Source organism: Xenopus laevis, chromosome 1S (genome assembly GCF_017654675.1).
Source record: "Xenopus laevis strain J_2021 chromosome 1S, Xenopus_laevis_v10.1, whole genome shotgun sequence".
In the NCBI taxonomy this organism is placed as follows: domain Eukaryota; kingdom Metazoa; phylum Chordata; class Amphibia; order Anura; family Pipidae; genus Xenopus; species Xenopus laevis.
The window spans coordinates 119,138,163-119,281,646 of NC_054372.1; the positions used below are offsets into that span (position 1 = coordinate 119,138,163).

At 38.3% G+C, this 143,484-nt stretch overlaps 5 protein-coding genes and 1 pseudogene across 6 annotated transcripts; 3 read left to right on the forward strand and 3 right to left on the reverse strand.

Moving 5' to 3' along the window:
* The first annotated feature begins 187 nt into the window (after positions 1 to 187).
* Positions 188 to 4,770, forward strand: LOC121398966 (annotated as a pseudogene).
* A 4,083-nt stretch (positions 4,771 to 8,853) lies between these two features.
* On the reverse strand, positions 8,854 to 16,356 carry LOC121399437 (protein kinase C theta type-like). Its single transcript, XM_041580144.1, has 6 exons — positions 16,270 to 16,356; positions 14,624 to 14,686; positions 14,129 to 14,267; positions 11,550 to 11,741; positions 10,396 to 10,524; positions 8,854 to 9,273 (listed from the first exon to the last, which is right to left on the reverse strand). The coding sequence occupies exons 1-6, from the start codon at positions 16,347 to 16,349 to the stop codon at positions 9,163 to 9,165; spliced, it is 714 nt and encodes a 237-aa protein (XP_041436078.1). The 5' UTR covers positions 16,350 to 16,356; the 3' UTR covers positions 8,854 to 9,162.
* Positions 16,357 to 17,890: 1,534 nt separating this feature from the next.
* LOC121398968 (protein kinase C, brain isozyme-like) lies at positions 17,891 to 25,040 on the reverse strand. Its single transcript, XM_041578647.1, has 4 exons — positions 23,483 to 25,040; positions 22,030 to 22,119; positions 21,047 to 21,153; positions 17,891 to 18,082 (listed from the first exon to the last, which is right to left on the reverse strand). Exons 1-4 carry the CDS (start codon positions 23,529 to 23,531, stop codon positions 17,891 to 17,893), a joined length of 438 nt encoding a protein of 145 aa, XP_041434581.1. The 5' UTR covers positions 23,532 to 25,040.
* A 1,861-nt stretch (positions 25,041 to 26,901) lies between these two features.
* On the forward strand, positions 26,902 to 104,580 carry LOC108706963 (phosphoglucomutase-like protein 5). Of its 2 annotated transcripts, none has more exons than XM_041580145.1 (11): positions 26,902 to 27,024; positions 57,365 to 57,527; positions 62,889 to 63,035; positions 65,224 to 65,349; positions 69,749 to 69,939; positions 70,810 to 70,964; positions 90,411 to 90,526; positions 97,333 to 97,468; positions 97,734 to 97,917; positions 101,000 to 101,134; positions 103,947 to 104,580. In XM_041580145.1, the coding sequence occupies exons 1-11, from the start codon at positions 26,908 to 26,910 to the stop codon at positions 104,034 to 104,036; spliced, it is 1,560 nt and encodes a 519-aa protein (XP_041436079.1). In that variant the 5' UTR covers positions 26,902 to 26,907; the 3' UTR covers positions 104,037 to 104,580. The 2 variants fall into 2 exon arrangements, with proteins under 2 accessions (XP_041436079.1, XP_018099320.1); XM_018243831.2 differs by lacking the exon at positions 26,902 to 27,024 and adding an exon at positions 43,926 to 44,616.
* A 4,997-nt stretch (positions 104,581 to 109,577) lies between these two features.
* On the reverse strand, positions 109,578 to 111,469 carry tmem252.S (transmembrane protein 252 S homeolog). The gene is made up of 2 exons (XM_018242886.2): positions 111,144 to 111,469; positions 109,578 to 110,504 (listed from the first exon to the last, which is right to left on the reverse strand). The coding sequence occupies exons 1-2, from the start codon at positions 111,422 to 111,424 to the stop codon at positions 110,234 to 110,236; spliced, it is 552 nt and encodes a 183-aa protein (XP_018098375.1). The 5' UTR covers positions 111,425 to 111,469; the 3' UTR covers positions 109,578 to 110,233.
* A 20,312-nt stretch (positions 111,470 to 131,781) lies between these two features.
* On the forward strand, positions 131,782 to 133,598 carry LOC121398708. The gene is made up of 2 exons (XM_041577658.1): positions 131,782 to 132,045; positions 132,294 to 133,598. Exons 1-2 carry the CDS (start codon positions 131,872 to 131,874, stop codon positions 132,867 to 132,869), a joined length of 750 nt encoding a protein of 249 aa, XP_041433592.1. The 5' UTR covers positions 131,782 to 131,871; the 3' UTR covers positions 132,870 to 133,598.
* Positions 133,599 to 143,484: the final 9,886 nt, after the last annotated feature.

Sequence of the window (143,484 nt, forward strand, 5' to 3'; positions counted from 1 at the left end):
ATATTACAAGGTATTTTGGGCCTTCCAGTTGCTTCAGGATTATCACTTAGTAGAAAGTAGCTGGTCATTAATCATCAGCAGAAATATAGCTTGACTTTGGAGTATCCAACTATCTAACATAAGAGTTATCCTATATAATAAAGTCCAAGTGTCTCTGCATCCAGTCCCAGTCCCTGTGTCCGTGGAAATGCGCTACTGCGCATGTGCATCTCCTAGCAACATAGCAATATATGTTCTAGCGCAGCCAATAGGAAGGGAGCAAGTCGGTTCTAGGCTAATCCAGTGCTCCGCGCAGGCAGGAGCCGGAGGGAAATGCCTTGAGCTCTCTCGCACAGAAGGTGGCCCGGCAGAGTTTTCACAGCAGCGGAGGGGTCGGTCTGGGCCTGTCAGAGGAGAACTTGGGACAGCTGTGGAAAATGTGCCAGGTGCGGGGCGGAAGATGTGGGTCTGGGTCCTGGGAGCGACTCGGCGAGTCGGCTTGGGAGGGAAGGGCCCGCGGCCGCCCATGACTTACATGCACATCTGTGAGACTTCGTGCTTCGGCATGGGAGTGTTCCTGCTGCGCCCCGGGGACTGTATCCCGCTGCACGACTACCCGTGGATGCACAGTCAGCTTAAGGTGCTCTACGGCAAGTTCCACATTAACGGCTTTGATCGGCTGGAAGCGGCCGGTGCAGCAGACAAGGAGCCCCTCAAAATTCTCACTTTCACCCCTCCGCTGCTCCCATTCCAGTGCGGCTCTGTGAGCCTGGTAGCGATGCGCTCCGTGCGAGAGTTCGGGATAACAGCCCGTCCTGCCTGCTAGCTCCACACAGGGGGAACCTGCATCACATCAGCGCATTGGATGGGCCCGCTGCCTTCCTGGTCATCCTGGCACCCCCGACGACACCCAGCGGATGACAGGTATTGTCACTACTACAGCTCGATGATTTCTGGTGTGGGGGGAGCCGGGGCACAGGTACAGATTTGGGGCCATATTTAAGGCTGACTGCTGGCACAATTACAGATTTGGGGGCATATTTATGGCTGACTGCTGGCACAGGTACAGATTTGGGGGCATATTTATGGCTGACTGCTGGCACAACAGGTACAGATTTGGGGGCATATTTATGGCTGACTGCTAGCACAGGTACAGATTTGGGGGCATATTTATGGCTGACTGCTAGCACAGGTACAGATTTGGGGGAATATTTATGGCTGACTGCTGGCACAGGTACAGATTTGGGGGCATATTTATGGCTGACTGCTGGCACAATTACAGATTTGGGGGCATATTTATGGCTGACTGCTGGCACAATTACAGATTTGGGGGCATATTTATGGCTGACTGCTGGCACAATTACAGATTTGGGGGCATATTTATGGCTGACTGCTGGCACAGGTACAGATTTGGGGGCATATTTATGGCTGACTGCTGGCACAACAGGTACAGATTTGGGGGCATATTTATGGCTGACTGCTGGCACAGGTACAGATTTGGGGGCATATTTATGGCTGACTGCTGGCACAACAGGTACAGATTTGGGGGCATATTTATGGCTGACTGCTAGCACAGGTACAGATTTGGGGGCATATTTATGGCTGACTGCTGGCACAACAGGTACAGATTTGGGGGCATATTTATGGCTGACTGCTGGCACAACAGGTACAGATTTGGGGGCATATTTATGGCTGACTGCTAGCACAGGTACAGATTTGGGGGCATATTTATGGCTGACTGCTGGCACAGGTACAGATTTGGGGGCATATTTATGGCTGACTGCTGGCACAATTACAGATTTGGGGGCATATTTATGGCTGACTGCTGGCACAATTACAGATGTGGGGGCATATTTATGGCTGACTGTTGGCACAATTACAGATTTGGGGGCATATTTATGGCTGACTGCTGGCACAGGTACAGATTTGGGGGCATATTTATGGCTGACTGCTGGCACAACAGGTACAGATTTGGGGGCATATTTATGGCTGACTGCTGGCACAGGTACAGATTTGGGGGCATATTTATGGCTGACTGCTGGCACAGGTACAGATTTGGGGGCATATTTATGGCTGACTGCTGGCACAATTACAGATTTGGGGGCATATTTATGGCTGACTGCTGGCACAAGTACAGATTTGGGGGCAATATTTATATAAATGAAAAGTTTCATCAATGTGTTGTAAGGTTTGTTTATTAAAAAACTGTAATGGTAAGGTGGGAAATGGTAATACAAGATGAGGGGGGCGCTAATTGAAGTCCTTGCCTAGGGTGCCAAACTACCTTGGCCCGGCCCTGCCCACGGATATGTTCTAGCGCCCGTTAATTTAACGGGCTTAATGTCTAGTTAGTAATAATAAGGTAGTACCAAAGCATGACAACCTATTAAGCTGGCCATAGACGCAAAGATCTCATCATACGAATCGAGGATTCGTACGATTTTCGGACCGTGTGTGGAGAGTCCCGACATTTTTCGTCCGGCAGAGATCGGTCGTTTGGTTGATCGGACAGGTTAAAAGATTTCTGTCGGCTTCCAATAATATCTCTGCGTGTATTGCCGATCGTACGATTTTCAGAGGGAGACTGTCACTAGCTTTTGTCAGACATAACTTTCGTACGATTGCTGTCAGGGGCAGAACATTGGCTGATCTGTTCTTTTGTACTTTATTTGATCAGAATGGTTAGTGGTAGGTCGGGAGATGGAGAAATCCGATCATATGATGATTCGTACGATTGGATCTTTGCGTCTATGGCCAGCTTTATACAACTCCAATATGTATAACTATGTGTCCAACTTGTATTACTCAGCACTGCATATATAGGGATTACAACTGAAAATACATATGTGCAGGGTCAAACTGGGCCCTGCTGCCCCAAGTCCCGCTATTAGCGCCATCCCTCCTACCTCCCTCCCGGCCCCCGGTTATGGCAGCGAACAGGAAAAAGGTATGTGCGGGGGGCCAGAGGGGGGTTGTAGCTGTGGAGTGGGGGAGGACCCGGCCAGCTTGTCTTTGCCAATGGGACACAGGGGGCCTGTGGGGGCAGTGTGGGGTCCCAAAGCAGCTGCCCCGGTGGGCCCCAGGCCCCCAGCCCAACCCTGCATACATGCATTAATATATGTAAAATACAAAAAAGGGGGGTTGTGGGAGCACTCCAAGGCTAAGTTAAAATGTGTTTCAAAACAATAGTAGTGCTACTAATTTGGCCAATTAATCAATGCACATTCTCTGGTCCCCTGTCTCACAAGTAATTCAGTATATATGCAAGTGAATGTATTTACAAAAGCAGGGGTTTTCAGTTACAAAGTTATGATCATAAAGTTGATAAGCCACCATACTACGTCACACGGTGGTCCCTAACTTGTTTACCTCTGGTCATAGTATAAAAAGTCTTGTACCTCTCTGCATAGTAGCATTACTTGTAATCAGTGTCTCCTGAACCTTGGTTTCAGTCAGGGCTAGATCCTCCCCCGACACTAGCTTTTGCAGAAAGACTGCCCAAACCAACACCTTTTTTAAAAGCACAGGACCACCATTTGTTTAAAGGGGCGGGTGTGGGGGTTCTACAAATCACATGAAGCTTAGCCTGCAGCTTCTGGCTACAATACAAAAAAGGGGGGTTGTGGGTACACTCCAAGGCTAAGTTAAAATGTAAGTGCTACTGATTTGGCCAATTAATCAATGCACATCCCCTGGTCCCCTGTCTCATAAGTAATTCGGTATATATGCAAGTGCCTGTGTTTACAAAAACAGGGGTTTTTAGTAACAAAGTTATGATCATAAAATTTGATAAGCCACATTAATATACGTACACATTGTAAGCCTGTACTTTTATCATCAGTATACAGCCATTTAATACAGGGGTATACTTCCTCTAAGGGGTCCCTCTGATTTCAGGTGGTGCCATTCCCTGGACACCTGGCAATGTCTCAATATCAATGAAAAACACAAAATTGGAGCTCAACACACCAATGCCCTTGTAAGTGCTTAACCTGCTTATTTACTTGTTACTACATCTGCCTAAAAACTGTCTGTAAGTATACGGATGGCATCATGGCTTTGTACACAGAGCTGGGAAATATGTTGGTGCTATAAAAATACATGTTAATAATAATTACGAAAAGCTCAAGAAAAGAGACGGCACTTCTGAAACTTGGGATTTATTCGAGTTCCTGCAAAAAACAGGTTTTTTGCAGGAACTCGAATAAATCCCAAGTTTCAGAAGTGCCGTCTCTTTTCTTGAGCTTTTCGTTGAATCTACAGTGGGGACACTGCTGGACTGTGCACCTGAATCGCGAGGGGGGAACGGTGAGCTGTGCGGTCCTTATCTTTTTCTCTACTTAATAATAATTAAACTGCAACAATTCTACCAACTCAAGCACACAGGTTACTGTGCAAAAAAAGGGCATATCTTATTGGCACAGTACTGTGTGTAGTAGGTACAAATTCTATTTTCTGTAGTATGGGCAACAACTAGCAACACTAGAGATGAAAGAGACAGAGGGCAGTATATAGACATAATATTCTCTTTCACTTATTCTACTGGAAATGCTAAATGCTTGCTCTTAGTTATTTGCCCAGGCCAAACTTTGCCCATGTACCGTATTCACTGTAGTGAACAAATAGCATATTTTATGTTGTTTAAACATGAGCAAATCCAAATTCTTTCATTGAATTTAGATTTAGGTTTTGACTGTTCTGTACCCTCTAAATGAATTATTTAATGTTTCACGGTTAACATCACAGGGTATTCAGAGTGAAAGTCAAGAAAGGGGAGCCCAAAATAAGTGAAATATCAGGAAAATAAAAATCGAAGGGACTTCGTTAATGTTATAAAGATCATGGTAAGACATGGGGCTGATTCAGCCACAGTAATGTGGTCCCCCAAATTTTAGGGGGACACAGAAATGAGTTTGCTGTGGGTCCTAGTAACTTCCATATACACCACTGAATTTATACATCTTATATAATAATATGCAGATATGAATGGAGACTATAAATACTGTATGTGTTTTATAAGATGATGAATATTCAGAATGGGTATCTGTAAAAGATGAATAGGCTGCAGAGTTTTCAACATTAAAATAGTTTATTTAATATAGTTTTTTGGATGCTACAAGTATTTGCTGATATACAGAAAGTCTTTTCCAGGAACACGTTTAATTCAGGCAAGTCCGTCATAGCTGGTAAATGTGTATCCCGTGGCTTTATTCAATTTTCCGGATCTTTGTAGAACCTTCTGCTCACCAGACACGAATTCTAGAATGAAAAGGAGAGAGAGAATGATATAGAGATGAGAGTTTGATCATATTTGAGCCCCGGCTTGTCATATCCTTACTCAAACAGTTCTAAGGAACAGGAGCAGAGCATGATGATTAGTGACCTGTAAATATATACTATATGGAAGCATCACTAATAAACCCAGCCAGACAGGAAGGTGCCAGTCTTGAAATATATGATCTAAGGTAACATTGGGGTTTTTATGTGTGTGGTGGATGATAAATTTTATGATTTTCAATGTTTGAATAAAGTGGCTGATTTTAAATATATATGCACTTGCAGAGAATATATTACTGGTAAAGCATATTGAGTATTCCCATTCAGTACAAATGTTGCCATTGTTTCATTCTAGCACAAAATGAAACTTTAACGTAAGTGACTGACCCCTGCTGGTTATATTAATCAATTGTATAATGACCGTACCAGGGCTGCACTGAATCCACATTTTCTGGATCCAGCCAGATACAGAATCTTTCATGAAGGAGTCGGCCAAATCCTTAACCAAATCTGAATCTAGGGCAAGATAGGTATATTATCTGAAAGGAGTGACCTTTGGGTTTTAGGATATAACCCGCATTCTGCTAGAAGCAGGCAGAGGGGATTTTAGGAACAATATTAGGCATTACGGTCCTTCCCCAGAATCTATAATACAGTCTTTTACAAATGACTGTTCTTTTAGAACGAATATTGAAATCTACAATCTTGTTTTAATGATACAATAACCCTGTAAAAATATCAACTGGCTCTATATTTTTTTTATATATTTGTCTTGCAAATCTTAATTTATGAGTTCAGTTTAGCATATAGGCTGCTATCAAGGACAATAAAATAAGCAGTATGGAGCAGGTCTCAATTCAAACTAATCGCATAATAAAAAATCTTACCTGTATCTGTTAATCTGTATCCTTGTAAGTAGAGTCACTGACAGGAACAACGGTGCGATGATGGAAACATTGGCACCTGGTTCATTATGGCAACACTAGGAATATACAAGCTCAGAAGATAATGGTTAACAAGGATATTTTTCCATGAAGATTATTAAAAAAAATGCTTTAGGTAGGTTAACATTCCTATATATGATGAACTGCCACAGCCTTCCACACTTATATCTCCTTTTATGATTCATCACAAGGAGACTTACCAGTAAATACAGTTCAGGAATATTCATAAGAGTATCTACGTCACTATGCAGTTCTTCTAAGGAAGAGGTTTTTAAACGCTTTGAGGCTGTGGCCTCCATCTGATAAGCAACATTAGTCAGGAGTCATAACTATAGAGGACGTAGGCCCTGTGACTGCTGGGAGGAGTCGTTATAGGGAGCCTAGTGGAACAATTAGAAGTTGTTTTATAAAGAAATGTCCCTAGCTGACATTCTCCTCTATATGTGCTCTGCCATTTCTTCATTTTGTTTCTATACACTTGCTATTTTTCTCTAACACCCTTCCTCTCTTACACTTTCAGTCTAAAACCCACTTTTTGAAGTCTTTACTTACCTTTATTACTTGAAAACAAAAGAGACCCAAAGTAGAATGTGAGAGGGTAGGTCTCACCCATGACATTATTTATACATATAGATAGATAGGTTATTTAATTAACTAGGGGTCAGAGGAGTTTTCTCTTAGTTTAAACCTTACCCATCTGCCTGCTCATGTCACACTGCTGTGTCTTGTCATTTCATAAGTGCAGGTGCCAATGATCTTGCTTTGGTGGCCCAATAAGTAGTTATTCCACTCTCTGGAAGTTCATGTAGGAGACACTAATATAATTCATAAATAGATCCCACTTATGTTTTTAAGATTAAAAAAACTTCCATTCCTGTTGGTAATAAATATAAAGCTTAAAAGGATTAAAAACACAGATTATATCAAGATGGTATTACAATAAAACACAGGTAATTGAACAGAATATTCTCTGTGAATTTAATCCTTAATTTGGGTCGAGTTACAAATGTATCTCTAGCATCTTTGCCTGGAAGTTTGAAATCCTAGCTGATCTAATGGCTTGTGATTGTCAGGAGGTTAATAAATCACAACCTATTAGCTATGCCCTCACTGATATCACAGATCATGGTAAACGAAATGTTGGGTGCATTTTTTTATCTATGGGCATATCTTTCAAATGACATGTTAGTGACACTGAATGAGACATTGCCCTAGTAAATCTGCGGAACCACGTGGTATAAAGGGTAATTGGGAACTTTAGAAAATAGGTTACATTTTCCAAGCTTGATTAGTAGGGCTTTTTTCCTGGGTATTATGGAGAAAATGACAGGCTGAAAACCTTTGCAACAATATTTTGAATTAGTTATAGATATAAGGTTCTTATAAACTTAAAAGGGGCAGTGAGACCAGATTTTACTAAGGAATCCTATTTAATATATTCTCTGTATATCATGGTAGATGTTAATACTACATATTTTACACTGCATCTGACATAGGATGTACAAGTACAGTTACTATTATTAGCAGCTTTTTTCAAGTTTTTGAAATTATCAGCTGTTCAACAATAAGATTTATAATAGTTATTAGATGTAGGTTGTGATTTCACTAGAGGGGTACCACTAGTAGCCTGTAAATGGACTGACCAGTCACATGCCACTAGCTATGCCCACCCCAATCCCCCCCTCTGGTGGCATCACAAGCCATGTATTGATGTATGGAGGCAGCAGGTTGTGCATAGCATATACTATAATTTACCTTAGAACTATAACAAATAGCCACTTCATAAGTGGTCATAAGGGTGAACTTCATGAGTGAGTTGAGTCCAGACTATATATATTGGCATTAGGACCTGGTTCAGAATAGTACTTGTCCTGTCTCTATGGCACTGTGGTGGAATTTAATTGTGGCTTTTTTTTTAGTGGCTATACTATAAATAAGAAGTTCTTGCTCCAGTGTTGATGGCCGCCTTACACACACTCCTACAACCTGGATCGAATACATCAGATGAATACAGGTGACAAATCTCCTTTATCTCTCTATCTCTTATAGGGTTCTTATTGCATTAAAAGGGGGCCAGTGAGGCCAGATTTTACTAAGGAATCCTACTAAATATATACTCTGTATATTATGGCAGTCATTAAGGCATTAATGCTACATATTTTTCACTACACCTGACAATACATGGGGTTGTTCCTTACTATACACGGCATAAGTGATATTAATTATGGGTCTGGATTTACCAGTAAGGTAGCTATTATTATTAATAGTTTTAACTTATTTTTTAAATCTCAGGTTATCAGACATACAATGTTGGTAAGAATTCTACAGTTATTAGATGTAGGTTGTAATATCACTAGAGGGGTACCACTAGCGGCTTGTGAATGGACAAAGATTGAAAACTGACCAGTCACAGGCCTCTAGCTATGCCCACCCCAATCCCCCCCTCTGGTGACACCACAGGTCATATATAGATGTATGGAGGCAACAGGTTTGCATAGCATATACTATAAAGGGGAGGTGGGGAAGATGGGGAGGATGGGGAGGATGGATAACACGGGTAACATGGGGGGGATTTTTTTTTTGTTTTTTTTGTTTTTTGTTTTAACTTAGAACTGTAACAAATAGCCAGTTGGTATTTTTATAGTGGCTTTACATTTTTACAAGAACAAATAAAGGCAGCTACAAGTTCTTGTTCCGGTGTTGGTGGCTGCCTTACACACACTCCTACAAATCTGGATCTAATACGTCAGATGAATACATCCTTTTTGGGTGGCAGCCTAACCTGTTGGGTATCTAAGGTAATGCAGAACAGCGCTTAAATCTGCAAGAAGCTGAAGGTGTTAACAGCATTGGGATGGAAACACACCATTCACTTACCTTAGTCAATGCCAGAATGTTATACTTTACCCAATAGGTTGCTTCAGGATGAAAACAATGTCTTCTACAGTGGCACAAAGATGAACTATTCTTGCCAGCTCGGATCTACATAGTTGAAGTTTTCAAGCACACTGGTTTCCCTTGGGTCTTCTTTTGGGAATGGGATGTTCTTACTGCTGAGCCCTGCAACTGATCTCTGTAGGAATTAATAAAAAAAAACACAGTTGTACAGTGATTATTGCCTTTATCCAAGGTGATATGAAATAATCTATATTGACTATTAGTGCAATATCTCAATTCACCTATGGACCTCCATATTATTTTTATTGCAAGGGTAGATAAAGCTATACATAGTGAGAGAAGAGTGAGCAAGGTACAGTGCGCTGTTGGATTGATTCACTAAAATACCTAAAGTAGAAAAAGAAAAAATCCCGATAGTGTATTATCCTTGTATTCAAGGGTAACTTCCGCTACATGAATCACTCACATATGGTTTGTCAGATTTTGCACATTGGAGTTCCTAGCAAAATCTGACAAACCAGTGGACCTGTGGATCCACTACAATAACGGTGCAGCTTTAAATCCCCTGTCACTTCCAAGCGCGGTCGTCCATCTCTTCAACCCACTATATACATAGTAAGAACCAACAAGACAAAGTCCAAAATTGTATATATTGTATACTTAACTGAAAATAACACTTTGGCTGTGCCCTAAGCAATTTCCACAATATTGCACACAAGTGCCTGAAATAACATTGTCTGCAAAAATACACTTTGAAAAAACTGTGAATATTATTGCTAAACCATTATCATCATTTTTACATAAGGTTTTTGTGTGTCTAATGTGCTCAAATAGGAGGCAATGTGGAACTGTTTTTACCTTAACACACATAATCTGGGATTGCTCCAAAATAAAATCCCTTTTGAAAGAAGTCAAGGCATTCATTGCCACAAAGCTACAACCAAGGTGCTTTCTATCTTTCTTCCCCATACCCCTCCCATACTAACACCCCAACTCCCCCCTCCCCAATATGGTATACTAAACAGAAATAGAGTCCGTATATCTAAAATGAGAAAGTATACTGTAACAACTGCTTTTTCCGTATGTTGAAAACGTAATAAAAAAATATATTAAACTAATGTGCATGTGCAACTAAAAATTTGAATCTCCTAGGCATTCCTTCTCTCAATCCTATGAATAAATCCTTGGATAAGAAAAGCAAACACAGTGCAAAACTTTAAAAAAAAATGGACTCACAGTATGGGCACTGAGGGCTCTTTCACTAATCAACGATATGACAATACAGTAATGCACTTACAATTTTTGGTCTCATAGGTGGAACCAGTTGTCTTCTTTCCACTTTCACCCAGTCAATCGATGAAAAAAATGGGTGGTTCCGAATGTTGGAATAGACCCCAAGGCGAGTGTCAGGGTTTTTCTGCAAGAGCTAAAGCAATGAAGAAATAATTATTTCAAAAACTGCACATATCTAAGCACTGCAGATAATGATCTTTTCTGGTACTTATATATTAATATAGAATAACCAAATAAAGGAACAAGGAACTGACCCATTGGACATGGAACTCCTTACAGTTTGGGCAACATGATATGTGTAATAACTATTGAAAGAGCAGGGAGATACATTGTCATAAAAAGGAGAGTCTGTAAGACAAACCATATATGCCAAGAATAGAGTAAAAGTCTGCAATGCAGAAGACAGAGGGAGAGCAAAAAGAAAACATGCAAAACATAAATCTTCAGAAGTAAACATGATAGAACTGTTGGCCACCTAGGGGTTGCTTGGATCACTTACTAGACTGGTTCTTATTGACCTCTCGGTTCAGTACTATGTAAATGCCAGTATGGCTTTAATATCATCAACATTCTACATTAATGATCATGGTTACCTTGCTCAATAACCCTGAATGTTTTGTGCTACATCAGCACATACTACTGTACTCTTACACATCCACCTTACTTTGGATCCCTTCCCTAAAATGACTTTGGAGCCTTTTCCCTAACATTCATACTTCTCATCTGGCCATATTCAGCAGATAAACAGCTTACCCCTAGAACTATATTCCATTCTATGACAGTCACAGATTGGGATTCTCTATACAGATCATCAGTGGGCTCAATCAGCAGAGCTTAAAATTTCTTAGTGTGCCTGAATTCATGGAAACCTACATATCAGATTCAAAATAAATATAGAGACAGCCTAAGCTACAGTATATATATTTTTGCTTATACTTTTGCTTATACTTTTGCTTTTAAGAATATGTTAAAATATCTATTGGAATTGTGCCTGTTACCATTGCAGAACAACCTTAGTAGTAATGGTTAAATTGAAAAAACAGCTTTCTTGTAACCTTTGTGAATATGTGTATAAGAACCGTTAAAATGCATAATTAAAAATGTACAGTAGATTTTCAACATTAAAAAAATTCTAAAATCTAAGTTGATTTTACTTACTTGTTGAAGGAGGTCACGCAATTCCGGTTGAAGAGATTTTGGATATCTGGGCTTTTCATAGATGATCGTGTACAGCAGTTGTCTTAAGTTTCTCTCTGGTGGAAAGGGTAACTTGCTGGTGGCCATTTCATATACAATGACCCCTAATGACCACCAGTCTGCACCTGAGTCATATGGGTCCTCTGACAAAATCTTCAAAATAAAGAACAGATTATTTATCAAACTGGCAGGATATTATATATATTATATATTATTCCTGTTTCATTTATTACCTATTAACTCTTCAAATATTATATTTTGCTATGTTATATTAGACCGAGAACCTTAATAATTATAGCAGAATGGAGAAACAATGCTTGAATGAAGATCAAAAAATAGAAATAAAAAATATAATTGGCAACCTTCAGAATATCAGAATAGTACTTTGTTAAATTGGATCTCTATACCAAAACTGTCTGTCTTGTTATTTTTACTGTCTGCACTACTGGTTCTGAATCCTTAAGCAATATGTTTTAATTATTGTAATGAATCATAAGTGGGCTTTCTACTCATGCCACACAATGGGGCACCTTTCCTTAGCTCGAGTGAAGGAATAGAATAAAAAATACTTTGAATTTCGAAGTATTTTTTGGCTACTTCAACCTTCACCTACAACTTCGAATCGAACGATTTGAACTGAAAATCGTTCGACTATTCGACCATTCCATAGACGAAGTACTGTCTCTTTAAAAAAAAACTTCGACCACCTACTTTGCCACCTAAAACCTACCGAGCATCAATGTCAGCCTATGGGGAAGGTCCCCATAGGCTTTCTAGCCAATTTCTGATCGAAGGAAAATCGTTCGATCGATGGATTAAAATCCTTCGAATCGTTCGATCCAAAGGATTTAATCGTTCAATCGAACGATTATTCCTTCAATCAGAAATTGGCTAGAAAGCCTATGGGGACCTTCCGTTAAGTGTGGAATTAAGTGTGGTAGGTCAGCGGAATTATAAGTTGTCTTCAAAGTGCAGAGAAATGGATATGCAGAGGAGGGCAAATGTTACAATAAAAAGGGTGGTATCCTTTTGGATATTAGGAAATATTCTCAAAGGCTACAGGCTAATTTGTTAAAACCCCCATATAATAAAACCCACTACCCCCTACCCTACATAGTCCCCCCTCCCTGCTCCCACCCGCACAGGTGATAACTTCATTAATTGCCCCATATCCTGTAATTACCCCTCGTTTCAAAGCAAGTGCAGCAGAGCTCACGGGTTCTGTCATTACAGAAGAGAAGATGGCGCCCATGAGCTCCAATGCGCTTACTCTGCAATGAGGGGTAATTACAGGATATGGTGCAACTAATGAAGTTAATGGAATCACCTGTGCAAGCGGGAGCCGGGAGAGGGGACTATGTAGGGTAGGGGGTAGTGGGTTTTATTATATATATTTATTATATTATTTATATATATACCAGTGTTGTTAGTGGAGTACCGCAGGGCTCTGTACTAGGTCCCTTGCTTTTCAACTTGTTTATTAATGACCTGGTGGGCATTGAAAGTACTGTTTCTATTTTTGCAGATGATACTAAATTGTGCAGAACTATAGGTTCCATGCAGGATGCTGCCACTTTGCAGAGTGATTTGTCTAAATTGGAAAACTGGGCAGCCAACTGGAAAATGAGGTTTAATAATAATAAATGCAAGGTTATGCACTTTGGCAAAACTAATATAAATGCAAGTTATACACTAAATGGCAGTGTGTTGGGAGTTTCCTTAATGAGAAGGAACTAGGGGTCTTTGTAGATAACACGTTGTCTAATTCTGGGCAGTGTCAGTCTGTGGCTGCTAAAGCAAATAAAGTTCTGTCTTGCATAAAAAAGGGCATTAACTCAAGGGATGAAAACATAATTATGCCTCTTTATAGGTCCCTGGTAAGGCCTCATCTGGAGTATGAGTGCAGTTTTGGGCTCTAGTCCTTAAGAGGGATATAAATGAGCTGGAGAGAGTGCAGAGACGTGCAACTAAATTGGTTAGAGGGACGGAAGACTTAAATTATGAGGGTAGACTGTCAAGGTTGGGGTTGTTTTCTCTGGAAAAAAGGCGCTTGCGAGGGGACATGATTACTCTTTACAAGTACATTACAGGACATTATAGACAAATAACAGGTGACCTTTTTACCCATAAAGTGGATCACCATACCAGAGGCCACCCCTTTAGACTAGAAGAAAAGAACTTTCATTTGAAGCAACGTAGGGGGTTCTTCACAGTCAGGACAGTGAGGTTGTGGAATGCACTGCCGGGTGATGTTGTGATGGCTGATTCAGTTAATGACTATAAGAATGGCTTGGATGATTTTTTGGACAGACATAATATCAAAGGCTATTGTGATACTAAGCTCTATAGTTAGTATAGGTATGGGTATATAGAATTTAATTAAAAGTAGGGATGGGTGTATGTATGGATGCTGGGTTTTCATTTGGAGGGGTTGAACTTGATGGACTTTGTCTTTTTTCAACCCAATTTAACTATGTAACTATATGGGGGGTTGAATTCTCCTTTAAATGAATGCCCCCTATAGGAAATAAGATTCTTACCTCTGGGGCTATATATCCTGGCGTGCCATAAAGCCCATAACGGGTCTTATGGCCAGGTGTATTTTCACAGGCTAGTCCAAAATCGCCGATCTTAATATGGCCTTCTTTATCAATAAAAACATTTTCTGGCTTGAGGTCTCTGTAAGACAAATGTCAAAAACAATCGCATTGGTTCAAAACCCATTAACATAATGAAGTTGAAAGAAAAGGCTGAGAAGTGAGGAAGATATTGTGGTTCAGCTTGCACATTGGGTACAATGAGCAAGTTTTGGAGAACTAAAACTAGATAATGCCTACCACTGTCTTTACTTATTATACAGTGCAGGCAAATTACACATCATTTTAGAATAAAGTGTCTGCAATGCTTTTGATTTAGTTGAACAGCTGCACCTATGGGGAGGCGCCTTAGCTTACACCACTGAAAGAGTGATCTGAATTATGTCCATGAAATAGAACAAAGTATAAAGAAGGTGATACTTTAGAAAATGTTCTTACCGATGAACAATCCCTTTAGCATGCAAGAACTGCAAACCCACTGCTATTTCCGATGAATAAAACCTTTTAAGACAAAGGGAATAAAAATAATGTGATTAAATACATGATGTAAACACACACACCCACAGATACTCTTTGGACATATTTATAAAAATGGACAAAAACAATTTTCCGCAAAAAACACAGAAAAAAAGCCAGCCTATAAAGAGAGAACTGGAACATTCCTATTGTGTAGAAATGAACTTGTCAGGAGCTTGTTGGAAAATACTTCAGAAAATGGTACATTTGGAGAATTATTTGACTATGCTATTTTTGTTTCTTGTAAACAGTAATCTAACATTATACCATGGTCAGACTAGGGGGCCCGGGGCCCACTGGAGCTGCTGTCCAAAGGCCCCCCTCCAGAACCCCCTGCTGTGTTGATGCGCTGGCACACGGGCGCACACGACAGTCCAATAAAGGCAGGTCACGGCAGGAAGAAGCCTTGGTTCTGGGTATGGATCTGTGCCGGCTGGGCCTTCAAGAGCCGGGGGCCCATCGGGTTTTTTCCCGGTGTCCAATCCGACCCTGCATTATACACTGGTATATACCCTGCCTCATAGCATAATAATGGACTTAAAGATATCAATACAGTCTATTGGTATTATATTGCAAATAGCATGCATGTATATGAAGCTATTACATTTTATGTAAAGTCCTGCTGCCCAGTGCATAAAAATCCAACCTGCAATTTCATCTTCTGTTTTAAGAGACATTGATTTGTCTAAGATGAAGTGACCTATGCTCAGATTTCTATACATGGACTTCAACTGTTACATTTAAAAGCTCTTAAAGGGGTGGTTCACCTTTAAGTTAACTTTTAGTATGTTATAGAATGGCCAATTCTAAGCAACTTTTCAATTGGTCTTCACTATTTATTTTTTTTATAGATTTTTTTAACTTTGCCTTCTTCTGATTTTGAAATGTCACTAACCCCATCTAAAAACAAATGCACTGTAAGGCTACACATTTATTGTTATTGCTACTCTTTATTACTCATCTTTCTATTTAGCCTCTCTCCTATTCGTATTCCAGTCTCTTATTCAAATCAATGTAAGGTTGCTAGGATACTTTGGACCCTAGCAACCAGATTGCTGACATCGAAAACTGGAGAGCTGCTGAATAAAAAGCTAAATAACTTAAAAATGGCAAATGATAAAAAATGAAGGCCAATTGGAGATTGTCTCAGAATATCACTCTCTAGATGATACTAAAAGTTAATTTAAAGGTGAACAAACCCTTTCCTGCTGTGTTACACTTTAGAAAGGGCACTTGTAGCCCAAAACATGTTGTGTGTATGTTGTATTTATTTTTACCAGCTTTGTTTCCAGTAGTCACAGCCCCCACCTGCTAACTAGGGAAGGTGACACTCTTGAGTACTCATGCAAGTGGGACCAAGGCGAAAACAAACAAACAAACAAAAAACTCATAAAGCAGCTACAAATTTCTATTTACAAGCCTGGACTTTAAATGAAAGCAACAGTTTAAGAAGTTGGGATATTTAACTGTTATTATTTTCAATAACATCAGTATTGTATTTCTTGTCTTTACTTGCTCATTCTCTCTCTCTCTCTCTGTAATCCTGTCTTAAGTAGCATGTTACTTACAGTATTTTCTGGCTGTTCATGATCTTTTGCCGCTTTATAACGGTTTGAAGTGTTCCTCCGCTGGCATACTCAAGTACCATCAACAGATGTGACTGGTTACAAAAGAAAAAGAAAAAAAGAGGGTGAGCAGATTGGATAGTACTTGACAGTGGAACACAAGTTATTTAACTATTTATAACAAAATCATTACTATTACATTTTTAATACAAACATATTATAGATTATGTAAACAAGGTGCTGTCGTAATGTTGTTTGTTTTGGGTACAAGTAAATAAGTAAAGGTATCTATATATATATTTACAGGGCCGGATTTACATAGCAGGCGCCCTAGGCCCTCTACCGTTCATCGCCCCTGTCCCCTCCCCTCCGCACGGGATATTAAAAAAAAGCTATTGTGCATCTCCTGTTCATCCCCAGTGTTTCTGAACCAAAGTGAGTGTTGTTGGGCTTCATGCCACCCCCTAAAATCCTGCTGCCCTAGGCCCGGGCCTTGGTGGCCTTTCCACAAATCCAGGCCTGTATATTTATATATTTATTTATTTTTCTGAAATGTCGGATAAGATGCTGTGTCATTAAAAAAAGCATCATTCACTAGCTAAGAAGTGTACTGATCCTTCATCTCTTTATATCATAATTATTGATTGTGCACCTGAGTGTGGACACTGGTTATTTTCTATGTGTGTATATATATATATATATATATATATATATATATATATATATATATATATATATATATATATATATATATATATATATGTATATATATATATATATATATATATATATACATATGTGTATGTATACATATGTGTATGTATACGTATGTGTATGTATATTTTTAGCCTTTTTGCTGTTGGTTAAACTTTCCTTGGCATGCCATCATCTGCTGGGATATATATATATAAAGGAGAAATGACCAGCAACACCGAAATATTTCATGAATAGTCGAAAGTGTTTTGAAAAAAAAAATCACATGTAAAGCCAACGTGATGTTTCGGTCCACACAGGGACCTTTTATTTATTCTTATATATAAGAATAAATAAAATACTGTGCCATAATGTATTTCAGTTAGCATTTCTAATAACAGTTACAGTATATAGCCAATATCCAAATGTGATATCCTAATAGATAATAGAGCTAATAATTTTAAACATATTACTGGGCTATGTTACTCTTTGGACTCCAAAAATATATACATCTTAACTGCACATGACTGCTACTAGTAAAGTGGAATTGTCATATTTGGTAAATGTTTATTTGTAAGTTCTCATATTTATTTCAGTAAGATTGGACACCTGCTCCTGGTGTACAATGATACCCAGCCTGACTAGCACAAGCCTGATCAATCAATTGGAATGTACCCAAGGAATTACATTTTTACAAACAGTTGTGTTTTGCACTACCCCTTCAGTTAAATTTGCACATCCACACAACTGATACATTTCTTATCCATTTTATCAAATCAATATGTTTACTGAATCTAACCCTAAATATACTACTATGGTCTAATTGCAACTACATATATTCAATTGTGCAGTGACAGGACTGTATGTAAATACAGATATATTATATAAAGTAATTTTATTAATAGCATAACATGTTTAAGAAAAATAACGGCTATAAATTACATTTACTATTCTGTACCTGAGTTTGAAAGGTTGTAAATGCCTGGCATAGAAATGGGCATTCTTTGCCTAACTGTAGAACCTGGGCTTCTCTTCTGACGTATTTGAATTCCTTCCCAGTTTTCTTCTGCATGATTTTGACTGCCACAAGTTGGTCCTTTATGGCATACGAGGCTAACATCACCTAGAAAAAAACAGGAAGAAATTACATTGTGCCCTTTAGTGTTCCAGCACTTGTGTCCTGCCCACAGCAATTGATGGGATACATTCGCCGATAGTGAATTCTCTTGTAGAATTAAGTCTAAAGCAACTATCCAATTGCTTTTAATACTGTATATCATGACTGAAAAGTTTCACAGATGAATTCTCTTTTGTTTACCTTAGGTTCTGTTAAAACAACTAGTTTTGGAGGAATAAAAATTATTCCTTCTCCAATATATTTTCTAACCAACAAGAGCCAACTTGCCTCTTAATATATGATCAAGATGACATCTGATTATGACCCTATACTCCAATTACAGTATGTTCTATGTGATTATGATCCTATACTCCTATTGCAGTATGTTCTATGTTACAATGTTATTCTGTGTACAGAAATGTAATCTGCTGATTGTCATGGCATTTTAGACAGGGTGTCCAAGCACTTTTGGTAAATAAATTGTGCAGATTCTTTTAACCAGTGTATTAAAGAACATTAAGCTATTTTGTGTCAAGAGAAAATATCATCGGCTTCAGACAAAGCAGACATTGTTTGTCTTAGTAATGTAATATAGTTAAGATGCACCGAATTAAAATACCCTTATAATCTGCTACAGACTAATGGCACACTTGAGGGGTTATGCACATGCAGATAATTTCCAATACTATACCTATTCCCTGTAACAAATAGCATCCTCCTGTCACAACATACACTCAGACGACCAGGCTACACCTCATGTGTGAATGCCATTAAATGAAAACTATAACCTCCGGCCTGTTTTTTAATTAACTTAAATAAAATGAAGTTTTAAATAAACCTATTGAATGGTTCCCAGTGTGCACTCACTACCAGCGGATTGTTATCGAGTAGCACCTGGGTAATTTGTTAATTCCAGTGGAGTGCAGTCACACCAAGGCTTTTTCTATATATATACAGTGTATATATATATATATATATATAGAAATGCTTTGGGTGTCCGCACTCAATCTCCAGTAGAGCAGAGGTGCACGATCAATGTTCATAATATGCAGTAGTAATGGATCAGCACACTCATTGTAAAAGTGAATATAGTGTTTTTATTGGTAACACAGCATTGTTATCCTTACAATGCTGTGTTACCAATAAAAACACTTTATTCTCTTCTACAATGAGTGTGCTGATCCATTACTACTGTGTGTATATATATATATATATATATATATATATATATATATATATATATATATATATATATATATATATATATATATATATATATATATATATAATACACAAAAGCCATGAATATCCTGTAAATTATATCCTTATAAACGGTGAGTTCTGATGTCATCAGTTATAAACGGTGAGTTCTGATGTCATTTCTGTCACATGACTCACTGAAACTTGTGTATTATAATAAATAAAGTACCCCCAGTTGCAAAATATGAGGATATTAGAAGTTACCTCGGAGTTCCATGACCTGTATAAAAACACTCGGCCTTCGGCCTCGTGTTTTTATATGGTCATGAAACTCCTCGGTAACTTATAATATCCTTATATTTTACAAGAGGGGGTACTTTATTCACTATATATATATATATAAAACAACAAATTATCTAAGATAAGGCTTAATATGATTATATCGGGCTACATGTATTGGGCTGTCCACAAATTTATCAATATAAAAACAAGAACCACAAGGGACTTTTAACTCCACAATACAGGCATCCAAAACGATCTAAAGATAATATGAGTAATTACACCTCAAAGTGAAAATAAAAAGTAATTTTTTTTATTCTTAGTCAAATAGAATTAAAAACATTTAAAAATAAATTAAACGGAAGGGATCCATCCTATATGGACATTAACCCCATTAACTGATTGTATTAAATGATTATACAATCAGTTAATGGGGTTAATGTCCATATAGAAGGGATCCCTTCCGTTTCACATGCAGCGCTGCTTATTTTTAAATGTTTTTAATTCTATTTGACCAACATGGCATGGTGGTGAATAAAAATCGCTTTTTATTTTTAATTTGAGGTGTAATTACTCATATTATCTTTAGATCGTTTCGGACACTTGTATTGTTGAGTTAAAAGTCCCTTGTGGTTCTTGTTTTTATATATAAATATATATATATTTAAGTTAATATTGGCCTTTTACATCTCTTGTCTTGAACCACCATTTTGTTATGGTCTGTGTGCTGCCTCAGATCACTTGACCAGAAATACTATAGCTCTAACTATAAAAGGAAAAAGTATGGAAGCAAAAGGCAGAACTCTCTCTGTTAACTGGCTCAGGTGACCTAAAATGTATGGTTTGTTTGTGTGCACTGTGATTCCTAGGATTCCTGGCAATTTTCTATTTATGATTACCAATGGCACATACTACTAAAAAAATATATTATTATGAAAATGGTTTGTTTACATGAAGCAGGGTTTTACATAGAAGCTGTTTTACGCAATATATTTTTATAGACATCTACATTGTTCGGGGGTATAATTTGAACAGGCACTGCAAGAATATGAACACTATGAACGGGCATTGCATGAATTTGTATTTTCTCTGCCAGCAGCTATTAAAATATTAATGTGGAAGATATGATAGTAAAAGTAAATAGCATTAGTAGAAATCCAAGTGCAGCTAACCCAAGTCGAGCCTCCTTTAATTACTTTGGTTAGAGAAAATAATAAAAATCTCAAAGTAGTTACATTATGAAATGCTGGCTCTTTCTGAAAGCATATGACCAGGCAAAATGACTTGAGATGGCTGCCTAAACACCAATATTAGAACTAAAAAAATGCATGTATTGGTTTAGGAAAAAGTTATTGGTAGAATGAATTACTTGCATTTACAGTTTTATTTAGTGATAAAACTATACCATAAAAATCATAATTTCATAATTTTCTTTTGGTTTGTATACTAGATCAGAACGTTAGATTTTTCCTTAAGAAGTTGATCACTCACTTTGCCGAAGTTGCCTTTCCCCAGCTGTTTCACGAGTCTGTAGTTTGTAATACTGAGTGGCGGTGGTGTTTTTGCATCCACTCTATTCCTTTTCTCTTCTCTTCCATCTAAAAGGTAATAAAAATAGTTTTATGCAAAGTTAAATCTATAAACACTGAATGTCTTAAAAAATACATTGTCATAACAGCACTATTCATGAACGTCAGAGTTTTAGCATTTTTATTTTTTTTTTAAAAGTTTTTATTTTAAATTTTAAAACATTAAACATGTACAGATCAAAAGAAAGTTTAGAAGAAGAAAGAAAGTTGAGAGAGAAGGAGGGAGGGGAGGTAAGGTATAAATTGACATATCCATGATATTAGAACATATGCAGTTAACCAGTTAGCATTTTTATTTTTACTGGTAGAAGCATTTTACTGCTGGAGCACCAGGTCATTAAAACAAGGGGTCTATCAAATTAAAGGCCTGATAATGGATCTGGGCAAATGCCTCTTTTGCCCTTTTATTAAAAAAAAACCCTTAAATAAAGGTAATGGAACTGGCATTATCAAATTATTGGATTTTTGACAGATATAATGGAAGATCAGTGGAACATACTCGACTGTAGAGGTGAGAGTGATTCTCTTTTGATTTGTCATAGACCGATAATGGCAAACACTTGTTTGGGGTTTGCATACCCGGCATGAAAGTGCCTCACGAAGGAGCAAAGGATTATATTTCTATCAGATGCTTAATGTGAATTAAAGGGATTGGATACTGGCACCCCTAGTGCATTATATACTTGGAGTGCCAGAAGAACACTACGTATAGTCACAAGAAGTGGCCACAGGGACCCAAGGACATTATGTACAGTGAGATGTAGAGGAGATAATCACCCCAAGCCCACAATAAACAATGTCACACAACCCAAGAACATTACAAACAGTGAGAGACATAAATGATAAAGGGCTACAACAATATAGAATAAAGATTATTCTGCTTACCAGCTGAGTACTCCTCCGGGCTTCTTGATCTCTTCTTTATACACCGTTCTTCTTCTGCATTTAATGTCTTCTCGCAGTGCCTTATTTTTCCTGCAACAACAAAATTGTGAAATTGAGCACTATGTAACTCTCTAATGTCCAGTTTAGCTATTAAATCTCCAAATGTAGGCTCATTAAAATGGTGGAAATTCTGATCCTCACTTGGAAAACATTCCTGTGACAACTTGATCATAAATGGCATTTGACAACTATATTCTGAGTGACGTGATAGCTTAAACCTTACTGAGCATGCAGCACTTGACTGGATACAGCTACCACAAGCACAATTATGTATTACTGTGGCCCAATTTAGCTCCAACCTTAGTACTGAGAAGGGTACTGCAATCCAAGTACTATAACCTCATTTACACAGTAAGAGGCAGCAGATATTTTATAAAGTGAAAGGAAGTGGGTACCCCCAACTACATTGCACAATAAGACAGTGGGGCTAATTTACAAAGATTTAGGCTTAATTATACCAATGCAGTAGCCTGCAGCATCCTTACTTTTATTTTCTAACTGAAAATAAACTGATCAAAACTAACTGTTCTGGGTAAACGCAGCCTATTCATTATTGGCATCCTAAATACATCACTTACAGTAAAATGCAATGGTCACAAGCATCCCAAAAGCATTATTTATTACTAATAATGAATAAGATTGTTATTTGCAGTGATACACAATGGGTATTAGCACCTTAAGTATTACACCAAGTTACATTAATATTGCAGGTATATGGCAAATGTAGACCAAGTGCAATACTGATTAGCAATGGGCACTGGCACTCTGGGGGCATAATATATATTGGAAGACATAGATTCTGCCACTAAAAGCACAGTATATACAGTGTGAAGTACTTCAACATGGTAAATGTAGCACAGTAAATATTTGGAGTACCAGTGGGAAGTGGCAGTTATAACACAGCATAAACTCATATAATAGTACCCCAACCACATTAAACAGTAAAAGCCAGCATTTACTAGCACCCAAATACAATATATAAAGTTAAAAGCACAAGCACTCCAAGAGAATTGTTGGTTACTTGAACCAAAAATTGTTATAAACTGTATATACAACTGACACTGGTACTTGGTGGGCATAGTATACATTGGATGACTTAGCAACTGACACAGTATCAGGTACTGGAAATTGTATATTTAGCACATTTTATATTTGGATTAGAAGTGGAAAATAATTCAATAAGTTATTATACACTACATATAGTCATATGTTGGTACCCCACCTATATAAAACAGTAAAGCCAGAAGTTATTGGCACCCCAAGTAAATGAAGTATAAAGTGAGACTGAGGCAGTGATTACTCTCATACCTAATAACATCATACAGAGCAACAGGAGAATATTTACATTTGCAAAAAAGAAAACATGCTAAAGCAATACTTGTTTTCTCCTTACCAGAGAAATCCTCCTCTGGACCACTGCTTCTCTTCCTCTTCAAATCCATGTTGTCTTCTTCTCAGCAGATTCTTCTTTTCCTTTTCTTCTTACTTTCCTGCTAAAATGAAGTTTCTCTCTCTCTCTCGCTCTCTCTCTCTCTCACTCTCTCTCTCTCACTCTCTCACTCTCACTCTCTCTCTCTCTCTAATGAAAAATAATTGCCAAATCTCCAAAGAGTAGGCTCCTAGGAATTAAGCTCCTCACTGGCACAAAGTCAGGAAGTGAACTGGTCCAGTTACTGGTCATCAGTGACAGTTGGGACCTGCATGGTATGAGGCTGCTTGAGCCTTACAGTGTATAGTGCATAGAGTGATGCATTGGGATACATATGAACTATCATTTTGGTTCCATAATCTAATCTGAGCTACACAAGACTTTTAAAACAATATAGGATTTTATGAAACCAATTATAAACATCTCTCTTAACAAGTCTAAGCTTACATTTTATACAAACACACAGTGGGACTGCTTTTGGTGGCCTTGCAGGCATCATATTCTATGGTGTTTTTCTTGCTCAACTCTTTTACAACCATTTTTCTCCAGGGGTTTTTCTATTAAACAAACACTTGGGTGAATTGGGAAATATTTCACTTTGACCTAGATATAAGTGAAATATACTCATTCATCAGCCATAGAGCCAATGGTCATATTAATAAATATTTCACCCATTATGGGAAGCTTGCCCTATTAAAAGTTTTTATCTCTCCATTGCCGTCTCCAATCAATGCGTAACAAAAACTATAAAACCCCATTCAATCCCTGCATGTGATTCACCAGAAGTAATGCTGTGGCAGATGGTAACCTTTCTGTTGCAAAAGTGAAAAAGATGTGTTTTTTTTACTTGAGCCAAGGCTTGAGAAAAGGCAAGATTTAGCCCAAAACGTTGCCTGTTGGTTACTGACCAAATAAACACAACTTTATCACTTTTGCAACAAAGAGGTGCTGCAGTGATTTCTTCTCTATTATATGTTTGACCACCTGGCAAGGGTCTTTGAACTGCTCTGCACTCTCCCCGAAAAGGGTCTTTGAAAGGTGGTTGAAGCACACACTTTCTTGTACTTAGATGGTAATCTGTCTTTTCTACCTGCTTGTTGCACAGGTGTGTTATGACTGAGGCATTGAAGTCTCCATTAAAACAACATACATGGGGGGTAGGGCCAGAACTACAGGTAGTCAGGTGCCTAGGGTACAATGTAAGTGGGGGGGGGCAATTTGGGAGAATATCATTGTTCCCACTGCTTCCTCACCTCCCTCTCTGTATGGAGCAATGGAATGGGGGTGCTGGCAGCAAATAACGGGGAGGAGTTTTGAATGAACAGATGTTTGGGTGTCAGACAGCAGAGGTATATGTCTCTGGTGCTTCTGGGGAGGCACAATTGCAGGGAAAGCATGTAGGAGAGTGGGAGACAGTGGAGAGGAGCTGGGAGAGTGAGCAGTGTAAAAGCCAATTAATATGGGGGGCTTTATTTGGCAGCGGGTGCAGTAGCGATGCTGGTGAGTGATCACGTTATGCAGGGCTGCCATCAAGGGGAGATAGGGGGGACAGTTGTCCCGGGCCCGGTGGGTTTTGGGTCTTGAGGGAGGGCCCGGCCATGCTGCACTTGATTTAGCTGGGCCCCCTGCAAGCATCAGACTGGACTGCTCATCTACAGCCTGCACAATAAAGACCTTCAGTCATTGGATAATGCAAGAAGAACCCACCCCTGTCCAATCACAGCACAGATAATTCGGGTCCTCAGGAGGAACAGGAAACAGAAAACAGCGTGCCTGGAGCCAGCCTGCAAGTATGACACAGGGGAAGTGGGATAATAGGCACTACATGAACTCCTGTCTGTAATATGTGTAGGGAATTAGTGCAAACCCCTTGCTCTTATCCCTGTAAGGGCAGAAATACAGAGCCTTTGTCTGTGTAATGTAAGCTGTTACCTAGCAACCAGCTGTTGAGTGCAGTAGGAAGTGACACAGCAGCTAGTGAGTGGCTGGCAGGAAGAGGAAGTCACAGAGACTGGCAAAAGAAGAGAGCCTGGCATAGAGAGCCGCATGGTGGACAGAGAAAGAGACCAGAGAGCTGCTGGTGGGCCCAGAGAGCTGAGATGCTGCACCAAAAGCATTCATTTGGATCAGGCTGGCACAGGGAAGCCACATACTGTGCCTGGAAAGACAGAGACTGTGAAAGGAATACAGACTGGAGGAACAACCAGCAGGAGATTCCTATCTGAGCATCCAAAGGAGCTGGTAGTAGCATTGTATGACTGAATGTGCTGGACTCGCTTGAAGAGAGCTCTAAAGTATCCCAAGAGGATTTGTGTGACTATCCTGTTTAAAGGGACAGTACCCTAAAGAGCGCTGAAGATAAACAGACTATTAAAGAACATTAAGGGACTTTGCCTTTTTAGTTAGCTAGACAGATTGTGCTAGCAAGTTAGTTAGTGAGACAGATTGTGCTAGCAAGTTAGTTAGTGAGGCCCTATTGCGAGGCCTGCATGTATTATGAGTACCTCAGCTAGCTACACTTTGCCTGATTAAATATGTCTGAATGACTATTATTCCAAATAAAAAACACATTTGCATGAGTCTGAATCTTTTACTCACGGCTGCCATCGGGCCCTAAGTACATGGCTGTAGTTACTGGGTGCAGATCCTGGTAAGAAGTGGAGGGGACAAGCATCACAGCCACCAATGTACAGCAGGGTCTTAGAACTCTGTGATGGCTGAACTGACTGTGACTGACACAACATGTTTCTAAATAGTGCTCAAATGGTTGCTGCTGCTCCTGCCTGCAAACATACTTCTCAGAAGAACAGGGTGGAGATTTCCTGCAGTGAAAACTATAGAGTTGTAGAGGTGGTTTTCACTCAGCAACAGTTGACTAGCTATACAGATTCAACATGTCACTGATCTGAAGTCCTCCTGCACTAAAGGTTACAAAATAGCCATTCACTCTGACTGCACAGCTAAGATGGCTGAAGCAAATTGTATATAACTCTGGTTATATTTATATCAACCCTAACTCACCCTATCCACAGCAACCCTAATTCCACCTATTAAACCAGACCTAACCTGACCCATTGTGCCACTATCACTTAGAAACCCCAGTCCAGCCAAACCACCAGAGGAGGCAGGCACAAGTGGGGGGGGGGGTGGATGAATGACATCTCTGGTGCAGAAAAAATCAGGAATGGTGTGGTGCCATGCTTTATTTGAGTGCCCTATGATCCTTGGCACAACACTTATTTATCCAGGGCCTTTTCACTTCACATACTGCAGGTATCTTCTACTCCTAGGGAAGTAAGTGCAGAGCACCGTCCCCGCCTTCAATTATCTACCAGAAACAGATATAATATGGCTTCTTTTAGGTGCCTCAAAGAATGCACAGGAGCAGGATGCTAGCAGGAGCCTCAGACAACCCGGCAGGCCCCCCACACCCCCTCAGCACGTGCTGGCACATGCATGTGCCATACACAGATGAGCTTAAACTTCAGACCGCTGAACACTTTTCTGTGAGTTAACATTTGCTTGGCAATTTGGCAAAGTACAAGCTATTCAAAGCAATTGCAAAAGTAGATTTGCACAAACACAATGCAAAAAGGGTGTTTAAATGATTTATTAGAAGCCACATGCATAGGGGCTTTAGGGTGCATTGTACTACATATCCACTTTCAAAGGGAACAACAAACAAAAATGTGCAAAGGGCCACCCCCCACTCATGAAACCAAAGGTGCAATGAACACACATCACAGCAAACTTTTAGGATTCTTATAAAACATTAGAAAGACAGATCTGCATACAGGGGCATTGCTTATAATAAATATGTTCTTTGCTATATGCCCCTTGTATTCTGCTCTAAATTATAAGGATACAGTAACTTTAAGTCTTACCAAAAGCTCATCATACTTGCAGGAACAATGGAATAACTGTAACATGCAAACTTTGAAAGTATAAGGGCCTCTCTGCAACATATTAACTGTCAAAGGCTTTACACAGGGTTAAACACAAAAAAATGGTATGTCTTTAAAATGCATCAGAAGAAATTCACTGGCACACAGCGACACAGGTACTGCAGTACCTGTGTGCCAGTGAATTTCTTCTGATCCGTTGTTACAAGGTGGGACGCCGATTCCTCCATTGCTGTGCTCCAGGGATTATCCTAATTGAAGGCCAGGGTGTGCGAGTGCTACTCGATTACTTTCCATGTCTTTAATATGCGTCATTTACCTGGATAATGCTGTTACATAGTAACAAAAAGAAATATATATACTTATATAATAAAATAAATGTAGATTTATATTTCAGTGCAAAAAACAAAGGAATAAAACAGTGAAAGGAAACTGGTGGTTACATGTCTGCATTTGGACAGCAGGGGGTGCTGTGTGAATATAACACGACTAATAGACAATTTTGTTTTTTAAATGGATTGTGTATCATGCCATACCATTTATGTATTTATTGTTTTGAATTCATTTTAGGACTGATACGTAATCATATGTGCCTATGATTACATATTAGTAGATACGAAACGCGTCAGGACATGCGGTTTTGTTAATATGAAATAAAGTCAAGTTTTATCTTCACTGGCTGGTTCAGAGGTTCATGCTCATTTTATTTATTCCTGCATTGCCACCTCAAGCTACGGGTTGGGCGCGCAGCACCCGTGCCATTCACCGACATTGATGAGTGCGAACTCTAATTGTTACGCCTTGTATCGATTGATTTTCTGAGTGGATTGGTCCCGAAAGTGACTGACATGGGGTACATACACCCAGGTCAACATACCTCCCAACATTTTGGAAGTAAAAAGAGGGACAACATTTTTTTTCCGCACGTAGCACAGCAATTTCTTGACCACACCCCTTTCTGTGGCCACACCTCCTAATTACCATGTTTGTTTTACAAAATTTGTCAGGTAATGAAAGTTTGAAAATATTTCTCCTCATCTAAACTGTGTTTTTGTTTCTCAAAATTGTTACAAAGTATCTTATTTGCACCTGTTAGCTGTTCTGGGCTCTCTGCTAAAAGCTAATTAAGTGAGAAACTTTGTTTCTTTTTCTGGCTGTTCAGTGCATAGAAAAGAGGGACTTTCCAGTACAAATGAGGGACTGCGGGTTGAGCTGTCAAAAGAGGGACTGTCCCTCCGAAAAAGGGACAGTTGGGAGGTATGGGTCAATTCCGTTATCAGGCGAGCCATAGTTTAATTGAAAGTGCTGCCTAGCATATAGAGTTTGGAGTTTTACATACCCGGACCATTGCATTTATATAATCAGCCATTTATCCACCTTTCTTTATGATAGAGCAGCTTTTTGTCTTATATAGCACCATGAACGTATGCAGTACTTTAATCAGTGAGACTAAATATGCAAATGCTGGATATTTTAAATATACAGTTGGTGTAAGGTTCCTGACCCAAAGAGCTTGTAGTTCTGTATTGAGATCTTTTCACAGCTTTTCTGCCAAGGCTCTTTAGCTATCTGAAAGCATCAGCAAATACGTGACTGAGGATGGAAGAAATTGTTGCTCCTGCAATGGATGTTTCCTTATTTATAGGCAGTGGTATAAAAGACTTGTACTGGGTGGGAATTACCCGTGTCTTCCTATATTAAGTACTAAATTGATCAGTCTGTTCGATTAATCTCTTTAGGGCTCTGCCTATGGTTTTCGTGCAGAGATCATTTGGTCGGATGCTTTAACCACATCATAGGTAACCAGTGGGATCTGATTTTGAGAGTAATGTGTTGTATCTACCACACTCCTGCAGTTCAATCCTACTGCAATGGTGGTGCTGGTCCTCTGTTGACCCGGCAAGGTCCCTTAGCAACAGCAATTTTTGTACACGGATCCGCAATCACTCAATTCTTTGCAGTTGGGGATATGACCCCTCTTTTTATAATAATATCACCAACAGTATCAACGTTTCAGGGGGTTTCACCCTCCCTTCGCGATACAATCTCAAGTGCAACAATCACCTAAAACCATAGCCCTGTCTCTTCACCCACAGTCCAATACTCACAGTGAAAAAAAAAAAGTTGAAACCCCCCCTGAAATGTTGATACTGTTGGTGATATTATAATAAAAAGAGGGGTCATATCCCCAACTGCAAAGAATTGAGTGAGTGCAGATCTGTGTACAAAAATACCTGATCTGAAGAGACATGTGACACCAGGACAAGGTTTTACTTGCTTTGAAAGCTAAGTAACACCTTCTTTTTCCTATATTACTGTGAAACACCCTTGCTATGGAATATTGCTCAGTAGATCAATCTTTTCCCTTGTGCTGCCAGTAGTTACTTCTTCCATTCGCTGCACGTATGCACCTATTTGGTTTGTCTTTGGTCTAAAGCGCATTAGCATTTCTTCTTTGATTTTGATATGTGCTCATCTAAGTGTCAAAAACGTAACTAATACATTCCTCCTAATCAGACTGTAACTCAAAATTAGCTCTATCTCATGCTTTTGCAGTTTTACTGGTTTAATAACAGAAATAAGGCAAATTCAGGTTCACAGAATAAATGTTTTAAGTCATAGTATTAGGGTTTAAACAGCAGCACAGTCTGAGCCCCCAGAACTTAATCTACCAAGGGAACCTTCTTTGTCCATAGCTGAGTCCCTCAATTGATGATGCACTCATAGATGAAAAATAACCCACTATACTCCTCATTGGACTCTCAGGCTACTTGCTACAGTAGTTTTAATTATTTTACTCTTCTAGAATGACTGTATTTACATGTAGAATACAACCAGGGGTATAAATTGCACACATAAAAAAAGGAAAGGAAGAAGCTTTCTGGACCTCTTTTGCCCTGAGACCTCACCCACAATCGCAGACTTTGTTTCCTCTGTTGTTATGCCACGGGCAAGTAATGGAAATTTGAAGCTATCCCACTATCCCATTAACAATTAATGGGTCATAGGGGGTGGATGCAACTGCTCACATTACAGAGTTGATAAAATGTTGTAAAAGCATATGAGTATTTCTGTCCTTGTATCAATCCAGTGCCAGGGGTTGTGGGCTCCCAGCACTTACAGTGATAAATGCTCTGGTCTAAACATCAGGATATGTGGTACCCAGATAAAGTAGTTCTTTCTGTCATTGGACTTCTAACACCAGTATCCCTTGGCAGAGTCTGGCTAGAGGTTAAATGGTTAAATATAGGTAACACAGTTGGGGAGCCAATGGGAACACAGTTGGGGAGCCAATGGGTTGAGGCCTAGAGTCAATTCTATAGGTGACACAATCAGAAGCAAATGAACATTCTAAATCAATCCTGGAGAACAGAAGAGTTAGCACTGCCCCTTTTTATTTACGTTTTTATGTTTTCCACTGGATTTTACCTGAAAGCATTATGTTTTTTTTATCATGGTTCAGAGAGGCGTTGACATGTATTTATGCACACGAGATAGATTACAGTATTTAATTGTTCCCCCATGTGTGAATATTTATTATTTCTTATACTGATTTTCCCTTTAATGCAACATATTGTTGATTAGTGAATGCATAATTACATTACTGGCTTCATGCTTGTTTCAGTCATTCTTATTCAGTCTAAATATTTTGGCATTGCTTGTATTTTCTTCATCTGGAGTACTTTAAACTTGGTTCAACACAGAACACAAAGCTGAGGCATTTTATTGAGCAGTACAAGCTCAATTTCACAGGATTAAAGGCTACATTGTAGCTACACTTCTTCACATTACCTAATTTATTTATATAAAATAATTTGTAGCTATCACTTTGTCTTGGCCCGGAATTTTAGTATTAGCATATCACTGGATTTACTTAGTGTTTATTGTAACTACTCTGTTATCTCCTTGTTTGGGAGTTTACAGAAGATGCATCATGCCATGCAGGTTATCCACCCAATGGGTAGATCAGGTCCATTCTATAGGATATTCTTTAAAAAATCAGCAGCCACTAGAAATGCTAATTTCCCTGTTGTTTGTACCTAGTCTAGTCTGTTTAGAAGGAAAAATACCTCCTTTTAAGTTCATATTTGAGGGAAACCATGATAGCCTGCCTCTGATTCAATTTCTTATCATTTCACCAAACTCCTCAAGCTAGCAGAATCATTCAACCATTCCCTTCCCTTGTTCTATGTTGAAATGGTGCATTCTGGGCAAGTGGAAGCAGGATCAGAGCAGGCAGGACATTTGCTACACAGCAATTATTTTGCTGTTATTGGATAGTGCTACTTAAAGGGGAACTCCACAAAAACATAACTTAAGCTTTTTGAAAAGTAAACATAATTTCAAGCAACTTTGTAATATACGTCAATTAAAAAATATGTAGACTTTTCATGATTTTTAATGGTTTCTGACCGTTCCCCCTGCTCTTCTGCTGATATTTCTGACTACTTTGCTGAGCTGTCTGACTACTGTTACTTTGTATCAGCAGCCATCTGTCCTTAGACTGCATCCTCCAAACCTCACAATTCCCTGCACACATGATTTCAATAATGCAATGCATTGTGGGTTAGGTAGTTCCTGCATGCTATCTGGAAGCTGTAGGGGAAAATACTTTTTAGAATGATACATTTATATTAGATACCTGACTTTCCAAACTATGTCATCTGGGATGATAGAATTCTGCATGTAAAAGCTGCTAAATGCCATTGTCTTCTAGGATGAGAGAGATACTGAGCTGAAACTGAAGGTCTTAATCAGTACAGATGGAACTTCTGAGTCACACAGCTCAGAAACCCTACTCCCATTTGGCATTCTGTGCCAACCTGGAGCAAATACCATAGACCTCTGCCAATTTAAATAGGCTAGCATGTAAATGTAAGCTGCACAATATCCATGTATTGTTACTAGATCCCATGTAAACATTAGCCAACCAGTTCACCAGAAAAACGTATTATTCTGCAAAATTGCAATATTAAGGCTCCCAAAAAGTTGCTGAACTATATGTGCTGAATATGCTGGATGATGGTTTCCTTGATCTGAAGCTTAAGCTTGATCTGAAAGCTGAAAAGAGTTTGGCTATTCCTTAAAGACTATATTAAGTAGATGCCAGTGTGTCCCTCCAGGGCATGTGAAATCATATTGGATATATCCTTTTTTTTTCATTCAGTGTGTCGTTTCATTTCACAGCTGCAGTTTGTGACAACCCCTTTCCGAAATGTTTCAGTACACTGCAAGACTTTGCAGCCATATAGGGAAGTATAAACCATTTCAAGTTACACTGAGCCCTTTCCTATAATATATCAGCAACTGCAGGCATGTTGATTTCTTGGCAGCGGCAAATGTTCTCTCCAGCAGGGTAAGTGTCACATTCCTTGGAGAGATATACAGCAAGGATTGGAAAGTGCAACTGGAGAGAAACAGCACAAGGTGTGCACATAGTGCTCGTACTTTCATTTGCACAGGGAATTTCAGGACCTCATGAACATAAACTACATGTTACTTCTGCATAGAAATGATGTATCTTTATATGAAGAAAAGTAACTGACATCAGTAGCAGTTGCTAGACCCTAAAGTAAAAGAGTTTAGGGCTCCACATTATTTAGAACCCTCACTGGTAACTACAGTATATTCTGCTTCATCTCTCACACTACTTTATATCAGTTTACTGCCTCACATTCCTTATTCTTGTGCTGGCAAGTAAGACAGCCTTTTTAATTAAGCTCCTTCAGTGGAACATTTACATGATTTTTTTGTGTATGTCCTTGGTGTTAGGCAACAGCAGCCATTCCAGCACTTTGATATTTGTAGCCATATTATTAATTAATTTTATAGTACTTTCTAGGATAGTGAGAGAGTCAAATCTAGATAGAATGGGAAGCCTGTGCTCCAACATGGATTCATAGCAAGGAGTAGCTCTACCCTAGGCTTTGATTTGCATAAAGTGACTCTGTATGGTATCCAGACCACAAGGGGCATCTTGAACCTAGGACTGATACTTAGGGGCACATTTACTAATGGGGTTAATTAACCCCTCGATATTTGACCCTCAAAGTTAAATCCTTCGATTTCGAATATCGAAGTCGAAGGATTTAGTGCTATTCATTCGATTGAAGGAATAATCGTTCGATCGAACGATTAAATCCTTCGAAACGAACGATTCGAAGGATTTTAATCCATCAATCGAACGAATTTCCGTAGAACACAAATTGTCTAGAAAGCCTATGGGGACCTTCCCCATAGGCTAACTTGATGCTCAGTAGGTTTTAGGTGGCGAAGTAGGTGGTCAAAGTTTTTTATAAAGAGACAGTACTTCGACTATCGAATGGTCGAATAGTCGAACGATTTTTAGTTCGAATCGTTCGATTCGAAGTCGTAGTTGAAAGTCGAAGTAGCCAATTCGATGGTTGAAGTAGCCAAAAAAAACTTCGAAATTCGAAGTTTTTTTTATTCTTATCCTTCTCTCGAACTTAGTAAATGTGCCCCTACAACTTCCCTAGCAGTCTCCACATGGTGTCACAGCATCAGGGGCGATCCTGGCCATTTTTCCACTCAAGGTGGCCTACGTTCTGCCGCCCCCCCCCACGGCACTCACATTTTCAGTGCCGGAGTGGGTTGGGGGCGTCCATGTCGCTAGTGCAAAGAGCGTAATTGCACTCTCTCTACTAGAAGAGCTGTATTTCCTGGTAGAAAAAATGTAAATTCTACTCTTAGTTACCAGGAGTGGCGTTTTTGTCGCCCCTGGCAACCAGAGGGGGCGATGCCGCCTGAGGCGAGCGTCTCAACTCGCCATTGGTGGAGCGCCCCTGCACAGCATGGTGTCTCTGCTAGACTGTCCTGGCATTTACCATCTGGCACTACCTTGCCTATGTGGATGATTGTCTTTGACAAAAAATTTGGTTTGTTTGTGTACCTCCCTGTAACGAACGTACCTGGTGGTCATGGGGGGGGACGGCAGGGACGCCCGCCTCGACGAGCGGCTTCCTGTAGGCCGCAGGCGCCGGCGTCTTAGGGCGCGCGTGGCGCGCTCTGGTGTTATTTAAAGGCGCAGGCGCGCTGACGTAGTGACGTCAGCGCACAATGGCGCCCAATTCAAACACTATTTAAAGCTCATTAGGGCTGTGGGACCTTGCCCGTGATAGGATTTTGTTCCTGGTGCTTCTGAGCCTTGTGCTATATTCTGAACCTGTTTGATTCCTGTTTTTGACCCCTGCCTGGCTATTTGACTATTCTGACTTCTGGATTCTGACCCTTGCCTGATTACCGACTACCTCCTCTGATTAACCCTCTGATTGACTTCCTGGTTTGACCCTTGCCTGCCTGATAACGTTTATTCTCTGCCTGCCTCGACCCGGCCTGATCTGACTACTCTTTTGCCTAAACGCCTTGTACTACGATCTTCTGTCAAAGACTTTGCTTTACTGTCGTGCCCCTCTGCTTATCCAGAACCCTCATCTTGCACCTCTCATTTAAGTCCAGGTGGCATCCAAGTAAGCCGAGGGCTCCTCCCGAGGCCCAAAGGCGGTCACACTACTGGTGAAGCACGAGCCGAGACCAGGGTGCCTGGTGTTTTGTTCTGGTGTTGGGTGCCGACTGTGACACTCCCAACATCTGAAAAATGAAAAGAGGGACAAAAAGATTAGGGATGCACTGAATCCAGGATTCTGCCTTTTTCAGCAGGATTCGGATTCGGCCGAATCCTTTTGACTGGCCAAACCGAATCCGAATTTACTTATGTAAATTAGGGGCTGGGAGGGACAATCGCTTGTCTTTTTGTCACAAATCAAGGAAGTAAAACATGCTTTCCCCTTCCCACCCCTAATTTGCATATGCAAATCAGCCGAATCTTTCGGTAAGGAATCAGGGGTTCGGCCAAATCCAAAATAGTTGATTCGTTGCATCCCCAAAAAAGATCGACACACGTTTTATGGTCATACCCCCTAAATGCCATGTCCATTTTACAAAATTTGACAGGTTATAAAAGTTCTGGGAGTATTAGGGTTATGTTTTATATGTTATAATAGTTTCGCTAATGAAGGTGAAATTGTCCTTTAAGCTGGGAGTCACAGTTCTCCCAAGAGACTTTTTTTTATCTTGTATGTAAGTGCAGGTGCTGAGTCTTCTGGACTCTCGGCCAAAGGCCTCTTATTTAATTAATTTATAGAAATGTTGTATCATTTTCTGGTGTCAGTTCAGATAAAAATGAAAGTGGGTGCTGAGCTGTCAAAATCAGTACTGTTCCGCAGAAACCGAGACAGTTGGGAAGCAAGTGTTTGTTTGCTGCAAGAACCTCCTGGAGTCTTAATTTATTTTTATACACAGTAGCCGAAGTGAGTTACAGTTCTGCTTCACCTCCCCATCATACCTTCGACCTAGTGAAGGCCCATTCCTGAATGTAACCCTTGCTCTACTGTATATAGTTGGACATAACATGCTCTATCTTAACAATGCCAAAAATAGCATTACACTCCATAATAGACTCTACAGCATCCACACAAAAAGGCCACCTTGGCAAAATAGATGTTTCTGGTCAGCTCTTTGATAAGCACTGTGCGATAGTCTACATGGCAATATGCAGCACTGTTCAAAAAACCAATTGTCGGCATGAAAGGAGTTAAACCAGGGGTTCTTAACAATTGTTTTGGGACTTATAATAATAGGTGCATATGCGGTTTAGTGTGGATCGACATGATCCATTTTAACATAGTGACAGTGCTTTAATAAATTTTAGTAGTATTTTAGTAAATAAATAAGGTGCAAATTGCATAATAAATTCTAAATAAATGTTTGGGTGGCAAAATGTATTAAGAAACCCTTGTTCAGGATTGCTCCTGCCTTGAGGCATGTTGAGAAACATACTTCCGGTGTCTGTATGTGGCAGGTTAACAAGGAGACAAAAAGGCACCTCCGTTAACTTTAAAAGCCAAAACTCTAATTTTAAAGGGATTCTATCATGATTTTTATGGTGTAATTTTATTATTTATAAAATACACTTTTTATACTGTAAATAATTCACTCTACCATGTAAAATGTAATTCCTAACCCAACAAGTGACAGAGGTATATTAGAGCACAAGCCACATGGCTGGGGCACATGGGAAACTGACAATATGTCTAGCCCCATGTCAGATTTTAAAATTAAATATTAAAAAATCTGTTTGTTCTTTTGAAAATGGATTTCTGTCCAGAAGTCTGCTGGAACAGAACTATCGACTTATGCATTTTGAAAAAAACACGTTTTCCTATTACAGTATCCCTTTAAACCATAAATCCATCTTTTATGCATACAGTGCAATTGCTAGCTGTGCGGCATTGGAAAACTGTCGCAGTGCAGTGCAGAATATGGAATCTGACCTGCCTGTATTTAAATACATTATTGTTGCCAGTCCCAGTACCCTGGTAACGGAAGCAATTCAACAACTTAATAAGCATTTTAGTGACCTACAACAGTTATTGAGTATGTAGTCAGGAAGAATTTTTATGGGCTTCAGTATTTCATTAACTGTTGAGTGATGGAATAGTCTAGCTATTCACATTAGAAAAAAGATCATTGCACTAGATCTTGTGATTTTCAGTTCCTTATTTTAATCCTTACTTCAGAGCACTTTTTTCTTGTTTTTTTTTCTTGTTTAGAGGGAAACACAATTTGACACATTATACTTATGTAGTGACCCATAGGGTCATTTTCCCTTATGGTCTGAAAATTCAACATTGTTGGGCCTAAATTGTATCTGGGAGGAGTTTGTCCCATGTGCAGTGAGCCCTGGTAGATTCCAGTTTTGGCCAGAAGGTGTCACTGTTGTACAAGGAGTATAAAAAGCTGAACTCCCATGTGCTCAGTCCCTTCTTTCCATTATCACTCCAGCCAGGAGTGAATGAACTGTAGCAAAGATGTAAGGGGCCTGAGGAATTTGAGAGGCCCATGGATGACTTGGGATACGAGCCCCAAGCCTGGTGAGCTTAACCATGGAGGGTTTAGAGCTAGGAGGAAGCAAAGAGACTGCGACTGAAGCTGCCTTTGGGTGGATGCCAGTAAAGGGGGCTTGGTTATGCTTGCACTTTAGAGCTGTGATGGGAGCTGTGCCCTGAATATGAGGACAGGTGTTGTCCGTGTGCCTGCTACATGGGAGCAACTACCTCTGTCCATCAGGAGAGGTATTTCGGCAGGTAGAGCTAACTGGGAGAAGTTAAGAGCTCTTGGGAAAAGGGACTGGGACTCTCTTTGTCCTCCAGGAGTGGAGCGTGGGACTGCGCCTGGTAAAGACTGTATAAGGATTGGGACTTTATCACACAGGGAGTGGCGGGCCAGGCCAGCTGGGCGCCCTAGGCCACTTTGCCCCCGATGCGGGTGTGAGCAACGTGCGATCATGTATAACTACGGGCATGTGCAACCGGGGGCGTGTGCTACCGTGCACAACCGATGGCGTGCGTTACCTGAAGAAAACACTTGATGGACTAGGGGTAGGCTGCATATGATGTACGTGCCTGGCGCCCCCGAGCTTTGCTCCCCAGGCACGTGCCTTCCCCTAGTTCCGGCCCTGCACACAGGATCCCCAGGGCAGGGGTATTATTGAGATTTGTGTTTTAACTGCAATTTGTCTTTCTTCTACGTTCTTTATTCATATATATATATATATATATATATATATATATATATATATATATATATATATATATATATATATAGGGACCTATAGGAGTCACAGGCTCCTATAGAGTTAAATCCCTACCTTCCTTATCTCCTTTGTTATTGGGCATAAGCCTCTGTAGCATTTAATTTATTACACCAACAGCTTTTGGCCAAGAGTGTAGTGTCCTCTGTGATTATCATCTTCTGTTACCTCATCACTCATGTTAGTAAACCTGGGGCCATTGTTCTTGTAACAATAAACTACTACCTTTTGTTTGCACCAAAGAACCTCCTGGTGTCCAATTCCTATCTTTTATCATACAGTAGCCTGTGTTTTGTAGTACAACTAAGTCCCAAGGGAAAGCTTCCACTTGGCGAAGGCCCTGGCCAGCTGGACACTTTAACTATTATGGTCTGGATAGCCCAGATTAGCGTTACATAAAGTTTTATCTGTTTTACTGTAACTGTGTGTGTTTATTGTTCCTAGTGGGGCCACCTGTAGGTGCATCCCTGGATCCCAGAGGCACTGCCATTGAGAGAAATTGCCTGTACCCTTTCATTTAGTAAAAGGGATTCAGGACTTGTGTATGGTAAGATGTTAATGATGTACATCCTATAATACATGTGGTGTAAAAATAGGGTTATATTTATTCTGTTTATTCAGTTCCCTTTGTAGAATTTCAGTAAAGGAACCCTGAAGGCCTCTAAAAGTAACAGTGAGGAAAATGCATCATTCCAGTCATTCATCAGATCAAATGAGAAACGATTGTTTGTTGGACAGTTAAGCCATAGGCTTTAAATTGCGTAATATTCTTAAGTTAGGACTCTATAAGCAAAAGCAGTTATGTAATAGTCAGAAGAATTAATTAGTAAATTGGATAAATGGCAGAATGTAGAAAGGATTTAAACATTGATTTTGCTTAGCCTTAAAACAGGCACCTTAACATGTACAAAATATATTGACAATACACAACATATTGAACAGGGTTCAGTGCCAGGCTCTGTCTGCAAAGAGGGTATAGAATAGATACAAGACATTTGCAAAACAAGGGTATATACAGTATAACATGCGTTATACATGAAGATATAATTTTGTAAACATGTTGAAAATAATTTTTGGGTACCTGCATCCAAAGGATATAAATGAACTGGAAATAATTTAGAAAAGTCCAGATAAGTTTATTGGCGGGATGAAGGACTGAACTTTTGATGAAATATGTGCAAAACAATCTGCTTATTTTGGAAAGAGGGTAAATTCAAGGGAAAATTAATAATTTGTATAAATCCATGCATGTATCAGGGGCTTTCAAAGAAAATCCTTGTTCCCAAAGTAATCCAAGTAACATGGGCTGTACCTTACAATATGAGAAGAGAGATGTAAGAAAAAGAGTGGGTGTTTTATTATAAGGTCAGTAAAGTTATGGAATGTATTGATTATGGAGGTGGTAATGGCTGATTTTATGTATAAATTTTAAGAATTGATTTTTAATTTTATGGACTCTAAATGGTATCCTTGATCCAGGGAGCCATCATCATATTACAATATTTGTGCTGGAAAGGATTTTACTTTTCTACTAAATTAGTTAATGAATAATTAGAGTACTTATAAGACTTCCTCTACATTAATTTGATAAGGTCTTTTAAAGGCTGAATTTGGTTGACTTGTGTTTTCTCTCCAACTTCAGTTCCTATATTGAAATATTAATATTATAAATCAAGGTAAAAATTGTGTTTTACAAATGTGTCATTCCTAGGGTACTAAGGGAGACACGGATTTTAGATTTGGCCATGTAATTCAGTATAATTGTTGTTGTTCTTTTGATTAACATGTCTTTAAAAAGCCCCATAATATTTCACAGAGCAGCAAGAGAAATGTCCAAAAAAGGGAGACAGCAATGAGAATGTATTCTTAAAGTAGATGTTAGAGATAGATCTTGTGAGAAGGAAAGATTATTTAATCAGTAGGCATCGATCTGGGCAATTTAATCACTGCAGTGTTAGGGTTTAATAACCTGCTGGTCCACTGAGGAAGGGTATGTCTTGTTTTATTCCAGATCAACATAATGAGGGTTTGGAAAATGTTAAATATGATAGTGTTTTGTTTTGTTTTTTTTTGCTACAAAATATTTCATTATTATCCTTTCTATATGTGGGGAACTTGTAAACTCCTTGCACCCTGGCTACAGATGAACCTAGGATCCCAACACCGCACGGCAGTTCCATCTGTTCCATATGGCAGAAACCGTACTGTTATATGTGTTAAGAGATAAAAAGCAATTGGTTTTGAAAATCAACATGAATTAATGGATAGACAACTACATTTGTGCATATAAATGTGTATGTATAAAGGTGAACTAGAGATGTGTATGTGTGTACATGTTTCCAGCTCAAAGAAAATGGCAAATGTTTGCAGAGAACATGTAACAATATGAGAGGCAAAGTGAAGAGGGTTGGCATAAGATGGGTAAGGCAAATGGATTGGCAAACGACAATGGTGTGACACAACAACAGAAGGCAATTTATATCTGCAACACTCTTTTTATAGTAAATACATGTCTTTATTTTTACATTCTGCATCTCAATAGACAAAGATATGAACAAACATTTGAACACCACTGTGCACTTTGGCTTTTCTAGATGTCATACAGAGTACCGTAATTATCCATGTTGCTCAGAAATAACTTTATACAAAATGTTGTGTTTTTCTCCTAACAACCTACATTTTTAAGGCACACATCCATGTTTTGCTTAGAGGGAAATTCAGCCTGGCCGAGTCAGGAAGTCTGAAATAAAGAAATATTTTCCTGTTTTCTTCACATGTGCTGGTAATTTAGCTAGCATAATATATTGATAGCTTTGTGTGCCTGTCACAGATTACTTTTTGGCAATGGCATTAGTCTTAAACCTTTGAGACCAAAAAAATTAAACCATTTGTCCTCCCACCCCTCCATCTCTGCCTGTGTTATAATTCCTGTTAATTTTTAAGGAAATAGTTTTCATTTGGCTTTCTATACTATGTTCCTATGTTAACTATTCACTGGGGTTTCTATAATCCGTTTCTAATCTGTGAATTTATGTAACTCTCATATTAGCTACATGTGGAGTTAGTGGGAAATCTTAGGAGGTACCCCTCTAGAGATGAATGTTTTATTTGGGTGACAGACAACACAGTGTAACCCTGTATGTATATAAGGAAGGGGAGAGGTCTAGATCAGTGTGTCTTGGATACATCTCAGGTTTTGGGTGGATGGATAGTTTCATTGATAAGGTGTAGTATGGCAGCTCCCTTTGACAAGATAAAATAAAAATATACACATAGGAATGATCTATGTCAAGAATAGAAAAACAAAGTAGTAAAATCAATAACAATGCTGTGTTATAGCTTTGAATTTAAAGGTACATTGAAGGTTTTATATAACTTTCTATAATTATAAGAAGACCATTTTTTTATTTAATTAGTTGCCTAGTAGGGGAAAAATTGCATGACATTTTTACAGATATTTCAGCCCATAAGTTTCAACTCAGCTCCATAAACCCGCATTGACAGACATTAAAAAGCCAATCTAAAAAGGCTGTTTCTTATTTGAAACACCAAACATCTAATCCATCATGCTTGAAAACCATCTGGTATGCAGGCATGTTGAAAACATAATAACATCGTGGGAACCCATTTAAAGATTAACAACTAATACAACCCAGAAGAGTCCTACCCTTGTCCCTTACAGTATGTGCAGAGTGTTATGCAGAGAAGTAATGGGGGTCCTGCCCTTAGTAGTGTAGTAATTAGAAATTGATTTGTGAGTCATGCCCTTGAACCTAAGAGAGGTAAATAAACAATGTTGAGGTCCTCTGTAAGGACTTACCCTGGTGGTCTAGTGGGTGGCGGGGTCCACCGCCGCTCCTTCGGCGTGGATGCCCGCTGCATTGCTCCTTCTCCTCCTGTGGCCGGTTCCCCTATGGCGCACACTTCCAGGTTTATGCGCCAGCGTGATGACATCATCATGCATGGCATGAAATTCAAATGGTATAAAAGGGGATTGCGGGTTACAGCACATTGCCCGTTGTTCAATTCGTTTGTTCCTAGTGCCTTTCCTAAGTGATTCTTATTGATCCTCTGGTTAGTTGACCCTTGCCTTGCCTGACTACTCTGATCTCTCCAATCCTGACCATTTGCCTGTCCGCTGACTATTCTACGCTCTCCAACCCTGATTCCGGCCTATCTGACTAACTCTGCTTGTGCTGGCCCGGCCTGCCTGTTCCAAGTGGAGTTCCTCCATCCTGGTGAGACGATTGTGCCCCTTTGCTCATCCAGAACCGTTAGCTTTGCTCCTCTCTCATATAAGACCTGGCGGCATCCAATTAGCCGAGGGCTCCTCCCGAGGTGAAAGGCGGCGGTTATAGGCAGAAGTGAGAGCCTAGACCTAGCTTAGCTTGGGTTCTGGATATAGGGTGCCGTTCATGACATCCTCATGGACTCCTCCCCTTTGCAGAGTTATTGGAGATGATGAACAGGAAGAGAGATCAGTGCACCTGGCTATCCCACCCCCTACACCAAGAAAATATGAAAACAAGTGTAGGGGGTTAATATTGAGACCCAGCACCCAAGCTTTACTTATGCTGCATTCACTTATACCAGTTAGTGATGGGTGAATTTCTCCGGCTTCACTTTGTTGGACAATTCCGATGACGACGAAAATTCAGACACCGGTGTCAATTCAGGCACGCATTAACGTGTCAATTCAGGCACGCGTCAACGGGTGCCTATTAATTGTCGCTGCGTTGCAATTGCAAATTTATTTGGCGGCGGCGATACGTGGAAATTTGCCGCAGATTCCTGCACAGGGGTCCTTACAGACTGTCTATTCCCATATTTTGCAGGGCTATGAAAAACACTAAAATATGGGTCCATCAGACAGTTACAGGGTAGTGGAGGAAATATGAAAACCAGTGTAGAGGTTTATCAAGATCCAAACCATCTATAGTCAGGTCGACAGGGATCAATAACCTGGGGAAGACATGCATTACCCCTCCTGACACTTCAAACCCTGGGGTAGGGAATATGTAAATTAAAAAGTGCCCCAGCTGAACTACTTATATATTGGGACATCATTATAAAGAAACTGTACCCCTATACCTAGGGGAACTGTTGTGCAGTTGTTAGCATAGATGTCTTGCAACAGTTGGGTTCTAAATTCAATTCCAGCCAGTGCACTGTGTGTATAAATGTAACTGGGTAAATTGTAAGCTCCACTGGAGCAGGGACTCGTCTGAATTAAATATACCCTCTGTAAAGAGCTGCATAATGTTGGTGCTCTGTAAAGAAAGTATTATAATGATAATGGGCACCTACTACCTTAATTTCTTTTGATGAGTGCCCTATAATATATTTAATAGAATCCCTTTTAGTAAGGCACATACCCTGAGAAAAGAAGGGGAGTGGATGTCCCTAGACACTACTTTTCTTTATTAAGATCCAATATGAATAAAGACACAATAAAACTACAAAACAATATAGCACATTGTATTTTAGAATTTTTTAAAAAATTTTTTACTCCAAAGGTATATGTGTGTGTGAATGATAGCACAAAACCTGCTCAGCTCTAACTGTGTGGGTTACATCTCTCATACAAGCTGACAGACTTGACAACCTTGGACAAATGTTGCTGCACACAAAACAGCATCCAGTTACACAGTTAAAGGACAACAATTCTCAGCTACTTTTTAGCTGTGCTATTTTTGGCGTTGGTTTCTGTTGATTGCAAAGATTTAACCCTCCCAGTTTTTTTTTTGGCAAACCCCCCCGTCCTTGTTCAAATACCAGCATTTGGTAAGCATTGTACATGAACGGCATTCATATGAGAGGAGGGGGGTATATGGGTGTGGGATAGGGTTTGGGAGGAGGAGAGGATAGCTGCACTGCTTACAGTGAGGTACACAAGTATATCACCGAGGGATCTGCACTTTTGAAAGGTTACCCATTCTAGTATATGAGGAGAGGAGAAAAATATATCATCATTTGCGTGTGAGAAGGGATGAAGTGACAACTATAAAGTGGACCAGTACCCAAACAGAGCTCTACAGCCAGTTCTACAGTTTTAATGCTCTGTGATACACTGACAAGTGGAAGAAGTGCTTGATAGATTTAAAGACTAAGATTTCCAGTGCACAGAAAATCTTCTCAGACGCATTTTCTGTGGAAATACAGCCGGGGAGAAGCTCTTTCCCCTACTCTTCTAGGATTGCTGTTTTTCTGTCTCTCTGTTGATTTCTCTTGCAAAACGTTTAAAGGAGTGAATCTAGGAACCACTGGACATGGAGATAAACCCCATTCCTGTACTTACGATCCAGACTGTTCCCTATGAGGATCAAAAACCAGGTAGCAATGGCTTTAGGACATCTACAACAGTGTTTGAGAGCAAGAGGAACTATCTCCAGAACTTTATCCAGAGTGTGCTGTCATCCATAGACCTTAGGGATCGTCAGGGTTGCACCATGGTGGTCGGGAGTGATGGAAGGTACTTTAGCAAGACAGCCATTGAGATCACCGTGCAGATGGCAGCAGCCAATGGGGTAAGTTAATATTTAGGAATGGGTGGAGTGACCGGTACATTGTGGTCAGAGTATACATCATGCAAAGAAGGAACTGAAATAGAGACAGAATGTCCATGTCCAACCTACTACACCATCATACAATCATCTTTAAAGCAAGAGAGTTATACCATGTGTGGTATGCTAAAATCTCTGCGGGCACACATTAGGTAGAGGTAGACAAATTAAAGTCACCTTAAGTGGGGCTCAGACCTGGAGCTGGCAATCTGTGGGTTCTGGCAAATGCCAGCGGGGCTGCTATAAGGTGCCATAGAAAGTCAGTATTTAGTGGGCTGATGGGGGCTGGGTGGGCCTCTGTGTGGGCTGATTGGACCTCTTTGTACCTGAAATGCCACATTGGACCTCTATGTACCTGAAATGCCAGGGCCTATTTTAATTCTCAATCCGAACCTGGTGGACAGTGATAGTCCTGACACACCTATATAAGAGAATATCTGACTTATCTAGCACTGGGTAGAGGAGCATTATATACTGTGTAATTGCTGTTCATTTAATAGAATATATAACTATTCTAGTTTATTCTAATTAGCAGTCTGATAACCTAAATCCCCCCATATGAAAATTGGCCCTCTTTTCACGTACACATCACGTACACATCATGGGTACAGGAAGCAGATATCTTGGAAACTGAACAGTGTAATTCTCAACTGAGTGAAATAATGGGAACTTGGCAGCCTGTTTATGACATATTATAGTGAAGCAACAGGATTTATCTTTTCCTACTAATGAAAAGTATCTTTGCTGGTCAATCAGCAATTTGTATAATCTTGTTCTCACATTTATTGGGTATTCTGAATATTATTCTATTTTGTTAAACCCCCCATTTATTCATTTGAATTTTCTTAAATCACATTTTGTGAGTTGAAGTCTCCATGCCATTATATTATATATTATATACATTACAGGTTTTTTTTCCTGCTCCCTCCTAATTCTGAGCATTAACACCAAACTAAATGTAGAAAACTAGAGATGTCTACTATTGAGTGTAATTGCAGAAAAATAACTTCTTCCACGTTTTCTCATGTTTTTTGTTGTTGTGTTACTTGTCACAGAGGCAATTTACACTTGGGGTGCCAAAAGTTAGGCACCCCAAGTGATTATATTTACTTACCTGACGGCAGGTGCTCCTATCAGCAGAAATCTGCACCGGCCCAGGGTTATTCCAGCGAGCACCAGAGAGCGATCCTCTTCCTTCTTCAGTTTTCAAATTTCCTGCAGCAGACGCATCTAAAATAGAACAAAATAGCTGGCTTTTTCGTTAAAGTTCATTTCTTTGCTCTACTGCAAAAAGACAGAGGAAGCAGGAAGAGGATCACTCTTTGGTGCTTGCTGAAAGAATTCCGGGCCAGTGCAGGTTTCTCCTGATAGGTGCAACAGCCTGGAGTGTCAAGTAACTAAATACAATCACTTTGGGGTGCCTAACATTTGGTATATATATATATATATATATATATATAAAGTTCAAAGTGGACCAGCACACCAAATTTTCAATCAAAAAAAGGTTTATTTCAACATCACTTTCGTGTCCAACGTTTCGGCCCACATTAGGGCCTTTATCATCCTTGATAAAGGCCCTAATGTGGGCCGAAACGTTGGACACGAAAGTGATGTTGAAATAAACCTTTTTTTGATTGAAAATTTGGTGTGCTGGTCCACTTTGAACTTTACATACTACCATTGACCAAGCACCCACTCTCGACAACCAGGAAGGAGTGCAGGTACTTTATGAATATATATATATATATATATATATATATATATATATATATATATATATATATATATATATATATAACAAACAAGGGAAAGTTGTGCTCACCACTAGTTTTTAAAAATCTTGTATTTGTCTATATATATATATATATATATATATATATATATAGATATATATATATAGATAGATATATATATATATATATACCACATGAACTGCTGACTTTGCCTATTTGGGTAAGTTTGAAAATGCAATTGGTTAAGGCCCATGGTGTCCCATTGTTGCATCCTCTTGCAATGGGTCTGTATAGGCCACTTGTTCTTGGTAACCTTGCCAAATCAGTGGATTTTTCCATGTATGCCCAGTTTAAGTCTTGACCGTGTTAGAATGTTTGATGTTAATGCAGCCAGATTTCACACTAAACGGGAATACATCATACCTAGATAGCCTCTTTTATCTCAAATAAAATTCTTATAGACAAAAGTCTAAATTGATTGGTAAAACATGAGAATAGTATAATACCTTGTCCCAAAAGATTCAGCTACATCTAATTATTTCACTAATAACCATGCCCGTAAGTGTGGAAGGCTGAGAAGAAAAAATTATTGCACTGGGGCTCCCTAAGATTTTTATTTCATTTGTGTTTATATTACATGGAGGGGTCAACCAGGTTACAAACCTCTGCCCCCCTCGCATATGTGAGAATGCCGGCGCACACAGGCGAAAGTCTGTGAGTGGCGCGCATATGCACGCAATGTGCTAAAGGCTCCGCAACTAGTTTTATTTGGGGGGCCCAGAGTTTGGTGGAGGGGGGCTGCAAAGACTTATATTTGATAAGTGTCATAAGATTGAACCATTGTTGTTTGCAAAAAAAATTCAGAATTTGCCAATATACTGTTTACATTCTGTTGTATTCTCAATGTGCACACAATGAGACTAATTGCACAATGTTGCAGTCAGTCACACATTCCTTGTGAGTAAATGGACAAGTGAAAGCAAATGCATGTGCAGTACTGAATATCCATGAATGGATTTGACATTAAGAACCCAGATCTAATTTTGGAAACCTGTATGTATGTGTGTTTATGACTCTAGCTATATTTGCAGTTACACTCATCACTTTGCTGTGCTTTCTTCAGGGGTTAAATGGGTTTTTGCATACCATGGCATGTCACAGTAGGAGTTGAAGCCTGCTGCACAATATATTAGTGTGATCAGAATAGTCGCTTCAGGAACCCCATCACCATTTATCTCACCTGATTGTGGCTTTTTCCTAAAAAAAAAATCTGATCTGGATTTGGCAACCATGGCTGGACTGTAGACATGATGATCTCACATCCAGACTGTTATTATCCATTTGACTTGCCTTGGTGCCTTCCACTCTTACATACTTTTGGAATATTCCCACATTATAAGATACAATACTTTATTTCTCTGGATTGTCTAAGCTATGAGTTAAATTCTGTGCGATAGAAGGGGTACCTAAGTGGAATTCTATTTCAGAAATAGACTGTGAATGTTAAATGCAACGATGCTATGTTTAATAAGTTCTTTTTTCAGTATGGTAAAGTAAACTGTAAAAACTACATGATTTGCGAAGGCCTCAAGCAGGCCAGATATTCACATTGTATCACAAAATCTTCAAAATCAATAAAAACGGATCAGTTTGTATGAAAATCAAAGGGAATTACAGTTGCAAGTAATTTTGTGCTGGATGTTTGTAGTAGCATGTCAAAAGGGCAATAGGCCAAGACATTAAGGGGCAGATTTATCAAAATGTGAGATTAGAGCTTACCACAGAAAAAAATCACCAACTTCATCTCTCCTATTTAAGGGCAGGTTTATAAAAATATGAGTTTGAGGAGGTAAAAAAAACGCAGCCATACTGGGAAAAAAACTCTTCAACAAAACTTGTGCGACTTTTTTTTCTCAAATGCTAACTTATTTAAGAAAAAAAAATGCAACACAATATTCAGTTTTTTCGTGGAAAAAATTTGCATACCAGCAAGCATCTCATTGTCCCATTCATTTTCAATGAGGCTGATTATTTAAAATGTTTTTATCATGGCTGAAAATATGGATAGGCAGAAGAGGCACCTGCCTAGGGCACAATGTTGGAGGGGCGCTGAGCAGGTACCTGTTAAAGGGTCTTTTGCCTACCCCTAGTCCAAGTTTGCTCTCTTCTGTCGTTCTCACGCGCATGGGGGGAAAGAGGGCTAGGCCTGGCTCTGGTTTTAATAAACTGGGAAAATAAATAAAGTTGTTAGAGTACATTACCATTGACTTCTGTACAACCTTGCCAGCGTTCACTTGCAAGGCTTTTCTGACCCAACCTTCCCAAAGCAGATGATTAACTAATATGTACCCCCGCCATTGCCACCGCTATTATTCTGCTTTTCTAAAGAGATGTGTTAGATTTTAATAATGCAGTTAGAGTTTTTGGCAATGGTTACTATACCTTGTGCAAAGGTTACTCTGTTACTTCATAACCCCAAGTTAGTAGCTATGGAGCCAATTTACTAACAATGAATTGCAATTTTTTCCATGAATCAAGGAAAAAAAATTGTGGTTTTCCTACATTTCTCAAAAGCTATAAAAATCTGAGCTTAATTAATTGTAAAAACAATGAAAACCACTAATATAAAACTTCGCCAAGCAAAAGTTGTCAAGGTGACATAGAAGTCAAGGGGAGCTGCTCTGATCTCAATGGACCGCTTTTTATCCATTTGGACTTTTAGAGGTTTAAGGATTTTTTTTCTGCAAGGAATTTTTAGAGGTTTTCCAGGTATTTCGAGGTTTTAGTGTATGAGAGTTTAGTTGTAGTTTCCAAAATCTCTAAAACCACTAAAATCCAACATCTAATAAATAAGCCTCTGCATCTTGACTGTTCCATTAGCCAATGCATTTAGACCATAAAAATATTTTTAAATTGTAAGGTGTATAAAGTTCACCTTGCAAATTGAAAAATAATGATGTTGATATGTAGAGCGATCGTAATCAATTCCTTTGGCTAATGCGTTTAGAACTGCTGCTTTATAGCATAAATACAGCCAGATATCTGAAGCTATATGTCTCTGTGCATCATTAATTAGGTATGACCTCAAACAAAAACATTTGCATACTTAATGCACCTCTTTGCCTCCTCCTTAGTGCTAATGAAAACAAAACTTTAGCTCTGCTTTGTATAATTCAATGAGATTTCAATTTAGCCATTGTGAAAAACGATTTAAAAAACAAATATTACTAGTGCCCCTACCGTAAATATAATATTTGGATTCAGGCAAGTACATAATGTAATCCTGTTCTTACATTTATAAAAAGAACTGAATTCCCATTACGAATGAATGAACATGAATTCCCCTTGCAGTCTTTTTTCCAGTTTTATTTCCCACGCCCCTTCACTAATCAAATTTAAGCATAAACTGAAATGTATGTCTATTTAAATGATAAGCACATTTTGTAAAACAACTTAAATAGCAGATGATACATATACCAGCATTCTAGAATCTTCTTAATTAGATAATTTTTCCTGTTTTGCCCCCCTAGTGATTACATATAGCCATGACCTTGAAAGCAAGATACTCTGATCTGAAATCTGGCAAGTGAAGATTTATTCCACTACTTAAAAGAATGTTTGTTTAACACCCAGCTCTGTTCTTTGGTAGACAGATGTTCTCCCAGCAGATTTGCCAGTAACTGGGAAACTAGGGAAGACAGTCCTAAAGGAGCAACAATACTAAAAAATAAGTGACATTTAAAGCGAAATCTTGGGGCATTACAACTATGCATTTTAATTGCTTTCTTTCGCTCTGTTGGGTTGGTTTTATTGATGTCTAAACATGAATGACCCAAATCATTTTGCCTGTTTAGGAGAAATCAAATTAAGCAATTGAACTCTGATATGGCTTAATCTGTGTGCCAGTCTTTCCTTTCTGTCTTTGATGCTAAGCACAGAGGGATAGTGGAACATAATGTTTGTGATCCACTTGCAGAGTTTGCTGATTTAATATCCTCATCACAGAACTGAAGGAGACTTTTTTATTTGATTTTGATTCACTTGCTCTATTGGTAGTAGAAGGTTTAACCATAGTTATCACTCTGACGTACACACACATACAGAGCTGATCTCTATCAGTTCTATTAGTCTAGGCAACCTGGCTGGCCAGCTCTCTGCGCCTGCCTCTGGCACACGTGCTGCGTGAGCATGCACTCGACCTGCCTGCCTTGAACGCGCGTATGAGTGATTGCGCACACTGATGCCCCAGGGCACACATTAAAACAAGCAAGCAGTGAGGCGACAAGGGATCGGAAAACAGGGGTAGGCAGCAGAAGAGGTATCTGCCTGGTGCCCCCCTGCCACTGCATCCTAGGCATGTGCCTCTTCTGCCTACCCCTAGTTCTGGCCCTGCCTAGATGTAGTACTCACTAGGTAATATTCTCCAGTGATTGAAGGATGCTCACCGTGGTGCACTACTCCAAATGTTGCCTGTACCTGCGTTTAACCACTAACAATTCCCTATGCAGATTACCCTGCAGGGTATTAACCTTCCTAGTTGCCTTATTCACGCTCGTTGGAGCCTCAGACTGCTCTACTAACTACTCTGATTCTGTCTTTGACTCCTAGAGTGACCTATTACAAATCTTCCCTCAAACTAACTTCTTCTAGTGAGGCTTACCTTCAACTCTCAAGCACCAACTACCAGTTCCATCAAGTGGGGTCCAAAGAGACAAAAAAAATTGTGACTTTTACTAACAAAGGTTATGTGCAATCTCCGTTTTCACAAATTGTAGCATTTTGTCAGAAAATGTAGTTTAATTGTGCCCACGTAAAATATTGCACCTGCTGGCGGGTGCAGGAGATGCTACAATTCAGACACAAAACTTGTGGCCATTTGTAAATCATACACATTACATACATATAGATCATTGTAAGTCATATCAACGTGATCATTATAGGCATTTATCGTGAGTAGTCTTATATTCTTAAAAATGCCCTCCACTTCAGTGTGACTTGTGAGCTTTCAAAAGTTTATTAAAAAATCTCAACATACAGTATAAATACAGAATGTGTCGGCTACAAAGATATCATACAATACAATAATACTTTATTATTTTGAAGGTTCCCAAAAAGAGCAATCATGCACAGAACACAAAAATAATTTTGTATTTTATGTCTGGGCAATGGCTGAGGTAAAGTACAGAATACCCTGGTACTTGTAGTATGTTTAAAGGACAACTAAAGCCTTACTAAAGAAGTAGGCTAGAAATGTTGTACATTATGCTTTGGGCTTCTGTACCAGCCCAAGGTAACCACAGCCTTTTAGCTGGAAAGATCTGTGTCTCCAAAAATGCCCCAGTAGCTCCCCATCTTCTTTTCTGCTGATTCACTGCACATGCTCTGTGCTGCTATCACTTACTGAGCTTAAAGGAGAATTCAGCCCGTTAAGAAATAAACCCCCACCCCACGTAGACCCCCTCCCCTCCCTCCTCCCCCCAGCCTAACTGCCCCTCCCCCGGGGAAATGCCCCATACTTTATACTTATCCCTTGGCATAGTTTCTGGTATCCGAGTTCCACGCAGCCATCTTCCGGGTCTTCGTCTTCTTCCGGCGTTTCAGCAATTTTCGTGATTTTCGGCGCATGCGCAGTTGTCGCAAATCGGCAAATTGCTCCAACTGCGCATGTGCCAACATGCTGATCTCCCACTCAGCTTGCCGAATGGTTGAATTCTCCTTTCATAACCGACTCACAATATACAGTACACATAGCATATAAATGTCACAATATAGGACTGATTAGTAATTAATATAAATAATTACTACATGGCAGCACAGAAACCAGTGCAACTAGCATCAGAATTTAATAATCAGCCCTGTAGCATCAACTTATATTACAGACAAACCTCATTTTCTGCTTGATCATTTGCGACAACCCCTTAGATTCTCAACAGCTGCTCAGAGCCCACTGTGTTGTAGACACTTTCCAAGATGGTGACCCCTGTGACAAGTTTGAGGTCCTGGATCATTGCTGCTATTGAGTAGCTGAAACTTTAGTCTGGTGCAATAAATTCAGTATATAAGTGGACTGTAAGAAAACAAAGTTGTAGATAGGTCTAAGAAAGAGTAATAATTGGTTTAAAACATTTCTATCTACTTATACTCTAAGCCTCTTCCATGCAGGATTACTTTTGTTTAATCAATAAGCATCAAAAAAAGTTCCACACAGCGAAAAGAGGGTTTAGCAGTGGTCTGTAAATGTATGTCAGGTATAAACAGTAGTGAATTGCTTTTGCTAACCACTTTCTTCATCACAGCATCAAGAAATATAGTAATTGGACTGGTACGTCTTTTTCTGTTTATAAAAATGTGTTACCTGGAAACATTTCAAACTTGACCATATAAGAAGCCAGGGAATGTTAATATTATTATTTCCTTTTTTCATTGTTCTCCACTTAATCCACATTCTTTCCTGTTTAAAGGAATTCGCAACCTAAGAATAAATTCAGCAGGGCTCCAATCTCCTCGTCTCTAATTAATGCTGATAGCATTACCCTAATCTGGAGAGGACATGAAAAGGAAACAGTTTACATTACTGTAGATCAGCTTACATGGAATTTGAATTTCCATTTCCACTTTAGGTACTGTCTGATTATCTCTGTCCAGGCCATCACTTAAGCATTCACTTGCTGCCTTCTGTACTTGCCTTTAATGTCTCTGTTAAAATCTGTTTCCTGTCTTTTTATAAATTCATAAAAGGTTTTGGGTTTTTCCCTATATAGTGGTCTTCTATTCTCAACTCCCTGCTCTTGGGCTTCTTTTCACCAAAGACCTTTCTAAAGCCATGTAGATAAAGACACACAATATTATCCACAGGGGCAGATCTATCCAAAGTGCAGTCAGGAAGATTGCCACTTAGAAGGTCTGACTGAAGATAAAGGTGCCACAATTATGTTTTGCATAGAGGCATACAAAGGTATGATTATAAGATTGGGACATTACTAATGAGGGCAATTCTAATAAATGTAAGTTACTAGGCTGCAAAAATAGCATTTTGATTGCCTTTATATTTCCTGCCCCTGTACCCCCATGAGTATTTATTGAATGCCTGGCTGGGCACAGTTTAGTAACTGAAGGGGTCTCAATATGACCTTCTACTGTTTATAAAGGCTGCACATTCCTTGTAAAGTTGATACCATAAAACATTACCTTTTAATAAAAGTATTAGGGTTCATCAACTGACTTTCCAATTTAATATATCCATTAATTTTACAAATAGTGTTCCCTTCTTATTATCATCAGTTTTGGCATCACAGTTGAGCGTGGATGGGCTACATGTGACCCACATGCTGCCTTTTCTGCATTAATAGTCTTGTGTTACAGAAAGAATAAACTGGTAGGATGGGGCACACAGCCCACAGTATGCCCATATTATTGCCATGTGCTTCAATAGAGCATAAGGGGGATATAAGAGCTGTTGGATTTTGGGTTAAAAACTGTCAACTTCACCTAAATCAGACATCTGGGCATTTTACCACCAGCTGGTGATGTAGTATCCCATAAGCTACGTGTATATTTGTATGTATATGTCTAAAGATTTGCAAATAAATCTTTTTAGATGTATAGCAACACACATTCATTTTTGGAGCCCGGATGTTGCAAAAAGATATTTCTTAACAAGTGTGGAGCTCTGTTGATAATGATAAAGTGACCAGGGTAACTGTATAACTTTAATCATTAAAGGAAAACTATACCCCCCAAACAATGTAGGTCTCTATTAAAAGATACTGAGTAAAACAGCTCATGTGTAAAACCCTGCTTCATGTAAATGAACCATTATCATAATAATATACTTTTTTAGTAGTATGTGCCATTGGGTAAACATAAATAGAAAATTGCCATTTTAAAAAATAAGGGCCGCCCCCTGAGATCGTAAGATTCACTGTGCACACATACAAACCACATGTAAGGTCACATGAGCCAATTAACAGACAGAGTTCTGCCTTTTGCTTCCTCACTTCTTCCTGTTACAGTTAGAGTTGTAGTATTTCTGGTCAGGTGATCTCTGAGACAGCACAGATAGAGTCACAAAATGGTGGTTCAAGGCAAGAGATGTAAAAGGGCAATATTTATGTAAATATATATTCCAGTTTGGTAAGATTCTTTAATATGTCATTCAATTTGATATAAACTATCTGTTGTTTAAGTATTCATTTTGGGGGTATAGTTTTCCTTTAAGATTTACCATCTTGGGGGAATGGGAATGTTTGTATGGAATGAAAAGCCACTGCAGGAAAAATAATCAAAGAAAAAAGGAACATGAGCTTTAATTCAGGCTGTACTGTACTGATAGATGGTGATGTATGTAGATGGTGGTGGTGGTGTATGTTTCATTTTCTTGTGCAATCCTCTCTGTAGAATATAACGTCATGGTCAGGAACTGATTGATTCATCGATAAATGGCATCACTATTCAGTCCTATCAGAGAATAGACAGAAATTTCCACCAAAACTTTTTGGTTTTGGTGATTTATATATTCAAATCTTTGCCCACTGTTTTACAGCTACTGTAACTTTAAACTAGCAGCAAAACTGTATACCATCCTATTGCCATCATCTTTCATTTAAAGGTTTTAGGGCTTTTAGTTGTGGTTTCTGCAGTTGGACACCTCTGCATACAGTCATCATTTAACATTCAAAGATTAACGTTATTAAATCCCTTACTATTTTTACACTTGGATTTTGTGAACCTCTTTCTTCCTTTAATAGTTACAGTATGAGCAATGCAGCATGTGTATTTGGCACTTTAGGCGTGTACCTTTATGCCTCGCCATGTGTCTAAGCTTTATAATTCTCCACGATTTATTGTGCAGCTGACTGCTTTCTTCAAGCACAGGTTTCTTTTCTTTGGCTTCCAATACAATTTGCAGAACTGTCAGTAAGGCTTATGGTCCTGCCAAATGCTATAGCTGCTTGACAACAAATACAGAATGCTCAAAAGGCCCGGATTTACATATCGGTTACCCCTAAGTGCCTGGTCAAGTATTTAGGTCATTTAAACTCTTGTGTGACTGTACTGTAGTTGAGGATCCAATACATAAAACACAGGGCATCATTAGCACTTGACAAATCACTGTATTATGTTTTGCATGGAATGATAGCTTTAATTTCATTAAAAGGGAACTATCACAAAAAATTAATAGAAGCTTCAGCATACTGAAATAAGAAACTTTCTAAATATAATCAGCTATAAATGTTGCATCACTTCTGAAATAATCAAGTTTATCTTCACTGTCTCTCTCTCAGCATTTGTTTCTCTTCGTTCTGTCTTCATGCAGGAGTTGGGTGTCAGATAATCATTGACAGTTAGATCCAATATATCTTATAAAGGGGCTTCTTTTGCATAGAATATGTATTAGAGCTCACTCTATTAAAATCACCAGAAATCTTGTCTCTCTACATGCAGAATTTGTGCAAAAGGCAGTTATTATGTTAGGTTTTTGTTTGTATTGGAATCAGTTATTTGAATGAGCTCTAATTAATCTGCTAGGAAAGGAAGCCCCCGTATAAAATATATTGGATCTGTCAATAAATATCTGACACCCAACTGCTGCATGAAGACAGAATGAAGAGAAACAGAGGCTGAGAGAGGGATAGTGAACATAAACTTATTTCATGATGCAAAATGTTTAATTGATTGTATTTAGAAAGTTTCAGTATGCTGAACCTTAAAGGAAAACTATACCCCCAAAATCAATACTTGAGCAACAGATAGTTTATATCAAATTGAATGACATATTAAAGAATCTTACCAAACTGGAATATATATTTACATAAATATTGCCCTTTTACATCTCTTGCCTTGAACCACCATTTCGTGACTCTATCTGTGCTGCCTCAGAGATCACCTGACCAGAAATACTACAACACTAACTGTAACAGGAAGAAGTGAGGAAGCAAAAGGCAGAACTCTGTCTGTTAATTGGCTCATGTGACCTTACATGTGGTTTGTATATGAGTACAGTGAATCGTACGATCTCAGGGGGCGGCCCTTATTTTTTAAAATGGCAATTTTCTATTTATGATTACCCAATGGCACATACTACTAAAAAAGTATATTATTATGATAATGTTTCATTTACATGAAGCAAGGTTTTACACATGAGCTGTTTTACTCAGTATCTTTTAATAGAGACCTACATTGTTTGGGGGGTATAGTTTTCCTTTAAATTAAATTTTCATTTTCGCGATAGTTCCCCTTTAAAAGGCTTAGTAGTAACCATGATGCATACACTGCATCACTAGCACAGTAAGAGTGATGTTAGTTTGGGGTGGTATTATGTAACAAAGTGTATATGATGGTGGAATTATAGACAGAGGGTGTGTACTGCATTTTGGGTAATAATCTGATTCCTTTGTGGTTATTTGAGTGTCAGGGACTGGGAACAACAACATTAGGACTGACGGTTCCTCTGGATCAGGGGTTCCCAAACTGCGGTCCAAGGGCCACATGTGGACCAGGATGCATATTAATGCGGCCCAGCTTGAAACGCTTGGTTCCCGAGGAAATAGGAGGAGGGGGGACTCTGCCCATTGCCCAGTTAGTAATAATAATATAATGATACGTCTATTTATTATCCAGGTGTCCCATATTCCAGTGTATAGCTCCATCTGGTTATCCAACTGGCATAGTAGTTCTTTTCTGTGTATTTCCTTTACTTTTACAAATCAAACGTGTTTGTGTATTTCATGTGTGGCCCCAGACAATTTTTCTTTTTCTAATGTGGAAGTTTGGACACCCCTGCTCTGGATGGTATCCTTTTAATCTAATGCTGATGCAAGCTACATAGCATCATACCTGCCACCTTTATTCTAAAGTGTGTTGTTGTATAAATTGCATAAAAATTTGCATCATAGTGGTGTATATCACAGTGTAATAAGCAATAATAATATTTTATTTAACCTGTCATTTGACATATATATATTCTTTTTCCCTGTTAGATTGGTCGATTAATCATTGGCCAGAATGGATTACTGTCTACACCTGCTGTATCATGCATCATCAGAAAGATCAAAGCAATTGGAGGAATTATCCTAACAGCCAGTCACAATCCAGGAGGACCCGGAGGGGATTTTGGAATTAAATTTAATGTTGCTAATGGAGGTAAATGATTTGGGTGGATATTCTCACACATCAGGGTGTACTGTATGTACTCACAAAATTATGTCCCTACCGCAAATCTGTGTAACATGATAGCAAAATGGAAACTGATTGATAATTAATGAGTAGTTTGTTTCTAACCTGCCCCTGTTTTTACAGGATGATCCCAAAACATGACCATGGGTAGATCAGGCATTTTAGCTGGATGTGGTTTTGAGCCATAAAATGTCTTGATTTTAAAAATGAGAGCACTGGAAGCTATAGAGTAGTTATTTCAAACTTCAAACAAACGGTTGAAAATGCTTGCTTGCCACTCTAGCTGTTATACAAATACATCTCCCAGCATTTCCTACACGGTATTTATGGCAGTTCTGGAAGATTTAGTTACAGCTAGAGTTAAAATCCCTAATATAGCACATATGAGTGTACTTAAAATACGTTTTAATTTTTTGGTTGTGTATATGGCCCATAAAAGTATTCCATCTCTGTTTGTCCCAGAAGTTGTCAGTGCATGTTTTCAGAATCTAGTTCCCATCTGATTTAGGGCCTGCTAGGAAAAAGTGGGCTATTTAATTTTCCCACAGTTAAATGTAATGTTAAAAAAATGTTCTTGTGGGGATTAGGAGGCAACCAGAACAATTCTTGCTCCTACATATTGTAACGCTTTCTTGGCCTATCCCGCCAATTAGGGGTTAAGGGTGTCCAGCTAGTGTATGAGCATGGGTTACACTGTGAAACTACACTCAGGGCGGAGCCTTCGCTAAATGGAAGCTTCCCCTTTAAGATGGTGTAAAACTACAACCCACAGGCTAATTAGAGTGAAAGATAGAATAATGGACGCCAGGAGGTTCTTTAGATAGTGAAAACAAGTGAGATGGTTTATTAGCACAACAATATGCAAAGGCAATTGACCACAGGTTTACTCACGCAGGAGTTGTCGTAGGAGTTAGCATGTCACAGAGGAGAAAGGATAGCATTGATGATGATGCAGCATGTACAGATGTCACTCCTCAAGTCAAACAGTAGGAAGAATATCTCACTCCCAAAGACCAGCGACCAATGTGAAACAGGATCGATCAAGTAGGGGTCAGGCAGTGCTCTGCTAAACTGAATTCCCTATCACTGAGTTCCCTACACTAAAGGCACCTTAAAAGCCTTTGGGAGGCTACTCCCTGCTATTCTCCTTGTTGGAGCACAGAACTGCTCATACTACCTTAATCTGGCTATCTCTCTCTCCTAGAGAGACTATTACAGATCTGCCCTAATGATAGCTAATCCTCATTCATGGGATTGCCTGGTTCCCGACTTCAGCACCAAAGGTACAGGTCCCTTTGGGGTAAATGGCTTACTGGGGCCTTGGTGATCCCAGGCTCAATGGGAAACACCTAGCAGCACAGACACCAGGAGCCAAAGAGGAAGAGGCCACTCCCTACACAGCACTATATAGCAGTGTGGCAGGGGAGTGTCATTACACTCTTTGTCCAATAGGTGTAGTTGTTACACTTTACCAGTTAGAAGGGCTAGGCCCAATAACAAGGGAAAAGAGAACTTAAGCAAAGGTAGGGGATTAACTCTATAGGAGCCTAATAGATCCTATAGGCCCCTAAAATATATACAGACAAATGGTATAAAAATGTAGTCATAGAACTGTGCTGACTAGACATAATATAAAGATTCAAAACTTTGGCTGAAACTGGATCACTTTTTTCGAAGGGGTATAACAAGAGGTAACGCTACAGCAAGTACGGGAGTATAGAGTATATCCTCTGGGAGTATAGATCACCATTATAAATGCCCGGGCCTTCTTAGAAAATTGCAGGCAAAACCTCATTAATCTTCGTACGTTGTGTGATAACTGTAACAAAGACACAAATGGAATCAAGAACAGATGCTAACTTACCAGAAAAGCTATAATCAAGTTCTGTGAAAAGAACTGTGAAAAGAAGGCAAAAACTAGTATACACTTTGAAATTGCAATAATGAAATGCAACACTGACTTTACAAAATGGCCTTTACTGAAGGATTAATAAAAAGAAAAAGAGTGTCTTGGGAATAACTCATAATGGCTCAAACTTTACAACATTGATTCACAAAGAAAAGGTGTGTTAGATTCTCTTCTGATTCAGATACTCGTGGAAATAATGAGCACAATTTTTTTCCACCTGCTCAATCTGGATCAAAGTTGGTCTCTACAATACAGCAATTTTCCAAAGCATGCACCTGAATATATAAAGAACTAAGAGATAAAACAAAGTCAGTGTTAATAGGCTGTTTCATTCTCATCATGGACCAGCTGAGCATTTGTGGTTTTAATTTAGGAAGGCAGTTTACAAAAGGCATCTGAGAAATTTGGTGGCGCGAGGAAAATTCTACATAGAGGAACGGCTGAAAATCTTTTAAAACAACCTTATACTACCCTTATAATCTGCCCCAAATCTGTTAAGATGTTTTGTTACTTAGTGCTTATTAAAGGAAAAGTGACATATTCCTATAAAAGTCTAAAGGAATGTTTCAGTATTATTAAATCTGCATAGGCAAAAGTTCCCCAAAGCCACCCCCAGAGAGCAGAGGGAGCCACAATGCTGGGCTTTAGGCAGTGCGATCCTTCTAAAGGCTATGGAAGGATCATTCCGCCTCCAGCCGAGAGTGTCTGACACAACCGCAGAGTATGCTTTGCTGTGTCTAGGTGTTGCTCGTGTACCTACCACTAGGCCTAGGGGTTGTTTTGAATAACTTTTGGCTTGCTAGATTTTAGTGCTATAACACTAGTGATATTGACACATAGATTTTCATAGGAATGTGTCCGTGTTCCTTTAAAAGACCAGTAACATAATTTGTTTCTACTTAACGGAAAAAAAAACCACCAAGGCAGTTTTAACTTTCAATTCACAATTCAAGTCTTTATTAAGAAACTACTTACCGATTCTCTGCGACACGGTGACGATCCATCGTGCAACGCTCGATTTCTCCTCCCTGCCTTCTATAGGAGATAGCCAGGGAGGAGAAATCGAGCGCCACATGATGGATTGTCGGCCCTGTCGCCATTTCTGAAGAGGAGCGCAAGCAGAGAGTAATTTCTTAATAAAGACTGCGAATTGAAAGTTAAAACTGCCTTGGTGTTTTTTTTTTTTCGTCAAGTAGAAACAAATTTTTTTTAAATTTTTTTTTATGTTACTGGTCCCAGTTAACACACAGGGGCAGATGCATCAAGGGTCGAATATCGAGGGTTAATTAACCCTCGATATTCGAATGGGGAATGAAAATCCTTCGACTTAGAATATCGAAGTCGAAGTATTTTGCGCAAATACTTCGATCAAATGATCGAAGGAATAATCGCTCGATCGAACAATTAAATCCTTCGAATCGAACGATTCAAAAGATTTTAATCCAACGATCGAAGGATTATCCTTCGACCAAAAAAAGTTAGGCAAGCCTATGGGGACCTTCCCCATAGGCTAACATTGAGTTCAGTAGCTTTTAGGTGGCGAACTAGAGGGGCGAATGGTCAAATAGTCGAACGATTTTTAGTTCGAATCGTTCGATTCGAAGTCGTAGTAGAAGTAGCCCATTCGATGGTCGAAGTAGCCAAAAAAAACACTTCGAAATTCGAAGTTTTTTTTCTTCTGTTCCTTCACTCGAACTTAATGAATGGGCCCCTAAGTGCCATGCATCTATTATAATATTGGCTTTGCAAGCTACTTCTAACTTTGCCATAAAGTATTTGCATGATGCTTTTACATTACCTATCTGATCCCCATGTTCCTGTATGAGGGGGCTGCCATATTTGTGCAGCAGGAGTCCGTTAGCATTAGAAACTGTAACTAACAGGCTGAGATGGGACAGTCAGGTTGTCAAAGTCAGAGTGTCAGAGAGTCAGTACTTTTTTTTGTAAATGACCTATACTATGTGTTGGTTGAATAACAAAAGAGAATAAATAAATATGGAAGGCAATGCTCAAGTAGATTTTTCTCCTGGACTGAGAATAAAGATCAACATTAAAGTGTGAAGAGCACGTATGTGGTTTCATGGCTTTGATTTTGCGATATTACCCTATTACCCTCTTTGACATAGGTTAAAAAAGTTTATTTGCCCCCTTGAGTGCACCTAATAGCTAGCCTGAATGCTTACTAGGCTTAGATTTTAGATGAACGATAATTAGCTTTAGAACGAACATGTACCCTTAATCTCACAGAGTTAGTAGAATGCTTTCCAAACATCCACTTTTAAAAAAAAAAAATCAGTATTGATAATTCGAAGACTATTTTAAGACTTTATTACTGTATATGGCAGACTATTGTAGCATGTCTGACATATTTACATATTTTTTTAATTACTATTCATTTAATCAAAGTCATCACAGTTGTCTCCTCATAGTCTGACCCTTTGCTTTAGCCGTGGCATGTGAGGGACAATGTTTGATCACCTGTCTTTTAGTCTAAAGTATCTAAAGTCTTTTCTGCATTTTGCACATGTACCAATGACAGTATATTAGCAGCTGTCCTTGTGAGATACTGAGCTGTCCTTTGTTCATTATACATTAATCCCATCACAATTTAGGCACCCATTACATCACACCTGTTGGTATTCAAGTTTTTGTGTGTAACTGGCATGTAAGTGCAGTAGTTATATTAGTCATACCATGCAACTGTTACAATGCAAGCTCCATTATTCATCACCCAACACATTACAATTCCTATAAAGAAAATGTTTTGTTTTATTATGCTTAATTAATTTTATCTGCCAATCTGTTTAAACCCTTCCAATACTAGCAGCAGACACATTAATATACCTAGTTATATGTGGGCATTTTTAGACTCTTTTTCAAAGTCTTGATTTTTTACAGTTTATCATACTTTAATTTGTATTTTGCATCCTTATTTTTTGACAGGACTTTTATCTTACTATTTGTCATACAGGCCCACTGAATCCTGCTGTTCTAGAAATGCCAACAATCTGTTGAATTGAATATATGATAAAACTCAATAAATGTTCTTTATTAATGTACTCTAACCTCACAAATTAATCTGTTGCCAGACACAATGCAAGACATTTTAACCATTTATTTTAGTCCTGCTGCCCCAAAGACCACATATTTTATTCCCAAATGAAACTGCTACCATTTATCTGCTAGCCTTTGAATTATTTAATTTTCGTTCCAAACAGATGTTTCCTAATACACATGGATGCAGATGCTGGACATATCAATGATATGATATTCCTCTGTCCTCATTTTCCACTAGCCCTTGTGAAAGCCAGCAGCTGATATATTGTAATAATTAAAATATCTATTCTTTGAAGATATTCTGAATAAAGTCAGTGTTTCATTTGTATTTTCATGTTCTTATACATATTCATGTGTTTCAGGTCCTGCCCCCGATACTGTTACTGATAAAATTTTCCAGATTAGTAAAACTATTGAAGAATATGCCATCTGTCCAGACCTCCATATTGACCTTTCCAGAGTTGGAAGGCAGGAATTTGACCTGGAGAATAAATTCAAACCATTTCGAGGTAATTTTGTGTAAAGTGTGTGCCAAATGAAAACACTCTAATTTTTAAACCAGAACCGTACTTTTATAAGCTTGTAATTAATGAGTCTCTCTCTGCATGAAGTGCCAGCACATCTCCCAGCAGATTTAATTCTTTTCAGGCTTAACTTTCTCCTGGACTTGGCATGTGCTGCTGTTCCTTGTTTCAACACTTTAAGCAGCCTTAAAATGCAGTTTTAAGGGCTGACCAGGTGACTGATAGGTGTAAGGACTGGGAGCCTGTTCTTTGTGATGTTCTGACATGTTTTGTTAAATTCAGTGGTTCTAGAATCAATGCTGCGGCCTTTGTCCAGCAAAAGCTTAGTCCCACATGCCACCCCCATGCCCAAATCACTCTATCTAACTTTCAAAGAAGTAGCTTGCTTTTTCTTTCAGACATAGAGCTTGTTTCTATACACAGTCCACATTCTTATATGCTAAAAATAGGCTTGCTTTAGCTACTACTAACTTACAATCACACTTCCAGGCAATGCTACTTGGAAAGGTGCCTGGTTGTCTTGCACTTCCCCCACCCAAAATGCGGACCAGACACTCTGGTTCTGGTTGTGCTTTTATGGGGTGTCTGAGTTAATATTTCAGTTCTCATCTATGTTGCAAACTGTGTTTCCCTAGTTGGACTCACTTGCCTCAGGAGCATTCTAAATTAGACAGAGCCACACTAGGTAACTTCAACGTATAGGTTGGTTCTATGTGTACAGGAGCATTGTGGTCCCATCTTGTTTCATTGTAAAACTCCCTCATTAATTTAAAAAGAAATGTACTTAAAAAAGAAAATTAATTGGCCTGCACCCTGGCCCAGCAGGGGGTAGTTACATTACTGTTTATGTATCTTTAAGGGCAGAGACACACGCTGCAATTCGGGGAGATTAGTCGCCCAGTGACAAATCTCCTCTTCTTTGGGGCAACTAATCTCTCCGAACTACCTCCCCTGCCTTCCCGCTGGCTAGATTGAAAGTCGCCGGCGGGATGGCACTCTGAGCGCTTTGTTTTCCGAAGTCGTCTGAAGTTGCCTCACATCGTGTGTCACTGCCCTAAAAGGCAATTAATTCTCCTGCTACCTGCTGTGGAATCCTTCAACGTTATTAAATAATCATAACTTCTAATGTAATCTGTGAAAGGAAGTTGACATTTTGGTCACTACCTTGTGTGACAGTCATTTAATCTGCTACCTAAATGGTATTTTAGTTGTTCTTCACAATCTTTAACAATATGGGGCCAGAATATAAAAAAAAGTATGCATTTGGGATCCTTTATCCAAAAACCCGTTATCCAGAATGTTCCATGTCTCCCATAGACTCCATTATAATCAAATAATCTTGATCCAAACTAAGATATGATTAATACTTATTCAAGGGCGTTCCTCGCCCCTCAGCTGCCTGAGGCAGCTAGATGTTGCTGCCGCCCTCCCCCTCCCTAGGTGCGCTCACCTTTTTTGGTCCGGGTCCACGAGGGCGGACATTAGAGTAGAGAGCATAATTGCAGTCTCTGCACTAGAAGAGCCGAATTTCCGGTTGAAAAATTCAGCTGAAAACCAGAAATTCGGCTCTTAAAGTACCAGGAGAGGCATTTTTGCCGCCCCTGGTATCTAGTGGGGCTTTGCCACCTCATTGGCGGAGCAGCCCTGTACTAATTTGAAGCAAAACCAGCTTATTGGGTTTTAAAGTTTACATGATTTTCTAGTAGACTTAAGGCATGAAGATGCAAATTACGGAAAAATCTATTATCTGGAAAAACCCAGTTCCCAAGCATTCTGGATAACAGGTCCCATAACAGGTCCCATCCCTGTACTGTGTTCTTTATCATGATTCGTTTTTTCTTGCATTACTTGATTTTGACCATGTTTTCTTTTCAAAAAGTAAAAAGCACATTTTGCATTTCTACTGCACTCTCCATAGCAATTCATTTTTTCATATCAGTAAAGGGCAATCATGAACACACAAGCACAAAAGTGTTCGAGTACATACTGTATCTGTTAAAAAATGTAAAATTTAACTACCGGTAAATTTCAAATGCTAGGAGAAGCTTTGTAGTTTTAAAAGTTGTTACATGTTTAGGTACAATTATATGTAAGTCTGTAAAATTAAACAAGCAGAAGGATTCTGCCCTTAGATTTCAACCAACTCATGATTTTAACGTATTTTTGATTACAGTTGAAATAGTGGATTCAGTGGACGTGTATCTCAATATGCTCAGAACTCTGTTTGATATGAATGCAATTAAAAGTTTGCTTACTGGCCCTGACCAATTGAAAATAAGGATTGATGCAATGAATGGAGGTAAGAACAGTCGTTTTTAATATATCCCCTATTTACAGTATACTGTAAATACTGTGATGTGTCTAATAGAAAACTATTGTGCTTAATGGGGTTGTTTACTGAAACTCAACTTTTTCTCACTTTATTAAAGGGATACTGTCATGGGAAAAAAAAAAAAATTTCAAAATGAATCAGTTAATAGTGCTGCTCCAGCAGAATTCTGCACTGAAATCCATTTCTCAAAAGAGCAAACAGATTCTTTTATATTCAAAAAAATTTAGCGAAAATTGAGCGTCAATTCAAATTGTGCGAATTGTGAAAACAATTTTTTTTCGAGTTGTCGGCAGAAAAACTAGAATAATTCAGATTATCGAACAAAAACTAGCGCTAAAAGCCGAAACACCTTTCGAGAACCATAAAGGCACAAAACATGTTCCAAAGATTAAAGGGACCATCTGCCATTGACTAGTGATAAGTGAATCTTTTTGTCAGGCATGGATTTCCAGAGAAATTCCGCCATTCACCATCTGCAAATGTTTTCTCGAAACTGTAGCAAAAATCCACTGTGAAAAAAAAAGTTGGCAAAAAAAAATTGTCACTGGGACAAAAAAGTCCCCATAAGAAAAGGCGTCCATTGACTTTAATGCATTTGGACAAAACATTTGCCACATTGACTTTAATGCACCTGGATTGAGAAAAAATGGTTGTGAAGTGTAAAAAAAATGTTGCCGCCTATTGGCTTCAAATATTGTACATATTTGTGAATTTTTTTGCAGTTTTGCCCGTTTATCGGTGAAGCAACTGATTTGCTCATCACTAACATTGACTTTTACATGATATCTATATCTACAGGTTTTAGCTGGAGTATATTTATATACGAATTGTTAGCAGCTTCAGGGTATAATAAATCTTAAAGAATTCAAGTTTTTTTCCCGCTCAAGATTTTGAGATGATGCACGGCTTGCCTTAATAACAGTGTCCACAAAATGGCTCCTGCCTGCTTGCTATAAGTATGAGTTCCCAGACCAAAGCCAACAAAATTCAAAGGGGCAGATTTACTAAAGAGCGAAGTGGCTAACGCTAGCGACTTTATGCCACTGTTGCCACCCACTTTATGCCACTGTTGCCACCCACAAGGATATCACCAATTCAACAGGCACAGGCACCAATTTGCTAGTGAATGGGGCCATCACTAGCGTTCATTTGCACTCTATCGACAGGTGTTTTTTTTTTCGCTCTGGCTAACAATCGTTACTCTGCAAATTCACTAAAGTGCAGATTTTACTGAACGTTGCCTCTTTCGCCAGAGTTGACTTCGCTACCTCAGACCAGACGAGGGTTTAAAAAAGAAGCCAGATCTTCCTCAATCTTCTGTCACTTACATCATATCCTGTGTGCCGAAAATGCATTAAAGTTCCAAAAACTCTGGCAACTTTTTTCCTTTTTTGAAGGGGAATTGCCTGCAAAAGTCCTGACTTGAACTTTTTTTGGGTAACCGGTTTTCTCCAGACATTTCATAACATATGGAACATTCATTTTACAGTGGGCTCTTGTGTAGGGCATTATATTAACTATCTTATCTTTACTAAGGTTCCCTAGACATTTATTTAGTGATAACTTCAAGCATTTGCACCAACAGTTATAATAAAGACCTCCATACAACTTCAAATTACCCACCGTATGCAAATTGACCAAACCGCAAGATCACTAGTGAATTTCCGATAGGCACAAATGAACGCTAGCGCATGATCGCTATGAAATGCTCGCACAGCCGAAGTAAAGCTAGCGAAAAGTCGCCAGCGTTCGACGACTGGGACGAAACTTTGCATTTTAGTAAATTAGCGTATTCAGAGCGAATTTGTTGCTGGCGAAGTTGTGTGATGTTTGGGTGAAGCAGTCACTGGCGACAATTTGTCCTTTACTGAACCTACCCCAAATAATTTATATAGGGTAATTAAAGTTTATTTGCTTGTCTAACTGCAAAAAAATTAGATTTGCAATAATTTTGTTGGGTGACAGGTCCCCTTTAAAGGTTGTTCTGTTCCCATTATTTAACTTCCATGCATTTATATGGTATTTTCTGTTCTAGTATTACAACTGTAATAGCTCTCTCTTTTGGTTTAAAGTTTGATTTGGTTTGGCCAAGCTCTTGGAATCAACCAAATCCCGTTAAAAAGGCTCAGAATCTGGGATTAGGTACACCCCTAGTTAATGATAATAATAATTTATCCCCCCACACACACACTAACTGCAGTGGCTCTGGACAGGCTTCTTTCCACCTGTGATTCCAAGCTAAATTTGCTTCTGCCACTCTTCTATCATAATCAGCATAATCTGGCTGCAAGTCATTTGAAACCTTTGTTATGCTACCTGTCAGGATCAGCCCGGGACTTGAACTCTGGTGGTGCTGTTCTGCTCATTGCAGCACTTACCTGATGAGCCACTGGGGGCTCTCAGGGCTGATTCTGAACTTTGGTGTGTATTGTTTTCTGTTATCTGCCATTCACAGTCTGTTTTCCACCCACCTCGTTTACCCTCATGTGTTTCCCATTTCCTAATCACCTTCCCTTTATAAACCCCGCCCTGAGCTTTGCTCAGTGCTGAGTCATTGATTGTATCCTGTTTGTTCCTGACCTGCTATTTTGAATCTGAATCTGAATCTGAATCTGAATCTGAATCTGAATCTGAACCTGAACCTGAACCTGAATCTGAACCTGAACCTTGAAAACCTTGTTTGTCTTGTTCCTGAAAACCTTGTTACCTTGTTTCCTGAGTGAGTACTTTTGTTCCTGTGTTCCCCTTTTTTTCTGTAACGTTCACAACTAGGAACTGTTGTGACCGAGGATAGCCACTCCAAGGGGAGTGGATATGGTGGACGCCCAGGGGTGTAGCCATAGGTAATAGTAGGCAAAAACATGATGGTGATGAAGTTATAGCAGGTTTATTGCAGACGGAACACAGAAACACAAAAGGCAGGAACAAGCAGAATGGCTGATCGAGGAATCCACATGGTGAGGGAAAAAAGGGGAACACAGGAACAAAAGTACTCACTCAGGAAACAAGGTAACAAGGTTTTCAGGAACAAGACAAACAAGGTTTTCAAGGTTCAGGTTCAGATTCAGGTTCAGGTTCAGATTCAGATTCAGATTCAGATTCAGATTCAAAATAGCAGGTCAGGAACAAACAGGATACAATCAATGACTCAGCACTGAGCAAAGCTCAGGGCGGGGTTTATAAAGGGAAGGTGATTAGGAAATGGGAAACACATGAGAGTAAACGAGGTGGGTGGAAAACAGACTGTGAATGGCAGATAACAGAAAACAATACACACCAAAGTTCAGAATCAGCCCTGAGAGCCCCCAGTGGCTCATCAGGTAAGTGCTGCAATGAGCAGAACAGCACCACCAGAGTTCAAGTCCCGGGCTGATCCTGACACTACCCTTGTGGTTGTAGTTCGAGGTGTTATACTTTTGTGAAATAAAATTTATTTATTGCTGTTACTATAGATATGTTATTTGTTCATAACAGTTTCAGAAGGCAATATTTAAATTATATGTCCAGCAATAATTACTGTGTGCCCTGTGCATTACTCATATATATACTCTATATTATTAATATAGTAATACCAGTTTTTTGCTATGTTAACACCTAGAATTTTGAATTTATGCCTGTCTGTATAAGAAAAACATGTTTTATTGCTTGGCAGCAATTCCTGTAATAAAAAATGTATATGTTTGTCTACTGCCAATTTAAAGCAGAAAGCTTAAAAAAACAGATGATCACAAGTACACAGCATTAGATATGTATTAGATACCATGACATTTTATTAATCTTATCTTATGAATGCTGTATTCTTTCTCCAAATTGTACTCAAACTTAGCTCTTTTAAAATGCTGCGCCATTTTAATAAGGTAGTAATTTAAGCTCAGTGTCAATATCTAAAAAAATATCTAAGAAAAAAAAATCACACTATGAATTAGACTAATGAATCCTCATTATGGATTGATCGATTCAGACCAATTCAGAAAATGTGTTGAATATTTATTATACAACAGTAGGCAAATCCATTGTTATGATTTGCCTTAATTTAAAGATTATCGTATGCCTGTGTTTGTCATCTTGCCTAGATAAGAAGTTAAATTGTTAAAAAGCATGTTTAAACAGCTTTAGGGTAAGGTCACACTGGGAGATTCGGGGAGATTAGCCTTTGACTGGTGAGTGTTCTCTAGCAATTTCACACATCCAGAAGTGTGAGATATGAGCGTCTGGCTCCTGGGTGTTCATGCTGTAAAAATAAAGATCCTGTTAATTCTGTTGTGACACATTACTTCCTTTAAGACTGTATGAAGAAGCATGTCAGGGACCACCTGTACAGGATGTCATGTTTAACAATGCCTGTTACTGTGTCTTCTCAATCCAGTAATGGGACCTTACGTCAGACGGATTTTATGTGATGAATTAGGAGCACCTGCCAATTCTGCAGTGAATTGTGTTCCATTGGAAGATTTTGGTGGGCAGTATCCTGACCCCAACCTGACATATGCCACTGGTCTCCTAGAGGCAATGAAGGGAGGAGAGCATGGATTTGGAGTTGCTTTTGATGCAGATGGAGTAAGTATTTGGTGTATGAGAGCACTGTGATTACCCCTGCCAGAATTCTCAGCAACTTTCATAACAGCTACCACCAGTGCTGTTCCATTTATAGATGCAGACAAATAGTTTATGGGAACTCCCTATAGTTAATAGCACCCTGCAGTACATATTGTAGAACTTGTAACAAAACATTTTTCAAGTTCAAGATTTGCAGAAAAAGTGAAAATATATTTATTAATTTCAACAATTTGGCTCACATTGGAGATTTATATATATATATATCTACATAAAGCAGACCCTATAACTGATGAGGATTGGAGCCGTGCAGGGGTTCCTGCTTGATAATCAATTTAAGCATTAACCGTCTTAAAATGTTATAGGTTTAGAACAAAACTGCAGAACAAATCAATTCTACAGAGCAAATATCATGCATTCTTAAAAAAATGAGGGTCAGACATATCGAAATTATACAACTTTCTGCAACACTTTCTAGTAAAATTCAGGGGTGCTTCTGTTTCTGAGGCAGCCTGAGGCATCAGATGAGATGCCAACTCCCTAACCAGCCTTCTCTATGAATCACTAGTGTAGAGAGTGCAACTGTGTTCTCGTCACTAGAAGAACAAAGATTCTGTTTAATATTTCTGTTCTGAAAACTAGAAATGGGGCTTTCCAGGCTTGCTTTGGACTACCTCTTCTGCAACTTTGGCTCTGTAGTTTGCTACATGTTGTATTTAAGGTGAATGATTTCTTGAATTCTGAAACAAAAATAGACAAACAGATTCGTTCTTTGTTTTATAGAAATCTATGCTTACCATGGATTTCACAACAAAGTACTCTAGTGCTCTGTTTGAACATTAGAAACATTTCTAATAACCTTTTTTTCCCTAGGACAGATACATGATTTTAGGAAAAAATGGTTTCTTTGTGAACCCTTCTGACTCCTTAGCTGTTATAGCTGCCAACCTATCTTGCATTCCTTATTTCCGTCAAATGGGTGTTCGCGGTTTCGGAAGAAGCATGCCTACAAGCACTGCCCTGGACAGGTGAGTTGAATTTGTTTAGGATCATTGAAAATACTGCTATAATACAAAGTTGCTGTACACAGCAATGTATTGTCTTCATTTTTATAGCTCCACAAATGTATAAAAGAAAATAAACTATATTAACATAGGTATTCCCTTTGTTAAATTAACAGTACCTCTGCTAGCAAAGGGTATAGCACCTCTTTAATACTTAATGTGTAAGGTATTGCTGGATGTGTCAACATCATTCATGTCTGGCGGGCATCTGAACACTCTCAAGGTAAAAACAACACATATTATTATACAGCATATCAGTTTCACCTCTGATCCAAATTCTCGGCACCTAAGAACATAAAAGCTTTTTATGGTGGATGTGGATGCCTGTATACTATTATTCTTTACAGTAAAGAGAAAAAATATATTCAGAAAAACCACAAATACTATTAATGTCACCTTACGAAATAATTTCAAATCATATTTTATGATGCTAGCCAAGCAAAATAAACTTCACTTACACTATAAAAATTATTTAAATCTTGTTTTTAGTAAGCATTGGATTTCACAAGCACAGCAAGCAGGCAGGTGTGATTTTGTAGACACTGTTATTAAGGCAAGCTTTGTATAATCCCAAAATCTGGTTTATATGCCAGAATGGAGGATATTCGAAGTCGATGGATTTTACTTCGATGGTCGAATATCGAGGTTTAATTAACCCTCGATATTCGACCCTTAGTAAATGTGCCCCTGTGTGTATGTGTATAGATAGGTCTGTCTTAGAATGTATATAAATGTACACTGGAGTTCATTGGGGTGCAACTTAATAGACCTTGGCTTTTTGTCAACTCAAATTAACTATGTACCTGCATGTATGTACTATGAAACCATAAACATCTACCAACTAATTCATTTTGAAGTAGCCTTTCTTGAGACTTTTGCCTTCCTTTGTTACAGATTACTCTTGGGGGGGGGGGGGTAAACATTAAAACTTTTTTTCCTCATTTTTATTATAAAAAAAATTCAACCAAGCTCCCAAACATGAATGGCTCTAATTTACTGAAAAATCTGGGAAAAAAAGCACATGTGGGAAAAGTTTTGGCAAAATCATGTGACAATTGGAACTGTGTGACGTTTTCAAATTGTCGTTCGAAAACCTCAAATTTCGACACTGTCAAATAGCCAGAAACCAAAGATCATGAAGGCAAAAACATCTTCCAATTGTAAAAGTGACATCTACAATTGACTTTGACATGACTTCAACAGGTTAGCTGGAGTATTTTTGGATTTGGATTTTTATGAGCTTTGGAGCATAATAATTCTTGAAAAATTTGAGGAGTTCCCCCCCCCTAAAATTAGAGTTTTTCCCCTTAAAAACATAGGCTTAATAAATAGCCCCTTAATTATAAGAGGTGTAAGCAACACTTTGTCAAAGGGTTTTTACTTTGTCTACTAGAAAATCATGTAAACATTAAATAAACTCAAAAAGCAGGTTTTGCTTCCAATAAGGATTATTTATATCTTAGTTTGGACAAAGTACAAGCTACTGTTATTACTACAGAGAAAAATGATATAATTTTTTTTACATTTCTGGATTATGGATCCCATACCTATATGTTTGAACATATATCCAAAACATTTCTCCCAGAGTGGTGTTTTAAGAAGGAGTTGCCACAACTGTGTAGGGGCAAGGGAAGGCAACAAAGTTGAGTCTATACTTACAGGTTGACAGCAGTGGAGACAGAGGTCGGTGATCCAAGAGTCAATACTCTGCAAATGCAGAAACTGCTTTTCTCATAAATGTCACAGCATTTATTGTCTTAAAATAAGAATGTTGTACAGAAAAACAACAGTGGCCTTTCTCTGTTGCACACCACATGCCGTCAGCTTTTCAGTATAGACATCCAAAGACAACTATCTGCTCATATAATGATGTTACTTTCAAAGGTTCTCTGACACTGACCTGAAAGATCCAGCTGTGATGAAATAAGGTATAATCAACTCCATATGTACAAAATGGCTGTCTGGCAGTCCCTGTCCTGTTTTGATGCTGGAAAAAAATAAGCAAATCGAAAAAATCAATTAGCAAAAGAAATAACTCAAGAACATAAAGCTAATTTCAACAAAGTATTATTAGAGATAAGAATAATAAATAATATAGCATTTCTGCTTGTGGAAGAAAATGACTAAAGAAGTTAAAGTTACTTCTTCTTGCTAGTATCTTCCTACACAGATTTTATTGAGAGGGCCAAGAGTTTATTATTTTGAAGAACAATGTAATTTAATTTGTCGTGCTGACTCCATTTACTCACCATTATGGCAAAATACATTTGGCTAAAGAAAAATTTCTTTTTGAAAGAATATGGGTTTGCCTAGAGAGCCAAGTTACCTGTCTAATTACATAATTTTGATGAGAACTAAAAAGATAGCCTCACTTTCATAAATAGCATATGTAATGTATTTGGCATATGCACTGACTCCATCTTTAATCTAGTAGATGTTACACATTTGCAAGACAAGTTATATTACAATTATCAACCTTCTCTTAACACATATAGGTATATACTTATGTGCACAATATATTTCCAAAGAATGAGACCTGCTTAAAAAACCATTATACCCTCTATTTTATTTTTCCTTTGTATTTATTATATAGGAAATGTTTACAGTATAAGGTAAATGTGTAATTATTCTTTGCCTGGTTATCTGTAAGTTCAATCACTGTTACTAATTCAGACTCTTCAGACTTTTTATTGTATTTGTCAGTTGGCAATGTAATAAGGTGAATGTACAATTGCATTATATACAGTATATAAAGTGTCCATGCTGGACCTAGCATGGACATCAGGTGAGATTTACTAGGGACTCACTTCCTACTCCTGCCACATATGTCCCAGTGTTGTGCTTTCTCTACCTTATATACCCGGGTACTTGGCTTTCACATTCATGAGACCATGAGGCTAATTTACTTTTGTTTTAACAAACTGAGAAAATAGATATATAATTAAATCTGAATGAGAGACAATTCCCACTGGCTCCTATTGAATGTCGCCAGCTTTTACTTGCTGAGTTTTTTCTGGTGGCTTTTTGTAGGTTTATTCTTTAATAAATCACAGATATTTGTGGTTCCAAAGAATATTCTCGAGTATATTTGCATTTTTTCACTTTTTTTTTTGGAATCGTGAAAAATACTAAAACTCAACTTTTGATCAATCCCCCCCTTAGATTTGGAAATATGAAATCAATTATATGTATATATATTTAAATGAACAATATGCTAATCATAATGCTCAGTAGGTGGTGAATAGTTAAGCCTCAAGAAATCAACACAGTGCATATTAATGGTATCATTAAAGGTATCAGTATTGTTTTACTAAGTGGTATCCAATTGATAAAAAAAGACAATCCTTAATAAATGGATGCATGAGGGTGCTTCCAATACAGCTGGCAGAACATGACCATTACCAAATTTAGGCAGGTTGTATGAGTCAGCTATAAAGACTAGTACCCTCCCTTTAGCAGATAAAATGTGTTAACCCTATAAGTGCTGAGCACCAGCAGTATCCCCCTCTGCGCCACACATACTTAGGGTGCTGACAGATGAGGAGAGTAGTTGCCATGCAATATTTCATTCACTGCAAAAAGCTACAGTCTCCCATCTGCTAATACAAATATGAATATAGCATTTTGTGTGGTTGTTCATGTAAATGGACATGTAAGTTTTGCATTGCCGATAAGTAACATGGTAAGTAAGGTTGAAAAAAGACACACGTCCATCAAGTTCAACTATTTTTTTTATATGCCTAACTGCCAGTTGATCCAGAGGAAGGCAAAAAACCCATCGGACTAGTCCCTGGATCAATTTGTACTATGAGCTATCTCCCATAACCCTGTGTTCCCTTTACTTGCTAAAAAGCCATCCAACCCCTTCTTAAAGCTATCTAATGTATCAGCCTGTACAACTGATTCAGGGAGAGAATTCCACATCTTCACAGCTATCGCTGTAAAAAAACCCTTCTGAATATTTAGGCGGAACCTCTTTTCTTCTAATCGGAATGGGTGACCTCGTGTCAGCTGGAAAGACCTACTGGTAAATAAAGCATTAGAGAGATTATTATATGATCCCCTTATATATTTATACATAGTTATCACATCACCCCTTAATATACAATAATATACAATAATGTCCTGTTTGAGTGATGGAGACCAAAACTGTACGGCATATTCTAGATGGGGCCTTACAAGTGCTTTATACAGTGGAAGAATGACCCCCTCCTCCCTTGACTCTATGCCCCTTTTAATACAGCTCAAGACCTTATTTGCCCTTGATGCTGCCGACTGGCATTGCTTGCTACAGCCAAGTTTATAATCTACAAGGACTCCAAGGTCCTTTTCCATAATGGATTTGCCTAGTGCAGTCCCATTAAGGGTATAAGTGGCTTGGATATTTTTACATCCCAGGAGCATGACTTTACATTTATCAACATTGAATCTCATTTGCCACTTAGCTGCCCAGATTGCCAGTTTGTCAAGATCACTGACTAGATTGAGCTGAGCCATTAGTGCAGCTATAAAGTGAACCTGGGAACTCAGACTCCTCTATTGTATACACTGAAGAAAAGAACTGATTTAGCACATTTGCCTTTTCTGTATCTGCTACAACCATACTGGTACCATTATTTAATGGAGCAACACTCTCAACCTGCATCTTTATACTATTAATATATTCAAAAAACTTTTTAGGGTTAGTTTTCACCTCCATCACAATTAACTCTTTATTTCGTTTCTTTGCCTTCCGGATTGCTGATTTAGAACATTTATTACAGTGTTTATATTCATTAAATGCAGCTTCTGTCCCAACAAATTTGTAGTTTTTAAATGTCCTTCTCTTCTTTCCTATTTACTTCTTTACTTCTGAATTAAGCCACATAGGATGATTCTTAGAGCTTCTACATTTACTTCTTAAGGGAATAAATTGAGAACAGTAATGATTTAATATCATTTTAAATGACAACCATTTCTGTTCTGTGTTTTTAGCTGAAAACTTAATGTCCCAATCCCAATACTCTGTAGGGCAGCCCTCAAGGCACTTAAATTAGCTTTTGCAAAATTCATGGTTTTTGTTGCCGCAGTATATATTTGTTTTTTACACCAGACATTAAATGATATAACATTATGGTCACTATTACCTAGGGTAACTAGAAATGAAAACATCTCTGACCTTCCTATGCTGTTTGAGGTAGCAACAGAAAATGTCTGGAATTGTATAAAGACTTGTAGTCCTCTGTGTATCATCTTGGAATTACTGAAGGATAGCTAAGTTGATGGGTTTCTTCCATTTTCCAGATTCTTTATATTTCTCCATTCTAATTCTAGGATACTCTGCAGCCTAAGGCTAAGAGAAAAATAAATCAGCACAGATAAACAGTGAGGCTAGGACATAAAGAGCAGAAGTACTATGATGATGGAGTAGGACCCTATGAAATGGTTACCATATGTTTTATATAGCTCTTTTTGTATACTTGCTTCTAATTGTCTATCCTCCAAATATTTCCTGCCAATGTCTCATCTATACATTATTATTTCTTCTTGCACTGCATACTTGCTTTTTCAGACATTTGTCATGTTTAACCACATGATTTAGGGTTGCTTTAGTTGTGGTAATATAATTCTTGTTCCTGATGGAAAAATCATTGTATCAGTCACAGAGATAATTTAATAGCATTATAAGTGAATAACCCAGCTGCCTTGGGGTTAGTTGGCTGGAGATGCAGGTAATGGGTTGCATATATTCAGGGTTGAACTGGACTAGCAGGGAACTGGAGGAAAGCCTGGTGGTCCCCGGGCCTCATGGGCCAACCCAGAGACGCAGGAGGACCCCTAAACATTGATGCAGGAACCTTTGCTGGCTGAGATCAGTAGCTGTGGGCCCTCCCTGCTGGCTGAGAGACACAGGCCCAGGAGGTAGAGAGGTGGTACACATCAGAGCACTCGTGGGGGGGGCGGAAGTTCACAAAGGAGATAAAGGTGGTGGGCCAATAAAGGTGATGACCCTAGTTGGCCCCAGACACCCAGTCCAACACTGCGCACAGTACATTACTATCTAGGCTGCTGTGCGGCACAGTAGTATGAGCAAGTCAAACGTTGGTTTGCAACTGGCTCACAAACTGGAAAGGTAATGCATTTTTGCTGCAATTATATATAATGTGCCCTCCAATTGAGCCCCACTGTATCAAGTAAGGTTGCCACCTTGCAGGTATTATACATGATGCCAATGTTATTAAAGGAGAAGGAAAGGCATCCTGCACATAGGGGTGCCAAATGTAAGGCACTCCAAGTGATTGTATTGACTTACCTGAAACCCCAGGCTGGTGCTCCTATCAGCAGAAAACTGCACCGGCCCGGGGTTATACCAGTGAGCACCACGGATCGCTTCTCTTCCGTCTTCTCCTTTCTTCGCGCGGCTGTGCATGCGCAGTAGAACGAAAAGCCGAACTTTAACTACAAATTTGGCTATTTCGTTCAACTGCAAATGCATTTGCCCTGGGAAATTTGAAGCCTGAAGAGGATCGCTCCGTGGTGCTCACTGGTATAACCCCGGGCTGGTGCAGTTTTCTGCCAATAGGAGCACCATCCTGGGGTTTTAGGTAAGTAAATACAATCAATTGAGGGTTCCTAATATTTAGCACCCCTAAGTGCAGGTTACCTTTTCTTCTCCTTTAATAGGGAAGAAAGATAGGAAGGTATAGGAAGGCCTTCATTTTTTCAAGAAGACATGACAATCCTAGTTTCATGAGATATTAACTGCACAAAAAACTTATCAGGATCTGACTTGATTACTGCTAAATGTGTCAGTAGTGTAGCGTTTGGAACCTATGGTGCATATTTCTGTTTTTATTCTATTTGAATGGACTTATAACACATTAGAGAATTCCTGATTTGGAAATGATGTACTCCAGGGCGCCACTAAACTTTCACAAGAACTATAAGAATGTCAGCCCAGAAAGACTGGAACGAATAGATGAATAGTTTAATGCATGGACACAGTGGGGATTAAAAGGTGTGTAATGCTTTTCCAGCTGAACATTCTCAAACCAAAACATGAGAAGATCATTTCTGCACTGCACAAACTAATGGGATTAAAAAAAATAATTTAGATAAGATATTTCTAGGGTCAGTTAATAAAAAATGTAGTGGCTGACATTTGCTAAATCAACTTCAGCACATGATGCAGGACACATAAGCTGTTGACAGGAAACATCTGTGTTAATGCACTCCAACGTGCAGAGGATTTATGTGCCTAAGTGTCTCACACTTGGATGGGGAATTCTTTGCTTTGACAACTCCCCTTATCAAGGCAGATTCAGCAAACGTGTGTCAGAATTGTATATACATATGCCATACAAAAGTAAATCTAAATATGATATTAATTGATGCACCATCCAGATTATATTCTATTTATATACTGCAGAAGCAGAAAGAAATAATGTCCAATGTGCATAAGTAATTTGTTACAAAACGTGTTTTCAAGATGGGTGAAAAATTACTTGCCACCTCACTATATGCTGCTAGAACAGGTTTATACTGGATAAACTCCATCCATATATATTAATTAAAATATTAATTAAAACTAACCTACCAACCAATACAAAAAATCTGTAGTGCTGAATGATAATAATTATACAATAATGGCAACCAGGTTGGGATAAAACAGGCCACAGCTTTATTAACAAATTGCTGTTAAACATTACTTATTTACTAAATAGCAATATTAGAATAACATTATTCTAATAAACATTATACACCTCAAATGAAATGTTTGCCCACCAGAAGACACCACCAACTGGGCTACCTTCCATGCCAGCCACCTGCCGCAAGGGATAGGTGGGCAAGTAGGAGCAGGAAACCATAAAACCACTGTCTAGGGACCCTTGTCCGAGAAGACCATAATCAACCTGGCAGACTTGTGCCTAACTGGGGGCATAAGCCCCCACCCCTGGCAAGCATTCCTCCACAGCTGTGACAAACAACACACTCCATAAGGAACTCCATCCTTCTCCAAAACCTTAGCCCAACAAAACAGGGTGGGCGGGTGGGATGTTGCTCGTCCTCGTGTTCCCACCGGAAAAGGCAGGTACTTCCTCCTTGTTCTTCATTTGTCCAGTATCCCCTCCTCCTGGTCCTTCCTCCCCACTAACTGGCTTACAGTTAACCCCCCTGTTGCCCCACCTTCTCTTCCTGCCTACCCTTCCTCGCCCAGTCAGGGCCCTTCTTTTTATTAAGTTTGAGCCCCAACACCGCTCTCAAACAAGACCTGCCATTAGATGATGACATATGGTGGAATTCAATGTGCCATACAGCTTTATTAAGGTCTGGTGATGGTCAGTCAGTTAAAGACAAGAAATTGTTGAACATAAATTAAGGTGGGTCCAATACCTGAAACCTAAACCCATGACACACAAGCTGAACCCAGACCTACAACCCACATTTTTATCATCTTGCTCTCACATCCTGATCCTATAAACAACTGCCTTATACTCAACCGGACCGACTACCCAGTGGCCACCATGAAACTTATGGTTTTGCATGTAATTTGTCTTTCACATGTGAGAGGTACTTGAAATCCCTAAAAATGACATTGCTATGTTAAAACAGCAAGCAAGAGATTCGAGTTTTAAAATAAATGTGAATGCAATATGAATATGCAAGTGACTTACATACTGTGGCCATTTAAAACAAATAAAAACCAACTAAATGGAAACATTTTCTCTTTCTCTACAAGTTTGCAAGTAATTACCGTTCAGCGCACATGGCAATAGGTAGATACGCATAATTTTTCCAGACATCTTTGACCACAGATGTTTTATATTCCATGCTCACAAGACTAATGCTCCCCTAGATAATGTCAGAATAATGACAAAGGTTCACACAATAGCATTTGCAGCGCAGGATATGATTATAGAGTTTAGGGAAATAGAGTGTCCTCTACTGCCAAGAATGTTATTTGGCAGCCACGTTGGAGAAAAATTGTGATGATTTAAATTCGCTAACTCATAGGTCACACAATAAGGTAGTGAGTAGTGGGTTCTTAGGACACGGAGCTCTAAATTGTGAAACCACAAGAGTTCTGAAAAGCCGATAGCAGAGCAAAGGCCATGATGTGACTTTTTTATGACAACTAAAACATGGGGATGATAATAACAATATCAGAATTTTTTTTTATAATTGTAATACTGTTGGTCACTTATTTTCATTAACGCAGCCTACTGATGACTACAGTACCTGTGTCTACTGCATCGTCATATGGCCTGAGAATATGGCCATGGGTAGACATTTTTTCTGCATTGCAGCAATTTCCTTGCCCAATTTTTTAACTGACAGATGCTATTCTTTCAAGATTCTTGCATGTAAAGCCACTCATTGCACTTTCACATAGTTGGACTAGTGCCAACTATTTCAGGCATGCCTCCTCTTCTGAATCACAAACAGTACACCTATTGATGCAGGAGAATCCTGGATCTACCACCCCTCTTGAAGGTGGAGGTAACGATCTGCAAGTATAATTGCGATCACACAACTTTAGGTTCTTTTTGTTGTGTAAAATGATGTCATTCCTTAAAGGTTCTTACTAACAGCTAGAGGAGTAACTGGAGAGGAAGCAGACTCTGGCTATGGGGGGCAAGAGGTACAGGGGGCCCTATGAGGACATAATTAATGTGTAATTTCAATATATATTTGTAAAACAGGACAACCTCTATATATTTTAGGCTTCCAAATTAATTTGCCGTGGGGCCCAATAAGATTACAACCTCCAACAGTGGCCTGGTCAGTTGAAGCTGCAAACTTGCACCGTAATAATCTGGTACAGATGTCCAGCTGCAGAAATGATGACATCAAAATACTGAAGACGTTTGGCACTTTTGTCCACACGCAAAAATCCTCTATACAGTAAGGCAGTCCTTGCCTTGGCCTATCTAGTAGGCAGTGTCGGACTGGGACACCAGCGGCCCACCCAAAAACCTTTAGACCAGAGGCCCACCCAAAAACCTTTAGACCAGGGTCCCACTCTAAGTATTATTTTCTTCCTCTCCTCACTCAAACTCTATTCTCCTAGTCTCTTTTCTTTACATACTATAACCTACTATTCCATCGATTTAGCTTCTTTATTCTCATAGAAATTGGGAATGGCCATGAAATAAGCCAAATGTTTAGAAGGAGGAGGGCCCACTGACACCTTGGCCCACCGGGAGTTTTCCTGGTATCCCGGTGGGCCAGTCCGACACTGCTAGTAGGGTTCTATAAGACCCCTAGTGCCAACCCTAATTCTGTCATGTGTACTATGTTCTGCACATGGACCAAATCAGTGCTAGGAGATGTATTAGATTTAATGTGGTAACAGTTTACAGAACTGAAATAATAATATCATTGAATTAATTGGAAATAGTAGAATAAGTGATGTAGCCAATGCTAGAGAGGTTTATTCCCCTAGGCAGAGCAGAATGCAAATAATTTTCAGATACAAAATGCCCTACAATTCAGTGCTTTTCTCCAGAATTACTTAAGTTTCACCAGTCACAATTGTAACAGATATGTTAAAATGAATCGATTTTTGCATTATCATGAACCAGTTGCAATGTGCAGCTAACAATGACAGGGTGGTGATTAAGTCACTTTTGCTGCACCGCCATCAAAACAGCATTAGCGTTAGCATTAGATAACCCGGACCACATCTTGGGTGGTGTTAATTCAAGGTTTCCCTAGTGTGATGGGACAGTTGCGCATGATTCATCAGAAATGATAGCACAGATGCATCAGCAAATTAGTCAAAGTAATGTTTTGATGCAAATATCTTTCATGAATAGTACCAATACACACACACATTTGCATACATTTTATTGTGCCAAATTTGCAAATTATGCTGAACATGTTTTTCCCACCATCTGTTATGTGGTGTCCACTGTCCAGCCACTCTCTAAATATCTTGGCCGACCCTCAACCACACCACTTGAAGCAATGATAAAGGGCTGGAAAAGCTCGAAACGTCGCTTAGCTTGAGGCACGAATAAAGCAACAATTTTTTCACCATAATCGGAGTGCTGCTGAAGTATATTCTTGCACCTTATGTGATGTGGCTACACTTGTCCCTTCACTTCTGGGTCCCTAATCTGGGTGAGGTACCGCCAGGACTCTAGTCCTTTCCTCTCCCCCAGTTGGAGCTCAGTTGCTCGGCTATACAACCTAAACCTGAGGTCGCAAGCATCAGGCTCTTCAGCATCATTCCCTTATTCTTCCTGTTAGCCAAAAAGGAAGTAACCTAATGATCTCTCCCTTATATCATCTCTAGCTTGGAAGTCCCCTTAACCACAGCTCCACCTAGTGACCATTTAGAATTGTCAACACTCATATAAAATACTTCTTACACACCTACTGTATTTATGACATTAGTTATTATGAGTTATTCACGTAGAAATGGTTCTGGAAATGGTTCTGAATGCAGGGTACAAAGATAATTCAGCCTACCACCTCCCATGTGTGTTTCATCACATTAACCTTGACTCTTGTTGGTGATGGGCACTAGCAGCATTACATTGCACAGGGCACGATTTAGCCCATGGCTTTGCTTTGGCTCTGATAACTGTATCTCTCTAGCCTGTTATAGAGCCTCTATCTACAATGAAGTGCTGCCTTGGATCTTGAGGTAGACAAGTTTCTGGATACCACTCACAATCAGAGAGCACCTATGCATGGAAAGTACAAATTGCATTTCCAAACTTTCAATTGCTTATGTCAAACATACAATCTGGGTTGAAAGTATACTCACAATGAGTCAGAAGCAGCCTTTTAACGATTAAAAGAGTGAATCATTCTAGTAGAGAAATTGTGAGATCTGGGGGTAACTTCTCTACATAAATCTAACAAATCAAATTTAGATTGAATATACTTTAGTGGAAAGATCGTATCATGTTAATCAAAATCCAGCCATTTTAATAGGACGAAGGGTGTATTTTGCATCCTCTATAATGTTTACCAGATGATTTGCATTTGCATTTTTGTCTGCTAATCTATGAGATGGATGACTATCTTATTGTATATGGCTTTACTGTTTTTGTTTATAATCTGTCTTCTGTGTTTTTTTCATGTTTTTGATGGCATGCTTCCCTGCAAGCTATTAGCTATTAGGAAGCCATCCTTATAATATTCATTTAAAGCCAATGGAAATTTTTCTTCATAACACAATGTATGCATTTATTTATCTATGACCTTAGATTTGTCTCCACCTCTGTTCCATGGCCACCGCATTTGAATATACTGTTCCTCTATGTTTCATATTCAGAATTCTGTTGTTTAACAGAATGTCCATTGTTAAATTAGACAACTCCATGGGATAAGCAGTACTTTCTATACAGATGGAGAGCATGGTGTTACAGATGATTGTCTTGATTCCAAGCACCTTATCACATCTATTTTTGAAAGCAATCAGGGACATCATATTGTAATTACACAACTAAATAAGCCATTAAGTTTTAAAAGCTTGTTATTTTGTCGTTCTGTAGTCTGTTTCATGCCACCTGTAAATTTATTTGCTTTTCAAATATTTAAGGGTAATTTTGTTTAGACATTAGCTTTGATCAGTATGTAGGATGGCAAATAATGAAAATAATAATGTCATGTAGAATAATGAAAGGCACTGATGTATATTTGAAGAGTTTTGGTAAACTGGCCTCTTTGTTGGCCACTGAGTTTACTGATGCTGACACAATTCTCACATTAAGAAGTACATGGCAGCATGATTTTAATACTATAATGATAAAACATGTATGTGTACATGTAAGTATATGTATGGTACATATTATTATCTAGAATGCTCAGGACCAGGGGTAAAGGATCTTTTTGTAATTAGGATCTTCATACTTTAAAATCTGCTAAAAGTCAAATATTAAATAAATCCAACAGGATTGTATTTCCTACAATATGTATTAATTATATCATAGTTAGGATCAAGTACAAGGTGCTTTTTTATTATTACAGAGATAAAGGAAATATGGTACTTTTAGGAGGTTATTTATCAAAATCCGAAAAGTTCTTGCTATTTTCTGAAAACTGCTCCAACCAAATCCGCACAGACTTCCTCCCCCCCCCTATTTATTAATACATTTTCACAATTTATTCTTGTGCGGAAAAAGTCACACTCAAATCGTACAAAAATTCAAATCCTGCATTTTTTCGGATTTTGTGCCCGAAAGATATGTTTTTTTCAGAAACTCAGCTCAGAAAATTGTTAAAGGGACATCTGCCATTCACTTTTACATGTTCTCGGCAGGTCTGTGTTGGAGTACTTTTTTCTCCAAAATAATTGTATTTCCCCCTTTAAAAGTCTGACTAAAAAAATTCAAAGTTTAATTAATAACTCCCTAAATGATTAATTAAAAATAAATAAATAAATAAAATGTGGGAGATGGCCTTTCCATAATTTGGAGCTTTCAAGTTCAAACACTATGGTCAATTTTATTGAGACAGTCAACCTGCTTGCAGGTTTGAAAGCATGGAAGGAAACTGAAGTTCCCAAATAAAATTTACACAGATATGGGAGAGTATACAAATTGTACCCAGGTCTGAAGGGCCCCTGTGTTGCAAAACAAATGTTGCTATGCTTTGGATAATCAGCACTCCACCTCCCTTCGCATTTTCATTTAACTGCTTAAAAAATGCATTTTAGCTGTTACTCCATTTAGGCTTTTGACAAGTATATTTTAAGAGTTTTGCCTTCCTTCATTTTTCCCACACTATGCTATGTGTAAGCCCTTAGCTTTCTGATCGGGCCAAGTTTATTTTTCCACACTCCTGCTACTCTTTGGAATGATTTACTGTACAATGTGATAAAGCCCCCAATTGGAAAATTCTAAAGCTGCTCTCAATTAATGTCTATAGTTTCTGACATGAATAGTAAGATATGCAATATAATAACTCTGAAAAAGTCAACCAACACACAAAATACCAGTGCTATCTTAGATATATAATCACAGTCAAATCTGGGAATCTCCTGAAGTGTTAGCGAAGACACTGGGGCCTGTGCTTATATTACAGTGCCACTTTTCAAGGGTTTATGGCTATGAATAGGGGGCCTGAAAAGGAAATATGTCCCATTTATATACATTTACATCGGTATATAAGTAAATATACTTTTAACAATCCTGCTAAATTTGCTTTGTGACTCTTCGCTATTTGCTCTCTGCCTGAGATTATTATTCCTACATTGATGAGGTTAGTATTAGCACCAGGATTTTCTTCTTTCTTTCTGTGTTGTCTCCAAGTATTCACTCTACAAGCCTGGCAAGATATATAAAAGATGTTTTTTGGACATACTTCCTATATTTGGACACCATGCCCTAATTGTAGCTTCATCTGCACCTTATGTCTGTGTTAATCTGGGTCTCACACAAGACCCCATTGACAATATTTTGTAATTTTCTAGTCTTCTAGATGACTAGAAGAATAATGGTGAGAAAAACAAGCAATCTGAAAGTTTTAACAAAAATCTATCCATAAAATTAATCTCATTACTGGTTAGAATGTGTCCCTGACTCATTCTATGTAGCCGAAAAGGAAGGCTACTAATTAAAAAACAATAAAAGAAAAGAAGACCAATTGCAATATGTTTTAAAATATCACTGGCTACTTTATACTGAAACGTAACTTTAAAACGTTAAATGATGGTAGGTGTTTATTGGGAGACAAACAAAGAAATACTATAACCAGAGAAAGGGAGCAGTCAAATGATAATAAAATGCATGTAGAAGAGTTGCTGCAGTGCATTTATATTGTTTATATGAAAACTATATGCCTTGCAAGAAATTACGGTTCATTTATCTTTACCCTTGAAGTGCTAGACATAGCACTTTATAACTTGCTCATCTAAATGACAGGCAGTAGGGGCCCTACATATCACCTCTCACCTGCCCCTCATGGGTACAGCACTGTCAAATGCAGGCAGTACTGTATTCATGAGGGAAGCACAAGTCATTTCACTACATTCTGTAGCCACAAAATCCATAATTTATATGGTAAAATGTCACCCAGCAGCACCAGTAAACACACTTATAGTATATTTTATGCAATGGAGCTAAATGCAAGAATCAAGAACTTACTTTAGAAATCTGTGGCCACATTTGTATAACATAGGCTCAGCCTTTGATGCTATCTTAAAGGAGTCACCAATAGTGGAAATCAATGTTAGCAATTAGCTACAAAAGACTATTGAGGATTTTAATGGATTTTAGAAGTTGAATTTAATAATTTAAGTACTTTGGTACCATTGCGCCATTTCCCCCAGCACTTCGAGCCGTAACTGCCAGTTAAAAGCTAGTTGTATGCTGTCTATTCTGCTTTGTGGCACCATGTGGGTTAGTAAGCCATACTTTAAGGGGAACACCTTGAACATCAAATGTGAAAAATACCCTAGGACAGCTTTTTGCTTTAGAACTACATACTATATTTATATTTTGCATGTTTAGTTAGCAATAAATGTTCATACATGCTGCACACTTTTAAGCAGGTAAAATACATTTTGTAACTGTTAGTGTAACAGGCATGTTTGTCAGAAGATTGCAGTATTACCTAAGTTGAACATAGCCAGAGGGGGGTCCTAGGCACTGTAAAATATAATGGTGTGGAGAGCTAGAAAAAGCCTTGGTCTAAGTAATATATGTTGACCACATGCAGGCCCTTGTAGCAGGCTTGTAGCCTACTTAGTTAAGGTAGCTACGGGCTGGTTGTAACCTGCCATAGAGGAGAGAGGCAACAAGGTTAGCTAGCAGAGGAAGCTGTGATCCCATTGAGGAGATTAGTGTGTGAGGTAGTACCCCATGGCAATTGTATTCCAGTTTGCTACATCAGAGTAAAATTAGGTTATAATGAACCTATTGGATTGTCAGTAAAGACAGGAGAGAAGTTGTCCACTGCTGTGCTGGCACAAAAGAGGTGAAGAAATAGGTTGCAACTATACCAGGTGGTACCCTCTTCAGCTTTCATGTGACAGGCTGCAATAAATAGACTTTATGTAACCTGCTGCTTACAGGCTAAAACGCTTCTTGGACTTTTAGTCATTTCCACACTGTTTTCCCCTCATGAATAATCACACTATTCCTGTCACCAAAAAATATATCTAATTCTAGTATAAAACCAAAATGGTCATAAAATCATTTGGAAAATATATAAAAGCATATTTGTGAGATCACATGAAGTGCTGTAGGCAACACTAAATACATGTCTGGAGTTGGGTCTCTTAGGAAAGCATGCCAGCCATTCTAAAACAAACAAATAGATTTTGGCAGCAGTCCCGGGGAACATGTCTTTATTTAATGCACACGGGCTGGCTTTAAAGTATGATGAAGTTAATAGTATATTGTTATTACAAGAGTGGTAAGGGGGGTAGAATGCAGACGTGTGATTGTTATGAACACACTGGAAATGTTCTCGATAAGTTATGAAGTTACCATACATGTCCCACTCTTACAGTATTTTAAGGTTTCAGTTCAAATATAAACAGGGTGAGTCCTGTGGTAGACAGTAAATTCTAAAAGCTCCCACCCACCACTTAGATCACCAGTTCAGTAGTCAATGGGGTGAAACTAATTAAAAGCAGAAAAGTCCAATCAGCACTGTATTTGTGGTATAAGTTTTTGGTTGAAACTCCAACCAAATGTGTCCATCTTGCAGGATTTACACAATAGGCTTGAAAATATATTCTGTGGGGAAGCCCAAACAAGAAAAATCCTGGTGCTCAATAAAAAGTGCAGAAACACATCCACTGTGTCAGTAACCCCACTAATTATGGTAATAAGAAACCTCTCTCTAGAGAGAGAATGCCTACTAGCCAAATATAAGAGGTATATTATACGCCAAACACAGTTAATTCAATCTTAAAAAGCGATACTTCACTGTATGGCATTATATGCTTTATCGAAGGTTGTAAAGATTGAATTTACTGTGTTTGGCCTATAATATAGGAATCCCATATAGTGAAGTATATCTTTTTAATTGTTAATAAAAGAGCCCCCAACTGGGTAAACACACAATTATCGAAATTTAGACAACTTTGAACCAATGTTCAGTCCAAGTTAATTCCTTCACTTGGTGCACCACGCTTCCTCAGAAGGATATAGCACTGAACCAAGAACCCAAATAAAGCATAGGTACTCCAGACTCCAAAGCAAACTGCATGTTTCTGGTTGAAATCCAGGCTAGCTGAATGAATATATATAATGAATGGATATCATTATATATTTTAAATGGTTTTCGAGTTATATATTAATGTAATTGCAATGAAAAACAGTATCTGTCCAATTATTGATATTTTCTGCACTACTGTCTCCAACTCCTGAAATAATGTTACAAGCCAGATGATGTTACTTTGGGGGTTATTTATTAAAGTCCGTTTTTTTCTAGTTGGACTTTTAAAAGGGAAAACACAATTTTTCATAGGAAAAAAAACTCTAATTTTTTGTGATTTATTAAACCCCAATGGTGTTAAAAGTCAGAATAAAAAAGTACTTCATCTCGGACCTGGCGAGTCTTTTGTAGAATTCAATGGCAGCTGTCCCGATTATAATTGGAAGTTATCCTGATCTGTGCTGGGTTTCGTTCAATAATCCAATAAGATCATTCAATAAGATTTAGTGGTTTTCAGGCTATAATCTGAAAAAGTTGCAGGTTTTGAGCGTCAAATATGAAAAAGTCACAGTTTGTATGATTTTTTCACGATTTTATCAAGTCTTTTCCTGCACAAGAATATTCATGTAAATGTATTGATAAATAGAGTGGGGAAAGTCCATGCAGATTTGGTTGGAGTGATTTTCAAAAAAAAGTGAGGACATGTTGGATTTTGATAAATATATAGTAGAAAATCGGATGGCAAACACTCTGGCAAATGTTCTCTCTGGAGCACTTGAGAAAGGAGGTTGTACCTCTAAAACGTCGTGTGTGGATCTCAATAAACTACAAGTTTTTTGCACATTTGCCAGAGTGTGTGCCATCTGATTTTCTACCATATATGGATTACTGAAACCAAGGTTTGCAGCAAGGTTTCCAGATTGAGCACCACCCGAATACACGCACAGGTTTTGCATTACCACTGATTGGATTTTGATAAACAACCCCCTTTGTTTTGAAGGTTAGCCCCAGAGGGAAAAAAAAGGCATGTAATTCTACTGCAATTGCATGTACATATAACCTTAAACCCACTGGCACATTTCAATATATATATGTATTGTAAAGTTGTTTAGAATCAAGCAAGAAGACAGAAATAATATGAGCGGAATATTCTGAACCCTTTGCTTTACCTAAACAGACATTCCAAGATATTATAGATTCTCCCAGCATTTTGAGAGTCATAAAATATCAACAAAATTAAAATCATCTTCCTCAGACAGTGATCTGAATCTGCAAGGAAGCCTTGCTGAAATTCAGTAGGGCAAAACCAATGTGCTATGCCTTTCTTGCTGTACTAACATGTATAGAACTAATGTCTGAACTGTTGGAATACATGCAACAGCATTCATGCTTAAACACTGGAGTATTAAAATGGTCACAAGGTGGCGCTGTGAATATTGTTAATGTATTATTGCAATGATCTTTGCTGTTGTATTACTGCACTCTGTTGTTTTTCTTTTGTCTCCACCATATTGGTTTTGATCTTGCACACTGTTAAATGTGCTCTGTATTATCCCTAAAGGATTCACAAGTAAATCCTTTTCCAAGTTGCTGTGCTGAGTGTTCCCTGTGTGATCATCATAAAGACCACCTCTGCCAACATGAACAACCTAATGGAAACTTTCTTTTCTATTCAGAGCAATAATGCAATTGCATATAAACATTGTAACATAAGTACACAAACCCTAAGCACCTTGACCAGGATATATTCCTACAATAAAGATAAATATCAATATAGAGGCTTTCAAGACGACAATTCATTTTTTAACATTGCTATCGCTGTAAATATATACTATGCCTGTTCTTTGCCTTTTCTGCTGTGGCACATTTAAACCCACATCGAAGGTACTGGAGCAAGAAATTGTAAAATATCTGTTTCACCAGAATGAGAGGATTGATAATGGGTTGAGTGCAGAGGACCTCTTGTATTTGTCTATATGTATTTTGTGGTCACAGCCTCATTGCACCCCCGCCTAATGGTTTTAAAAATCAGTGGTGAGCACAACTTTCCCTTGTTTGTTAGAGAGGATTTAGTCATGTTGCCATAATACTGTCAAGATGTTTCACTTTGCCAAATACTGGCCTGATAAAGGTCATCCTTCACTACTTTCCTTTCTTTACTGTCCCATCATATGGGAATAGCAGAATATATGTATGAAAAGAAAAACGTTATGTTGTAGCTATATCCGATAATACACAGCATCATCTGCTGGAGTACATTGAGAATGTTGATTCTTATATTAAACTTTGACTTTTGTTTTGCAGAGTTGCAAAAGCAATGAAAGTTCCAGTCTATGAAACTCCAACTGGTTGGAGGTATTTTGCAAATTTAATGGACTCTGGAAGATGTTCTCTTTGTGGAGAAGAAAGCTTTGGCACAGGTAAACCTTCCAAAAACCAGGACAGTAGACTGAATGAATGGATAGAATCTTCTACATTTGCAGTTTACAATGTTACTATATACTGCATTATAAGCCCATATAAGGATTTAATATATATATGATCAACGTAAGCCAAACAAATAGGGGTCTAATGGATCATAATACTTCTATTTATTATTTTGAGAAAGGCTGATATAACAGGCAAAATATGGACTTTGCATAATATTAACAAAGATAAAACCTGTGAGTGAGAATTTCCACACACACATATGTTTTATTGTTATTTTATCACTGCTTTTGCCTGAGTAAAAACAGACTCATGAAGCTTAACATCTATATACTGCATCTTAATAATGCACTCAGCACCTTTTTGTCCTTTTCTGGATTATACTCTGTATTCATGTTTTACAGATTTTTCCAGTCTTGCATGCCAATTATCTTATTTCTGGGGTATCCGTTCTTGATACATTGGCTTTCAGATGATTGCCCATGAAAGAAACTCTTAGGGGCAGATTCACTAAGGGTCGAATTTCGAAGTTAAAAATACTTCGAAATTCGACCCTCGAATTGAAATCCTTCGACTTCGAATATCGAAGTCGAAGGATTTAGCGCTAATCCTTCGATCGAACGATTTTAATTCAACGATCGAAGGAAAATCCTTCGATCAAAAAAAGATTAGCAAACCTATGGGGACCTTCCCCATAGGCTAACATTGACTTCGGTAGGTTTTACCTGCCGAAGTAGGGGGTCGAAGTTTTTTTTAAAGGGCAAGTACTTCGACTATCGAATGGTCGAATAGTCGAACGATTTTTCGTTCGATTCGTTCGATTTCGTTCGAATTCGAACGAATTTAACCAATTCGATGGTCGAAGTACCAAAAAAATACTTCGAAATTCGAAGTATTTTTCATTCGAATCCTTCACTCGAGCTTAGTGAATCAGCCCCTTATTGTGTGTTTCCTGATTTATGACATTTTTTTCCAATCGCATGTTGTCCTATACCTATTCCTGTCTCTCATTTGGACCCAAGTAACCAGATTGCTGTATTTGCAAAATGGAGAGCTATTAAATAAAAAGTTAAATAACACAAAAACCACAAATAATAGAAAATGAAAAACAATTGCAAATTATCTCAGACTATCCCTCTTTACATCATATTAAAAGTTAATTTAAAGGCGAACAACCCCTTTAAATGGGGAACCTTTAAGCAAGATCTTTTGCTTAACCAATATTAATATTTTCTCTTGGGATGCACCGAATCCACTATTTTGGATTCGGCCAAACCCCCGAATCCTTTGCTAAAGATTCGGTCGAATACCGAACCGAATCCGAACCCTAATTTCCATATGCAAATTAGGGGTGGGAAGGGGAAACCATTTTTTACTTCCTTGTTTTCTGACAGAAAGTCACGCGATTTCCCTCCCTGCCCCTAATTTGCATATGCAAATTCAGATTTGGTTCGGCTGGGCAGAAGGATTCGACTCCTGCTGAAAAAGCCCAAATCCTGGTCGAATCCCAAACCGAATCCTGGATTCGATGCATCCCTAATTTTCTCCTACTCCATTATATCCCGTGCCAGTGCATGTGTATCTAATTTGTCTTCTAACAAAGGAGGCTTTTACATCATGTTCTGCATAAAGCCATATGTAGATTGTGTAAGCATACACATAGGAAAGAGTCAGTTAATTGTAGAAAAAATATTGTAAGCCCAATAATGCTTCATCGGGTTGTGGGAATGTTTTCTTTAAAGCTTGAAAAAGTAGCTGAAAGCATAGAGATCAGAAAAAGGTTACAGTTGCACAACTGTGCCATGTGTCAGTTGCCTGGCATCCTTAGAAACAGTAAGGATAATTTTAGTGTAACTGCAGTCACTAATTGGTACTAAATGTGCTTGATACAATTGCATCCAATATATTAAAAAGTGAGCTATTGCGCTGAAACATGTTGTTTTCAAAATATGCACATCAAAATCCATCTGCACCATATTTTTACACGTAACTACGCCACATCAATTGATGTATGTTGCTGTTGGAGATATCGCCACCATTTGGGGTCGTACTAGCTGTGGCATGTAGTACTGTGTGCTTATGCAACAGGAAATTTTCTCCATGGCTTTCCAAATTCTTGACCACTTTTCCAAAGGAAGGGTGGCCTGTAGATCAGCCTACCAGAGTGTACAGAATGTGTGTAATTGTTTAGGGTCAAAAGCCTCTAGGCATTGATGACGGAAAGTTTCTGAGGGGCAGGTTAGGGTTATTTTCCAACACTGAGCCCTCTGAAATAGTGAAATCTTTGTGTTTCCTGACATTTTATTTAAGCATAGTACAGTTCTTTTACTCAGAATACAATTTTATCCAAAACTGCTTGATAAATGTTTTAAGTCTTATAAAATACTGAAAATTTGCTTTAGGAAAAACTAAGGGGTCAATATATAGACAGAATTTTCGCCAAATATGTTATCGCCAGTTTACTAACCTGCGGTAAATATAAATTTGCGAATTTTCTTGCGCAAGAATAATTGTTCGCCAGTTATCGCATTTGCTGAAAATAACGCTACGTACACATTAACGCATGGTTTACTAAACAGTGAAATGTGCTAAAGACAAAATTAACGCCAGAATATTCGCAAACTTTTACCGCCACCTATGTAGTGGCGTAAAAGTATGTTTTTCCCCAGAAAATTCTCAAGGGGCAGGAAATATCCCATAATACTGTTTTTTTTTACCTATCATTCTTTGCTGACAGGAGAGAGATCTGTAGCTATTGCTGACAGGATGTTTTGGCTTCTGCTTCTATCTGTTGCAACAGCAGCAGTTTCAGCTCAGAGGTGTATTATTGGCAGCGGGAATCACAGGCGAAGGATTCGTCAGCCTCCACGCTTTTTTGGTTTCATTGTGATTGGCTACATTAAACTGTGCATTTCTATGAAGCAAAGAGATTGAGTGGTATCATTTCTTGTTCCTATGATTCTATTGGCAGAAGGGTTTATATGATGCAGACATGTTTGATTGGTGTTACTCTGGTAATGTTGTTGGATGGTATTATCATCAGTCAATAAAGTTTATGAGTTTTGAAGATGCATTTCTGGCCATAAATGTCACAGTAAAAATTGCCATAATAACCGCCATAAAACAAGACTATTTTATAGCATAAATATTCGCAAAAACTTAATTTTTCGCCAGAAAATTCGCAAATCGCTAAAATTACCGCTAACGTAAGCTCGTTCCTTAACGTAGTTACCGCAAGTGATCGCAATGACTTCTGAGCGCATTGCTGTTTAGTAAACTTAGTCGCTGCGAATATTCTGGCGTAAAAATATTCTCAGCGATAACATGCGGAAACTTAAAGTCAGATTTACCGCACTTTAGTAAACGGACCCCAGAGTCACTTGGAGGGGTGCCAAAAATGTTAGGCACTGCAAGTTTTTTCCAGGGCTCCATTTCGAAAATCAGGGAGTGTGGCATTAATAGCACACCCATGGGTGGGCCTGAGAAGTGTGTGAGTAGTGTGACTTGCTGACAGTGTACCCTAGACACCCTTAGGCTGTGGGCAACTCCCTGCAACTCAGCAGTGGATAGTGACCCCTTTAAGCAACTTACCCTCAGGTGGATCCTGTGTGTCTACTGGTGCACAGATCGATCAGGCTGAAAGTAACAGATTGATTGCAGTCCAGGTTAATTGCCTCAAACTTCTTTATTCGACAGTGGTAGATGATATGGCTCAAAGCAGTCAGGTAGTATAGCTCTCCAAGTATAATGAGCACACAGTGGAAAACCTTCACACTTCCTGATATTGTCAGTAGATCCCTCTCAGGGTAGTACAGCCTGTATTGGTGATTTTCCCCAGCACTAGGGATCCAACGGGGTATCTTGCTCCTTGGCACTTTCTCTGCTCCTAACCACACACACTTGTGCCCCTGTCATGCAGTTTGATCACAGCAAAGGTGCCCAAACTACTCTGCTTGTTGGAGCCAGAAAGCTGCTCACTAAAATAATCTGCCACTATCTTTCACTCTATAACATAAAACTCCTACAACTAAATAAACTTTCCTATACTTGGGGCCTGATACAGTCCAGACATCCTGTACCCACCTCCCCACATGGTGGAATCCAGGAAGAGACCCTGAGCATGTGTGCACTTTTAAACACTGCCACCTAATGGGCAAACCTTGAACTACAATGGACCCAGGAAACGGGACATAGCTGCCTGGGTGAATCGATGGACCACTTAGGCGTCCAAATACAGGGGAAACTGCCTGAGTAAAACATAACTAAACCTCAGGCACTCAACAGAAGTAACGTGGTGGCATGGCTGGTCCCCCAGGCTGGTGCATTTTTTTCTAAAAAGGAGCACCTTACTGGGAAAAACATAATTAGCTGTTTAATTCTGAGAAGTGCCTAACATTTTGTTTCCCCCCACCACCACCTTTCCTTTCACTAGTTTTTGAACCTTTGCATTGTCTTTCACAGCAAAATTGCTTGAGACTTCATAAGGGTTGCCACCTTTTAGCCCATTGAAGACCAGACAGGGACAGAGCCTAATTTGGAAAACAGGGCAGGCAGTTTTGACCCATGCAGCTCTTCAAAAAAATGGGCTGTCCGATGGCAACCCTATTCATAGTGCTAGGTAAGATGTGTTGATAATTATGGAGCACTTTTTAATGAGAATTCTCTTCACAACCGATTTTGAAATGTAAAGTCCTTTGTCATTGTTAATAAAACACAGCTGCTAGAGGATGAAACTATGTAACCTGACATCGCTATTTTACAGCATCAGATATTTGCGCTGTCCAGTAAATAAATGTAGCTCTTCTACTATAAAAGGGCAGACAGCCTTGAAACTGTCTCACGGAGAACTGCCTTTTGGCAGCAGCTCTTGCAGATAAATGGATGATTTCAAGAAGCCCTCAATTTTTATAATAGCACAAGCACTCTGAATATTTGTTTAAATGAATAGTGACATCTTAAACATTCACAAGGGACTCAAACAGGTGCTTATCATTTAGATAAAAATGAACTTACTTTGCCTGGAAATAGATGATTAAGAATCTACAGCAGTATGTGTTTTAGCTTTTTTTTTTTCTTATGTGCCCAATGACTCCATGTAAAGTGCCTAACCCCCCACGCTTAATGGAGGGCTACATCCTGTAGGGGCATGCATGTTTGCATGTGGAAACCTATGGGTCATTCATATGCAATAAATAAAAGCAATATTTACCTGACAACTCTCTCTGTAACAACTATAGTTTACCCTGGTGGTCCAGTGGCTCTCCCTGGTGGTCTATTTTCTACCTTGTTCAATCATTTTCTACCTTGTTTTTTTTCTGTGTTTCGTGTACAAATTATAGCGAAATATTGCCTATAGCTGGTATTCAGCCTTTAAAACAGGGAATTATTTATAGATGTTTGTTAATTGGCTGGGACTTAAAAGCTCCTTGCTTTTTTAATATAGCTCCTTAGTTAAGGTTAAGTGCACCATGGTCTTATTACTCAGTCACATTGTCTGCTGGGGGACTTGATTTTTAAATGCAATACAAATTAGAATGCTAATAGATAGTGGAGGAAGGGAATTATTCACAGGTGTATGTTAGTTGGCTGGGGCTTAGGGGTAGGACTACACGGGCGTTTTTGGCGTGATCCGACGCAGGCGTCAAATCGGATGCGACGGAAATAAGGTAAGCAATACGCATTGTCGGATGGTGTCGCAGCATTGATCCGATGTGTCACGACTGTCGGATGCAGACGCTGCGCGCTGCATCCGACAGTCGTGTTGTGTCGGATCAACGACTTCATCCGACATTTGTATATCTTACCTTATTTCCGTCACATCTGACTTGATGCCTGCGTTTTTGTGAAGCGCGTCGGATCACGCAGAAAACGTCCGTGTAGTCCTACCCTTAAAGTTCCCAGCTTTCTCAATAGAGCTCCTGAGCTAAGGGTGATGATCTTACTACTCAGTTACATTGGTGGGGGACTTGATTTTAAATGTACTACAAACGTAGAATGCCCACAGTAGGAGTGTAGGACTCACGTACAATGAGGGACCTTTATGTGGCATGTGAGCTTACATATTTTGTCCAAAGTGTGGTACTAATCTAATTTTTTTGTAATAATTATTTTTAAAGGCAAACCGTGCACTGGCAATTTTTCTCTTTCTCATTGGTAATTTAAATTTACCCTACAAAGACCAAACACTCCAGTTTCACTGTTTTCCCCATTTAGCTCAAGAAATTACAATAATTAAAACAATAGGCAAATGGTAGGTTCAGAGACAAGCAATGTGTCCAAAGTGGTGGAACAAGATATTTTCTGGACCTGTAATTATTGGTGATTCATTCATACAGGTTGTTCCGGGTTCATACATTATATCAGTTTCCATAAATTCCAGAATGGGATAAAATTTTAAGGTACATTATAAATACAAATACTGGTCAAGTTATTTGGTAGACACCAAGAAGAAAAAAGGAACTTATTGGGATTCTTATTAAAATTATGTGTGTGCATGGAGATAATCTTCTCCAATGTTCGGGCTTACTCTTGCCATTTCTCAAGCCTTTTTGCAAAAAAGAGGTGCTGCAGCGATATTCCTGTGTGTCTATGCAAACCCCTGGCAAGGGTTTTCAGACTGCTTTGCACCCAACCTACAAGGTTAAATAAGATGGTTGAAGCACACACAATATTGTTTATTTAAAAAAAGTATCAGTGTAAGAGATACAAAACATTTTAGGTAAAATTTTGGATTCTGCAACGCTTTTTTTCTATTATCTTTGAAAATATTTATTTGTACCTTTGCTTTCAATTTTTATAGGATCTGATCACCTCAGAGAAAAAGATGGGCTTTGGTCTGTTTTGGTTTGGCTTTCCATAATGGCAGCACGAAAACAGAGCGTTGAAGAGATTGTACAAGATCACTGGACAAAGTTTGGGCGCCATTATTACTGCAGGTATCTTGGTTGAAAGCATAAACATAGCTATGGGGTTTTGCTGGCCACAAATGTATGGCCTTAGAATAATTACATTGTAGCACTGACCTCTGTATATGGGAGGCAGATAGCTCAGGGAAAACCATAGAACAGAGGCTATCCAGTACAAGGTATTTAACATGAAATTTAGTTTATGGAACTTGGTTAGCATCGTATTCAACAGGTTTATTCGCTGTAGGACTGTGGCAATAAGGCCATGAATGTCTATTTACTTGTTTTATTACAGATTTGATTATGAAGCATTGGATCCCAGAACTGCAATTTTTATAATGAAAGATTTAGAGGCTGTCATAACAGAGAAGTCTTTCAGTAATCAAAAGTTTGCTGTTGGGAGTCATGTGTTCAGTGTGGAAAAAACAGACAGCTTTGAGTATGTGGACCCTGTAGATGGAACAGTATCAAAAAAACAGGTAAGAAGCTGTTAAGGCATAACTACACTTTAACACAAGTGCCAGCAGACAAGAAATTGAAAGTGGTATTTTGAAGGACAAGCTGTGGTCATCCATACTAAATCCAGTGTTAAATGGATTCTATCATGATTTTTATGGTGTAGTTTTTATTTATAAATTCCACTGTTTACACTGCAAATAATTCACTCTACCATGTAAAATTTCATTTTTTTAGTTGTAATATTGGTGTGTAGGCTGCTATCTCAGGTCATTTTGCATGGTCATGTGCTTTCAGAAAGAGTCAGTGCTGCACAGTGGATATGTATGGATCTAAAGATCTGAGTTTTTAATTTTTTTTTAAATTCTAAAAATCTAATTCTTAGGGGGTTAGTTATTAAGCTCCGGATCTAGATTTTTAAAGAGGAGACGTTTTTTCTGTGATTTTTTTCTGATTTATTAAGTCTGATGGTGGTAAAAGTCCAACCAGTTTTTTTATGGTTTTGTATGTAGCTTTTGGGCAATTTTACAAAAAAAAATCGTAGGCTTCAAACGCAAAATCTGAAAAAGTTGTAGGAAAAAATGTATTGAAAAATAGGGGGGAAAGTGCATGCGGATTTGGTTGGAGTCGTTTTCGGGTTCTGATAAAAAACACTCTTACGTGTAGAAACCTTATAAACTTTGCCATGTAAAACCAGTCAAGGTCTTATAAAAGTCATCTAGAGCTGTGGTGATCCAATTTGAATTTTTTAGACATTCAGACTTTTAGAGCCAATTTTTTAGACATTCAGACTTTTAGAGCTTTTTGGATTTCTTTTCACTAGTAATTGTCTGATAAACTCAAATTTTTCGAGGTTTTAGAGGTATTTGTTTTTTTAGTGCATGTTTCAGCATTTTTTTCTGTTAGCAATTTATATATTCTCATATTTTAATAACTTTCATGGCATTCAGGGTTTTAAAGAAAATAAGTTTAATCATGGTTTCAAAAAGCTTAAAAATCTCGAAAAATGTTAGTTTTTAAATTTTTCCCCTTTAAACATCCTACCAGAAAATTCAGATAGTAAATAGTCCCCTTTATTTAGAACCAGTATGATTAAGTTGTTTGCAGCAGGAAAGAATTGAGGATGCATAGTGTGTATATACAGTATATATATATATATATATATATATATATATATATATATATATATATATATATATATCCTGTTTTGATACAAACATGGATACAATCAGCTTAGTGAAGTGCAATAGAAGACAGAGATACTAAGCCTCCTCAATCCTGTTTGCATAACCAATTAAAAGAAAAATTAAAAATAAAGAAAGAAAAATCCTCTGACTAACCGATGCGCCTATTTGAGCAGCTGCTCATCCTCCACCTGCTTGTCTGGTATGTGAGGATTGTTTAATACTTACATTACATCTGAAATCATCCTGGATAGGTGGTTTTGGAAGGAGTTATTGGGACAAAACATAAATACCATTGTTAATAGTAGTCCCATTGACCAGATGACACTTTCACACCTCTGGGATTTTCAGATAACACCTACCTGAAGAATTCAATGGAACCATTGGTGACTGTTTTCTTAAGGGGTTAAAGGCCTTGTATCCATAGCTGCCTACCAAATAAATATGCCATTCCTTCTTGCTGCCTTTATTTGTATCACAGCTTAGACTGCAGCATAATGCCTTTAAAGTATTTTCACTTTTATCTTAGTCAGCTAGCAGATCAGTTAGGCGACTTTCACATACACACAAATTTTGGGGCACATTTACTTAGTTCGAGTGAGGGAATAGAATAAAAAAAAGTTTCGAATTCCGAATTTTTTTGGCTACTTTGACCATTGAATTGGCTACTTCGACTTCGAATCGAACGATTCGAACTAAAAATTGTTCGACTATTCGACCATTCGATAATCGAAGTACTGTCTCTTTAAAAAAACTTACCGAACCTCAATGTTAGCCTATGGGGAAGGTCCCCATAGGCTTTGTAAGCTTTTTTTGGTCGGAGAAAAACCGTTCGATGGATGGATTAAAATCCTTGGAATCGAACGATTCAAAGGATATAATCGTTCAGTCTAACGATTTTTCGTTCGATCTAACGAATTGCGGTAAATCCTACGACTTCGATATTCGAAGTCAAAGGATTTAACTTCGGCAGTCGAATATCGAGGGTTAATTAACCCTCGATATTCGACCCAATGTAAATCTGCCCCTACGTGTTGATGGTTGAAAGCAAGGGGTTTTCAACCTCATTTACTATTGCAAGTGGACAATAATATATCTATATTATACTTTCTATAAATAAGATCTCCCATAAATGACACAGTTAGCATATCCCTTGTGTTTTATGTGAAAGTAGACCAATAAACAAGGTTTATTGTTAAACAACCCAAGCATTAGCATTTATTTCCAGTAATGTGGACGAACTGAACTTTTTCTAGCCAACCCAAACAAAAGATAACCCTCCCCCCACCTATGCCACAAAGACACTGCCCATTTCTGCAAGTACAAGTATGCAGGGAACTACTGAAGTCCCTGTTTTATTGTGCACATATTCTGTATATTGCTATTTAGGTTGCAGGTCAAATCTATGTAAAACCTGAAAAATCTCTGATTTAGACTTTTGGGTCAGACTTTAAAACCATTCAATTCAAGGTTTTACTGCAAGTTTTTTAGAGCTACAACTTAAGCATTCAAATTTCAATTTCCGAAACTCGAATGTTCAAGACTTTTTGGGTACAAAAAACTTGAAAAAAATTGCCATCTAAAAGCTGGCGAGTTCACATAAGAGTTAATGAGAGTTGTCCTAGGAAAATTATCCTATTTAAAAGTTTTTTAAAGTTTTCAGACTCATTTAAAATGATGAGTGGTATTTGAATGCACTGCAGTCTTTATTTCCATAAAAATCGCAAATTCTAGTAATTAGGCCCCTAAACTTTCAACTGATGATTGCAATATTTGCAAAAGTTTCAATAGGGTGTCAATTAGCGACTCCAAATACATTTAATTAAAATACTGTGAATGACTTTAAGACTGTAGGCAAAAATTCCTAAATAGCATTTAGTTATCCACTGAAAATGATATCCACACAATTATTTTTTTCTAGGGTCTTCGAGTTATATTTGCAGATGGAGCAAGAATAATCTTCAGAATGAGTGCCTCAGGTACCATGGGAACTACATTAAGGATCTATGCAGAAAGATATGAGAAGGATCCTAGCAGGCATAATAAAGAGACACAGGTAAATACTGTTTTCTGCTTCAAGGAATATCAGGTACATTTGTGAACTACCAAAGTTATTACATGTTTTAGTAAATGGGGGCAAGGAAAACCTTAATAATATAGCGAACTTCTTTTTGAATTCTGTGAAATGCTAAAAGAATGATAGTTAAAGTAAAGTGTTGTATGGCAAATCAATACAAACACAGGACTCCTTTCTGTAGTTATTAGTGATCTTATAGATAGGATTGTTTCAGAATAAGGTTATTCATTAAACAAAGCCGCTGCCTTCTTCAGTCAATGACTTATAGAAGTCACTGGAAAAATACAATAAATGTGGCCTTCAAAAAGAACATTATGATATTACAGTATGTGTGCTACTTAGTAGAGCAATGTCAAACAATAAGCATTGAGTTTTTTATACAAGGCTCCAACAGTTAACCATAATGAAAATGAAATAATGAGGGTTTTTTTTCTTGGTACAATGACCTGTCATTAAGAATAAAACATTTTCACATTACTTTAAAATTGTAAAATTCTTCAAAATCTTAGGTGTTACAGTTCAAAGCTGCTGCTGCTGCTATTCTCAAATTATTCAAAGCCATTCAGGCTTTGAAAAATGTGGGCATTCCCTGAAATGCTTTCCTAACTGGCAGAAATATTTTCCTGACAGTCAGAAAAGTATTAAGAACTTGAGACACCTTGAGTTCAAAATTGAGTATGTTTAGTAAAGGGAATGTTCACCTTTTGCAAAGTCCTAAATACATTTGTATATATTTATGAAAGACCCACAGAGTGCAGAACTTTTATTGTGTGTGTGTATATATATATATATATATATATATATATATATAATACATTATATCATATATATATTATATATATATTTTTTTTTATTTTTATTTTTTAAATAAAAGCCTTAGTAAAGACTGATGGAGACAGTGTTAGCCTTAACATTGGTGGAGGTTAAGATAATTTTTTTAAATTTTTTACATTTCTGTTTGAAAACAGAATTCATTGGTACTTACATAAACATTTATTGATTTTTAAGGTATTTATCATTAATTTTATGGCATGTGAGATTAGTCTTGTACAGTCAGACTGAGGCATATGAGCTGTCACACTGCTTGCTAAATTCCATTGCTTTATTGGCTATACCTTAATCACTAAATCTGATAAGGCCTCTGCCAGCAAACATTATGGATCTGTGCAATTTGCCATTCCCCGTCACAGTGTTTAAGCCTCCTACCATATACTTGTTTTTCTTCTTTATCAGGCCATCTATGTAATAGGTTTCTGCATTGTTTCATTTTAAAAATTAACTCTCATATCATGATAAAAGCAGTGCATCCCAGGGACCTATACTTATACTGAGTCTGAGAAAATAGTCCAAAGGTACAATTTGTTATGTAATGTATAAGAAGAAGATGAAGGGGAAAATGGCATTTGAATGCTTGGGGTCATTTAACAAGGGCAGGTATTTCTGGACAGCATCATGAACCTTTCTATCAGCACATTTTGGTGTTTGTGTGCATTCTTTTCTTAAAAGTGAACTGAAAAGGTTAATGAATGAACTTGTAGGGAGCATGATAAGAAAGGAAAACTGTGGAGTAATAAGATATGTGTTTTACAACTTGGGTAACCTTGCTCTGGAAATGAATAGCTTTCGATTATACTTAGCTACTAGAACAGAGACACTATGACCTACAGAAGGAAGCGTGTACTTGGTGTGCCAGAACAAACTGTCAGATTATTAAACTGGGAATACATTGAGTTAAGGCAAAAGGAAGACACACAAACATTCTAGTTAATATACTTTTGGTTACAACACTACTAGGGCAATGTAACAAAAATCAATAAAATATATGTTCAAAGTGAAAAATGTTCCTTTATCCGAACATTATTTACTTTTTTTATTTTCTGGCCAGATGTGTGCGTCAACAAACCTTTCTTTGGAGCTTACTGTACTATGCATGTGACTACCCAGGGTGGAACAAGGGAGGGAAAATGGATTCATGGCATTCTGGACCATATTAATACAATCAAAAGGCTAGTGATGTTGATCACTGGCGGGTGCCAAACTTATTTATACACTGCCCCCCACTGGTATTTTAAGCTTCCCTTGTATTTTAATATACATTTTTCAAATCTTTTGTACAAAGGTTTGTTGGTTGTAACCCTTTATTATCTGAGTAAAAAAAGTCATTTAAATCTAGTGTTGCTTCCAGAATGAAAAAGTGAAGGTTCATAAAGTTTCATAAATTCTGCCTAGCGCTTGGCAGCTTCAGTCTAACTAAATTGCCTGTAGCAACTAATCAACAAATAGCTTTGATCAATCTACTGCCAGATAGAAATCAAAAGCACCTGATTGGTTGTCATGGACAACTGCACTAGAGCAATTTACCACCTCTCTTTGTTAATTAGCCCCACTGTATGTCATTCCAAACACTTCATAATTGAGCTATCCACCTTATATCCCCTTTAAATTACGTTTTATTGGTTTATTAAGTTTTATGCTTGCTTAAAAGCTGCCGTTTTATCAGGCTGACCTCCCACAACCACTAATGGATTTCCTTGCATGCAGCAGAAAAACTAATAGCATGTAGTTAGCCCAATTTAATATAAGAAAGCATTAGGGTATAACAGTGTCTCTGTTCTTGTACATCTTTGTTTTTTTTTTATATTCTTCTTTGGTATTGTAAAACAAACCAAGTTTGAAACAATAATACTGAACAAAATACATTTTCCAAATTAAAATAAACCAAGAATATTACATATAATGGGAATGACATTATGATCTTAACTGATGACAACCATATTGCTTGTTTTCCCAGGTAGTGCTTGGCCCTCTCATAGCCATTGCTCTCAAGCTTTCTCAAATCCATGAGCGGACGGGGAGGAAGGGACCCACTGTAATTACCTGAACACACCCTACAGACAGCAACAAGGGCCAAAGACAATTGTGTGAAAGAATGATGTTTCCTTCGCCTTGCCAATGCCTTTAAATAGCTGTATATGTTTTATTTGAGTAATATGTAACGTTTTGTACTTACTTACATGCTATTATTGAACTGTGAACTGGAAAACATTTCCTGTTCATTTCGCTGTCAGAGCAGTTTTCTTCTCTCATTGCACCTAGCTTTCATATTCTAGTTAAGTATTATATCAACAAAGTCATATGCAAAATGTATATTTTAACAGTGTTGGATCAATGAATTTACTCTCTGAATATCAGCTATGCATTTAAGTGACTGTTAAAGGCACTTCTAGGTTATATTAAATGATTTCAGTACTTAGTGCAAAAATGTTTATGAAATGAACTTCTTTTGGGATACAACTCCCAGCATACCCCAGGATGCCCCTACCACACACATGGGGGCCCATTTACTAACCTCGAGTGAAAGAATAGAGGGAAAAAACTTTGAATTTTGAATTTTTTTTGGCTACTTTGACCATCGAATGGGCTACTTCAACCTTCGACTACGACTTCGAATCAAACTATTCAAACTAAAAATTGTTCGACCATTCGATAGGCGAAGTACTCTTTAAAAAAAACTTCGACCCCCTAGTTCGCCACCTAAAACCTACCGAAGTCAATGTTAGCCTATGGGGAAGGTCCCCATAGGCTTTACTATCTTTTTTTGGTCGAAGAAAAATCGTTCGATCGATGGATTAAAATCAAATTGCGGTAAATCTTTCGACTTTGATGTTCGAAGGATTTCAATTCGGCAGTCGAATATCGAGGGATATTCGACCGTAAGTAAATTTGCCCCTGAGATTTGTAGCTACAAAACATTGCAGTGCAGAAGCTTACCAATTAGTGATTTAAAATAAGAAAACCCCCCTTAAATGGGGCATTAAGTGGAAACTAACATTTTGATTGGTTCCCCAGCCTTTCTTGAAGTACACATCTTCAAGATGTATATCTATAAGGAAAACATTTATGAAATATAGATTTCTATATGTAATATGTTTCATTAGCGCAAAAAAACAAACGTTTGCAACATTGTTGGCTGATTAAAGACCTCACAATCGCAAACCATTTTTGCCACAAAATATTTAATGAAACTCAAGAGCAGGTGTTAAAGGTTCGCAATGCGCAATTAAGATTTGAAAGCAATAAAAGCCTAAGGAAGAATATTACATTGCGAAAGGCAAATTTTTATTTGCAAAGTTTTGCTCTTTGTGAATTTTATTACATTTCCCCCTTTGCCCCTATTTATAAAGTCAGTGTTAAAGGAGAACTAAACCCTAAAAATAAATATGGCTAAAAATGCCATCATTTATATAATGAGTTTATAGCACCAGACTAAAGTTTCAGCTTCTCAATAGCAGCAATGATCCAGGACTTCAAATTTGTCACAGGGGGTCACCATCTTGCAAAGTGTCTGTGACACTCACATGCTCAGTGGGCTCCGTGGGTCGTCACAAATTATCAAGCAGAAAATGAGGTTTGTCTGTAATATATGCTGATGCTACAAGGCTGATTATTAAATTCTGAAGCTAGCTGCACTGGTTTCTGAGCTCTCATGTAGTAATTATCTGTATTAATTACTAATCAGCCTTATTTTGTGACATTTAAATTCTATGTGTACTGTATATTGTGAGTTGGACTCTAAGCTCAGTAAGTGACAGCAGCGCAGAGCATGTGCAGTGAATCAGCAGAAAAGAAGATGGGGAGCTACTGGGGCATCTTTGGAGACACAAATCTTTACTACCAAAGGGCTGTGGTTGCCTTGGGCTGGTACAGAAGCACAAAACATAATGTACAACATTTCTAGCTACTTGTTTAGTTATGCTTTAGTTCTCCTTTAAAAGCAGTGGCATATCTAGATATTACTGGGCCCCACAGCAAATTATTTTTCAGGCCCCCAAAAAGATGTTGACCTGTTTTACCAATGTTTATTGAAACTGTACATGAGTTAGGGCCGCTTGGGCCCCTATACTTCCTGGGCCCTCCTGCAGTCACAAGGTCTGCTTCCTTTGTAATTACACCCCTAGTGAAAAGTGATGTCATGTGTCTATACATGGAAAAGCACAGTGACCAAAGTTGCACCACCTTTTCTGTAAAATAGCAGGAATTCTAGAAAAGAAGGCTCGCATTTCAAATAATTGTCAGGAAATGCAGGAAAAGCTGGTGCTTTCCAGACTCCTCTAGATTTATATGTACATGGAGAAACTTTAGGCTGGTATTACTTTATAGATATCAACCTCTAACTGCAAGAATGCAACAATTTTAACTTCATCCTAGCAAATCTCCAATCAAGAGCATTCTATGTTGAAGAAGTAAGCTTTTGCAAGGAGAAATAACATAGAGACAGAACATGTAGGGATATAAAAAGATACATAGCTGGATGCAAGCAATTTAAAACCATACATATTATATTCAGCCAGTGACGGACTGGGGGAGGTCCAGGGCCCACCAGGCTTCTGCATCAAGGGTCTACACAACCCACCTTGGCTCCCACCACACCCCCTCCAGCCATTGCCCTATGATATATCTTCTCTCCTTGTGGCCACGATAAGAACTGGGGGGGTATCAGGAGGCAGACAAGTAGCAGGTCTGTGTTAGTGGGGCCCACGAGGGCTAGCGCCCACCAGGTTTTTTTGTAAGTGTCCCATCGGCAGATATTATCTACCTTAGTTTAGTATAGATTCCTCCTGCTAGTACCAATGCACTTGCTATGGCACCACCTCAATGGAAGCTCCTCCATATGTTGCTGAGTCTGACTGCTAAATGTCATCATATAACACTGACTATCTATAAATCTATAACTATCGATTACTATATACACTATATACACTTTTTTTAGTTAATCTAATTTACAGATACAGATTTTGCCCAGCCACTGATATTAATCACCAATATGAAATCTTTGTTTGATCTAAATATAAAGATACCAAACAACAAAAAACTGTGGTGCTAAATGTTTCTAAATCCAGTAAATATGATGTGAATGCTCAATGCCCCCCCCCCCCCCGATAAAGCAGACTTTGGAGTTACAGTGTTACAGGGATTCCCTTTGTACTGATAATTTAGACCTTAGTGCACAGTTTGTACTGAGATATTCTACTACCTACACTGAATTGTGGCATTAGTCATTTTTTATACAACATAACATGCACATAATATGTTAGGCTAAACGTCTCCTTCTTAATGGACCTTCCCACAATGGCTTTTGCTTTTTGAGGGTGTCGCCAGCATTCTGCCAACAACAACTGTAATTTACATTGTAACTGATGTAAGAACCACTCTTGTTTTCTTTATGGGCTTTTAAAGCACTAACTGTGATATTATATGTCTAATAAAATTGGAATGTCAACATAGCATGATTCTGGCAATTATTTTTTCTTCTATAGCATAAACAGAAAGAAGAAAGATCAAAGTACATTTTGCTTTGTGTAACAGATTCATTGCATCAAACAACATGACCTGGATATAAGGATTTTAAGTTAATCATGTTATCAATGAAGCATTTTTGCTAAAAGGGCAAGAATATTATTAAGTAAGAAATAATGTGGCTGATTCCAAAGGCAGCTGTGCCAGCCCATAAGTACAGGAGCCCTATGAAACTGAAGGTCTATACCTTAAAAATTTACGTGAAATCTTGATACAGAAAGATGCTGGTGCTACTGACAAAAACATTTATGGGACCTATCGATCAGCACTGGAGCATGCCCAGTAAACACCTCATAAATCTCAAGTATGTATTGATCTGCAATTAGCATATATATATTAGCACATGATGCTTTTTAATCTAGTCAGAACTAGTCTGCGTCATAATTTCCTCATGTTATCTTTGTAGATTTTCTTTATGCCTTTCTAATTGCTTTTCAAATTACCATGATTAGTTTGAACTGCTTACCCCTTGAGTGTCATTATTATTTTATCATTTTATTGCCCTTGTAGTGCTACTCACACCAGAAGTGAGCATGAGACAATGAAGTCCCCTGCTACCATGTTGGAAAGTACATTCCAGTGTAGAAGATCTCTCCTATCTCATTGCTCTTTATTTCTAATCACGACTTATTCACTTAGGGGCCCATTTACTTAGCTCGAGTGAAGGAATAGAGGAAAAAAACTTCGAATTTCTAATGTTTTTTTTGGCTACTTCGACCATTGAATGGGCTACTTCGACCTTTGACTTTGACCTTCGAATCGAACGATTCGAACTAAAAATCGTTCGACTATTCGACCATTCGATAGTTGAAGTACTGTCTCTTTATGAAAAAACTTCGACCCCCTAGTTCGCCACCTAAAACCTACCAAAGGTCCCCATAGGCTTTCTAGGCTTTTTTTGGTCGAATAAAAAACGTTTGTTCGATGGATTAAAATCCTTCGAATCGAACGATTCGAAGGATTTAATCGTTCGATCAAACTAGCGCTAAATCCTTCGACTTCGATATTCGAAGTCGAAGGATTTAACTTCGACAGTCGAATATCGAGGGTTAAGCTATATTTTAGTTAGTTGGTGTAAATAAAAAGTATTGATCAGGATTACTATTTACCAAAAAGCACAATGTAATGTACCCCTTCATACAGTACTGGGGAATATCAGTCCCGACTTTACAAAATTCACAATAAAAGCACACAGTGGCTTGACTTTACTGTCCCAATCCCCCTTACTATCAAAATCAGACCTAATAAAAACATATTCTTTATTAGATTTATGTTAAAAAAAGTGTATTCTGTTAGTCCCTGGTTTCATTCACTATGGCAACTCCTTGTGATCATAGACAAATCACTTAATATCCTGGTGTCCCAGCATGTTTAGTACGCCTATAGTGTCTGCCTTGCTGGATGTAAAGCGCGTTGAGTTCCATGCGGTTAAAGTGATATATATAAACGATTCCCTTTATCCTTTTACAATAAAGACCAAGGTGGTATGTGAAGAGAAGGCCCCTCCAATATGCAGATTTACAAGTATATGGCAGCATCAATCATTACTCAATATTAATAAATACACAATTGTATAAAAAGGTTTGATACTATACATTAAGTAATTACCTGGCATGCTACCCAAGCTGGTTTTCATTTGTGAATTGAAAAGGATTAACCTTTATTTCCTCTGCTGCACAGAAATGCTTTTGTCTTCTTTTCTACCAAAAATATGGCAGATACAGTATATTTGTCATTGAAGTTTAACTGAAACATGTGGTACTTTATCATTACTGGGCTGTAATAATATTTATACCCTAATGTGTGCTGAATAATCCATGCACTGTTTTATCCCTCCAGCTAATATAGAACTCCCTTCATCCTCATCTGACTGGCTGGTAACAGAAGATCAACAATAGCTGTTTCCCGCTGCTAAGATTAGATGTGTTTAATTATAACTGTCACCAATATAACTGACTCAAAATATTATAACACAGCCTGTTCAGTTTACTATTAGGGACAAAACAAATGCATGATGTTATCTCTATAAGTTATGTAACAAAGGAAATAAAGAACAGACACCTGCAATTTTTAATACAAATATATATTTAGTATAAAAATACAGTTTAACATATCATACAATATTTACATATAAAGACAATACAGTGAGTAATTCAAATAGCCTGGAGTTGAGTGCAAAATGGAAATACATGTACATATACACGCAGGTGTACATGTATATACTGTAGGTCTGTTACAGAAATACATTTCCATTGTTGTTTACTTGAGTTGGCATTGTAGCATCTTTACATAAATAAATATAATTAAACATATCATACAGGATGCTGTATCAGAAAATTGCAGAACATGCATTAGAATATAGCCCTGTGTGGGTCTAATTTCCTGGACCCTGTCCAGCGACCCATTTATACACACTCACCGGCCACAACCAACCATCAACAGCTGTTAGATTAGATGGACATTCTCCTTCTTGCTGATGAGCTAGAGCCTTCATTATCTGTAAAACTGTCATTATATACACAGTAGGTGTTTCTGTTGTCCTGTTTTCTTGCAGTATTCGTCCACTCGTTGTGCAATGACTTTTGGACATCACAGGCGACGTTTCTTTGGACAAATGCTTGCGTGTACCTCTGTGATGGCATTGCTACATTGACAGCAGTCACAGCTAGGCACATTGCATTTGAATCAACATGCTTTCCAGTCTTATTGTAACACTTACAGTCAGTCACATGTTTCAAGGTTATCAACACTGACAGAACCTGGTTCTCTCTCAGAGTTGGATTCAACATTAGACAACTGCACTGATGCCTCATATGAAGGTGGAGAATCATCACAAGTATACACTTCATCTGCAATGTCCACTGCGCTCTCTGTGTATAGTGGCGGGGGGATGTTGAGACCCTCTTCAAGCACTCTCAGTTCACCACTTGAATCTGGCTGCCGGCGAATTTCATTAATTACACTCTCGTAGGATGGCGGATAGAAATCTGGCCTGAAAATACAAGACATTTAAGAACATAAACACCAAAAATTAAAGAACTGAAATAAACAAAGCATTCAAGTTGAACACGCTAGGCTAAAGCTTTAGTATTGAACCTGTCTATAGTGTTTCTGATGACTCCCTGTCTCTTACGCATTAGCCTTAGACACTGGTAAATGGAATGAGTAGATTTTAAGTGAACGATTTATACAAAAAATGATGGAACTGAAAACCCAGTGCCGAAGTTTACAAAGCATGCAGACAGTGCCAGGAAGGAAGCAGTGAATTTATAACACATACAATATTTTTAAAAGGTCAAAACATTAATACTGTAGATTTAGAAAAAAATATTATTTAACCATGGGGAACAATATATGTTTAACCTTAAACAAATGGTTCACATACTCCTGGGCAAAAAAAAGCCATTTTCTGTTGGGATTTGTCTTTAAAACATTCCTACAGAAATTCCTAAGAAAATTAGATTTTTTCACAAAATGGAGTGGGGGTCTTTTCAACAATTCCATATGTAAATCTTTTGACCCTGCACCCGAATCTAATTGAGTCTTGATTAGAGTGCGGCTGCTAAGAATCGACTATATATATATATTTGCCTTAGTGTATTAGTGGCATTTTCTTGTTCGCTCAACATACCTGTCTACTGTCTCAACATGGACTTCCTGCTGGGTATGGATTCTCCTGATCATACTGTGGAAGAGACTCTTGTGGTTTGCCTCATGATAAGTGCTCCAAAAAATTCCAGCCAGGAGCAGGATAAATCCTATGGGCAGCAGAAAATAGGCCAGTATTATCTCACTCTTGCAGTCACACACATAGCTGGAAGATATATAGAAGGCTCCCAGGCATACCAGAGAGAAGCCAGTAATAAGAAATGAAAATCTTAGGACTGTATAAATGCTCTTCTTCATCTTCATGTTGTGAACTGTTAGAGCACACTGCACTGAGAAAAAACTAGATGATCCAACAACTCTGTCGTTTTATATGGTATGAAGGGAGATGGCCCTTGGACAATGATTTATAAAAGTCATGGACATAGAGATTCATTAACCACGAAACGGAGCTATTTAGAGGTAATATACACTAGGATTATCTTTTAATCAGATAGGTTACAAATACAAGAAAGGAAAAACACATACACATAGCTTTTTTATGATTTGTTATGATACACAACTGGTATTTGCAAATGTAACACATTCTACAAATTATTAGTCCAAATAACTTGGTCCTTTACAAAAAATAATTTATTTTTCATTAACAAAAATCCCTCCATTAGAAAAACAGACTTTACTGTATTCTACAACAAGGATATGCCCCCTTCATTGCACCCCCTTGTTCGGAGATAGCACTAATGCAGAATGCTAGTTGCAGCTGAGAGAGCTGAAAGTTCCCCAAGCCCTTTTTTAACCAGACATGCTCTCAGAACCACTAAACAGGTGGACAATTAAGTTGATAGGGGAATAGGGGAACCTTTATTTTGAATATACTTAGTAAATGCAATTTTATGAAGGCCACATTTTACCCAAGGGATTTTCTTTTTGGCTTCTTAATATGAGCTTAAAGGTGGCATAATCATTTGGCACAAAAGAAGCTGGGCCTGTGTGGATGTACTAGCCTAGGGGTGACATATGTCATTAATCTGCCATTGCATAAATAACAAAAAATATGCATTCCCAATGTAATATTTTTCATTAGATAGTTACTAAATTACGACTTTTAACTTTTAACAAAGTGAATTTTTTTAGTCATGCATGAAGGTGGTGATTTTTATGCTGCAAAAGTAAGGACCTCTATCAGGAAGCAGTTTTATTACATACACAGTGTACTGCTGCACCCTATAAATTGTGCAGTTTTTTACAATGGGTGGATGGTTTGTTAAATACTTTTGTGGATTTCCAAAAGTAATATACAGTATACTTTGCAAAGAAACAAAATCATTTGCCCAAAAATGTGTTTATACATTTCCCATTAAAGAATTTGATTACATTCTTATTTTCTATTGTAAACTACAATAGGGCAAGAGCTTAAATGAGCAATCTCTGTAAAGTACTGTACAGTAAGTCAGCGGTGTATAAGTACAGGTATGGGACCTGTTATCCAGAATGCTTGGTAACTGGGGTATTCCGGATAAAAGATCCTTCCGTAATTTGGATCTTCATAACTTAAGTCTACTATAAAATCATGTAAACATTACATGAACCTTGCTTCCAATAAGGATTAATTATATCTTGGTTTGGATCAATTACAAGGTACTGATTTAATATTACAGAGAAAAGGGGAATAATTTTTTAACATTTTGGATTATTTAGATAAAATGGAATCTATGGGAGATGGCTTTTCCGTAATTCAGAGCTTTCTGGATAACGAGTTTCCATATAATGGATCCCATACCTGTACAACAAAGTCACTCTAGAGAAAAGTACATTTTAGTGCTTTGCTTTCTTCACTAGATGGCAACACTGACATTCAAAAGAGAAACACCGGGAAGCAGCACTCGTACTGATGATGTATGCACGATTTGTATAACATATTTATAAAGCACTATAAGATATGCTGCACTGCATGATATTACAATGTAGAAAAGTATATACAAGGAGGACAAGCATTATAGTAAATAAAATTATGCTTATTCTGTTAGTATGAAAATGAACTAATTTGTTTGAAATACCTCTGCAAGGGTAGCAAAATCTAGTTGAAAAGGTAGTTAATGCTAGGCCTGTATCTTCCAGCACCCAGGGTTGCAAGTAGATTTATTGATATGGAAACTGTATATATAGACTTGAAATATCTTTTTTTATTTTTAGTAAAACAGTACAATATTTAAATTAAATATATTGCTAAACACAATAGCAATTGGCTAGACAATGCTTTATATCAGTTATCGATTTGAAGTCATATATTTTCGAATTTAGAAACCAAGAACACAAAGATAGGATTTTTTCTTGATTTTAATAAATTAATTTCTGGTTGGTACTCAAATTTCTTATGGGACCTCATTCGCTGCTCATTTTCTTGTTTACTTGATCCACAATCATCAATAGTTGGGGATGTTGTCCCTTCTTTTCAGATGGCAGTGCAGTGAATGGCACACCTCTGTTAAATGACAGCAATGAAATTACCTACTATTTTCCCACTATCATTATTTTGTGCAACTTTATTACCATCAAAGAGCTGGCTCTGGTTCAGGTCACACTGGGCTAGTGGCATTTACTATTTACATTGTATCCCAGCCACAGAAGGACTACGTCACACAGAGTCCAGATGGATTGACAGAACTGGCTCTATGTGATCTACTAAATTATGCCATTTTGGACCTGTAATGATCACTGCGTTGGGGTGGTGTCTACAGTAACAACAGTGTGTGGGGCCATAATGTCATGGAAATGTTTTTGGGTTACATTTAACCCATGAGCAACATTCAGAAGTAAAAGAAGTTGGGGAGCAACACTAGCATGAAACATGTTCTTGGGGAGCCATATAAGTGCTGTGATTGGCCATTTGGTAGCCCATATGTGGATTGTCAACCTACATTGAGGCTCTGTTTGGCAGTACACCTGGTTTTTATACAACCAAAACTTGCCTCCAACCCTGGAATTGAAAAATAAGCACCTGCTTTAAGGTAACTGGGAGCAACATCCAAAGGGTTGGAGAGCATTAGAGCAACATGTTGCTCACGAGCTACTGGTTGGTGATCACTGCCTTATAGTTACACCACTGGAAAAGTGTCTCCTATTTACTAGTGAAAAGTTTACAGTCTGTTATAGAAACATGACAATATTGCTTTTCATTTATGAGACAGAGTGGATTGTGTTAACGATCAGCTAGACATTATAAATGGTCAATAAACTGTGCAAGGCAGCTAAACTTGGCAGATCTAGATACTGCTTGGCTTGGCACAATGCCCTTAATATGAAAGGTGGAAGAACAGCTTCTATATTAAAATTAAGTTCTGTGGGTGTGGACATTGAATTGCCTTCATATCTTATAAAGATATAACAGGTGTTTGATATAGCGTTACCAAGGCTGTAAATGTATGTCTTTTTCTCTGCATGTGGGAACAACAAGGATAACTACCAAAGCATCCAAATCTGTAATGTCATGCATTAGAATCTTTGCTAATCAGATTAAGAAGAATGGTAAATTAAGAGGACAAGTTCTATTTCACATCACATAGAAGAAAAGAGGTTCTGGCTAAATATTCAGAAGGGGGTTTTATTACAGTGAGAGCCATGAACACGTGGAATTCTCTCAGTAATGTAACTACTCGGAGCGAGGCCCTGGTGCAGGCCATGCAGCACCCCAACCCCCTTCCAGAAGCAGACATCGCAGCAAATTCACTGGTGTGAGAACCTCTGGTGGACCCCCAGTAGTTCCACCAATAAATTCTCTCCCTGAATCAGTTGTGATGGCTAATACATTAAATAGCTTTAAGAAGGGGTTGGATGGCTTTTTAGCAAGTGAGGGAATACAGGGTTATGGAAGATAGCTCATAGTACAAGTTGATCCAAGTACAGGTCCAATCTTGGCTCCATCTTGGAGTCAGGAAGGATTTTTTTTCTCCCTCTGTAGGCAGATTGGAGAGGCTTCAAACAGGAGTAGATGTAAGGAGATCTTACCTGGCCTCCCAAGATGGCAGCGTCCAAGATGGCGGCGTTCCCCATGTGCTTCCTCCTGGTTGCAGTTCTGTGACATCACACCAGTGTCAAAAGACTCGCCGGCGTCGGATTGGTCGCCGGCGCCGAAGTGTCAGTGTCAGAATGGACGCCAGTGTCAAAACACCTGGTGAGGACGCCAGCGTCATGATGTCACTGCGTCCGTTTTTGGCGCCAAAGGAGGCCTATAAAAGACGCTGAAGCCCTGCAGACTGTGCCCTACTATAGGTTCTTCCTTGTGAGTTCCTGGGTGCGCTTCCTGTGATTATTATTCTTGATCCTGTGTATTGACCCTTGCTTGTTTCCGTGTACTGAACCTTTGCTGCCTGAACCGACCATATTGCCTGGACTTCGACTCTTCTTCTAAACCCTTGCCTGTACTTCGAACTATTGGACTGGTGCTTCCTCCTAGGTCCGCTACTCCTGGCTGAGCCTTCTGGCCCCTTACAATGGCTAAAGGGTGAATTTTTGCCAGCAAAGGCTTCGCCACACTTCACACCACTCTGCCAGGTGTAAATTCGTAGCCAATATGCAAATTCACTAAAATACAAAATTGCGTTTTTGTAGTCAAACGCTGGCAAACTTTTGCTAGCATTCATTTCTGCCTAGCAAAACTTATGCTTAGGTCAATTTGAATAGGGACAGGACATATAGGTCATATAGACGTCTTTATTAGAAGCGAAGGAAACTCTAGTGAAAGAGGTTGTGGATTAACGATGGTTCGCCTGATCAAAAATTCTCCTGGCAATAGGGTGCAAAACTACGCTAGTGACGGTCTTCTATGTCTGTATGTAAATTCGCAATGTCCCTGCGGATGGGATTTCTGGAGAATTTTAGCTAGCGACAGCCACTTCATCCTTTAGTAAATCTGCCCCAATGATGGGATCAGAGGTCACCATGGCTATGAAGCAGGATTGCAACATGTTGGACAGAACTAAATATGCAGATCATATGTTTTGAAACATTGCAGCTGTTCATGCAGATGTTCTAGTGGGGTTTGGAGTCTACTGGGTGGAAGGTGATATGCTGAACCAAGACATGCTAAACACGAATAGGGGAATGGAGTTTAGCACATAAAGATGCTCTTTAAATAAAATAACCTTGGGTTCACCCAAGCTAACAAAGGGCAGAGCAAGGGGGCATTTTTGTCAGGGGCATCTGTAAGAGCTTGCATTTCTTTATTAAAGCAGGCATTAGAGTGGCCTCAAGGCCTTGATTACAGGACATTTCGACACACATGCCTTAAAATATGGTGTAATCACCATTGTGGCCATGATGGGTCTGAGCAAGGAGGTAGTATTAGGGTTGCCACCTCACCCCTTTAAAACCCAACACATATGGAATCCACAGCCTGCGTGGCTAATTAGCAATTCATTTAGATATATGATGCATGGCTGCACATGAATCAGTTCAGTCTGCAGCATGCATCTAAATGAATTGCTAATCAGCCATGCAGACTGTGGATTCCATAAGTGTTCGGTTTTAAAGGGGTGAGATGGTAACCATAAGGTTGTTAAAGTTTGGGTAGGTGGGAGACCTTGTAGTTTTGCTCCTATGTGAGGCGGGGGAGGGGGTCAGGACTAAAATTCAGTATAGGAGCTGATATTTCAAATACACAGAGGCTAAAACAGCCCCCACAGGCCCAATATAATGACTGGCTACAGCATCTTACAGCAGTCCCTCAAGAATTTGCCAGAATCTGCACTGGGGCTTGATTTAGTACAGTAGCTAGCTTGTGAAAGGGGTTAATATATAATAATAACCAGGTGGAAAGTGTAAGTGGTAGAGACAATTTAATAAGAATATTTTATGTAGATGTAAGGATCCATAGGGTTAATGCTTCCCTATGGCTTTAAATGCCTACACTTCATTGTTCTCTACTTGCTGGGCAAAAGTCCATGTATCTACTTTTGTTTATTAGCATAATGTGTACAGTGTATCATTGGCCCAGAGGCTGATGACAGGTTCCTGTTACACTTCAGTATAGTGCTGAGCAGAGGGTGGGGCTTCCTCTTTCCCCTGCCAGTCCAGGAGGGAGTGGTTGGTAATGGGAGCCTGGAGCTTAGGCCTCAGAAAAGGGAATGTCTTGGTGAAGTTGGGGGTTCAGCGACCCTGTGAATGAGGTGAAGTCGGGACAGGGCATTTCTCTGTAACAGCACTTTCTAGGAAAGTGATGCAAATAGAGCTAGTTTAGGAATGATAGCAAGGGGGTAGCTCTCCCCTCAGGCAAGACAGGCCTGTAGTGTAGGGATCACAGCCTAATAGGGATTTATGGTTAGTGATTTCCCTGATCCAACATGTGGGGATCCAGGTCACGAAACAGAGATCCTTAGGGTATATCTATCCAGTGTAGTCAGCTATCTTCACAGGGATGTCACAAAGTGCTGGCTCTGAAATGCTGTGATGTTACCTGACATGTATGTGATAAACCTCAGGGGATTGTGAGTATACAAACCCTGATTTGCGCTTTAAGAGAATAAAGCCTGTTGCTGTTTGTTTTGTTCAAGAACCTTCTGTTGTGCAATTCTTTTATGTAGTTATGCAGCACAAGTGAGTTGTTGTTGCACAACACCTTCACCCTTTCAAGTAGCAAATGCCCATCCTGTGGAGAGATGCTCTGAGTGATTCCTAGCCAGACAAGGTCTAGCCTAGCCTAGATGGGGTTACATAAATAATCATTATTTTTAATCCAGTCAATAGATTAGGTATGGAATTCCCTTGCGGAGGTTCTAGAACATGTTGCAATAGAGTTTAATCCCCCCCCTCATAAAACTCAAATAGATTGCACTAGAAGTATGCTGACAGCTTGTAGAAGTCATTAGTTATGTTGACCCTAGTTTGGAGGGTTATGCAGTATAGGGGGAGAAGTGACAGAGGGAGCTAAGGGTCTTTTTCTATCAAGGAACCATTGAAACAACATCCTTCACACCTGCAATGGAGAATAGGCCACTACTAAGGATATCAGATGCTTTATCACAGCTTGGGAGTGGAATGATTACTGGGACAACCCGGGTTAATACAGCAAATTTGTAGCCAGTGTATATTAAAGGCCCTCTGCAGGAATAGCCATGGAATGTGGTAAAAAAAAATGACTTGCTTTCACTTCATCACTGAGACCACTAGGCTTGGCCTGCTGCTCTACTGTAACTGTATTCTTTTTTCTATTGAGTCTACAGTATTTTTTGTGCTTTACTACATTAATACATGTTATGTTCATTTTATTTGTACATTTATATATTGTAATAAATGTTTGGCCTTTTAATTCCAATCGGTATGCTGTTTGTGGGACATTGTAAAAGTGGGATAAGGCTGGATTATACACAAAAACCTTCCCCTTCCCCTGTTTACAAATGTTCTACATTAAACTGCACCAGTGTTTCTTGGTAGTATTAAAGTATAAATTATTCCAATAAGCGCTTATTCCCCAGAATTAGTAAAGTTCTTCTTTATGCTGTTTGTCAAATGTATAAGAACAGCACATTCGGAGCATTTCTTCTACAAAAGAAGTTAGCTTGATCCACATGAACTTGGCTGGATTACACAGGAAACTGGTTTTGGCATAATAAGCTGGATACATTTCACACTTGAATACAGCTTCCTGTTGTAAAAACGAAATGTCGCACAAGACTTGGGTAATAATTTATTTCTTGGTTGAACTTTTAGCATGTTTCCTATTACTCTTGTCAATGCCCTAATGAACTATAATGAATTATTGAATCAACGTAGCCTGTTACTGTGAATAGACTACACAAGAATTTATTTTCTTAAATCATTATATAGTACATGAAGCAATCCCATAGTGGGATTTTTTTAGATCCGGATGCTCTGAAGCATTATTGGTTACCTACAGGCCAAACCAAATTTAACTGGCGAGATTTAGGGAAAGCATTAATGGAAACTTAAAGTGATACTGACATGTTTCTATATAAATAGGAACGTGTCGGTATCAGTGAAACAAACCTGCACGCGAAATATACAGTAAGCAGCTAAAAGCTCCCCAAAGCCGCCCCAGCCCAGCAAACCTAAGTAAAGGCGACCCTCCGACAGTTAAATCATCTTCCTGAGTTGTTTCAGTCACACTGGGCTGGGGGCAGTGCAATCCCTCCATAGGCTTATTACAAATGAAAACAGGACTCCAGCACTAGGGATCGTGCCGCCCCCAGCCCAGCGTGACCGAAACAACTCTAGAAGATGATTTAACTGTCAGAGGGTAGCCTTTACTAAGGTTCGCTGATACCGACATGTTCCTATTTTTATAGGAACGTGTCAGTATCACTTTAAGAATAAATTAATATATTTAAGAATAATCATAGACATCAAATGTGTCTGCAGAATTCAGTGTCAGATAGTAGCTGTTATAGCTTTAAGAAGGCATAAATAAAAAAGGGATTTGGTTCAAGAGATGCAAAGGTATTTATGCATAAAAGGAAATATAGCTAAAGTGGTTTCTGAAATATTAGCAGTTTTAGACAGGTTTATACTGCTAGGCTCACTCACTGACACTGAAGTTTGAAAGTTTGAAGACCAAGAGCAGGTCCGGACTGGCAATCTGTGGGTTCTGGCAAATGACAGAGGGGCTGCTATAAGGTCCCATACACAGTTACTATAGTGGGCTGGTGGAGGACTATTTGGGCCTCTGAGTACTTGGAATGCCAGGGCCTATTTTGACTCCCAGTCCAGACCTGAGCCACAGCCCTTCTCTATGCACTGTGTGTGTTTGGGGAGCCTAGCATTGTTGTCTCTAGACTGAGTCAAAAGCCTAATATTCAGAGCCGGATTAAGACTAAACGGGGCCCTAGGCAAGGTAGTGCTTCTGGGCCCCCACCCCACCACCACCACCTCGAACCACCTAAAGTTACAGTTGTAAAAGAAGCACTGCTATGTTAGCGCATACCTCCCAACATTTTGGAAATAAAAAGAGGGACAAAAGAGAATTTTTTTTTCACCACTCCCATTTTTCTGGCTACACCCCCTAATTACCATGTTCATTTTACAAAATTTGCCAGGTTATGAAAGTTTGAACATATTTCTGTGTTTTTTTCAGTTATTACAGTTTTGCACAGTCCCATTCCCATATTTCAACTGTTTTGGAACCAGATGAGAAGACTAGAATATTATAACTGGTTTGCAGATAGATGAGAAAACTAGATGATTTTATAGTCAGCTGAGATGACCAGAATAGAATAATTATTTTGCACAGCTGTACAGTCCCACAGACCCTTTTCAATTATTTTTACCCCCAGATCAGAGTTACTTTCAAATGGCTAAAGCACAGCCTGCCCCCTCCTCCCCCTCACAAGCCAGTCATACAGTCCCACACCCACTCCCAGAGACCCTTTACAAATTACTTTGCCCCCAAATATTTTATTTTTTTTTTATTTTTGGGGAGGGTTTTTTTTGTAGTTTTTTGGATTCTTTTGCAGTTTTTTTTTGTTTTTCTTCTTTGCATTAAATATACTCATAAAAGTCTTATTATGCTCACAAGAATGAATATTTATCAAATGATAATTTACAGGTATATCATAATAGGTGACTTGTTAAATAATCTTACCAAACTGGCATATACATATTGATTATGTATATATACAGGTATGGGATCCGTTATCCCGAAAGCTCAGAATATTTTTCCTACAGACTCCATTTTATCTAAATAATCCAAACTTTTAACATTTTTATCTGTAATACTAAAACAGCACCTTGTACTTGATCCAAACTAAGATATAATTAATCATTGCAAGCAAAAACCAGACTATTGGGTTTATTTAATGTTTAGATCTGTTATCCAGAAAACTCCAGGTCCGGATAACAGGTCCCCCACCTGTGTTAATATATATAAATATAGTAAATATTGCCCTTTTACATTTTACCCTGAGCCACCATTTTTTGATGGTCTATGTCCTCCCTCATCTGACCAGAAATCATGTAGCCATAACTTTAACAGGAAGTGTGGGAGTAAAAGAAGAGCTCTGTCCATTCATTGGCTGATGTACCCTTGTATATATGTGTGCTGTTGGGTTGTTTGTGTGCCCAGTGAATTATATGAGCCAGGAGACAGCCTTTAGTACTTAAAATGGCAATTTTTTATTTAAGATTATGCAATGACAGATTCTACTAGGAAAGTACGTAACCCTATCTTGGCTAAACAGGTCTTTCCAGATAGTGAATAGTGGAACATGGGTCACACTGGACTCTTACCCAGATGGGTTCTCGCTAAGTTAAGAAGTAAAGATATAAGACTCCAGAGGTTTTTGCAAACAAAACAGAACTGGTTTTCTTGTCCAAGACAATCTACAGGGCTAATACAAAATGTACAAGGTAGTATTATAGCCATAGGGACCGTAACCCCTAAAGGTACCTACATATATTTTTTAGATAAAGTTGTGTTTTACTTATAGGCTCTTTCATGGGCTGCAAGTTATACTAATAGTATTGTTTTCCTTTAAGAGTTCAATAGAAAAAAGTAATAGTAAAAGTAATAATTAAAAAGTCAAATAAGGATTTCACCACAGTGCACAGAGTCCATAAAATATCCTGCACAGTATACAGCATAAAAGATTATCTTTTCAGATTAAATACAAGGGACTTCACCAGACAGTCATTATAAGAAAACAATATAAGATTTCTCAAGCTGGAGCAACTAGGAGCTTATGGGTAAGGTCACACTGGGCGTTTTGGTGGAGATTTAGTCGCCTGCCGACTAATCGCCTCATCTTTGCGGCGACCAATCTCCCCGAACGCCTTCTCCCTCACTCTGCGCCGGCTAAAATGAAAAATGGCTGGCGCTAATCACACGCGGCTATTCGTTTTTTAAAGTCCAAAGTTGCGGAAACATCAGACAACTTCGGAAAACGAATCGCCGCGTGTGATTAGCCCAGTGTGACCTTGAAGCCTATGACTAAGGGAAGGTGTTCCCGAAACACGTAAGGCCTATGTATTCCTACAATACCCAGCAATAAAACCCTGTTTTTTTACCGGAGTGCCGTCCTCCTGTTGTGTATCCAGTGTGACCTTACCCTAAAAGAAAGGGACACTGGTGGGGGACAAATTATAATCAATTACCTGATACCCCCAGTATTTTCCCTTTTGCTTTAAAGGCAGTTCCTGCAGGTTTATCATTACTCAAGGTTATATGGAGGGTGATACTTAGCATTGGGTATATCACCCTATAAAAACCCCTTGTGCACAACCCTCCACATCAGACAGCTGTCACCCATCCCTTGAGTGTTCTCACTCACGCTATCTCTTTGATGCAGTGTCACAGGCTCCTCTTACTGCTCACTGGTCCAGTGTGTTTCTCCAAATTCATTTCCAAAATGAGTGCTCTCAGTGTATTCTTTCAGTGTGCATGTCATGCTGGAACACAAACTGTAACCCTCACAGTAGAAACACATTTGCCTTGAATATACATATGAAATGTACAGAACAGTGAGTTGAATTCATGAAAGATGTGTATAAAGCATAAATTCATGCAGAGCTACAAACTTTATTTGTTACAACAATATGTTTCTAGTCACACAGGATCCTTTATTGAAGGTCGCTTAAATTTTGGGAAGAACTCTGAAGTTTCCTCTCAAGGTAGTTTTGAGCTCATTTGAAAAACTGAAGCAGCACATATTTATCCCTCCAATGATCCATTTCTGCCATCACACTAATGACCTTAAGACATTTGAATAATGTTGTTTTTTTTTAATGATCCCAGAAATACAGCATATATGGAAGCCATGCTTCCAATTTAGTTGAACAAAGTACAGTGGATCTTGAGATGCATGTTATGTGAGTAGCTGACAGGGCAAAACACCCATGTATGAGCCCTTAGTCTTAAAGGGATGGTCCACCTTTTAGTATGATATAGAATGGCCAATACTAAGCAACTTTTCAATTGGTCTTCATTATATATTTTGGACTTTTTTGCTACTTTGTATTACTCATTGTTCTATTCATACCCTTTCCTATACATATTTCAGTCTCTTATTCAAATCAATGCATGGTTGCTAGGGTAATTTTGTACCTTGCAACCAGACTGCACACTGGAAAGCTGCTAGAATAAAATGCTTCATTACTCAAAACGCACAAATAATAAAATATGAAAACCAATTGCAAATTGTCTCAGAATATCACTCCCGACATCATACCAGGAGTTAACTCATCAGTAAAAACATGGTAGGGCGTAGATCAATGAGACACCCAGACCATAGACTTTATGATGTCAACACTATAGCCTTGTAGTTATAGCACCCTTACAACTGTCCATTTGGAATATGCCAGCTACGTCTGCTATGGAGAACAGAACTTGCAAAACAAAAGGTATTCACCATACTGACCCTATTCTTCCTATTAAATATAAAAGAGTGTTGTTTGCAAAAAAAACAGCCAATTGAGAAAAATAAAGACACCCACCTCTAAATGCATTTCTTAAGTCGGATGAACCAAAATAGTAAACCAACAAGTAAAAAAGGTTAATAATTGCTATGTTTCTTTTCTTGGACACTCGAATAGTTAATCTTCTTCAGGAAAACTGTAAATAATTATGTTGTTATTTAAAAGGATATAGCATGTTCCAGTTAACCAGTTCAAGTGCTTACCTATGTCAGTATGCCAATACTAGCCTATTGGTCAGTCACAATAAAATACAAGTGAAGAATACATTTATATGAAGCTTCATTTACGTGCAATGTGCAATTATTCAGATGCAAATCGCCATATTAACCTACAGGTGAATTTAGTTGTTCACCTATGAGTTAACATTTAGTATGATGTAGAGAGTGATATTCTGAGACAATTTGCAATTGGTTTTAATTTTTTAATATTTGTGATTTTTGAATTATTTAGCTTTTTATTCAGCAGCTCTCCAGTTTGCAGTTTTGGCAGTTGGGTGGGTCCAAATTTCCCTAGCAACCCTACACTGTTTTTACATAGTTACATAGTTAAATTGGGTTGAAAAAAGACAAAGTCCATCAAGTTCAACCCCTCCAAATAAAAACCCAGCATCCATACACACACCCCTCCCTACTTTTAATTAATTAAATTAGTTTTGAAAAAGAAACTGCAGTATGAATAGGAGAGGGTCTGCATAGAAGCGCGAATAATAAAAAGTGGCAATAACGATACATTTGTAGCCTTACAACAGCTTTTTTAGATGGGGTCCGTGACCCCTTTTTTTGAAAGCTAGAAAGAGTTAGAAGACGACGGCAAATAATTCAAAAATTTAAAAAAAATAAATAATGAAGACCAATTGAAAAGTTGCTTTGAATTCTATATCATACTAAAATATAACTTAAAGGGGTTTTTGTATTAAAAGACAAAATATGGTTGGAAAATGGCATTGTTGTGCTGGGCCCAGTGAAATTAGCTTTGGAAAGAGGCCTTTGTGAAAGTTATGCAAATTGCTCAAGTTAAGTCACAACTTGTGTAATTTATGTAACTTTTACCTAACAGCCCTTACTTGCCTAGGACTTTGAATTCTGGGAATCAATACACTCTGGGTATAAAAATATGAATAACTGTGTTATTTATGTACATACTGTTATCATATGAGGCACATGACCCAGGCACCGCTTACCTGTGCTTACTTACCACTATTAATAACTTGCGGGACATATTTTTGAATAAAACATCACATAACAGTTAATCGCCTTTATGAAAACACCCTGTGCTCTGTGTCAGTCTGCTGTTCCAGTACTCAATGTCCGCTAGCCGCAATCCTTAGCTCAGCAGACACGCGTACCCTGCCCAGTTATCACCACTATGATAGAATGTCCCAAACTGAGCCAATTCCCTTCATAGATTCATTGACCTCCCATGAGATACCATCCATACCATGCTGATCACCCTAGCAGACTGACCAAGGACCTGCCTCACAAGCTGTGACTTATGCTTCCTAAACTCTGTTCTTTCCCTTTTTTTCAGCCCCTGTTAACAAAATCAACCTCCTTTACAAATACCCTTACTCCTAGGGTGGGAGGGTGGGGACCTGCTCTCTGCTTCATTTTCTGTCACCTTCACCCTCTGGCTGCTTGGCACCGAAACCCTACCTCCACCTCATCCTTTCACCCCCCTTCTCCCTACTTTGCTTTATCCTATCCAATCCTCGCTCTGTCTGCTGGCCTTGTCATGATGCCCTTCCACCTATGCCTTGCTTGTCTCCAGGGCTCCCTTTATAGGATGATATTAGGCTAGGAGATATGTGGACTAGTGATGCATTTCAACTTAAATTATCCTAAATGTCTTAATCACATATTGTAGCATAGAACTTTATTTGTCCTTAAGAGTAAAACTCCAAGAGGAGTTATTAATGTTGCACAATCCACATAAAACTATATTGTGTGTGGGAAACAAGGGAAGGAGTTAGCACATCAACAATTTTTACACAAAGGGAATTTCATCAGTGAAATCCAATTGCAATGAATCATATAGTTAATCGTGTTGTAATTCATTGTTAAAGGAGAACTAACTTAACTACCTGCCATCACCCCCTCCCCTCTCCCTCCCCATACTGTGCATTAGTTAAAAAGAAGCCCCAGAAAAAAAAACTCTGACGCTATAATGCAGAGGAGCACCATCTTCTGCCTATTTTTTCGGGTCTCTTTGCTGACACAAAGCCTTCGGGAGCACGCACAGTTGGGCCTAGTCAGGAATCGGCTTCAAGTCAGTGTTGAGACCAGGTGAGGATGCAAACAGGCAGAACATGGCGCAGAGAACTCTGTTATGCTGCTATGCATTTTAGGGTCAGGGTTTTTTTCATGGGCTTCTTTTTGACTAATGCACAGTGTGGGGAGGGAGTGGGGTGATGGTAGGCAGTTAAGGGGTCTTTTGTTACTTTGGGGGTTTAGTTCTTATCTTTTGAGTAACACCCTCTAATTCTGTAACTCTTGTTTGCACATTTATTGTTTCATTTATTGAGTCCCCCAATTTATGATAATACTGTAAACTTGACAATATTATATCCATTAATATATGATGAGAGCCATTTAAAGTTATTTCTAGCCTGCAACATTCATCGACCCTAACAAACCACTTATTGTACCAATTACAATTACCCACAAACCTCCATAAACTTTTTAATTGTTTCGTTTGAGGAGCATTTTGGATGAATTTGAGGGACCAATTAACCCCTGGACTAAATTAAATAATTAAATTTGGCAAGAGAAAATCGCCCAATAACAACAGTGAAGTGAAACCCATTGTGTGAATGGACTGAATTGCCATATTCTATCATTGAGCACATTGACATCTATTAAGTCTTATGTGTCTATATTCAGCTCCATGGCTAATGCCTGACATGGAACACGTTTGCTTTTTAAATAGCGTTTTGGAAGCTTTTCTCTATCTAGTGATGGTGAACAATCTTCAACCCTGTGATGCTCACAAAACAAGTATCCATCACCACCTTGTGGCTGAAAAGAAACCAAAGTTCTTCTTCAATACCCTCAACTGAGCAATGGCTACACTCTTTTTATCCCTGCACATTTCCTTATAAGTTCCATGCTGCTCATCCAAACTCCATAAAAATGTATTAAGCTCCTATTATACAATAATTCTAGTCATATGCAATGGAAAGGCTGCATGGCTCTCCTAGAATTATACATAGCATCGAACTGGAGGGTCCAAAGCACATCAGGGCTTCTGACAAAGGAGCCCCCACACCCCATCGGGGCCCCTGCAACAGCTGCAACCCCCACTCTGGGCCCCCTCACGTACCTGTGAGCGTACCCGTGAGATTGGATGCGGGTCTGGGTCAGCTGGGCCCACCGGCTGCTTGGAAAATCTTACTTGAGATTGGACTTGTGTTTGAATGAGAACAAAAATGAATTTTCCCATGTGGAAAAATATATGTAAAAGGTTGAGAATATATGTAATAGGTTGAGAATTTTTCCCCCAGATGTTATGAAATCTGCCATGTGTTTATCTGTTACTTATTCACAGAATAAAAAAATATATAACTACTGTTACAATATTTTTTTATAAAAAATAGTCCATTCTATGTAACATTAGCTTCCAATTTATATGAAAAAACAGCAAGTGATAATTATTTCTGATAGCAGTGTTATTAATAGGGAAACAAGACAAGACAGATCTACAGGCAAGTAATCCTTTGCATAAAGCTGACAAGTGGCAACTGTAGAACATATACAAACTAAGTGTTACCACTTCAGCCACAAGGTGGTGTATGATTTCTATTTTGCTTCATCAAACTCCTGGAAATTATTTGCCTGTATCTGTTTCTTTATGGTGAGGAAGGGTCAGTCCCCAAACATTCTATATAGTGTTTGCTACAGTAACCCTTTGTATTTAACTAAGGATAATACCTTTCAATATGGATTGTATTAAAGTGGAATGTCACCTTTAAGTTACCTTTTAATATGTTGTAAAAATCTAACCAGATTTTCAATTGGCCTTCATTATTTTATAGTTTTTCAATTATTTGCCTCCTTTTAATGACTCTCACCCCATCTGAAAACAACTGCTCTGTAAGACTACACATTTAGTATAATTGCTACTTTTTTTAGTGTAATTGCTATTTTATTCTATTCATGCCTATGATTAAGGGAGTGATTCCCGAAACGCGTAGGGCGTTGGATCCTTGTATGTGTTTGGAATAAATATTTATTCCTAGTATTGGAGTGCCGTCCTTCCTTTGGATGTCTATGTGTATTTTATTCTAGCCCTCTCCATATTCGAGTCCCTTATTCAAATCAATTTATAGCAACAACTGGAGAGCTGCAATTTTATTAATGCAGTGCAACGTTTCAGGGCACGCCCCTGCCCCGAAACGTTGCACTGCATTAATAAAATTGCATGGGCTTGCCCTGCTAACTGAATTCCTGTGTGCCGGTGATTCTTCTATGAATCCTGATGATTTCATAATGCTAAACAGACATCTAGCACAGCTTCCTCTAAACACTCATTTGCTTTTGAGCTTTAAAGATGGCAAAATTGTCTCTGAAGCTTGAAGTTATTTTTTTAATATTCTTTTCATTAATTTATTTAATATTTTCTGAAACCTGCAAAACTTGTGGTAAGTAATATTGGGAGGAATTGGGCATGTAGAATTGACATATATTTTTGACACCTATTTTTTCCTTTATGTGTTATAGCACCAATCATTGAATTCAATGGGAGACATTCAGACTCAACGACAAAACGCTGTGTAAAATGCAGTGATGATTAACTGATTACACAGGTTTTTTGTCTATAACACCGCGATAAATACACGGGAGTTTATAATGTCTACCATTGCGTTAATGTGGCAATGTTAAACCTAAATTACTTATCTTTTACACACCTTTATAAATAGGCACCAATGTTTCTCATTTAATATACAAATATTTTAGCTTCAGCCAAGGTTTAGCATTATAAGACAAGATTTCTATTGTGATGTCATAATAGACATCCTTGCTGAATCCTGATGATGTCATAATGCTAAACAGACATCTAACACAGCTTCCTCTAAACACTCATTTGCTTTTAAGCTTTGAAGATGGCGAGACTCTCTCTAAAGCTTGAAGTTATTTTTCTAATATTCTTTTCATTAATTTATTTAATCTTTTCTGAAACCTGCAAAACTTGTGGTAAGTAATATTGGGAGGAATTGGGCATGTAGAATTTCTTTTTAGAGGCCATATATTTTGACACCTATTTTTTCCTTTATGTGTTATAGCACCAATCATTGAATTCAATGGGAGACATTCAGACTCAAAGACAAAACACTGTATAAAATGCAGTGATGATTAACTGATTACACAGGTTTTTTTGTCTATAATCGGGTACATGTAAGCATATAATCATATCACAGCTCTATAAAAGCATGGGAGTTTATAATATCTACCATTGTGTTAATGTGGCAATGTTATACTTAAATTACACATCTTTTACACACCTTTATAAATAGGCACCAACGTTTCTCATTTAATATGCAAATGTTTTAGCTTCAGCCCAGGTTCAGCATTATAAGACAAGTTTTATATTGTGATGTCATAATAGACATCTTGCTGAATCCTGATGATGTCATAATGCTAAACAGACATCTAACACAGCTTCCTCTAAACACTCATTTCCTTTTAAGCTTTGAAGATGGCGAGACTCTCTCTAAAGCTTGAAGTTATTTTTTTAATATTCTTTTCATTAATTTATTTAATCTTTTCTGAAACCTGCAAAACATGTGGTAAGTAATATTGAGAGGAACAGGGCATGTAGAATTTCTTTTTAGAAGCTGTTTATATTTGACACCTAGTTTTTCCTTTATGTGTTATAGCACCAATCATTGAATTCAATGGGACACATTCAGGCTCAAAGACAAAACACTGTGTAAAATGCAGTGATGATTAACTGATTACACAGGTTTTTTTGTCTATAATCGGGTACATGTAAGCATATAATCATATCACAGCTCTATAAAAGCACGGGAGTCTATAATGTCTACCATTGCGTTAATGTGGCAATGTTATACCTAAATTACTCATCATAAGACACCTTTATGAATAGGCACCAATGTTTCTCATTTTATATGCAAATGTTTTAGCTTTAGCCCAGTTTCAGCATTATAAGACAAGATTTCTATTGTGATGTCATAATAGACATGTTGCTGAATCCCAATGATGTCATAATGCTAAACAGACATCTAGCACAGCTTCCTATAAACACTCATTTGCTTTTGAGCTTTGAAGATGGCGAGATTGTCTCTGAAGCTTGAAGTTATTTTTTTAATATTCTTTTCATTAATTTATTTAATCTTTTCTGAAACCTGCAAAACATGTGGTAAGTAATATTGAGAGGAACAGGGCATGTAGGATTTATTTTTAGAAGCTGTTTATATTTGACACCTAGTTTTTCCTTTATGTGTTATAGCACCAATCATTGAATTCAATGGGACACATTCAGACTCAAAGACAAAATGCTGTGTAAAATGCAGTGATGATTAATTGATTACACAGGTTTTTTGTTTATAATTGCATACATGTAAGCATATAATCATAACACAGCTCTAAAAATACATGGGAGTTTACAATGTCTACCATTGTGTTAATGTGGCAATGTTATATTAAAATTACTCATCTTTTATACACCTTTATAAATAGCCCCATCGTTTCTCAATTAATATGCTAATGTTTTAGCTTCAGCCCAGGTTCAGCCTTAGAAGCCATGATTTCTATTGTGATGTCATAATGAAATCTTGCTTAATCCTGATGATGTCATAATGCTAAACTGACATCAAGCACAGCTTCCTCTAAACACTCATTTGCTTTTGAGCTTTGAAGATGGCAAGACTACCTATAAAGCTTGAAGTGATTTTTTTAATATCCCTTTCATTAATTTATTTAATTTTTTCTGAAACCTGTAAGACTTGTGGTAAGTAATATCGGGAGGAATTGGGCATATAGATCTTCTTTTTAGAGGGCATATATTTTTGACACCTAGTTTTTCTTTTATTTGCTATAGCACTAATCATTGAATTCAATAGGATACATTTAGGTTTAAAAGCAAAATGCTGTGTAAAATGCAGTGATTATTAAGTGATTACACAGGTTTCTTCAGCTTTTAAACTTTTTATACTTTAATTTTATATTTGGCTTCACATACACATATAATCAATCATTATACAGCTTTATAAATACATTGAAGTCTGCATGGCTTTATCTGAGTATTCTAATTAAGTTAATTGACTCCTGATAGATATTGACCGTAAGTTTTACATGTGTGTGATAGGAACCTTAGACTGTAAGCTGCAAGTGAAATTAACACATGTTTAATTAGGTATATACTATCTATCTATCTATCTATCTATCTATCTATATCAGTCCAATGAGTATCCGCACTCCACTGCCAAAATATGTACTCACAGCACTCACAGCACTGTGGTGTTCTACATACATGTGCCCCAACTAAAATATTCACTATTGACTTCCTCCTGAATTGTTTGTAATTGTATGACGAATTGTATCTAAAACTATTGTAATGATTTTTAAAGTTTAACTTTTTTTTGGATTTTTAACATGCTATTCTGTATTACTGTGAGACAAGTTATCCAGAAAACCCCAAATCCCATATCTGTTTTTAGTGATTTTGACTACCACTGAATTCTCTCCCACAGATTGCGGAAAAAGACCTCTAGTAGAAAACATTCAACGTGGCTCCCGTATAATTGGAGGTGTAAATGCCCAGCCAGGAGCCTGGCCCTGGATAGTAAGCATCCAGTACAGTAAAGGTACCAGCTATTCACATTTCTGTGGTGGTACCATCTTGAATAGCCAATGGGTGGTGACAGCAGCTCACTGCTTCAACCATTTCAAAGAGTAAGTTTTATTATTTCTATTAGTTGTCACACAAATAATGACAGATACGATAGGACATTACTGAATACGAATATCTTCTTGTTTCAGAAAATTCCATAGTCTGAGACTGGTATTTGGAGCCCACCAGCTTTCTCAGTTGGGTCCACACACCCAGATCCGAAAAATCAAGAAGTTGGTAGTACATGAAGAGTACTCAGGAGAAGGGAAACAAATATATGACATGGCTCTTCTTCATTTGAATGAGACCATCAAATTTAATGACTACATCCAACCAGCCTGTTTTCCTTCTAAATCAATTAATGTTGAGCACATGACTCAATGTCAAGTAGCAGGATGGGGTGTTCTTAGCGAAAACTGTAAGTATCTGTTTAAAGAAGTTTGTAAGTGCTACTACAAATTACTTTTACTTTTTCTCAAAGAGATATGTATTTAATGTATTTATTGTATTTAGCTAAAGAATCATCTGACATCCTTCAAGAAGCCGGTGTGACACTTATCCCTAGGCCGCTTTGCAACAGCACAGAATGGTATAATGGTAAGATAGAAGAATACAACCTGTGTGCTGGCCATAAGGAAGGGAAGATTGACAGCTGCCAGGTAAGAGATACATTTTGGTATTTTGACTTTTTCCAAGTGAAAAGTAATCCCCCTAGTTAATTTTAAGTACTCTATAATCCTATTATTATATATCACTATTTGTAAGTAGACTTCTTTAGAAATAATAATTTAGTATGGTGGCACAACACCAAAACTAGTGATATCACATTTACCACTAAATTTCTTTCCTGTATGTCCATGCTATAAACTAAACAGTGTTTAACGCAGTGTACTGTTCTTGTTTTCAGGGTGACAGTGGAGGACCTCTTATGTGTAGGACAAAATTTAGTGACTTTGCTGTGGTTGGAGTGACAAGCTGGGGATCAGGATGTGCCCGAAAGCAACGTCCTGGGATTTACAGTAGTACCCAGTATTTTACTGAATGGATCAATAGAAAATTGTACAAAAAGGCTACAAAAAGATCAAAAAGATCTGTTCTTAAAAAGATCTTTTTTCAACATGATCTTACAACCCCTAGGATAAATATGAAAGTAAATACAGAATACCAGCATGCTACCAAAAACAAACTGAAACTATATATGATTGACGCATTTAAGTCTAAAGCAGCCACCCAGTTGCCTAGGAGTGAAAACAGACCAATGGCGATGCCAGTGAAGCATGGTTTTAAGATGAATCCAAGTGCATATTTGGTAAGCTCAGTTCAGCAACCTAATGCACCAGTATCTGTGCCATATAATACACCAACACCAGAACCAGATCAAAGAAAGCAGCTCCAATCTTTATGGCACCGTCTGATACAGATATATAGATGGATATCAACTGTCTTGGTTTCTGGCCCTGCTATGGGCGCAGCACAGCGTTAATTTAAACAACTGGCTAAACAACTGACCGTTTGTGAGACGAACTGCCTTGTAGTGGGACAATCTGATCGGACATTTGAAAATGTCATCTGTTGATGCCAACAGCCAGTATATAATGCATCAACAGATGATAAAGTGAAGAGGAGCTACGGGCATACACATATCAATTTGATCACAAAAATAAAGTTTTGTACAATTTTTTGGTATGTGTATGCTGGAGGGATGATCCGATCGGAGGGTCCGCAGCTCCTCTTTACTTCCTGCAGTTCCAGTTATTCAGACTGTTGACCATTTATATGGTATCCATTTGACCCATATGTTAATCAGAGGCTCACCCAATCTACAGCCAACTTTAGTCTGAAGACTTATTGAAGGTTGTATAATTTTTCTTTACCCTGAATTTATCTTGTTTTCCTTTGTTGCTAAAATAAAGTTTTTTAAATTGATCTCCTGTGTTGCGTGGGATTTCTAGGTTTATGTGTAATAACACAGTGGGTGTTCACAATTAAAGTATGATTACCCACATGATACCACTAAGTATCTTTAAAAATAGAAGAACATACCTGTATGTTACACTGTTTTTTTTTATGTATAAGTAATTGGAATGAACCTGTGTATAATAACCTGAAAGTGAATGATGACATCATGCTGGTTAATGTTTGTAAAGATTGTTTATTTGGTTAATGAAAAGGAAAACAAAGATGCTATGCTATTATACAACTGTCTTTCTGTATTGCTATAATTGCACAATAAAAGAATTGTTAAAAAAAAAAAAAAGTATCTTTAAAAATATATCACTTTAAACAGCCCATATTTAAAAGCCTTCATAAAAATAAGCCATTTTCATAAATAATACAGTATATATACATGATTTTAGTGAAACCCTTAATGATGCAGCTTGTCCTACTGGCTTGTATAATGAATACAAAATGTAATAAAGCTTATGTATTAGGGGCCTGAGGGATTAATCAGGAGTTACGCTTCAGCCAGACTACTTGCTCTGTCTGTTTAATGTAAAGGATTCAATTGCCCATTCTAGTACCACAGAATTCTTCACTACATTATTTGAAAAAGACCAACAGAGGTTGCTGTAAATTAACTTTATTAATTTATTCAGTAAATGAAACAGTAAAAATTTATTTTGTCACTTTATGTAAGTAGTTAACACATTCCATGGCTTTCCTTCATATATTATAGCACACTGCCACATTGCGGCTAACTCGAGAAACTAGGGGTCTTGGCTTGACCCAGGAAGAGGAGCATTACTCCCTCCGCAGACTAAGGGGCATTAACTGGCCAAACTTGATTCCAAAGATGATTGCACAATAAATAAGAACAATATTCTCCCACTGTGCCATTAAATGAATGGGGCCACACACTGTACCTATCATGAAATGCAGGGTGCCACAAAATGTAATGAAATGTTGGGGGGCCACAGTGTGTCTGTCATGAAATGTTGCTGCATCTAGTGCTTCTGATTTTGCCATTGGAACTATAAAAATCTAGTGTTTTTGATAACTGTGTGTGGGATTTGGAGGTGTGTCTTAAAAGGGGTTTGTGTTAAAAGGGGTTTGTGTTAAAAGTGGGTGTGGCCAGAGGTTTCACCACACACTATATTCTGCAGTTCATTATGTCCACCTTTATTCAATGTTTGGACATGCTATTTACAAGGATTTGTTCTCCATATTGTGTTAAAACATGCTTTCCCTACATATTTATATATGTAGGATAAGATGGAGCTTCCATAGTGCCTCAGTCATTAACAATTGTATGTACTAGAAAAGAACAAATGTAATTTCAACAGTTCAGTGTAATAATAAATGTTACATCAAGAGGTGAATTAAAATAAAAGGACATGATGTTTCTGTAACTTTGCAGCATTGTCCTTTTAACACTCATTAAGCAATAAACTAAACTCAAACCACATAGAAATATGAAAGAGAATTCTTTCAATTTATTGGAACAAATACAACAGTGTGGGTTCTTCAGATACAACTAGGGTTGCAACCTTTTTTATTGTTTTTTTTTTAACAACATTGGCATTAAGCAACATTTTTATAGGCCAAGTGGCAACCTTAGACACAGCTCACTCTCCTCCAGCAGCCACAGCTTAACCTTCCAATGTCAATTATTTATAGATGGTGGTGCTTGGGGGGGGGAGGCCAATGAACATTTGTGGGTCATAGAGCACAAATAATTATTAGATTGTTGTTGTTAGAATATTAGATTATTGTGGGCAAGGCTTATTGATAAAGCATCTGATCACTGTGCATAGGCTCTAATTACATCACTGAAAGCTCATGCAAAGGCCCATAAACATTCCTGAAAACTAACTGCACATTCCCACTTACAACTGAAACTGGGACATTTTAGAAGCCAGGGGACTGGCATCTATTGACTCGAAGCTGGGAAGAGGAGGAATAAATCTGGTGACTCCCAGGAAAGTCGGAGGCGTTGACAGCTCTTTGTGTATGTTATGGCCAACGTACAATTCTATGTGCAGGATAAGAATGACTAGAGGGGCTGGAATTTATAACATGACTTCAATCATGTAAAATTAGGAGCCACAATGAGAAGTTTGTACCAACCTATGGACCAGTAGCTACTCCAGCTACTAAATGGTCTGTTGGCTACAAGGCCATATGGTTATGAATATATGGTGAGCACCAATGTTTTGTATTCTACAGTCAGGTTTCTCTTTGGCTAGTCTGGTTCAATATTGCCTATTTGAAACCTGGAGAAAACCCCATTTCTTAATTCACTCCTTGACTTTACAATCCAAACAATTTCCTCATACCTCATGTCATAGCCCCACCCCTTACATCTCCACCCACACTTTTTTGTCCAGTTCCGTCACTGTCAAAGGGGACAAACCAAGAGGCAGAGAAGTTTTTTAAGGGAAACTGTACACCTGAATATTGAATATATAAAAGCATTAATGAAAAAAAGTTGTGTGTGGTTAAGCACCAATACAAAGTTCAAAATGTAAAAAAATCATTAATACACAAGAAATAGGACAAAAACTCTACATATGGGTACACTGTTGATGGAGTGAGATAAGATTGACCCTTATTTTTGCACCAGCAAAACTGATTAAGACTTGTTATTTATGTCATGTTTTTATTTAACGTATTGCACATGCCACCCATAATGTAACATTACTGTTGTGCTCCTCAGTGGCATAACTAGATGTTACTGGGCCCAACAGCAAAATAATTTGAGGGCCCCCCAAACTCTCAAGAGGTTGCCCTGTTACCAATATATTTTAAAATTACTCATTAATTAGGGCCTCATGGGGCACCTATACCTCCTGGGCTGCAGGGTCTGCTTCCTCTATAGTTACAGCCCTGGTGCACCTTAAACCTTTCCTTTAACATACTAAATATTGTATTCCTGTGCTTATATCATTTGAGTACTTGAAGAATAAATTGTTTTAACACATTTCCCTGATTTTACAAGTTTTACATTGTTGCTGACACAATAACTGGTCCAATGGCCCATGCACAAAATTAAGTCCGCAGTCTTGAATCAGGGAAAATTCCTTTTCTAATAATGCTATTTAGAAAGCAGTATGGAATAATGGGTAGCAATATTCAAGTGTATTTTGAACATGGGGAAGGCATAAGTAGATATTGTTACCACTAATCCAGTTTTGAATCACACAGCTAGGTTTTTATTTAGGCTGTCTGGTTCAATATTACCTGTCCAAATTCAATGACCTGAAACCCAACAAAAATATCCTGTCCATGCCTACCCACAATTTCACTAAATGCCATTGTGTTGAGCTTGATATCATAGTCTCGAACCTTACGTAATCAACCCACCTCCTTGTCAAGTTTCTGTCATCAGCTTAAATGTCAACCCTATTGGTAGAGGAAGTGGGAGATTTTAAGGGAATCTTTATTGACATTGTGGTGGGGAGAGACTACACGGTTTACACGAGGACTAGGATTAACTCACAATAAGTTTACATGAATTTTCACCTGGTTAAGGCTGGCATCTATGTTTTTATGAGCTGTGGACTTTTATCTTTCAAGTAAGCACATTACTTGCTGTTATAAAAAGACATGTTTACTGTTTTTATTGCTCACTCTCCTTCCTACAGTGCATTATTTTTGTATACTTCTCATTAGAATCTTGAATGAGCAATAATGTTTGATAAGTTGCTGGGCTTTAGGGTTAGACATCATTTTGACGCAGGGTCTCAGAAATGACAAAATCCTGACTCCAAAATTGTTCAACACAACTCTATTCAGTATGATAATCAATTTAAAAAATTGGGCTATTCATAATTTTTTTTTGCCAAGCTAATGGGTTAGCTCATTGAAATCAACGGAACAGAAAAGGATAAAAAAATGTGGCTTACACATACACACTAACACCTTCTACACAAAAAAGAACACATTTTTACTATACTTATGGCAACATTTATAACACAGCTTTACAGATACATATGATTTTATTCAGGGTATCATGGCACGCTTGGTTTATTCTAATGCCACTTTTTGACACCTCTTTACATATATCAGACTCCTCCTGTTATCAGTAACTCTGAAATACAAGCTACAATATGTATCATTTTAACAATGCCTCATTTGCTGAATTGCATCTCAAATTGAATCCCGTCTATGTCATATATTACATGATAAACCTTTTTCACTTGAAAATATACCTGTCAATTGTCAGTTTAAGGCTAGCATGCCACTGGCAAAATAAGTCAACACAACAGGAGTATGAGTTTTATGCATTAATAAATCTAGGGATCAGTTGGGAATGTTTGTAAAAGTGACATAATTATAAGCACTGCATGCAACTGCTGGTGGACCCAGGGAATTTAAGAGCTATAGTGGTCCCAGTGAGACACTGACTAATAAGTAGTTTTAATATATGCTTACAAAAAATTTGTTTAGGGGTCATAAAATAATTTTGCTGCTGTGCCAGTAATCTCTAATGAAGCTAATGGCTTGTTCATCACCTCTCTATTTTCCATTGTTGATGTCCCAGGCAGCTTTGTGCTGCAACGAGAAGCATACAGAAGTATACAGCACCATAAGTATATTTCCTTTAATTAGAACAGCTTGGGAAGAACTGTCAGTGGAAACATAGACCCATGTGCTCTGTGTACTTTATTCCATAAGCAATAAAAGGAATCTGTGGATCCCCCTCCCCCTAGACAGACTATCCTGAAATAGACAGATGATTCAGGCAAAATAAATATAATGGTGGGAGCAGAGCCGGGCCAACCCAGCCAGGCGCCCTAGGCAACCTGGCTGGGCACGACGCCGGCTGAGTGCGCATGCGCAAAACTGCGCTCGGACGCACATGCGCAGAACTGCATGCGCACATGCGCCACAAGAAATTATCTGTGGCAGTCGGCGAAAGACAGGACCGGACAATGGGGTAGGCGTCAAAGCAGGTACGTGCCTGGCGCCCCACCAGCTTTGCACTCTAGGCACGTGCTTACTCTGCCTACCCCTAGTTCCGGCCCTGGGTGGGAGACATTTTTTTAAAAACTGGAAAAAAAAAAAAATATATATATATATATATATTCAAGTTATGTGTTTAGTAAATGTGTGAAAACCACTGTGTTTAGTTTAGCACTCTATCAATAAATCTACATAAGGATCCTAGTGCCTGATGCCTAGTGTGTATGACTGGTGAGGGGTATATATTGAATTGGAAAAGTCAGCATGGCACAGACACCGTGGCATAACTACCCGGGGTGTGGGAGGTATAATCGGACCCAGGTTCACACCCCCTTGGGGTCTGCAGATAAGTTATATAGCTGGTGGCAAGGCAGAAGGAAGTTCATGGTTGTGCAAGCTGGATGTATGCTTGTGGGTGTTTTTCGGGGGGGGGGGTGCACATCCTGCACCAGGTCCCCACCATGGCTAGTTACACCACTGTTCAGGCAGTAGATTGCACCTGCACACCTGGCCTCTCCACTAATTATACACGGTGCTTGGGGTATAGGAGGACAGCCCCTCCACAATTCAGTGAATGCAATTAACTCCAGCACACGTAGATTGCTCAAGGGATTCTTCCCGTGTTTAATGTTTAAGCCAACAATACAACGTTTCGGGGGCGTGCCTGACGAAGGGGCACGCCCTCGAAACGTTGTATTGTTGGCTTAAACATTAAACACGGGAAGAATTCCTTTTAGCAATCTACGTGTGTTGGAGTTAATTGCATTCACTAGTTACATCACTGCACAGACTTTGTATTTAACTTATACCAGGAGTATTCTATAAACGATATACACATGAAACAATTGTTATATGTGGTAGTTGTTATAGTTTGTTAAAAGAAAACATAGTTTTCTTAATATTTCCTCATACTGTATATACCTAAACAAATGCTTTGTGCTTGTTATAGTTTGTAAAAAAATTGTAAATATAATTGTTTTATGTTTTTACAGCAATGATGAAAGACATCCTCACTAACATCAGCAAAACAGAAAACCAGGCTAGCCACTTAACCATACCAGTGTTTACATGCGGTCATCAGATAGCACAGAGCATCATGGGCCAGCACGTATAATCTGAAACAAAATCTGACTGACAAACCTGTTGATCAATTGATAAGGTATCCAGAAACCTGATCTACTTTAAATAACAAATTGTACAGCTAGTAAAAAAGAGCATATTCTTGCAGTGCCAGTATATTGTTCCCAACAATTACTTTTCTGGTAGATGAATAACCCAAAACATATTTGATAAACAGGGGAATACAAAAAGTCCAATAGAAAGAGAAGGAACATGTCCACTTACATTCATCTTCTCTAAACAGAAACCAGTGAAATATTAAAAGCAATTTTGTATTTACGTATTATTTAAAATCCCATATTACACAGAGATAAGGTAGTGTTTTATATGTTTCAGTGTCAAATATGCCCTTCATCACAGCCCAGCATTCATAACCTAGAAGTGGTTATGACACAACAAAGTTTCCTTGTTGCTGAACACTTGTAAAACAACACTGAATTAATTGCTGGATATCACATGGCACATGACATAGCTTGTACTTCTCAGTGCAGTGTATAAAGTGTCATTTCAGCCATGGGGAGCCAAAACAGCATAAATGCAATGGATTCTGCCTATGACTAAGTGCTGGGTAAGCATGAAACGCGTTAGGCGTTAGAGGGGATATTTTTCATGTTTTTTAACTATTGATGTAAATAAAGTATATTTTTTTACTTACTAGCATGCCTTGGAGAAATTATTGAATAAATGCAATGTGCCTCTAAAAAAAAACTTTTATAAACAAAGTCCTACATGTATCCATCTGACTACCATTGAACAGGAGAAGTTGCAGGTAACTTAGTCTCTGTGAAAAATCTATAGTGAAGTAATGGAATTCTTAATGAATCAGATGAAAGTAAGCAGGGGCATAACAAGACTGTGCCAGGCACCCCAGCCAGAATTTTTTTTTAGAGGGACCAGCACGCACAGACACTCAGGACCGGATTACATAGCGCTGCGCCCAGAGGCCGCATGGTCCCCTCCCCCACAGAATAGTCCTAGTGCCGAACAGTTACTGTGCACAACCTTTCCTCTGCACGCACGTGAGCACGCTGTCAAGCACCGGAGCACTGAGTCCCCAGTGCTACTTAGGATGCGGCTGGGCAGCGTGTCGCCCCTAAAATGTTGCTGCCTTAGGTTAGGGACTTTGTGGCCCTGCGGTCTAGGCCTCCTTTTGCCACTGGCCCGCTAACTGCAGGGTCTGCTTCTTCTATAGTAACGCCCCTGAAAGTAAGTGTAAGACTAGCCAGACCAAAGATGAGCTTGAATAAATTGAAATATAAAGAAAAGCCATCCCTGTTTTGTTTAAAGGGGAGGGTAATTTTTGTAGCTTAATGCACAAAATATCTTAATGTCCTTAGCATATTGATTATGGTTGAGTACAGAGTTCAGAGTACAGAATTGTTTGGTCACAGCCTGAGTTCACCCCCACATTGACTGGTGATGAGTGAATTTTCATATGGTGCAGTTTTGCCGCAAAATTCACCAGCATCAAAAATTTTAGCAAGTCTAAGCTAAAATTTCACCATGTGTTCTGTTTTTCCAGTGTCACTAATCGATAATGAATATTTGTAAAAGAATACTGAATTCATTGCTGGAATTCACATGACATAGATATAGCTTGTACTTCTTGTTCCAAGACAATGTTAACTTTACATAAATGCACTAGCGATTCAAAGCAGTGGTTACACAAGAATTTGTTTTCTGGTAGCTGGATTTATGGGGAATAACCCCAAATATCTTTGATAAACAGGGGATGCAAAATGTCCAATAGAAAGAGAAGGAAAATGTACACTCATATTCATCTTCTCTCAACAGAAACAAGTGTGCTATTATAAAAAAAAATCTGTATTGATACATGTATAACATTTTGTATTATTGCAAAGTCTTGGATATGCTGTTATGTAACTATGAATCATTGATCTGTAACAGTGATTAGTGTTTTCATGATAAGTATATGATTTTTATATGTAATTATATAATGTATCAGCGTTTATTATAAAAACTGAAAACCAAATAAAAAATTATTGAGATAAAAAAACTTCTGTATTTAAAATTCCATATCACACAGAGAAAAGTTTCCCAGAATTTTTGTGGTTCATGCTTACCATACCACTTTTTAAATATATAATATGCACACAGAAATATGAAAGTATTACCAGTCACCCAGCTATATTCCAGCTATATTTTTTGGAAAGCTATAATCTAAGCAAATGTTCAGTATTATTATCTCCCTGTATTCACACGCCATCCTTTCAAGTACAAAAATTCCTTAAAGGAACTGTAAACCAAAAGCTGAAAGTGTAATAAAGTAATTAAAATATAATTTACTGTTGCTCTTCAAAAACTGGTAAAACTGGTGTGTTTGCTTCAGAAAGACTGCTATAGTTTATATAAACAAGCTGCTGTGTAGCCATGGAGGCAAGCATTCAAGCTGGAAAAAAGAAGAAAAGGCACAGGATACACAGCAGATAACAGATAAAACACCATTGTATTGGACAGGACTTATCTGTTATGGGCTATGTAACCTGTGCCTTTTCTCCTTTTTCCAGCTTGAATGGCTGCCCCCATGACCCCAGACCTGCTCCGATTAGTGGCTAGCCTCCGTTTACACATGCTTGTGCGGACCGCTATTCGCGCATGTTCGTGCAGAAGACATACTTTCAAAGTCTGATGGGGGGGGTCCCTGTGACTGCCAGGAGGGACCTTTTGGTTGCAGTCCCAGTGGGCCCCCAATGGTCCAGTTTTGACCCTGAACAGCACCTTGTATTTGATCCCAACTAAGATATAATTAATCCTTATTGGAAGAAAAATCAGCCTATTGGATTTATTTAATGTTTAAATAATTTTACAGTAGACTTAAGGTAACTCTAACCCTAATTTGCATCTCAATATATAAAGTCAATGAGGCGAGTTGACAAACTTGACTGTGACAGTGCCAAATAGGTTACCAAATAGGTTACCAAGGGCTGTTACCTTTAAAAGCCGAATTTCTGTTTTTTAAAGGGGACCCGTCACTGGAAAATTCATTATTAAAGCAAAATGAACTTTAATTACATTGAAAAAATTATTTAAATCTTGTTTTCTTCGATCTGGGAACTCATAATGGTAGCAAGGAGGCAGGAGCCATTTTGTGGACACTGTTATTAAGACAAGCCTTGTATCATCTCAGAATCTTGTTTGTGCACCAGAATGGGGGACCTCATGTCCATCCCCATGCACTGGTTACACAATTAAATGGTGAAGAGAGAGGAGGAATGTGAGGAGTGCAATGACATATAGTAAGTGCTGAATGGAAAGGGAAAGTAATTGTCTGCCCCACCTGTAAGGCAATATTTGATTGACAGCTGGACATGCTTTAATAAAAAAAAGAATTTGGATTTCATGTTTCATTTGAAAGGGACTTTTATTATACAGCTTTTTATGTCTGGGTGACAGGTTCCCTTTAAACTAGAAATGTGGCTTTACTAGTGAGTCCACACTAGTGATGCTTCCACCCCCACCCGGACTCCCATGCAGTATAGGTGTGGGTGAGGGGGGCAGCATTGCAGGAGCCGCCTCAGAAGCTCTCCTGCCAATAGGATTGTTTTACCTCCAATAAGAATTAATTATATCTTAGGATGAAGTAGAAGATACTGTTTTATTATTACAAAGAAAAAGGAAAGTGCCCCTTACTTGTGCATATTTACCCCCAGTGTCGGACTGGGCCGGAGCGCATGCGCACAGGGCCCCCTTCTGAATCCACCGCCTGTAATACACTTTGCATGTAGTAATCATGTAAAATGGAGAAGACATTTTCACGCAATAACCTGGGATTGTCCCATGTTAAGTGTTTTACATGCAGCCCTTCAATTGAATCCGAAGGCACTTTGTAGGAAACGACTGATTACCCTAACATTCTCGTACTTTTTACATTTATGTATAAATATATCATGAAACAACGAACAAATATTTTTGCAAATACAGTGTATTTGTATGCATTGCCAGCGATCCCCTCTGCGTAGGGGAGCGTCTGTCTGAAAGAAAAATGATGTTGGGTTGAATGTATAACTAATAAAAAAGTTTTGAAAGAAACGAGATTACCCACTGGTCACAAA

Bases quoted from the DNA above. Each gene is read 5' to 3' on its own strand.
- LOC121399437 (XM_041580144.1), bottom strand. From the start codon at position 16,349: ATGGTACTTGAGTATGCCAGCGGAGGAACACTTCAAACCGTTATAAAG. The intron at 14,268-14,623 runs GTAAGAACATTT...TTTGTCTTACAG, and splicing joins GCTAAAGGGATTGTTCATCG to AGACCTCAAGCCAGAAAATG. The intron at 11,742-14,128 runs GTAAGAATCTTA...TTTATTTTGAAG, and splicing joins CAGGATATATAGCCCCAGAG to ATTTTGTCAGAGGACCCATA.
- LOC121398968 (XM_041578647.1), bottom strand. From the start codon at position 23,531: ATGGATTTGAAGAGGAAGAGAAGCAGTGGTCCAGAGGAGGATTTCTCT. The intron at 22,120-23,482 runs GTAAGGAGAAAA...TTGTTGTTGCAG, and splicing joins TCCAGAGGAGGATTTCTCTG to GAAAAATAAGGCACTGCGAG. The intron at 21,154-22,029 runs GTAAGCAGAATA...ATTACCTTTTAG, and splicing joins CCCGGAGGAGTACTCAGCTG to ATGGAAGAGAAGAGAAAAGG.
- LOC108706963 (XM_018243831.2), top strand. From the start codon at position 44,359: ATGGAGATAAACCCCATTCCTGTACTTACGATCCAGACTGTTCCCTAT. The intron at 69,940-70,809 runs GTAAGTATTTGG...TTTTTTCCCTAG, and splicing joins TTGCTTTTGATGCAGATGGA to GACAGATACATGATTTTAGG. The intron at 101,135-103,946 runs GTAAATACTGTT...TTGTTTTCCCAG, and splicing joins GGCATAATAAAGAGACACAG to GTAGTGCTTGGCCCTCTCAT.
- tmem252.S (XM_018242886.2), bottom strand. From the start codon at position 111,424: ATGAAGATGAAGAAGAGCATTTATACAGTCCTAAGATTTTCATTTCTT. The intron at 110,505-111,143 runs GTATGTTGAGCG...TTGTATTTTCAG, and splicing joins CATGTTGAGACAGTAGACAG to GCCAGATTTCTATCCGCCAT.
- LOC121398708 (XM_041577658.1), top strand. From the start codon at position 131,872: ATGTATTTAATGTATTTATTGTATTTAGCTAAAGAATCATCTGACATC. The intron at 132,046-132,293 runs GTAAGAGATACA...TCTTGTTTTCAG, and splicing joins GGAAGATTGACAGCTGCCAG to GGTGACAGTGGAGGACCTCT.